Genomic DNA, 126,926 nt, shown 5'->3' with positions numbered 1-126,926 from the left:
TACTAGCCGCGACTCTTCTTTATGTGTACAGATGTGACGTAATGAGCAATATAGCCTAGCCGAGACTCTTCTTTATGTGTACAGATGTGACGTAATGAGCAATATAGCCTACTAGCCGAGACTCCTCTTTATGTGTACAGATGTGACGTAATGAGCGATATAGCCTACTAGCCGAGACTCTTCTTTATGTGTACAGATGTGACGTAATGAGCAATATAGCCTACTAGCCGAGACTCTTCTTTATGTGTACAGATGTGACGTAATGAGCAATATAGCCTAGCCGAGACTCTTCTTTATGTGTACAGATGTGACGTAATGAGCAATATAGCCTACTAGCCGAGACTCTTCTTTATGTGTACAGATGTGACGTAATGAGCAATATAGCCTACTAGCCGAGACTCTTCTTTATGTGTACAGATGTGACGTAATGAGCAATATAGCCTAGCCGAGACTCTTCTTTATATGTACAGATGTGACGTAATGAGCAATATAGCCAACTAGCCGAGACTCTTCTTTACGTGTACAGATGTGACGTAATGAGCAATATAGCCTACTAGCCGAGACTCCTCTTTATGTGTACAGATGTGACGTAATGAGCAATATAGCCTACTAGCCGAGACTCCTCTTTATGTGTACAGATGTGACGTAATGAGCAATATAGCCTACTAGCCGAGACTCTTCTTTATGTGTACAGATGTGACGTAATGAGCAATATAGCCTACTAGCCGAGACTCTTCTTTATGTGTACAGATGTGACGTAATGAGCAATATAGCCTACTAGCCGAGACTCTTCTTTATGTGTACAGATGTGACGTAATGAGCAATATAGCCTACTAGCCGAGACTCTTCTTTATGTGTACAGATGTGACGTAATGAGCAATATAGCCTACTAGCCGAGACTCTTCTTTATGTGTACAGATGTGACGTAATGAGCAATATAGCCTAGCCGAGACTCTTCTTTATGTGTACAGATGTGACGTAATGAGCAATATAGCCTACTAGCCGTGACTCCTCCTTTATGTGTACAGATGTGACGTAATGAGCAATATAGCCGACTAGCCGAGACTCTTCTTTATGTGTACAGATGTGACGTAATGAGCAATATAGCCTACTAGCCGAGACTCCTTCTTTATGTGTACAGATGTGATGTAATGAGCAATATAGCCGACTAGCCGAGACTCTTCTTTATGTGTACAGATGTGAGGTAATGAGCAATATAGCCTACTAGCCGAGACTTCTTCTTTATGTGTACAGATGTGACGTAATGAGCAATATAGCCTACTAGCCGAGACTCTTCTTTACGTGTACAGATGTGACGTAATGAGCAATATAGCCTACTAGCCGAGACTCCTCTTTATATGTACAGATGTGACGTAATGAGCAATATAGCCTAGCCGAGACTTTTCTTTATGTGTACAGATGTGACGTAATGAGCAATATAGCCTACTAGCCGAGACTCCTCTTTATGTGTACAGATGTGACGTAATGAGCAATATAGCCTACTAGCCGAGACTCCTCCTTTATGTGTACAGATGTGACGTAATGAGCAATATAGCCAACTAGCCGAGACTCTTCTTTATGTGTACAGATGTGACGTAATGAGCAATATAGCCTACTAGCCGAGACTCTTCTTTATGTGTACAGATGTGACGTAATGAGCAATATAGCCTACTAGCCGAGACTTCTCTTTATGTGTACAGATGTGACGTAATGAGCAATATAGCCTACAGGCCGAGACTCTTCTTTATATGTACAGATGTGACGTAATGAGCAATATAGCCAACTAGCCGAGACTCTTCTTTATGTGTACAGATGTGACGTAATGAGCAATATAGCCTACTAGCCGAGACTCTTCTTTATGTGTACAGATGTGATGTAATGAGCAATATAGCCTACAGGCCGAGACTCTTCTTTATATGTACAGATGTGACGTAATGAGCAATATAGCCAACTAGCCGAGACTCTTCTTTATGTGTACAGATGTGACGTAATGAGCAATATAGCCTACTAGCCGAGACTCTTCTTTATGTGTACAGATGTGACGTAATGAGCAATATAGCCTACTAGCCGAGACTCTTCTTTATGTGTACAGATGTGACGTAATGAGCAATATAGCCTACTAGCCGAGACTCTTCTTTATGTGTACAGATGTGACGTAATGAGCAATATAGCCTACTAGCCGAGACTCTTCTTTATGTGTACAGATGTGACGTAATGAGCAATATAGCCTACTAGCCGAGACTCTTCTTTATATGTACAGATGTGACGTAATGAGCAATATAGCCAACTAGCCGAGACTTTTCTTTATGTGTACAGATGTGACGTAATGAGCAATATAGCCTACTAGCCGAGACTCTTCTTTATGTGTACAGATGTGACGTAATGAGCAATATAGCCTACTAGCCGAGACTCTTCTTTATGTGTACAGATGTGACGTAATGAGCAATATAGCCTACTAGCCGAGACTCTTCTTTATGTGTACAGATGTGACGTAATGAGCAATATAGCCTACTAGCCGAGACTCTTCTTTATGTGTACAGATGTGACGTAATGAGCAATATAGCCTAGCCGAGACTCTTCTTTATGTGTACAGATGTGACGTAATGAGCAATATAGCCTAGCCAAGACTCTTCTTTATGTGTACAGATGTGACGTAATGAGCAATATAGCCTACTAGCCGAGACTCCTCCTTTATGTGTACAGATGTGACGTAATGAGCAATATAGCCTACTAGCCGAGACTCCTCCTTTATGTGTACAGATGTGACGTAATGAGCAATATAGCCTACTAGCCGAGACTCTTCTTTGTGTACAGATGTGACGTAATGAGCAATATAGCCCACTAGCCGAGACTCTTCTTTATGTGTACAGATGTGACGTAATGAGCAATATAGCCAACTAGCTGAGACTCTTCTTTATGTGTACAAATGTGACGTAATGAGCAATATAGCCCACTAGCCGAGACTCCTCCTTTATGTGTACAGATGTGACGTAATGAGCAATATAGCCCACTAGCCGAGACTCTTCTTTATGTGTACAGATGTGACGTAATGAGCAATATAGCCCACTAGCCGAGACTCCTCCTTTATGTGTACAGATGTGACGTAATGAGCAATATAGCCGACTAGCCGAGACTCTTCTTTATGTGTACAGATGTGACGTAATGAGCAATATAGCCCACTAGCCGAGACTCCTCCTTTATGTGTACAGATGTGACGTAATGAACAATATAGCCTACTAGCCGCGACTCCTTCTTTATGTGTACAGATGTGACGTAATGAGCAATATAGTCTACTAGCCGAGACTCCTTCTTTATTTGTACAGATGTGATGTAATGAGCAATATAGCCGACTAGCCGAGACTCTTCTTTATGTGTACAGATGTGACGTAATGAGCAATATAGCCTACTAGCCGAGACTCCTTCTTTATGTGTACAGATGTGACGTAATGAGCAATATAGCCTACTAGCCGAGACTCTTCTTTACGTGTACAGATGTGACGTAATGAGCAATATAGCCTACTAGCCGAGACTCCTCTTTATATGTACAGATGTGACGTAATGAGCAATATAGCCTAGCCGAGACTTTTCTTTATGTGTACAGATGTGACGTAATGAGCAATATAGCCTACTAGCCGAGACTCCTCTTTATGTGTACAGATGTGACGTAATGAGCAATATAGCCTACTAGCCGAGACTCCTCCTTTATGTGTACAGATGTGACGTAATGAGCAATATAGCCAACTAGCCGAGACTCTTCTTTATGTGTACAGATGTGACGTAATGAGCAATATAGCCTACTAGCCGAGACTCTTCTTTATGTGTACAGATGTGACGTAATGAGCAATATAGCCTACTAGCCGAGACTCCTCTTTATGTGTACAGATGTGACGTAATGAGCAATATAGCCTACAGGCCGAGACTCTTCTTTATATGTACAGATGTGACGTAATGAGCAATATAGCCAACTAGCCGAGACTCTTCTTTATGTGTACAGATGTGACGTAATGAGCAATATAGCCTACTAGCCGAGACTCTTCTTTATGTGTACAGATGTGACGTAATGAGCAATATAGCCTACTAGCCGAGACTCTTCTTTATGTGTACAGATGTGACGTAATGAGCAATATAGCCTTCTAGCCGAGACTCTTCTTTATGTGTACAGATGTGACGTAATGAGCAATATAGCCTACTAGCCGAGACTCTTCTTTATATGTACAGATGTGACGTAATGAGCAATATAGCCAACTAGCCGAGACTCTTCTTTATGTGTACAGATGTGACGTAATGAGCAATATAGCCTACTAGCCGAGACTCTTCTTTATGTGTACAGATGTGACGTAATGAGCAATATAGCCTACTAGCCGAGACTCTTCTTTATGTGTACAGATGTGACGTAATGAGCAATATAGCCTACTAGCCGAGACTCTTCTTTATGTGTACAGATGTGACGTAATGAGCAATATAGCCTAGCCGAGACTCTTCTTTATGTGTACAGATGTGACGTAATGAGCAATATAGCCTAGCCGAGACTCTTCTTTATGTGTACAGATGTGATGTAATGAGCAATATAGCCTACTAGCCGAGACTCTTCTTTATGTGTACAGATGTGACGTAATGAGCAATATAGCCTACTAGCCGAGACTCTTCTTTATGTGTACAGATGTGACGTAATGAGCAATATAGCCTAGCCGAGACTCTTCTTTATGTGTACAGATGTGACGTAATGAGCAATATAGCCTACTAGCCGCGACTCCTTCTTTATGTGTACAGATGTGACGTAATGAGCAATATAGCCTACTAGCCGAGACTCCTTCTTTATGTGTACAGATGTGATGTAATGAGCAATATAGCCGACTAGCCGAGACTCTTCTTTATGTGTACAGATGTGACGTAATGAGCAATATAGCCTACTAGCCGAGACTCCTTCTTTATGTGTACAGATGTGACGTAATGAGCAATATAGCCTACTAGCCGAGACTCTTCTTTACGTGTACAGATGTGACGTAATGAGCAATATAGCCTACTAGCCGAGACTCCTCTTTATATGTACAGATGTGACGTAATGAGCAATATAGCCTAGCCGAGACTTTTCTTTATGTGTACAGATGTGACGTAATGAGCAATATAGCCTACTAGCCGAGACTCCTCTTTATGTGTACAGATGTGACGTAATGAGCAATATAGCCTACTAGCCGAGACGCCTCCGTTATGTGTACAGATGTGACGTAATGAGCAATATAGCCAACAAGCCGAGACTCTTCTTTATGTGTACAGATGTGACGTAATGAGCAATATAGCCTACTAGCCGAGACTCTTCTTTATGTGTACAGATGTGACGTAATGAGCAATATAGCCTACTAGCCGAGACTCCTCTTTATGTGTACAGATGTGACGTAATGAGCAATATAGCCTACAGGCCGAGACTCTTCTTTATATGTACAGATGTGACGTAATGAGCAATATAGCCAACTAGCCGAGACTCTTCTTTATGTGTACAGATGTGACGTAATGAGCAATATAGCCTACTAGCCGAGACTCTTCTTTATGTGTACAGATGTGACGTAATGAGCAATATAGCCTACAGGCCGAGACTCTTCTTTATATGTACAGATATGACGTAATGAGCAATATAGCCAACTAGCCGAGACTCTTCTTTATGTGTACAGATGTGACGTAATGAGCAATATAGCCTACTAGCCGAGACTCTTCTTTATGTGTACAGATGTGACGTAATGAGCAATATAGCCTACTAGCCGAGACTCTTCTTTATGTGTACAGATGTGACGTAATGAGCAATATAGCCTACTAGCCGAGACTCTTCTTTATGTGTACAGATGTGACGTAATGAGCAATATAGCCTACTAGCCGAGACTCTTCTTTATATGTACAGATGTGACGTAATGAGCAATATAGCCAACTAGCCGAGACTCTTCTTTATGTGTACAGATGTGACGTAATGAGCAATATAGCCTACTAGCCGAGACTCTTCTTTATGTGTACAGATGTGACGTAATGAGCAATATAGCCTACTAGCCGAGACTCTTCTTTATGTGTACAGATGTGACGTAATGAGCAATATAGCCTACTAGCCGAGACTCTTCTTTATGTGTACAGATGTGACGTAATGAGCAATATAGCCTACTAGCCGAGACTCTTCTTTATGTGTACAGATGTGACGTAATGAGCAATATAGCCTAGCCGAGACTCTTCTTTATGTGTACAGATGTGACGTAATGAGCAATATAGCCTAGCCAAGACTCTTCTTTATGTGTACAGATGTGACGTAATGAGCAATATGGCCTACTAGCCGTGACTCCTCCTTTATGTGTACAGATGTGACGTAATGAGCAATATAGCCGACTAGCCGAGACTCTTCTTTATGTGTACAGATGTGACGTGATGAGCAATATAGCCTACTAGCCGCGACTCTTCTTTATGTGTACAGATGTGACGTATTGAGCAATATAGCCTACTAGCCGAGACTCTTCTTTATGTGTACAGATGTGACGTAATGAGCAATATAGCCTACTAGCCGAGACTCTTCTTTATGTGTACAGATGTGACGTAATGAGCAATATAGCCTAGCCGAGACTCTTCTTTATGTGTACAGATGTGACGTAATGAGCAATATAGCCTACTAGCCGAGACTCTTCTTTGTGTGTACAGATGTGACGTAATGAGCAATATAGCCTACTAGCCGAGACTCCTTCTTTATGTGTACAGATGTGACGTAATGAGCAATATAGCCGACTAGCCGAGACTCTTCTTTATGTGTACAGATGTGACGTGATGAGCAATATAGCCTACTAGCCGCGACTCTTCTTTATGTGTACAGATGTGACGTAATGAGCAATATAGCCTAGGCGAGACTCTTCTTTATGTGTACAGATGTGACGTAATGAGCAATATAGCCTACTAGCCGAGACTCCTCTTTATGTGTACAGATGTGACGTAATGAGCAATATAGCCTACTAGCCGAGACTCTTCTTTATGTGTACAGATGTGACGTAATGAGCAATATAGCCTACTAGCCGAGACTCTTCTTTATGTGTACAGATGTGACGTAATGAGCAATATAGCCTAGCCGAGACTCTTCTTTATGTGTACAGATGTGACGTAATGAGCAATATAGCCTACTAGCCGAGACTCTTCTTTATGTGTACAGATGTGACGTAATGAGCAATATAGCCTACTAGCCGAGACTCTTCTTTATGTGTACAGATGTGACGTAATGAGCAATATAGCCTAGCCGAGACTCTTCTTTATATGTACAGATGTGACGTAATGAGCAATATAGCCAACTAGCCGAGACTCTTCTTTACGTGTACAGATGTGACGTAATGAGCAATATAGCCTACTAGCCGAGACTCCTCTTTATGTGTACAGATGTGACGTAATGAGCAATATAGCCTACTAGCCGAGACTCCTCTTTATGTGTACAGATGTGACGTAATGAGCAATATAGCCTACTAGCCGAGACTCTTCTTTATGTGTACAGATGTGACGTAATGAGCAATATAGCCTACTAGCCGAGACTCTTCTTTATGTGTACAGATGTGACGTAATGAGCAATATAGCCTACTAGCCGAGACTCTTCTTTATGTGTACAGATGTGACGTAATGAGCAATATAGCCTACTAGCCGAGACTCTTCTTTATGTGTACAGATGTGACGTAATGAGCAATATAGCCTAGCCGAGACTCTTCTTTATGTGTACAGATGTGACGTAATGAGCAATATAGCCTACTAGCCGTGACTCCTCCTTTATGTGTACAGATGTGACGTAATGAGCAATATAGCCGACTAGCCGAGACTCTTCTTTATGTGTACAGATGTGACGTAATGAGCAATATAGCCTACTAGCCGAGACTCTTCTTTATGTGTACAGATGTGACGTAATGAGCAATATAGTCTACTAGCCGAGACTCTTCTTTATGTGTACAGATGTGACGTAATGAGCAATATAGCCTAGCCGAGACTCTTCTTTATATGTACAGATGTGACGTAATGAGCAATATAGCCAACTAGCCGAGACTCTTCTTTATGTGTACAGATGTGACGTAATGAGCAATATAGCCTACTAGCCGAGACTCCTCCTTTATGTGTACAGATGTGACGTAATGAGCAATATAGCCTACTAGCCGAGACTCTTCTTTATGTGTACAGATGTGACGTAATGAGCAATATAGCCAACTAGCCGAGACTCTTCTTTATGTGTACAGATGTGACGTAATGAGCAATATAGCCTACTAGCCGAGACTCTTCTTTATGTGTACAGATGTGACGTAATGAGCAATATAGCCTAGCCGAGACTCTTCTTTATGTGTACAGATGTGACGTAATGAGCAATATAGCCTACTAGCCGAGACTCTTCTTTATGTGTACAGATGTGACGTAATGAGCAATATAGCCTAGCCGAGACTCTTCTTTATGTCTACAGATGTGACGTAATGAGCAATATAGCCTAGCCGAGACTCTTCTTTATGTGTACAGATGTGACGTAATGAGCAATATAGCCTACTAGCCGAGACTCTTCTTTATGTGTACAGATGTGACGTAATGAGCAATATAGCCTAGCCGAGACTCTTCTTTATGTGTACAGATGTGACGTAATGAGCAATATAGCCTAGCCGAGACTCTTCTTTATGTGTACAGATGTGACGTAATGAGCAATATAGCCAACTAGCCGAGACTCTTCTTTATGTGTACAGATGTGACGTAATGAGCAATATAGCCTAGCCGAGACTCTTCTTTATGTGTACAGATGTGACGTAATGAGCAATATAGCCTAGCCGAGACTCTTCTTTATGTGTACAGATGTGACGTAATGAGCAATATAGCCTACTAGCCGTGACTCCTCCTTTATGTGTACAGATGTGACGTAATGAGCAATATAGCCTACTAGCCGAGACTCCTTCTTTATGTGTACAGATGTGACGTAATGAGCAATATAGCCTACTAGCCGAGACTCTTCTTTATGTGTACAGATGTGACGTAATGAGCAATATAGCCTACTAGCCGTGACTCCTCCTTTATGTGTACAGATGTGACGTAATGAGCAATATAGCCGACTAGCCGAGACTCTTCTTTATGTGTACAGATGTGACGTAATGAGCAATATAGCCGACTAGCCGCGACTCTTCTTTATGTGTACAGATGTGACGTAATGAGCAATATAGCCTAGCCGAGACTCTTCTTTATGTGTACAGATGTGACGTAATGACGCAAAGACATGTTTTCCCGCAGAAATCCACCAGTACCACTGGAATTAAAAACATTATTACAAGCTTAGCGTTTTGAATCGAGCTAAGGCAAGCAGATAGTTTTGAACACTGGCTGGTTATGTACTTGCTCAAAAATTTATTTTGGATAATTTTTAACCCAAAAAAAATACGGACTGCAGCTTTAACGGGAACATTAGCTAAATGTTTTTAACCTATTTTTTGTTAGTTGGGATCAGGGCTATCGGTAGAGGAGAAACCTGAACATGTCTGTCCACTGACGGTCCCCATCCAACCTGACGGAGACTGAGAGGATCTGTAGAGAAGAATGACAGAAAATCCCCACATCCAGATGTATTCAAATTATATATTTTTTTTAACTGATCAGTTTGATCACTGAAAGAGGTTTTATTTGGTTCTTGAAAAGATTAAACCCAAGTGTGAAAATCCTTAAAGCGTATTGCCATGAGCATCAGAGTGTGGCCTCTTTTTGATTAAATGTATATCAAATAGCATCTGCAATTTCTGAAAAAAAAGTCACAATATATTTTTTTTGGGGGCCAAATCTTGCAGACATATACCTTAAATCATTCAAATAAAACATCTAATAATTTCAAAATAAAGTGAAAATATTGGTAACACTTTACAATAAGATTTCATTAGTTAACTACATTAGTTAACATTAACTAAGAATGAACAATTCTTCTACAACATTTATTCATCTTTGTTTATGTACATTTTCACATAATACATTAACATCAAAGGTTGTATTTGTTAACATTATTGTTGCACTGTGAACTAACATGAACAAACACAGAACAGCTGATCAATAATAATTCATAATGATAATAATAATAATTGTTATTATTATTCAAAGTTTTAAAATGTAGTTTGTTATTATGCTACTGCTAGTGCTACTGTAACGAATTGAAATGTGTATTTGCTTTACTAGTTGTCAGGTGGCGCTGTGCTCCATGATCTCCTCATAGCAGCAGCAGGAGCCACGAAGAAGACCGAGTGATTTCTTCCGGTTCTGTAACGAAGATGGCGACAGTTAGGTGCAGAAAGTAAATAAATAATAATAAAAATATCGTTAATTCTGCCAGAAACCGCCCTTTTTATTTAGACTCTGCGACGAAATGTCGTCCCGAACGGCATATTTCTACGACCCAGACGTGGGGAACTTTCACTATGGTAAGATTTATCTGTGTGTGTCTGTTAGCAGATGTGGCTAATCAATGAACACACTGCAAAGGCTCACTGTTTACTTTCATAAGTGACTTTTGATAGATTTGATCTTAAACTGGTATGCCAGAAAATCACGCTATATATTTATTGCACATTTGTGCACTATACATAGGAACCAAAAGTGTAAAAATTAAAAAAGCTTTTATTGTGCATTTCATTCATTTAATACAGCATTATAGTTTTCATTAACGCGCATATGTGTTGCAACACTAAAGCTGACATGAAAAACCTGTTGATCCTGCTCAGATCATCTTGATTGGACAATATTCAAAAGTTTTCAAATATTAAAAACATCTTTGCGTCATTAGTTCACAGTCACTGATAAATATAGAGTTATGGTGGACTTTTAGAAAAATTATATTAAGTTGAAATGCTGTATTTCACATGAAGTCAGAAAGATTTTATCTGATACTATTTGTGATTCATTGTTAAAACCAGTTTTAGGCATATAGGGTATTGTAGGACATGCACTATATTGTTTATAAGAGGCACTCCATGTAAGAATTAATAACTATGATCTTTATCACAGAATTGGACGACAGTAAATCAAATCTGGTCCCACTTTATATTAGGTGTCTTTAACAACTATGTACTAACATTTGCCTGCATGATTTAATATAATTATTAATTAATTTCTAATTAAGTGGGTGAAAATGGGTTTTCAAGCATCAATACCTCTCTAAATGTTATATTTTTCCTGTACATTAAAATGTGTTGTTTACAGTTGTACTGAGAAAAATAAATAATAAATAATGTCTACCATATATATATATATATATATATATATATATTTACCACAGTTTATAGAAGACAGCCACTAAAATGTCATTCAGTTTAAATATAGTTAATATAAAAAAAAATACTGTCAGGAATTTAGAAAAACAGTAATTTAAAGACATCACAAATACTTATTAATTGTATCAAACTTTATTCTTTGCTATTATCTAATCCAAGGGCGTAGGTTTGGTCTCAGCTTTGGTGGGGACATCCCACCCCCACACTGCCCCCTTATTTTTTCAACCAATCAAATGACGGCGTTCCTTGTACTGTCCTACTGTCGTACTGGCCATGGGAATCGATGCAAATCGCTGCAACAGGGTTTTTTTCCTGGCTCAAAACTAGGCGGAGTTGGTAAAATTCTGATGATGTACTTTATTAAAAAGATAATTTAACTTGTATTTTTCATATACCAACGCTTGTTTTCCACAGTACTTTTGTGGATGGACCTCGGTACCTCTAGGGGGGTCAGGGACAGGGTGCATGCCTACCCATAAGAATTTTTTTTACATTTTAAAGATAAATTCATTAATCTGGTGCACTTTGAGTCACCAGAACCCACTGGAAAAAATAAATAATCCACCCGCCCAAACCTATGATATTCTCAGATTTAGATATCTGATCATTACATTACAATTCAAATGATCAGTGTTAAGCATGATAATATGGTAAAATGTCACACTGTAGTAGGGTGATTTACAAATAACATTTATTTAAAATAAAAGTTCTTCTTTTGGCAAAATTAAATTTCTTTAATAGCCTAAACCGAGGCTTTACTCCCTTCAAACTTAAATTGTCAATGTTTCATTACGTCACTGTTGGAAAACAATCTTATCAGAATATAATTTTTTTACCTTTATAAAGGGCATTTTCCCCCTAATTTTATTAAATGTATGCTCAGCGCCAACGCTCCCACCACGCGCTGTGCGTAGGGCACCAAGAGCCGAGGGGGCACCAAAAACATTACCTAATGAAAATCAATAATAATGCCGATATTATTTCAGTATAGAAATACAGACATCCCGGGAGTCTCCCGCATATTGATAGCGGCTCACTGATGCCCGCGAATTAGTTAAAACCTCCCGGAATCTAGCGAGCGCGCCCGCGAGACAGACTGTGCTTCAAACCGCGTAGCACGTGCACAGAGAGGAAGAGAGAGCAAGAGATCGCGCGCGCGTGTGCCTCAAGAAGCGCATGTAATATGATTGATGGACACAGGACAGAATGGACACAGGAACCCAACAGAACCGTCACGGTGGAAAAAGTGTATCTGAGCATGTGACTGTCTATCCGAGTTTTGTCGAGAGCAGAAGGCACCTAATTTGACGGAGACGGCCGCCTCGTAATTCTCTCACAAATATTGGTGGGGACAATTTTGTCATTTTAAAATATTGATTGGGACTAGTACCTAGCGTCCCCCCCTAAACCTACGCCCATGATCTAATCTAATCTCACCTAAGGCGTGTTCAGACCTTTATTTTGAAATAGTGATGAACATGAAAAACATGAAAGAATGGTAGAAACCTCAGTTTGTTTTCATGCCAAGAGTTCAAAAGATAGTATCCATTCAATTCTAATGTCAACTAGTGGAAAAGTTTGGTACTGCACCCAATCAAAATCTCACTGAAAGCTCATTTTTTAACATATCAACCTAGAATTTGAAACACAACTTGTTCAGATTTTTGGCTTTGATTTTTTTTTAGTGTGCATTTTTATAGTCCTCCAGGTTTTGAAAATATATATTTTATATAAAATATGAATAATTCAATTTTTAACATTGTTCATTTTTATAAACTCAAACTTCTATAACTTTTTTTCTGTTTTTAACTTTAATTTATTTCACTTCTACAAAAAATCTGCCAAATGTCTTCTTTACAACTAGACCAATCTTACATCTATATTCCAAAGCATTCCTGAATTACAACCATTTAAGTTTGGGATGTGCATTTTCATGTCTATTAAAAAAGGGGGTGCTTAAGGGGTTAACAAAAGTTATTTGAATTTTGAAAAATCGAAGTAGACACTTTACTTGCATGCAGTAGGTTAACAGTTATTTATTTGCATGTAAAGGACACCAAAGTGAAAACACCCTAATAGACAACCCCAGCTAGGCAACACCATTAGTTATGTGATATTTAGGGGCAGAACATACAGTAAGCTGAACTACAGAAAGCACTTTTTTATATTTATTCTCCCCTCTGTTTTGTTTGCTCCAGGCGCAGGACACCCGATGAAGCCGCACCGACTGTCTCTCACACACAGTCTTGTCCTGCATTATGGACTCTACAAGAAGATGATGGTATGATCAGTCTGTTCAGCGCTTGTTGTTTAGTCCGATCACATTTCCCTGACAAGAAGCGATTCGCATCAGATGCTCATGAGCAAATGCTCTCTCTCTGTACAGGTTTTCAAACCATACAAGGCCTCCCAGCATGACATGTGCCGCTTCCACTCGGAAGATTACATCGACTTCCTGCAGAAGGTCAGTCCGAACAACATGCAGGGCTTCACCAAGAGTCTCAACGCCTTCAACGTAGGAGATGACTGGTGAGTTTTCCCACACATATATATATATATTAGGGGTGTAACGGTACGCAAAAATCACGGTTCGGTACGTACCTCGGTTTTAAAGTCACGGTTCGGTTCATTTTCGGTACAGTAAGGGAAAGAAATGCAAAACATTAAACTGCTGGTTGTTTACTATAAACTTTTTTTAACAATTTGTTTACACTTTTTTAAACACACTTTTTAATAAAATATAATTAATAAAAAATATATAAAATAAAAAAAGAATAAGAAATAAAATACTGCTGCAAAGTTCTCCACTAAATAAAATACTCTTAAACCAATACTGGCCATGACGCTCGCTAGCGAGAGGCTGGGTTAAAGCGAGCATAGTGTGTATGTGGTGATCGGGCCGAATTTTAGGCAGTAGATTTTAGACAGCAGTAACCGAACCCGACTTAACACAGGCGCGCATGCACGCGTTTCGTTGTCACAGCAACATAAACAAATTTCCGCACACAGGAAGACAGATGTTATGGTAATATTTTACATGTATTTGAATCACAAAAACGATTAATCAGATTTAATCAGTGCAACGCGGAGACTTCCGACACTTAATATGTTTGTGTGGAAACTCGGAATTGACGCATGTTCCGCCGACAAAACTAGCCTAATTTACGTGACAGATTGCATTCGGTGCACATGTGAACCGTACCGAAACGGTCCGGTACGAATACATGTACCGTTACACCCCTAATATATATATATATATATATATATATATATATATATATATATATATATATGCCTTTAAAATGAACTATTTTAAAAGCATTTAATTGTTGAAGTCTTTATAAATATTTTGGCTTAAGATTTAAGGTTACAAACCAAATGTATTTTAATGAATGTGAAAGTACGTAGCAACTCTGCTTGGTATAATATATAGGTCTTCTTTTAAATGTTTAAGGCGAGACACTACAGGTGAATAGGGTACATTTTTTAAATAATAGATATCACCATGAAACTTCCTCAGTTGATTACTTGCACAAGTTCATAAAAAAATGTATTACAAGTTTTTGAAATTTGTATGTTTAATTATGCAAATTAGGCATTATCACATTTTTGCATATTATTTCGGTTGATAGATCTGAACATATGATAAAGCCAGGTGCAAAATTATTTTTTCATTTTGATTACACACAAGATGAAAAAAGATGTTCAGAGGGATTTCAGGATATATGCTTTCATTACCTAGGAAATCAAAATATACAAATATCAAATATTTTTTATAGCCTTAAAAAATAAAATTTCGCCATATTTTTATTATTATTAAAATGTCACATAAATCAGGCCAGGAATGAGTTCTTAACAAATCCCTCTGAACATATCTTCAGAATACTGCTAAGTGTATAACTGGAAAGTTTGGTGTACATCGGTGCTACATAGGCTGAGATGTTTATACTGGAGAATGACAAAAAACTCATTTTGAGAAAAAGGCATTTAAAGATTTGTAATGTAAAAAATCATACTTTTTTTTTTAGAGGAAACAACTATTTACAGACACAATATCTCATCAAATCATTAGCAACAACAATACAAACCACCTAAAACACATAAAAACTTATAAACACAGCATTTATGGCCTTCAACTGAGCAGAAAAACAGTCAAAAACACACATCTAAACTTCAGAGCGTCACATGATGCATCTGAACGAATCACGTTGTCAGAAATTGAGCCAATGAGATTTCGCTTTTAGAGTTAAATGCCCATTGTACTTTCACGATTGGTTGCTGATTAAAAGGAAATTACCATATTTGGATCCGACAGCATTGTACAGGAGAGAGAGAGAGCTTTCCAGCGGTGAAAGACAGAGATCGCGGAGCAGCGCGTTGATTTAGAACGCCAACTTTTGTTGAATTTCGGATAAATCTACAGACGCAAACAGACAAAGTGTAGTAAAATAAAGACCTAAAAGTGTATTTTGGACTATTTTTCACCACAAGTCTGAAAGAAGACATGTTATTGAAGACAAATAGCCCAAAATCTCAAAATTGACCAGTAAATTTTTTTTATGTTTTTGCCTGTCGTGTCTCGCCTTAATTAACTAAGACTTTTCTAATAATGTGTCCTTTTTTGTTCTTAGTCCTGTCTTTCCAGGTCTGTTTGAGTTTTGTTCGAGATACACAGGCGCCTCCTTGCAAGGAGCAACTCAGTTAAATCACAAGGTCAGATGCTGGAAATGTTGCGCTTACACATGAATTGCACATTGGAAACCTTCTTCTTCTTTTTTACCTGGAATGTTTGGAAATGGATCTTTCCTTCTGACACACTACTGCAAAATAAATAAACCATTTTTTGTGTGAAAATTAAAAAAATGAAGACTTTTGCACTATATATATATATATATATATAAATAATCATGTATAATTTTATTTAATTCCTTTTCTTAAATTAAACTTTGTTTTTGTCCACCCTGTATTTACACTGTAAACTGGTTTGTTTTTACAGTCATTTAATGGTTTAGTATGTTACCATAGTAGTTGCTCTACCCGCTTATACACTATTAATTTGATTTCTGCAGGCCTTAAAAAGGTGTGAAAATGCCTTTAATTTGATTTCAAAACCCTGCAGATACCCTTTATTCGAAATCTAAAATATGTCAATACAAAAAAAGAAAAGAAAACATGATTAGTGGTACAGATCTCGAACTCTTTGAATTCCTGCATTGTTTTTGATGAAGACTAATTCAGTTGTTCATTGTATAGATATGTGACATTGCCATAAACTGGGCTGGAGGTTTACATCATGCTAAAAAGTTTGAGGTAAGCGTCTGATTTCTCTTCACATCTTTCACTCCGGAAGAACGTCATGTGCGTATAAAGGATTTTACATGATTTTATTTTCTATTTTCAGGCGTCTGGATTTTGCTACGTGAATGACATTGTCATCAGTATTCTTGAGCTCCTGAAGTAAGTGAGAGATGGGCAGGAAGTGACATCACACCAAATAACAAGATACTCCTGATGTTTTGCATTTTAATTTGATTATGTTTGCTGTTCACTTGATTAATTCTGATTTTAAAATGCAGTATTTAAAATGATTCTGAGACTATTTATGAAAGTATAAGACAAACTTATAATTGCTCTTTAGGTTTTTTGGAATTAACTTAAATAGTCTTGCATGTGTGGCACATAAATTCATAAAAATGCAGATATCCCATGTAGTTTCTCAATTGTTCTGTAGCGAATAGGGCAGACACAATAACATTGGCTGTAAGTACCTGTTTGTTTGACCAGTGTTAGTGCTGTTTGACAACAGTCATTTTATTATTGCAATTATTTTTGGTGATAATAGTGGTGTGGAAATGACACACTTTTAACATGACCATGTAAAAACTGCATCCATAATGATAGAATTGGCTAAATGCTTTATGAAACCGTTTATATGGAGTATAGCATGAACACGTGGGCTTTAGCTCATCTCTACATATCTTCTCTGTTTCTGTCTCTGATAGGTATCATCCACGTGTGCTCTACATTGACATTGACATTCATCATGGTGATGGTGTACAGGAAGCATTTTATCTCACAGACAGGGTCATGACTGTATCCTTCCACAAATATGGGAACTACTTTTTCCCAGGAACTGGTATGATGTTCTTACTTTCTGATATAAGTCATCTATACAGTGTTGTGCACATTGTTTTAGCCAGGGCTCAAAAAATCAATCGGTTCACACCGAGCAGAATCAGTATCCGAAAACCGAAAATTATTTGATTTGATTAGAATAAATACCCGGTGATAAAAAAAAATTGCCTAAACTCTATAGAGGAGCTTGAATGTTGAAATGTTAATATAATGACACATGCAAGTGTCTGAGTATACATAGTCATTATACAAATTTTATTTATCTCCTTAATAATAGCGGTTCTACACTAACCTGTAATTTTCGCTGGTTTCAAAGCACACCATACTGGATATAATCTGCCATTTATTTTCACTTTAATGTATTTGCTTCAACGGTTGGTGACATATCGTCAGAAAAACTCCTGAGATCCAGAAGCTAATGCAGCGACTTATCTATGATGACTTTTCACTCACATTTCATTTACGTCGGATGCTTCAATGTCACATTTGCATAGGCCGTACTATTTGAATTCATGATTGGTTGACTGCCAAATTATAATATTAAATAAAACGATAAAATAACGTTATTATATATAACCGGTTAATGGTCATTTTTCAAATAAGCATTTCTGTTCAGATTGATTAAACTTGATTGTTTTTGTTAAAAAAATTATTTTCCGCTTTTTGTCTTCGTATCTTGAACCGGTTCAGAGCCCTGGTTTTAGCTGTTAATCACACATTCATATGGAAAGATGAATTCATGTTTTAAAAAGAAGCTTGAACTTCACAAACACACTGCGATTGAAACACTGTACTAATAACACACTGTTTTTGTTGTTGTGTGTGTTAAGGTGATATGTATGAGGTGGGAGCTGAGAGCGGCCGCTACTACTGCCTCAACGTCCCACTGAGAGACGGCATTGATGACCAGAGTGAGTGGATTTATGGTGTAATATTCACATTTGAGTCTTTATACAATTAAATATACAAGTCTGAAAAAAGCGTAGTTTCACTCAGATCATGTAGTTGTAATAGCAAAGCCATAGACTGCTGTTTTACTGGGTGAAATATGGACAAAATATCATATATTCAAACACCTTCACAGATTGAATAAAGAAACTGTTTCTTTTAAAGCAGCCGATCCGAATGTGGTTGTGGTAAAACGCTACCTAATATTGATTTAATGCAAACATAGAGGAAGAGGATTTAACCCGATGGTCTTCGGGGTCTATTGGACCCCAAATGACTTTTGTTCAAATACATTTTTTCCCCCCCTTTGTCCAAATGGTGTGAAACTTTCTACAGCTCTCAACACTTTCTAGATCTACAAAAAAAATGAAAATGAAATATCTGTTTTTATGTTGGAGTCACAAAAATAGTGACACTCGTGGTCTTGACCCGCACTTCAAAATAGACAAAATTCATCATCAAAATCAGAAACCACGCAGATCACATAGGCAGAAATGACAGAAATAAAGTGGCACACTTCTAACAATGCAAAAAACATCAACATCTCACCACACGCGCAAACACACACATATAGAGGAATATATTTTTTGAGACTATAAAAACTGTTCTCTTATCATTTGTAAAATAAAATAATCTAAAATGCAGAACCACCACAAAATAAATTGCTAACATTAAGACACATTAGAAAATACACACCCACACACACTTGTGAAAAGATATCTTTCAGTTAGTCAAATAAATAGCATATAGTGGAGCTCTATAGCCATCTAGTGGTTAAAGTGATTTGTTTAACTGCATTTTCCAAAAATCTTACATTAAAACATGTAAAATTATCCATGTTATCCCCATGAATGAAAGGTAGAAATCTGGGTCTTTATTTATTTATAGAAATTTAAAAGATCTCATAAATCCTCCAAAAACTGCACAAATGTTGAGTAAAAAACAATAATAAACAGAGTAAAATTATATTTGTAAAAAAAATATATATATTATTCTGTTACAAAATTAAATGCTATTGTCTGGGGTCCAATAGACTCCAAAGACCACGAGTGTCACTCCAAATGAAGACCATCAGAGGGTTGAGCAGTTTTTTTTCTTCTGTATTGTCAGGCTATAGACAGCTGTTCCAGCCGGTCATCAAGCAGGTGGTGGACTTCTATCAGCCGACCTGTATCGTTCTTCAGGTGAGGGCACAAACTCTGTCAGTCGTAACGTTGTGCTGCTGTACTGGTTGCTCATCTCTCTCGTCTCGTCTGCAGTGTGGAGCAGATTCTTTGGGATGTGATCGATTAGGATGCTTCAATCTCAGCATACGAGGTCATGGGTAAGAGTCTCTATACCCTCACATCAAACTACACACAGTGTTTGAAATCTTGAACGTAAAACTCCTTGATAATCTCATTTAAAACGCTTGTATTTGTAGAGAATGTGTGGAGTTTGTGAAGGGCTTCAAAATCCCGCTGCTTGTTCTGGGTGGAGGAGGCTACACCGTGCGAAACGTTGCTAGATGCTGGTGCGTTCATCATTTTATTCTTTTATCTACATTTAGTATAAATCATCAAAAGAGAAAAAAAAATATTTTAAAGGGGTCATATTATACTTATTATACATAATACATATTATTCTCTCTCTGAAATGGGCAATAGTGCCCTCTGTTGCCAACACATAGGCAACTCGTTTGAAGAAGACATTTTTAGTTTTTAGCAAAAATAAATTGTACACACCTGATATAGTTTTACCATGATTTTTTTGTCACCATGAATATAGCCACAGAAGCTGGCATGGCATTAAAAACAAACAAAGACATAGGCTCTGGTTTTGCTGTCAAGTCCAATAACATTTTGAACTTCCTGTTTAATAATAACATGATTGAAAATTCTGAATAACCAAAGTGAAAATACATTGGCATTTAAATTTAATTACTTTGCATCACTTGCCACTGTTACCTCTAGTTTGCTCATATTAAAGTGTTGACTCTCTCCCTCTTTAAACTACTAGAGGTGGGCAAAATTAGTCATTTAGAAGATTTAGTCATTAGAAAATTTGTATTTTTTTAAGCAAAATCTTTACCATGATATAAGTAATTTTCAATCACAGTAAGGAACACTGTCACAATATAATAATTCTGCATGGAACCAGAGATGCTACTAATTCAAATGAAAGCCATACGCTATATTTCGCAATATCATTGCTTAAAGGACTGCAAATTTAATGTTGAAAACGTTAAACTCTCATCAGACTCTTTGACAACCAGCGATGTTTCACTTAAGGCAACTGAATTGTATCTTCATTGATCTTTTCTGGGAACAATACTGACCAATATTTAAATCTCTAAATGGAACAATACTGACTAATATTTAAATCTCTAAATGGAACAATACTGACCAATATTTAAATCTCTAAATAGAACAATACTGACCAATATTTAAATCTCTAAATGGAACATTTAAATAGAATATTCTCTAAATAGAACAATATTGGCCAATATTTAAATCTCTAAATGGAACATTTAAATAGAATATTCTCTAAATAGAACAATATTGGCCAATATTTAAATCTCTAAATAGAACAATACTGACCAATATTTAAATCTCTAAATGGAACAATACTGACCAATATTTAAATCTCTAAATGGAACATTTAAATAGAATATTCTCTAAATAGAACAATATTGGCCAATATTTAAATCTCTTAATTAGTGCTGTCAATCAATAAAAGAAAAATCATCGAATTAATTGCAAATTTTTCTGTAATTAATCACAATTAATCATACCTAACATTAAAGTTTTTGATATATTTTCAACAACTGTAGCCTATATTTTAAATATTTGTTTAATTGCATGTTTTTATGAAAGAAGGCATCACCGATAACAATACTGCTACTCTCTATGAAATGTATTTTTTCCCCTCAATTTTAGCCATTAAATAAATATCAAAAATGTATCTTTTATTTCACTTATTGCATGTGGAAAAAAAAGTGCAAAGTTTGTTATAAACGGACCAGTTCTCTGAAGAACGCTATGAGATGAAACGTTTGCTCTCTGGTCTGTTTTTCTGAAACGTTTGCTTTTTAAAAAATTTTTTTTTAGTTTTCATAGTACATAAAGGTTTTTCACTTAAAAGAAATATGACCCCTTTAATCTCTTGAGTATATAATATCTTTGCTGTCTGACTGTTATCTTCTGCTATTTTCATTAATGCATCATAGCTTTCATTTTTAGGACATTTGAAACATCCTTGCTAGTTGACGAGTCCATAAGTGATGAACTACCATATAGTGGTAAGACGGCAACTCTGAAGAAAAGATATCTAGAATTATTGCATGTTTCTGTTCTTCTGTTACGTATTATCTAGCGGTCGTGTGAATTAGTGTCCTCTAGGTCAGGGGTTCTCAAACTTTTTGGCCCCAGGGATGTCTCATTGGGTGGAAAATATTTTTTTATTACAGAGCTCATAACTATACGTTAATGTGGGTGTGAGTAATGGACACAATATGCTTGTTTTATTGAGGCAAAAGTCTGTAAATATGTTTTAATAATACAGCAACACCAGGTCAAACTTAAGTTGTTGAAAAAAAACCTTTGAAACATCAAAAATAATGTAAAATACCGGTAAATAAAACTTGTTTACAAACATTATTATATACAAGTATTTTATTACATCTTATGTTTATTTTTTTAAATAAACATCAATTATAGTGGCATTCATTAAGGTTATTTTATTCATTAAATTCAGCCTAAACTAATTTGTTTAAAGGTACAATATGTAAGAATTTTGTAATAAAATATCCAAATATCACTTGCACAGTGTGATATATTTCCTGCAGTTGTGTACTTACAATATCCCAAAAGTCTTCAAATATTTCTTATTTCAGAGAAATTCCAATTTTAAATAATGGCCCGTCCCGGGAACAAATGTCGCCTGTCAATGACGCAATATCCGCGCAATCCTCGGTTTCCACTCGTACTGCCATAGCCATGATGTAACCATGGCGACAGACGTGGACAACTGCGTAGTGCGTAACGTTTAGCGGCACGCTGTTCTTATTTCGTTCAAACATTATGGACCATGGCAAGCAGACTTTGGAACAAAAAAGGAGAACTAAAACGAGGATCAATATCGGCGTGGCGTTTTCGAGATGCCGAGAGCTCCACGTCCGTGACAAACTTGGACTTGACAGAGCTTCACGAGTAACGACTTGACAGCGACGCCGCTCTTGCACATTAGTTACTTTATTAGACAGGTGAGCACATGTACATAAAACTAATCAATGTTATATAGCTCAACATGATGAAATGTTAGAATATGATCTGTATGTTATTCTAATGTTGATCTAGCTTATACTGCTAGTCTCATATAGCAAACGAACTAACACATAGAATATCATTATAACTTTCAACACACTCAAATGCAGTTTAGTGTGACAGTGTAGCGTTAGACCAAGTGAAACAGCGCTGCGTTACCTCACAAGTTTAATTTGTCTAATAAACTGACCTGTGCGAGTAATTCAGCACTTGCGGGTAGTTCGGTAGAATTAAATATCCTTTTTCCTTTATATCCGCGGGACTCGCGTGTGATATCTGTCTATTATTAGCAATCGCGACCTGCTTCATACCACTCTAATGTTAAAAACATGGATCTAATAATGTTAATGGATGCGTGAAAACATTCATCAGCTTGACAGCAAGTCCCAGCATTCAGCTCGTCACTGCGTCATAAACCTACGCCTTTGTTATTGTAAGAGGTGAGCGACCCCTAGCGGCGAAAAAAGTTACATATTGTAGCTTTAAACTGAAACTGCCGTTGGACTCTCATTCAGCACAAATACAAATGTTTCCACATTCACATGTATTTGGATCCTAAACTATTGTTTATTATGGCAATAATTAGGGCTGGGTATTGACACAAATTTCACGATTCAATTCGATTTCAATTCACAAGCTTGCGATTCAATATCGGTTATTTTGGATATATATGGGGTACAGTACATGGAACATTTTCTCAAGGGAAAGGAATCTCTATAATGCTGTAAACTATACATGGGAGTCAGTTGGTACAACATTATTATAATGTTGAAGGTTAAAATGAACTGATTTGTAAACAAACAATTAATACACTTAAGGAAGTTTTTATAATAGTTATAATATTAGCTTTACAATTAGATAATTCTATTTCTACTCCAATTTGTTTTTTGATATACAAACATTTAAATTATGGCTGTCATAAAAAAAAATTATGGATTTATTCAAACATGGATTCAAAACAAGACTTTGTTTCATATCAAAAGTGTAAAAACACAAAGTTTTTTAGCAATTTATTGGATGGGAGGCGCGCTTCATTCATCAACTGAAAACAGGATAGACTAATCGATTTAAGAATCAATATTGGTTCATAAAATTAAGAATCGATTAAAATGGAGAAATCAATATCTTTTACCCAGCCCTATAAATAATGCTTTGTACTTCTCATGTTCCAATATCCAAATAAAACTGCATCCTTCACATGCACAAAAAATATGTTTGAATAACACCAGTGACAAATTGAGCCAAATAAAGTTTGATGATGAGTAGGCTGTGATGTTCAGTTAGCAAGGCTGACTGGTGTGTGTTTGGGTGTGTGTGGGTGCAAGGCGCTGGCATGATCTCTTTGATTGTTTTTTTTTTACTTATAGCAGCGGAAATCTTATTTATGAGCATACAGGGAGTAATTCAAAATCATTCATCATTCAAAACTGTGAAGGGTCTATTTTGTACATTCAAAATAACAAAACGTTTTGCTTTTGTAAAATAAAGAAAACAAAAGGATGCACTTTCTGCCGTTTCAGGCTCTTGTCTCCTTGAACTGTTTTTTGGAGCGCGTCACAAAAATGAACCGAAACTCATCGTATACTTGAGAATTACATCTATAAAAACCTTTAAGTGTCTAAATTTTCCTACATTAAACGCATTAAATAAATCACTATGGAATATAAAACGCAGCACGCTTCAGATGATAAAAAACCTATTGTCTGTAAAATGCGGTTTCACGGCCCGCGTGGCTGTTGGCTGCACACCCTGCCTTGAGAACCCCTGATCTAGGTTACAAATCACTGCTTTAAAACTGCCCCAAAATATTTTAGTTTGTAAAAGATCTTCTCATGCCTGTATTTGTCCCCTGCACAGAATACTTTGAATATTTTGCTCCAGACTTCACACTTCACCCAGATGTCAGCACAAGGATAGAAAACCAAAACTCTAGACAAGTATGCATTATTTTCCTCACACATAGTTTGTGTCTACAAACATTCTTCACATTTGCATTTGTCTTGACACACAGTAGGATCCGAAGGTCTCAGACCACATGCACAAACTCTTTATAACCTGGAAATAAAGTTGAGGATCTTAATGTAAAACCAATAATAATGAAAGCTCAATGTTTTGGATTGTAGATTCTAAAAATCGTGCTTCCCCCATATTTGTTGAATCACGGAAGCTACACCTGATATTTTGCCAAGAGATTTATTATTTGAACATGTGTCATGTGTCAGACAGAGAGAAACACAGGCATATAAGAATAAGGCTACATGAGAGGAGGTCTTCATTCTAGATTTCTCTATTCCCCATTATCTATCTTCTCACCCCATCATGCTAGATGTAAATGGTTTCTGGGTTTCTCCTTCCTTACCCCATAATCTCTATGTTTCCTCCTTCCTCTCACCCCCTCATCATGCCTTAATGCTTCTCTGAGTTGGCACAGTAAGATTCAGCTTATATACATCACAGAGAGACTTACAACTTCCTTGTAAGGTAGAAAAACATATTGCTTATGTTTAAAGATGGAATGTCTACCTAATGCACATGGTCAATCCACTATCCACATTAAGAAACTATTTCTTCAGTGTATACATTAGTGGTGTATACATTAGTGTTATACAAATGGTACATTTGCATCAGTTGAAACATTCATTCTCCTTGCAAAGAACACGAACTGTACGAATTTGAAGTATCATCATCATTGGAACATCTCCGCTAAGTGAACATTGCATACCTCTAAGCAAAATATAACTTTACCAGCTCTCTGCTCAGTACACATGTACAAACATAGTCTGACTTCACAAAATACATTATGAAATTATAAAGAAAATTAATAAAGAAAAATAATACTAAAAAATAACATTAAACAGTCAATTTTCAGTCTTCATTCCCTCCACTGGAACTACGACAGTCAGTTCCACACCTTCACTCCACCAGTGGCCACCTAATGAAGCGATAGTGAGGAAAAGGAAAAGCAGACCAAAGAAAGATACGATAGAAAAACAAAATAAACAAAATAAAGATACAATGGAAACAAAAGGAAAACACAAAACGAAAAACACAAAGGAAAAACAAAACAAACAAATAACCCCAACCCATGTTATGTCCCCGTATACTATGTGTCTTTAACGTCTATGTGTAAGCATCTAAAATTGACCCCAATCATCTAAGAAAATAAAAAACTAATAAATCTTCTGCCGGTGCCTTGACTCGTTAAATACTCCTCAAGTTCCCGGCTAAAACAACAACCAAAATAATAAACTAAAATAAACGTTGATGTTAAAGGATCCTATCCCTTGGGGTTGTAAATCAGTAAGCGAGTGTTCATTGTTTGTGAGGTTGTGTTTTGTAAGTAATGTAGCATGTGTAAAATCTCCTATTTTACTCCTTATGTCCCATTCTCGGTTTTATCCATTTGTTATCAAAGGAGCATTTCTAAAGTTATCTTTAATTTAAATAATTAATTTATTTATCCCCTGTTATCCAGACTTCTCTTGAGTTAGCAAAAACAATCTTCATCTTTAACAACACCATGTCTTGTAATTGTCCAAATGCCATGTATAATGATCTGCAAAAGTGAAAACTATGGTAGACATAATAATTCACATATGATTCAGGATCTAATACTTTAGACAATGTTGTCCATAAGGAAACTAACATTATATTTCTAAAATAAATGAACAATGTTTGTTTTAGTCTCCACAGAATTAATGACAATCACCCTCATGGTCTCAGCTAGTTCTTGAAAACTCTTTCCCATCAGCTCTTTTGTAAATAATCTCCTTTCCTCAGGGTGTTCCCCCTGACATAGTTATATCAAGTTATTAAGACACTTGTCACATCCAAGGAATGCGGTTTCTGGTGATCAGGCATTGGAGAGCTCACATTTTTGGGCAGACTGCTGTAACCCTCAATGATGCTGTTGGCCTAACAAACATCTGCTCAACCATACCCATCTCACATAAACACCCCCCTTCAGGGTAGGTGCCCAGTGGCGGTGACACCCTGCCTAGGAAGTCCTCCGTTGGCCATTAGAGAATCTTGCCGTCTTTGAGAAATCACCTCATGCTCACTGTAACCGCTCTTTCCCATTAGGAAATTTTAACAGGTATTTTCTGGAGCTCAGGAAAGTTCATTCAAGAGCCATCAGAGCCATTTGGAATGCCTAATAGTGTAAACATATGGAGACAAATTAATGACAGTATTTAATCACCAAAATCCATTCGACATCTTCAAACATCAACATATCAATGCTGAGTTTATACTCAGTGAATCTAGTTATTACAACCGTCCATTAAGTGTAATGTTCTGTTACATCAACAACCGGTACCATCCGCCCTGTACATGGTGAAGACAAAGATGAGAAAAAGTAGTTACTGGTCATGGGATAAACAAATAAAAATTCTCACCTCTATTATTCAAGGTAGATTATCATTCTTAAAACATTTAACTCCCAATTGAATGTATAATTTCTTTTAAAATCTCTGTGTCTATAATCTCCAACTGAGACACTGTGCTGTACTTTGAATAGCTTGTTACTTATGCCACAGGCTCAAATATCAGAATCTAACTGACTTTGAATGAGAGAAAGACTCTGAGAGAAAGTCCAGAATGCCTCAGAGTATTTCTGCATTTTCATAACTTTTATAATTTCACTCTACTCACTTTTTACTCTGACTTTGTCAGAAATTACATGTGTTTCAAATAAACATCTCTGTAAAAATGTTTTCCTTATATATTTTCCAACTCACATTCTTTTGGAGTCATTATCTATAATTTAATTTTTCATCAACTTCTACTTGTCAATTAACTATACAACTATTATCATAGATCTTTCCTCAAAGTAATTCCTTAACTTTAATCTTATGATCTTATTTTTTATCTCTTGTTCTTTTTAGACAAAAACTAACATTTTGTAACGTTAAACAATTATTTACTTTTAAACCCACAGTAACACCAGAAATTTCTGTTCAAAAGCTTAGCTTGTTTCTGTTCTTCTCTCAAATACCCCGAAGATAATGTTTTGCTATACAATTACTTTCGGTCATTTTACCACTCTCTGTGTATACTAGAGAAGCAACAGGCTTTCTATTTATATCTCTGTGTGTCTGTGTCTAAAGCAGGGTATAGATTCCAAAGGAAGGGGCTGCTACTCCCTTCTCACTCAGTTATCTTTTTCCTTCCTTTTCAGTTTAACTCAAATCAGATAATTTTTCTTCTTTCTTTTTTAATTTTATCTCAGATTAATTTGTTTGATTTTTCTTTTTCTTTAAGTTTAACTCAGATCAGTAACCTCAAATATTTGAACAGCTTTACGGTCAAAATCAAGAATGCCCGCGATCCTAGCTAGTTACAAAGGGCGCCTTTAATACTTGTATTACTTCAGCGTGTTACAATGTTTTAGATCTGCCATCATTTTACAGTATCGCCACACTTAACCGCTTCTGTCAATCAAGTATCGCTTGTCACACTATCCTCGTCTCCTTCTGAGATCGAATCTTCAAGTGTGTTGGATATGTTTTAGGGATCTGCCATCGTTTTAAACAGTCCCGCCACAGCCCACCCACATGAACAGTCGTAATCAAGCAACTTTTCTAGCTTAACCGTCTTATAGCTAATTCTCCCAAATGACTAAATGGCTTTTTTTCTAAAAAAGATCCATCTCCATCCCAGCATATCAAATATTGTTAGAGGTTTACTTTTCAGAGAAACTTTAATAAGTCAAATTAAATTGAAATACTTCATTTAACTTAATTTTTTCTTAATTTTAATTGTTTTAATTTATGTCTGACACATGTATTCTTTGGCTACACATCTGGTACTTTAAATAACACAGTTCTTTTAAGCAGTCTCAGTCAATGTCTCAAATCATCAGGCAGACTTAAACTTTTTTAGAATAGAAAAAGTCTTACCTGGAATGACTGAGACAAATGCCTGAAGATGCGATCCTGTTCGTTCGTGACGCCAACTGTAGATTCTAAAAATCGTGCTTCCCCCATATTTGTTGAATCACGGAAGCTACACCTGATATTTTGCCAAGAGATTTATTATTTGAACATGTGTCATGTGTCAGACAGAGAGAAACACAGGCATATAAGAATAAGGCTACATGAGAGGAGGTCTTCATTCTAGATTTCTCTATTCCCCATTATCTATCTTCTCACCCCATCATGCTAGATGTAAATGGTTTCTGGGTTTCTCCTTCCTTACCCCATAATCTCTATGTTTCCTCCTTCCTCTCACCCCCTCATCATGCCTTAATGCTTCTCTGAGTTGGCACAGTAAGATTCAGCTTATATACATCACAGAGAGACTTACAACTTCCTTGTAAGGTAGAAAAACATATTGCTTATGTTTAAAGATGGAATGTCTACCTAATGCACATGGTCAATCCACTATCCACATTAAGAAACTATTTCTTCAGTGTATACATTAGTGGTGTATACATTAGTGTTATACAAATGGTACATTTGCATCAGTTGAAACATTCATTCTCCTTGCAAAGAACACGAACTGTACGAATTTGAAGTATCATCATCATTGGAACATCTCCGCTAAGTGAACATTGCATACCTCTAAGCAAAATATAACTTTACCAGCTCTCTGCTCAGTACACATGTACAAACATAGTCTGACTTCACAAAATACATTATGAAATTATAAAGAAAATTAATAAAGAAAAATAATACTAAAAAATAACATTAAACAGTCAATTTTCAGTCTTCATGGATTCAGATGCAGCACAAGATGATGTTTGGAAGATACTGTTAGTGCTGTCAATAAAGCAAAAAAAAGAAACATACATTTTGGAATAGTTTAGTATTTGGTTTGTGCATTTAAATGCAACTTTTAATTTTTGTATTAAATGATAGTAATGCATAACAGAAGCATTTCCGCAAGTTTACGTGTGAACTTTAGTTTTTTTTTACATAAATCTGGCATTTGAATATTTTCAAGGGCAGGCTTACCCAAATGGGGTTTGTAAATTAAAGTGATAGTTTGTTTCTGATTTCATATGCAAAAATGCTTGTTACGTTTGGAGTATTAGTTTGAAACCTCAGGTGGTGCTTCAAGTGAAGGTTTCATTGGTGTGGCCACTAACCGGTACTGTATTACCTCTGTTTGCAGTATTTGGATCAGATTCGTCAAACTGTGTTCGAGAACTTGAAGATGTTGAATCATGCGCCAAGTGTTCAGATCCACGACGTTCCCTCCGATCTGCTGAGTTATGAGCGGCCGGATGAGGCCGATCCCGATGAGAGAGGATCCGAAGACAACTTCTCTAGGTGATTATTAGACTAACACTGTTCTCCCGAACTCTTCGGCTCACCTTTATGTGAACAAAAATACAGTAAGAACAGTCATTGTGAAATATTATTATTACAATTTAACTGAAAATAATTATTTTCTATTGTAATATATTTGAAAATAGTTTATCCTGTGATGGCATTTTTCCTGTCATTACTCCAGTCTTTAGTGTCACATGATCCTTCAGAAATCATTCTATCAGAACAATATGTATTATTACCGGTAATGTTGAAAACAACTATGCTGTTTAATAGTGGTTGAAACTATTATATCCTTTTTCCAGGATTCTTTGATGAATAGAAAGTTACATCATAAAGATCATTTATTTAAAAATATAATTTTATTTGAAATTAAATTTTTGGGAACCATGTAAAAGACTTTACTTTCAGTTTAATGCATTCTTGTTGAATAATTTTGTATTTTATTTTTTTATCAAAAAAAATTACAATAATTTACCCCGAACTTATACTATATATATATACTACTACCAAATTTTGAATCAAAATATTGTCATTTTGATCATTTATTTGCAGGAACTTACAACAGTTTTTAGACCTTAAATAATGCAAAGAAAGCAAATTTATACTTAAAACAATACAAATTATTATTTTTTTACTTGGGAAGAGTTCAGAAATCAATATTTGGTGGAATATCCCTGATTTCCAATCCCAGCTTTCATGTCTTGGCATGTTCTCCATCAGTCTGTCACATTTGCTTTATGCCACTCCTGGTGAAGAACATCCAGCAGTTTGTCTTTATTTAATGGCTGCTGAAGCTCTTGATCACACACTGTGGTGAGAGAGGTGTTCAGCGGTTCAGGTCTGGAGATGTGATGGTCATGACAGGGTCTTGATCTGGTGCTCGATTGTCCTGGCTTTGAGGATTGGAGATTTGTCCTGCGGGAAAACCCAATCCTTCCAGTTGAGGAATATTGTCAGAGCAGAAGGAAGCCATTTTCTTCCATGATAATCTTGTACGTGGCTCGAGTCACGCGTCTTTCATAAAGACAGATCTTCCTGATTCAGTTTTCAGCTTTATTAAAGGGGGGGGTGAAACACAGTTTCAGTCAATCTCATGTTAATCTCGAGTACCTATAGAGTAGTATTGCATCCTTCATATCTTCAAAAAGTCTTTAGTTTTATTATATTTATAAAAGAAAGATGGGCTGTACCGAGTCTTTCCGGAAAAAAACGAGTGTCTGGAAGCTGTGACATTCTTTACCGTGAGGAAAAAAACGTTATCCAAAACAAACCATGACTAACAATCAGATTCAGCCATACATTTATGATCCAGAATCAGATCCCGGGGCTGAAATTGAACATGAGCAGCAGCAACGACGACTACAGCAGGACGTCTCTACGTGGTGTGTACTGGAACCGATGACTTCCCTAAAGCCGAGCACAGCGCTTTGATGGGCGTACTGCTATCGCTCTCTCGCTCTGGTCTACGGGTGCGCGCGCGCCCTTCCGGGAGAAGTGCCCTTAGGAGCCGTATAAGGAAATCCCGCCGCATCTGACGTCACACACGCCCATACTCGAAAAAAAACTTTCCGAAACTTGTGACAAACCGGAAGGAGTATTTTTTGGCACAGAAATACTCCATCAAACGTACAACTTAATTTTTGAAACTTTGTCCATGTTTAGCATGGGAATCCAACTCTTTAACAGTGTAAAAAACGCAGTATGCATGAAATAGCATTTCACCCCCCCTTTAAGCTTTCTGTAGTTTTCATCCTAAAAGTGTGCGCACAAAAGACGTACGTACATGCAAAAGTTTTCAGATTTATTAAACCATTTGTACGGCAGAACCTGCACAAAATTCCCTCTATAAAACCCAGTCAGCTGAGGATAGACGCATCGCCACCCCGAAACCATATATGGAGATTGCAATGCCTAGTTTTACTATGCATAAATCATCTGCATGTTATTTCCATGCATATTCCCATCCACGTGATACCAAGTTCAACACAAGACATTTGAAAAATTTCAGATACAGACTATCTGTAGTCTCATAAATGACATGCTGTCACATTACACTGCTGAAAATTTACTATTTTATTACTTTTTGCTTTACACAAATCAAATTTATGCAATTTTGCCCATAAGGTAAACATATATTTTAGAATGTTTATATAATAATCTAAATGTGGAAATGTTTACTTCAGTACTTCACTCACTCCAGTAAAAGTCCGTACGGTGCGCACATATTTACACCTAGTCTGTTTTTTTATTTATGGATCCCGATATGTGCGTGGAAAATTGCATACGCAAATTCCAATGCCCTTTTTGTGTACACAACGTTTCTACATCAGACCCCTGGTCCTCTAATGGTTAGACGGAGAGTCCTACAGCACACAGTCTCTCTCTCTCTCACACACACACACACACACTGTAGTTTGGTGGAGGATTGGTGATGTTCTGGTGCTTCTTCCGGAAGGCTAGAATCGGGACCGACTGATGGAGAACATGCCAAGACTCATGAAAGCTGGGATTGTAATAATCAGGGTTATTCCACCAAATATTGATTTCTGAACACTTCCTAGGTTAAAACATTAGCATTGTGTTGTTTAAAAATGCATATAAACTTGCTTTCTTTGCATTATTAGATTTTCTGAAAATAAATGCTCTAAATGACAATGTTTTTACTTGAAATTTGGAAGAAATATTGTCAGTAGTTATTAAAATAAAACTTTACAAAAATGTTTTACTCAAACACATAGATATAAATAGTAAATCCAAAGAAACCTCTAATTTTGACAAATGTCAGCTGCATATTGAATATCCTGACCAACTACGTCTGTTTCCTCACAGGCCTGAAGCTGCGAACGAGTTTTATGATGGTGACCATGATAATGATAAAGAAAGTGATGTGGAGATCTGATGAAGACTGGACCTGACTTGGGTCTTTTTAGCTATGAAGATGTCCATTCCTTGCCATATCTATAGTACTTAACTGCATTGTGATGAGTGTGTGAAAGCCAATTCGAATTGTTTTTCTTTATGCGCACTGTGTAGTTTGCCCTGTGTAGAACTTTTTATTGTCACAACAGTATTTCCTTTTTATCAAAGATTAGCTATAAAAGGGAACTTCACACTGAGTCCTGTGTACGACAGATACTGTATTTGTATTGAAAAGGATCAAAAATCATGTGATGAATGAGTGTATATCCAAGTGGTTATCATTAACTGAATATTTTTGCCTTGGCTTTTTCATAATTTGTTTATAGAATGTTTCTGTAATAAATCTGTTGGAAAAGAGCCTTTCTAACGTCTTCAACTTCCATCTACACAGTCTAACCTGAAGAACTGCCCACAAGTGTGCTAGATCCTCAATGGCAGTAGTTCAGTGGATTGTGCAGTTGTATTCATGTTTTTTATTGTATTATCTCATCGTTACAGTTTTTTGATGTGATAGTCATAAAAAAAACACCTCAGAGATAATTTTATAGTATTCTCACAAAGAAGTTTACTCAAATGTTCATGTATAACACAAATGAAATTGTGTTCTGGACTGTAATCAATATATTTGACCATATCCTTTGTTCTAGTAGCAAAAATTTCCTTTTCAAAACATATAACATCATAGTGTACGTCAGAGTGTATCAGAGACGACGCTGCACACACACTATATTCAGCTTCCACAGCTGAGAAACGTTACATCAACACACATTACAGATGATAAAGAAATCAAGGCATTATTCTAATTTATGTAAAACTGAAACAAAATAAACAAAAAAGATACATGTTTCCTTGTATAGGGGGTTCATAAATATGTAGCTTTACATGAAACTGGTCATCATCCATTTTTCTAACCAGGCAAACAGAACTAGTGTAGCAGTAAAGTCATGTGTTGGGACGAGGCTATTGATTCCACTGGAATAGTAAACTTTTTCCAATCATTCCTTGGGAAAACGTCAGAGGCACTGGCTAAAGTGAATTCGACTGATAGAAGGACTACACTAACTGGGTCATTTACAGAGACATATCCTGCAGAATGTCTCCAGATGCCCGTCTGCACGAGTCCAGCGGCGTCTACAGTTCCTCACTCTCGTACAGAGGGGCGGTGTGGCGAGGACGAGGCTCGGTGCTCAGCGTGGAGAACTGGCTTACGATGGGAAAGCTTTTCATCGATCTGGCAGGAGGGGTAGTCTTGTTCATTCGAGCTAGAAGAAAATAGGCATTGCTATTTAGGGCTGAGAGACAAAGCAATAAACTGGAAAATTCAGGGTAAAATAAAATAATTCAATATTTGACTAGATAACATGCTATTCTGCAGTATGTATCTAAAAATATTTGAAACAACATTTTACTAATTTTAAACATGCAATCTTATGAGATCACATTAAAGGTGCAGTAAGCGATTTCTGAGAGGTGCTGTAAAAAAACGAAATCAACACCCAAAAAAACTATTTTGTGAAATTTTGCTAGATGTCTGTTCTGTGTTTGTGCTGAAAAAATATTGTGTTTGTACACAAACCTGACTGTAAATAATAAGAGAAAAACAGAGTGGCTTGGACCGAGTACCAAAACAATCCTGTAGCGTAGCCTATCAGCAGTAGGGGGCGTGTCCACTCATTATGGGGGAGGAGAGAGAGTGAGCCTATCAGCAGTAGGGGGCGTGTCCACTCATTATGGGGGAGGAGAGAGAGTGAGCCTATCAGCAGTGGGGGCGTGTCCACTCATGATGGGGGAGGAGAGAGAGTGAGCCTATCAGCAGTAGGGGTGTGTCCACTCATGATGGGGGAGGAGAGAGAGTGAGCCTATCAGCAGTAGGGGGTGTGTCCACACATGATGGGGGAGGAGAGAGAGTGAGCCTATCAGCAGTAGGGGACGTGTACAAACATGATCGGGGACGAGAGAGAGTGAGCCTATCAGCAGTAGGGGGCGTGTCCAAACATGATGGGGGAGGAGAGAGAGTGAGCCTATCAGCAGTAGGGGGTGTGTCCACACATGATGGGGGAGGAGAGAGAGTGAGCCTATCAGCAGTAGGGGACGTGTACAAACATGATCGGGGACGAGAGAGAGTGAGCCTATCAGCAGTAGGGGGCGTGTCCAAACATGATGGGGGAGGAGAGAGAGTGAGCCTATCAGCAGTAGGGGCGTGTCCACTCATGATGGGGGAGGAGAGAGAGTGAGCCTATCAGCAGTAGGGGGCGTGTCCACTCATGATGGGGAGGAGAGAGAGTGAGCCTATCAGCAGTAGGGGGCATGTCCACTCATTATGGGGAGGAGAGAGAGTGAGCCTATCAGCAGTAGGGGGCGAGTCCACTCATTATGGGGAGGAGAGAGAGTGAGCCTATCAGCAGTAGGGGGCGTGTCCACTCATTATGGGGGAGGAGAGAGAGTGAGCCTATCAGCAGTAGGGGGCGTGTCCACTCATTATGGGGGAGGAGAGAGAGTGAGCCTATCAGCAGTAGGGGGCGTGTCCACTCATTATGGGGGAGGAGAGAGAGTGAGCCTATCAGCAGTAGGGGGCGTGTCCACTCATGGTGGGGGAGGAGAGAGAGTGAGCCTATCAGCAGTAGGGGGCGTGTCCACTCATTATGGGGGAGGAGAGAGAGTGAGCCTATCAGCAGTAGGGGGCGTGTCCACTCATTATGGGGGAGGAGAGAGAGTGAGCCTATCATCAGTAGGGGGCGTGTCCACTCATTATGGGGGAGGAGAGAGAGTGAGCCTATCAGCAGTAGGGGGCGTGTCCACTCATGATGGGGGAGGAGAGAGAGTGAGCCTATCAGCAGTAGGGGGCGTGTCCACTCATGATGGGGGAGGAGAGAGAGTGAGCCTATCAGCAGTAGGGGCGTGTCCACTCATGATGGGGGAGGAGAGAGAGTGAGCCTATCAGTTGTAGGGGGCGTGTCCACTCATGATGGGGGAGGAGAGAGAGTGAGCCTATCAGCAGTAGGGGGTGTGTCCACACATGATGGGGGAGGAGAGAGAGTGAGCCTATCAGCAGTAGGGGACGTGTACAAACATGATCGGGGACGAGAGAGAGTGAGCCTATCAGCAGTAGGGGGCGTGTCCACACATGATGGGGGAGGAGAGAGAGTGAGCCTATCAGCAGTAGGGGCGTGTCCACTCATGATGGGGGAGGAGAGAGAGTGAGCCTATCAGCAGTAGGGGGCGTGTCCACTCATGATGGGGAGGAGAGAGAGTGAGCCTATCAGCAGTAGGGGGCGTGTCCACTCATTATGGGGGAGGAGAGAGAGTGAGCCTATCAGCAGTAGGGGCGTGTCCACTCATGATGGGGGAGGAGAGAGAGTGAGCCTATCAGTTGTAGGGGGCGTGTCCACTCATGATGGGGGAGGAGAGAGAGTGAGCCTATCAGCAGTAGGGGGTGTGTCCACACATGATGGGGGAGGAGAGAGAGTGAGCCTATCAGCAGTAGGGGACGTGTACAAACATGATCGGGGACGAGAGAGAGTGAGCCTATCAGCAGTAGGGGGCGTGTCCACACATGATGGGGGAGGAGAGAGAGTGAGCCTATCAGCAGTAGGGGGCGTGTCCACTCATTATGGGGGAGGAGAGAGAGTGAGCCTATCAGCAGTAGGGGGTGTGTCCACACATGATGGGGGAGGAGAGAGAGTGAGCCTATCAGCAGTAGGGGACGTGTACAAACATGATCGGGGACGAGAGAGAGTGAGCCTATCAGCAGTAGGGGGCGTGTCCACACATGATGGGGGAGGAGAGAGAGTGAGCCTATCAGCAGTAGGGGCGTGTCCACTCATGATGGGGGAGGAGAGAGAGTGAGCCTATCAGCAGTAGGGGGCGTGTCCACTCATGATGGGGAGGAGAGAGAGTGAGCCTATCAGCAGTAGGGGGCGTGTCCACTCATTATGGGGGAGGAGAGAGAGTGAGCCTATCAGCAGTAGGGGGCGTGTCCACTCATTATGGGGGAGGAGAGAGAGTGAGCCTATCAGCAGTAGGGGCGTGTCCACTCATGATGGGGGAGGAGAGAGAGTGAGCCTATCAGTTGTAGGGGGCGTGTCCACTCATGATGGGGGAGGAGAGAGAGTGAGCCTATCAGCAGTAGGGGGTGTGTCCACACATGATGGGGGAGGAGAGAGAGTGAGCCTATCAGCAGTAGGGGACGTGTACAAACATGATCGGGGACGAGAGAGAGTGAGCCTATCAGCAGTAGGGGGCGTGTCCACACATGATGGGGGAGGAGAGAGAGTGAGCCTATCAGCAGTAGGGGGTGTCCACTCATGATGGGGGAGGAGAGAGAGTGAGCCTATCAGCAGTAGGGGGCGTGTCCACTCATGATGGGGAGGAGAGAGAGTGAGCCTATCAGCAGTAGAGGGCGTGTCCACTCATTATGGGGAGGAGAGAGAGTGAGCCTATCAGCAGTAGGGGGCGTGTCCACTCATTATGGGGAGGAGAGAGAGTGAGCCTATCAGCAGTAGGGGGCGTGTACAAACATGATCGGGGAGGAGAGAGAGTGAGCCTATCAGCAGTAGGGGGCGTGTCCACTCATTATGCGGGAGGAGAGTGAGCCTATCAGCAGTAGGGGGCGTGTCCACTCATTATGGGGAGGAGAGAGAGTGAGCAAGCGGGACATTTGTAGAAAGACTGTTGAAAGCTGAGATATTACCAAAGAAGAATAGGTCAGAGGAATATAACTGGAAAAATAATTGTTATAAGGCAAGAACTAGGATCTGCATTAATATTGGAAAAGCTACCTAATATTGAAAGAGACCTAAGCAGGAAGGCCTGCAAACGGACACCAAAGTTACTCTGGTTCTGCTTGATACGTGAGTAACTTTGGTTTTGCTGTTTCACATCAACCAAGATATGCTGTTGTTGTTGTTGATGTTCCACTGCAAAACTCTGTCTCCTCTCAATGCTGCTGACAGTGCTAAAATGCCTCCGCCTGGAGACGGGGATAGCTGAAGGTCAGAGTAATGGGCGTGCAGAAAGGTGAATTACTACAACAGAAACTGACCCCTAACCCTTTCCCACACCCTGACAGACAGCTTTTGTGACCAATGATAAAGATCTTTCTTTGTGAACTTATCTCGCTAATATCTTGGTTAGGGGGTGAGGAACCAGAGCTTCAAATTTGGGGAGACTAGAGGTCCCATCGGCCCTGTCCGAACGCCACTGGCTACATGCTCCATGGTCCAGAAAATGTTTAATATTTGTATTTATACCAGCATATTTATTGATATGTCATGTTTTATAACGGTATTTAACTATGCCAAAATTTTACGTAAGATTCATCTTTCAGCAAAAAACTGTTTCATTTATGAACTTTTATTTTGAAATGTAAATTCATTTGTTGGAAGTGAAAGTCTTTGCATGTGGAGACTGGAACTTTTTTCGAGTTGACGCCCTGTTTTGGATTTCTCTGGTCTGCAGCTATATACTTGAATGGTCCGTGCACATAATTTATGTCAGTTTTTGTCATCAGAAGTGTTGTGGATGTCCGCGCACACCATCCGCGTGCAGCCCAGTTTTTGTGTTCTCGCGAATAGTGCGCTTACAACAGCACATGTGCGAGTGATTGAAGCGCTTGAAAACAAAGTCCACTAGATAGTGTTCACTAGATAAGAGCTGTGCGTGTAAACCTCACTCCCCTGATCTCAAGAGGCGCACCAGCGACTAACGCTAGAGGTTGCGGTCTTTAGCCTTCTTGATAGAGCGCCCGCCGCCTACGACAGCGCCCACTGTTCGAATCCCGCTCGGCGCGGGTTGAGTAGGACCGGTTACACGCACACGCCTAACACGGTTTTCAAAAGGCTGTTCACTGCAGACCCAATGGGTGGCACTTGATGTCCAGCTCCCCCTCGCTGGACGTAATGGGTGGAGCTACATGGTCCCACCATTTTTTTAAGCCTACCAATAACCCTATCGCAAAACATAACTCCACCCATTAGATCCACAGAGGCAGAGCTGGACAAGGTCAAGCTCCACCCATTACATCTAGAGAGGGGAACTGGATGTCATTTGGCTCTGCAGTGAACACCACTTGTGTCTTTCCACACTCACGGCCAAAGAAGTACACTTGGAGAGGGAACGCAGAAAATGAAATATACTCCGGCCTTCGTTGATCGCTGCTTGTGTTGCATAGCATGTTCGTTATTTCAGGGCCGGAGCAATGAAGGGAGGGAATTTTTTTGAGTGTCGATTTCAAAAGTTTTATGTAACAAAGTTCGGGAGGAGCACGTTCAGGTAATCAACCAATCAGCACAAGAGGAAGCCGGTATAAATATAGCCTTCCCTCACCGATGTCCCATGACAGTTTCACAGCATCCCTCCACCACCCCATTGCCTCACTCTTGGCTGGTGCTCTATCCCAGTCTAGGAGGGGGAGCACTCTGGGTTCGGGCCAAATTTCCCCCGGACAGCACGCCAAATAAGCATAAATTTACTATATCTGATTTCATGTACGTGTGAACTCAATATCAAATATCAAGTGTTTCTCAGAATCACTTACTGCGCCTTTAAATGAAAGACAACTTGGAATGTTTGTACTTTTATAAATTAATTTGTCAAACTGGGCTATGTAAAATGTGATTAAAAATGGAAAAGAAATGGTGACCATTTACAGCACCTTCCTATACAATTTACAAATCCTTAGGCACTTTTTAACTTTATCGATAAATAATGTTTTACAATGCCAATGCAAAAGTCTAAGCAAAAGTTAAGAAAAAAGCGAAATAATACTGATTCACAAATTTTCGAACAAGTCTCAAGATAAAAAGGTAAAGAGAGTACGTGCACTTACTGGCCACATCCAGCCTGGCATTGCATGTGGACATTCCCGCTTCATTAATGGCGGATACAGTGTACCAGCCTGCATCAGACTTTATCACCGGATCGATGACCAGGCACTGCTTTCCTGAACTGTCCTGAGAAAGACTGACAGACCAAACATGCAAATGTCAACAGAGACTGCTTTATGAAGCTTTCATCTAAACTATCATTTACTGTACAGACACCATAGGAACAAATAAGGACATATTCAGAAACGAAGGAAACAGGGCAGGGATACTGTTTAGGAACTAAGGGAAACAAAACAGAAGATCAAAATAAGTGTCCATAATGGTGACACAGACCTCATTCTCATAGGGTCAATCCGCAGCATTTCCTTGTCTTTCTTCCAGTACAGCTGAGGGGTTGGAGACGCAGTCACCTTACACTCGAGCCTGACGCCGTCTCCCTCCAGAGCTCGAGAGTTTCTCATCTTCACCACAAATGTGGGAGGACACAACTGTTCGTGAGCTGCGGAGATACAGTCAACAGTTACATGTATTTTCACAATCATCCTGTCATATAATGTCTGTGGAACGGTGGTCACTAATGTATTGTGTTGCATGTAATTATGTTGTATTAGGTAAGACTGGTTATTGTTTAATATTCAGGGTAGATACCAATGCACAAATACAAACAAATCATGATCAAAATGATCAAACATTCCATCATCTGATAAAATGACTAGAAAATGTTTGCCTTGCAGAAGTATTTTTTCCCCTCGATTTTGTTGCATGTTGCAACCTGAATCTATAATGCTTTAAATGTTTTTTTTTGTTTTGTTTTTGTTTTTGTTTTTACATCAAACTACACTCTATAACCCATAATGACAAAGCAAAAATTTGATTTGTGAAAACATTGCAAATTTAGTAAAAAATCTAATAATTATATTGCATAAGCATTCAAACCCTTTTCTGTGGCACTGAACATGATTGGACGTGATTTGGAAAGGCAGTGTATGCAAATGTATGTGAAAAAAAATAAAGCATTTTAGCATAAGGTTGCAACATGACAATGTGAAACATTGAAAGGATATGAATACTTTCACAAAGCACTTTATTTAAAAAAAAACACTGAAATTATACATTAGCACACTATTAGAGAAGATATAACTTTACTCTTAATGTTATACAGGTAAGAAAAGACTGCTCACCAATCACATCCAAGTGCACGGAGAAGTGGCTCTCTCCAGCACGGTTCTTTGCTACACATTCATATACACCAGCATGATGAATGGTCACTATCTCAATAATGAAGGAGTGGACACTTTTCTCACACACCAGCATCTTATGGTAATCATCCGGTCGAATGGGTTTCCCATCCAGATACCAAGAAATATCTGGGGTTGGCAAACCAACAACCTACAGGAAAAAAGAAGTAAAAACAAAAAGTTGGTGTACAAATGCTGTGTTCACACCATGTTGTAATGACCGTAGTCTCGAGATGACAATATGTAACGTTCTGTTCGGAGCCCTTCATGGTGCAAGTAGGAGATCTCAGAAAATTCCCATTTTACAAGCTGTAATTATAATCTCTATGAGGTCATAAACTCTTTTTTACAAGCTGTAATCACATGAAAATGACGTTAACACACCATTTTTATTACAATTGTAGTTAGCCTCTGTTAGGCTCCACCTATCTTTGCATCTATCTTTATTGCCATCAAAACTTTTCTAAAGACAGTCGGTTCCTCCTAAGAGATACAGTCATATAATTAATTCAATCATTAATTTATCTTTCATATAATTTTTCTCAGCACTCTGCCTTCCATCATGTTTTCACACAAAACCTGCGCTGTGTGAAACTGTTGCTAACTGAACGGTGGTTACAGCTAGTTTTTCAAATCGCGATAATTAAATAGCTACAGTTTTAATGATAATTAAAATATGAAACCGAAATACTAACCGTCGGGAAATTTTATCATGGTTTATCGTCAAACTGTTTCATCCCTACCTTAAAATCAATCCTGCAGAATCGTCCCTCTTCAACAGTAAGATCTTGTGGCACTTGAATAAAACGAGGAGCAAAACACTTCTCTTGGGTGGTCTCTGCACTGTCCCCTGCAGAACGATTTCTTCTGGACCTGCACAAACAATGGAAATTTATGCAGCCCCTAAAGGGACATAGTGAAAAATATGAGATGGGAGGGAAAAGAATAAGCATTTTGCGTTCCCCGAGAAACTTTGCATTCACCCTAGATACTTTGCATTCCCCCAAGAAACTTTGTGTTTCCCCAAGAAACGTTGTGTTTCCCCAAGAAACGTTGTGTTCCCCCAAGAAACTTTGCGTTCCCCCAAGAAACTTTGCGTTCCCCCAAGAAACTTTGTGTTCCCCCAAGAAACTTTGTGTTCCCCCTAGAAACTTTGCGTTCCCTCTAGAAACTTTGCGTTCCCCTGAGAAACTTTCCGTTCCCCTGAGAATCTTTGTGTTCCCCCGAGAAACTGTGCGTTCCCCCTAGATACTTTGTGTTCCCCCGAGAAACTTTGCGTTCCCCGAGAAACTGTGCGTTCCCCCTAGAAACTTTGCGTTCCCCCGAGAAACTTTGCTTTCCCCCAAGAAACTTTGCGTTCCCCCTGAGAAACTTTGCATTCCCCGTAGAAACTTTGCGTTCCCCCGAGAAACTGTGCGTTCCCCCTAGATACTTTGCGTACCCTGAGAAAATTTGCGTTCCCCCTAGAAACTTTGCGTTCCCCCGAGAAACTGTGCGTTCCCCCTAGATACTTTGCGTACCCCGAGAAAATTTGCGTTCCCCCTAGATAATTTGCGTTCCCCCGAGAAACTGTGCGTTCCCCCTAGATACTTTGCATTCCCCCTAGAAACTTTGTGTTCCCCCAAGAAACTTTGTGTTCCCCCAAGAAACTTTGTATTCCCCCGAGAAACTGTGCGTTCCCCCTAGATACTTTGCGTACCCTGAGAAAATTTGCGTTCCCCCTAGAAACTTTGCGTTCCCCCGAGAAACTGTGCGTTCCCCCTAGATACTTTGCGTACCCCGAGAAAATTTGCGTTCCCCCTAGAAACTTTGCATTCCCCCTAGAAACTTTGCGTTCCCCCTAGAAACTTTGCGTTCCCCCTAGAAACTTTGCATTCCCCCGAGAAACTGTGCGTTCCCCCTAGATACTTTGCGTACCCCGAGATAATTTGCGTTCCCCCGAGAAACTGTGCGTTCCCCCTAGATACTTTGCATTCCCCCTAGAAACTTTGCGTTCCCCCAAGAAACTTTGCGTTCCCCCTAGAAACTTTACATTCACCCTAGATACTTTGCATTCCCCCAAGAAACTTTGTGTTCCCCCAAGAAACTTTGTATTCCCCCAAGAAACGTTGTGTTCCCCCAAGAAACTTTGTGTTCCCCCAAGAAACTTTGTGTTCCCCCAAGAAACTTTGTGTTCCCACTAGAAACTTTGCGTTCCCCCTAGAAACTTTGCGTTCCCCCTGAGAAACTTTGCATTCCCCCTAGATACTTTGCATTCCCCCTAGAAACTTTGCGTTCCCCCTAGAAACTTTGCATTCCCCCGAGAAACTGTGCGTTCCCCCTAGATACTTTGCGTACCCCGAGATAATTTGCGTTCCCCCGAGAAACTGTGCGTTCCCCCTAGATACTTTGCATTCCCCCTAGAAACTTTGCGTTCCCCCAAGAAACTTTGCGTTCCCCCTAGAAACTTTACATTCACCCTAGATACTTTGCATTCCCCCAAGAAACTTTGTGTTCCCCCAAGAAACTTTGTGTTCCCCCAAGAAACTTTGTATTCCCCCAAGAAACGTTGTGTTCCCCCAAGAAACTTTGTGTTCCCCCAAGAAACTTTGTGTTCCCCCAGGAAAAACTTTGTGTTCCCACTAGAAACTTTGCGTTCCCCCTAGAAACTTTGCGTTCCCCCGAGAAACTTTGTGTTCCCCTGAGAAACTTTGTGTTCCCCCGAGAAACTTTGCGTTCCCCCGAGAAACTGTGCGTTCCCCCTAGAAACTTTGCGTTCCCCCAAGAAACTTTGCTTTCCCCCAAGAAACTTTGCGTTCCCCCTGAGAAACTTTGCATTCCCCGTAGAAACTTTGCGTTCCCCCGAGAAACTGTGCGTTCCCCCTAGATACTTTGCGTACCCTGAGAAAATTTGCGTTCCCCCTAGATACTTTGCGTACCCCGAGAAAATTTGCGTTCCCCCTAGATAATTTGCGTTCCCCCGAGAAACTGTGCATTCCCCCTAGATACTTTGCATTCCCCCTAGAAACTTTGCGTTCCCCCTAGATAATTTGCGTTCCCACTAGAAACTTTGCGTTCCCCCTAGAAACTTTGCATTCCCCTGAGAAACTTTGCATTCCCCCTAGAAACTTTGCGTTAGAGCCCTGCATTTCAGCCCGAGCCCGACGGGCCCCGACTTATTTACGCCCCTAGGGCCGGGCTTCGGGCCAATTTGCACGTCATAGTTCACACGCGGGCCGGGCCTCGGGCCTGTTTTAGGCTTATCCTTCTTTTTATAGCCTATTTTTGACATGTATTAAAATTAAATATGAGAAGTTGACGATGGAAAAACAAACATAGAAAGACGTTTTAAACCTATCACACTGACATATGACTGACACATGACAGTCTGCTCGCGCTCGCGCACACACACACACACGCACGCACACAGGTTTCCCGGCGGCGCGACCCAAGATTTGCGCGACCAGCTCGCTGTTTTTAGTGTCCCCGCCAGCAGCAGAAGTATAGCGAGCGTGACTTCAGCGCAGCTGGAATAGTTCAAGAAAAAAGTACGACTGGATTAAAACCTTCCACTGTGGATGCTTTGATTTTTCTTCACGATGCTCTGTAACTGTTCTTAGCCGTGTTAGGGGGCTGTCTTGTTGGCTTTCGTTTGAAAACGACTTTATTTTCATCAGTCTGTTGGAAACTATTGGAAATAAGAATGGCCATGTTCTGTAGTGAAGACTTGATTTTTGAGGTAAGATAATGTGCATGTTTGTTTTTAATTTAATGCCATTTATTTGATTTGTTTAGAGGCTATAGCTCATTTCGTTTGCGAGCGCTGTTGCCACTGTGAGCAGCAGAGCAGTTTGCCTCAGCTTTTAAAAAATGATAATAAACGTTTAAACTATAGGCTAACTGTCTATGTGTGATATGCTTAAGGTGTTTTATGGATTTTATTGTAGCCAAGTAAAGTGTTGATTTGAGAGGCTAAATGGATCAAACATGTTTAACTCGCTGTCGGCTGCTTGGTCGTCAATAAAAAAACAAAAAGAAACCGAACATTTGTCTAAATTAACTTAATAAAGAAATGAAAAGAAACATAACTAACAAAACGGAACTATTTTAATGGCTGCAAATAGTTAGTTTGCCCTAGACCAGGCTACATGTAGCCTATATAAAAAAAAAAAAAAAAAAAAAAAAAAAAAAAAAACGGGCTCGGGTCGGTCTCGGGCTGATAATTCTGATGAGCTGTCGGACACGGGCCGGGCTAGGGCCTGAGCGTCTCGGGCCAGGGCCGGGCTAGGGCCTGAGCGTCTCGGGCCAGGGCCGGGCTAGGGCCTGAGCGTCTCGGGCCAGGGCCGGGCTAGGGCCTAGATTTGAGGCCCGTGCAGGGCTCTACTTTGCGTTCCCCCTAGATACTTTGCGTTCTCCCTAGAAACTTTGCGTTCCCTAGAAACTTTGCGTTCCCCTGAGAAACTTTGCGTTCCCCCGAGAAACTTTGCGTTCCCTAGAAACTTTGCGTTCCCCCGAGAAACTTTGCGTTCCCCCGAGAAACTTTGCATTCCCCCTAGAAACTTTGCATTCACTCGCAAAAAAATTTGAGCTCTTTGCGAGTGAACGTAGAGTTTCTCGAAGGAATGCAAAACATTTGTGAGAGAAAGCAAAAGCATTGACAAATAATTTTTCCTCCATCTCATATTTTTTTCCTTCACCATATCCCTTTAGGGGCTCTATATGAAATTAACTGAATGGAACAGAAATACAACCAAATAAAATCATTATGTTGAGCAAGGACAAATATTATTATTTCTGAACTATTTTAGGCCTATAGAGACAGAGTGACACACGTCATAATCTGAAAACCACGTCCACCGTCTCCAGTAACTTTGTATTGCGTGACGCTGCCTCCTTGTCATTTCTGACTTATAACAAAAACAAGACAATGTCTAAAAGCTGCTATGTGACAAGGTGTACAGCAAGCAAACTAAAAAAAAAACAGAAATAAGTTTTTATAAGATGTCAACCCCAAAAAACAAGCGTTTAAGGAGACAAAAGTGGATACAGGCAATAAGACGTGAAGCATCAGCTGGAACGAATGGGTACATTGTGGGATCCTGACACTCAGTATGCACTAAAAATACACTACATGTGCAGTATATATTGTGTCACTGGTAAGCCAAATATTCAAAAGTCAGTTTTATATATTATATTTCTGTAAGCTAAGCTATCCCTGTCGCCAGTTACGTTCCCCTCCAGTGTGCGTAAGTTAGTTCTCAGAGTAATATGACACCTTGCACTTTCAATTCCCAGCATCCACTTTTGTCAGAAAGTCAATACAATCAGTCAGCTTCCCGCAATACAATGTCGGTTGGATTGCACAGTCTGGGCAATAGACGATCACCTACAAGAAGTACCAATGTGTGTGTCTCGGCTTGTGCCAGAAAAGTCATTCAGGTTACTCTTTGATCATTTTGATGGTCCCCTTAAGACAGTCTGCTGACTATAAGTAATGTTGCTCCTACATGTAAACTAACTCACCTTAGAGTATTAGTAGACTGTTAGATTAGGGTTAGTAAAATAAGTTGATATGATGTACTTGCAAAGTTACTTGTAGTCAGCAGAATATCTGTTGGGGAGCATCAAAATAAATTGATAGCAGATATTAAGCAGACCGTCAACTAATAATCTAGTGAGAGTTAGTTGACTTATAGGTAGGCTACTTCTAGTCAACAGAATGTCTAAAGGGAACCATCAAGTGTTACTGTCAATCAATATTTATTGCATTCACAAATGTCAGCCAGTATTCATTCAGGTGTCAGAACTGTTAGGTGTACATGCACTCATGAACTTCAGATCCAAACTCCAAACTGATACTCCTGATGCAATATGACATTTACCATATTCCTCCAGGATGGTGATCTTCTGGAGACCCTGGCTGTTAGAATAGTGCATATAATAATGTATTTTGAATAACATTAAACATAAGATAGACAGACAAACTAAGGGAATTGAGGCCTTATAGTGTATGTACACATGTGGTATTATAATAATAGCATCATGATGAACAGGATAGCTGAAGAGAACATGGATTGTACACATGCTATTTTAGGCCCACGGAGAGGCTGTTATCTATTTGCTTTGGCTTAGAGAATTCCTGGTTTAGACAACTAGAGTGATGGGAACAAATGGGAACAAAGTATAGCAGCATAGACTGCCACTCTTGAATACCAGGTGTTTTAGCTTTGCTTGTGGCATTATTTAAGTATACTGTAATATTAATCATGTGACATGGATTCTATATAAGAAACTTCAGCTTGTTCACATGCACAGATCATGAGCACTGAGGGTATACATTCATTGTCACTGCATAGCATTTCGTCTTTTGAAGGCATATGTTACAGTGTTGTTTGGATTGATCTCCTTGTCTTTAAGTCTTTGAGTCCTAGAATATTACGTTGATTATTGGATTGAGTTTGGACTTAGTTCCATTTATGAATGTAATAAACTTTGCAAATGGTTCCAAAAACTGTTTACGACACTGACTCGTTACTGTGCGCATCCATCCACTCTCAGTCAATTGAGTATGAAAGCAACGTAAATTATTGAACATGAAAAATTAAATATACCCAGGCCTTTATACTTTGCCTTAATCCTGCCCACTTTAATCAGGTGATTGATTCCTGCTCTCCTTTCAATGAGGAAGCCAAAGTAGAGGTCAATTGGCCATCACCGAGAGAGGTTAAGTCACTAAGGGAATGACTATGTTTACATGTGCTCAAATAATGCAATTATTCTCAATAATCAATGTTTACATGACCGAGCAAACCTCTTCACTCCCGTATACATCCAATTTAAATTATTCTGATTATGCTAAGAATTGGAAGGCCCTTCAGGGTGTCGTGGAGGGGTGAGGATCTCTTTCCTAATCCAACTGTCTGTGTATAAACACAGTACTAAGTGATACAAACATGATGCTGTGTGAATAAAGCCATAGAACAGTCATCTTAGATTGCACAGAGACTTGGTATTTGTCAATTACTTTAAACATCCAATAACTGAAAATGACAATACCTCTGCAGGCTGTGAACTGAAGGAGTTTTCAAGATCAAATACGGAGGCAGCACTATCTGCACCCAACAATCTTCTAGCCATCCGTTCCTCATAAGACATCTTCAGCTGTGAGGACAAAAATGCACTTATTCTTAGATTTTCAGTGCAGCACTTTTTTTTAACCAATAGACAGATCAGAAACTCAGGAAAATCTTTAGATACCTGACTGTTCCTTTGTTGAGGAACCTTGTTTCGGAGCTTCTTTTCAAGGTCTTGGATAAGAGCATCTTTTGAGCCCTGGATGTCTTCATCTGTGGCACGAGACGCTGGTCGGGAAACAGTCTTCTTCAAGATCGGCTTTGGCAAGCTATGAAAAAACAACACATGGGAAATTTGCATTGCTTAAAGTTTGATCTTTTAAAGCTCTGAGATTTTAGTTATATTTCCTATTTCAAAGTATCAACTTTATCAAAATGTATCAGATGTTTCTCTTAAAGCCCTTTAAGTAAAATAAAAACTATTGACAGAGAGCTACAAATTGTATGTGGATGACACCACTCAGACAATATGGTCTTGGAAGTTCTGGATGAGAATTGTTTGAATTTTGATTACATATCTTGGCATATCTGAGCACATTTTGAAATATAGCAATTCAAATTTCAGAGAATTTCGGTGATAACACACTTACATGTTGGGTGTGTAGGTAATCTGAGACACAGGTGGGGGCTGTTGAGGTGGAGCAGGTGCTTTCAGGAAATTTGGAGATATCCGAGGCTGGACAGTTGAAGGAGCGGGATTCAGTGACTGACTTAGAGGAGGCAGGGCTTGTTCTTGGGCCTTTGGCGATGGGCTGTGTGATCGAGGGGAACGCCTGGGAGAGGGCGATTGAGGTATGGAAATGCATTTCGCCTGGGACCTCGGCTGTGAAGGCAGGACAGATGATAGGAAAGCTGCTGGTGACAGATTCTCACTGTTCAGAGCAGCCCGTGCTTTAGGAATCAAAGTCATGCTGGAGCACATTGATGTGCGAGTGGCTGCAGGCTGAGTCGGGCTCACTGACGGCGCAGCGGTTGAAGCTGGGCAGCTGAGATTGTTCGGCTTGTTGATCTCATTGTCGGGTGTGTGATGACTGGGCAGGGACTGAATGAAATGACGAGGACGCTCATAATTAAAGGCGCTGGGGGGGTAAAGTGATGGTGAGAAGCTGGGCAGGTCAGCCACATTCATGGCACTGGCTCTGGGTTCCACTGGTTTACTCAGCTTGCTGGTGGAAAGGAATGGATGTGGAACACTGTTTTTAACCCCCGTCGGTGGAGGATCAAGTTTGATCATTGAGGAGAGCTGTGTAGCTTCAGCCACCTGACTGGCAGAACTCTGTTTGCCTTCTGTGTCTGCAGGAGACTCAACCTTGTTGAAGCCAGACTCCAGCACCCTGTTTGGAATTAAATATTTGGCTTGGGTTATTCAGGTTTAAAAAAATGGACACACACATACTGATGATTTGCAGCCAAGTGACCTAATTTACTGAATTCAAACAAAAGTGACATGAGCGACAGAGACCATGGTATAGCAAAGTATAGTTTAACTTTATGTAAATGAACGGTTGTTGCCATGTGGAGATTTTCACACATATTAATTTATTCCTGAATTAATGTTACCATGGAATCAAAATGGACAATTCTGGGTTTTTTTTGTGGGACATGTGTTTGTTATAATTATTATTATATGTGCATATCATGATTTTTTTTTAATTGATGTGCACTTATAATCATTAATCAAAAAAGACTGGATGACCTGTCACTCACATGTGACCGACCAATAGCAAACCACAACCATCCAATCAATTCACCATGGACAAAATCAAGCCCCGCCCTACATTTGTTCTTGTTTCAGCCATTTCACACGGATATACTTAACAACAGGGAAAAAAAAATATTGCAACTTCCATTTAATGCTAACTTTAACCTAAAGTACAAATAAAAATAAATATAATTTACATTATATAATCTTTTTTACCCTTGAATGAACATGACAGTGGTTCGTAACATTGTATGCTGGTGCTGGTGTGTCCCTGTGAGGAAGTCATGCGGCTAAAAAAAGTGTTATGAGGCAGCGACTGACTGACGTGGCAGGTGCAGTTCATTTACAGCTACACTGGCACTCAGTTACCCTTTTTGGAGGTCATTGTGAATAAGGGTCTAAATGCACTAAATTACATAATTTAGAACAATGTATAAATGTGAGATGGTGAAATCACTTCTCAACTTAAAAGCAGGTTTATATTGATATTGATATTATTTTATTTCCAAGGAAGGTTTAAGTATAAAATAATAATTAAGCAAAATATTTATTAAATAAAACAGACATTTTAACGATAACAGCTGTGCCATTCTGATCAACAATGAACGTGTTTCAATGTGGTTACTGTCCATTATGTTAGTAAATTCCAAAATGAGTTAAATAATCAGCATAGCAACTTGATTGTGACCATGAATTAGAGAATGTCTTAGTATCAGACATGTCCCTTTTGCTTTATTGACAGCAGCACTCAAGCTGACATGAACCAATCCTGATGATCATGTTATCCAGCATGATTTGAGAATATTCAAAAGAGTTAAAATTGAAAAACATTTGAGCATCTGTACAAAGAAGTTTTGAGTCAGTCTCACAAATTTACTTGTTTTATTAGTGAAAGAAAGAAGTGCAGAAATTTTAATAGAATCTAAAACGTTTCTTTGCTGTACAAATCAAACATTTTTATTTAGTTATTTTAATAATTTGAATGTTTACATTAAAAAAAATGTAGCCTTGTACATAATGACAAAAAAAATCTTTATCACAACACCAGAAGCAAATGCTTAACATAAAATAATACTTTCTAAACTAACAGTGCATCCTATATGACACAAACACACAGCAATGAGTTAAAGGTCAAAAAGCTTCAGCGATGAAGTCATCATATTGTATGACCAACAGGGGTCAAACTTACAGTTTATAAAGCAAAGAAGACATTTTATTTTATCTACTGAAAAGGAAGGCAAAATAAGGACTGGTTATGTATTAAAAAGAATGATTACATTGATATTTTGGATAAATAAAGTTGTTAAAACAGATACATTGATTTTCTAGTCATTCTGACTGCAAGAAAGTGTAAAAGATTATGATTCAGATTAGAAATCTTGTGCTTACCTGCTCTTTGAAATGATTTTGCTAGCCAGTAAAGTTGGTTTGAAATGGGTAGTGCGATTCTTTGGCATCTGTTCACTCAATGAGATACTGGTGGGCTGTTTATCTATAGAAAACTATGTGAGCAGCAGACATACGCCCCCTCCATTCCTGAGCAACCACCCATTCAACACACGGATAATACACACTGTAGACATAGAATACTGAGTAAATCTGCTCACTTGATTTATTCTTGTTGTGAAGTGTTAGGGTTAGCTGCAGTAATCCACGATACAACTGACTTTTACTGAACACCAGTAAAAACCAAGAACTACACGCTATAAAATAACGTTAACACTAGACATGGAACTAAGGAAATCTCAGGGCTTAAATACACAAGGAGGCTAATCAACAGAACTAGAGAGGTGCAAAACATAATCAGAAACCATAGAAACACAGGCAAACATTAACAGAACCAAAAAAACCCACAAAGAAACTAACATACTTGTGATATTACACCCCCTCCCAAAAGACACGTCCTCGGACTGTAACTAAATAGCAAAGTCCAACAGAGGAGGGAGAGTGGGGGCTCTGGAAGAGGACGTGGAGCTGGAGAGGGTTGTGACCAAGGAGGGGCTGATGGACGGAAACCACCAGAGGAGATGGAGGGAGGATCCAGATGATGACCAAGAGCACAGCCAGGATAAAGTACCACGGTGAAACCGATGGTGGGAGGAGCCAGGTTGGAGTCAGAGATCTAACCACCAGTGGTGGAGCCAGGAGAGTTAGAGACCCAGGCGGAGCCAAGGAGACCGGTCAACACTTTAGGTCCTGGAGGCCAAGGTGGAGCTGCGATGATGAGCAGCTAAGGGGGGAGCCATGGTGCCGGAGGACTGAGGTGTATCCGGTGGGACCGAGGACCAAGGAGGAGCCCGATGGAGCCTAAGAGGTGGAGGGACGAGGCTCAGCCGAAGGCCCGGAAGTCCATGGTGTAGGGAGAGTGACGATTGACCAATGCGAGCCGGAGGTAATAAGGTGGAGCCGAGGGAGGTAGAAGCCAATATGGAGCCGACTGATGTAGAAACCTGGCACAGCTAACCCTCAGCAGCAGAAGTATGGTCGGGGCTCCACTTCATGCCCTCGCACTCCACTAATATGTCCACCTTGACGGACGTTGGTGCTCACACACCTGGTTAGCATCTCTGTGGGACATGGGCTCTGGGACGAAGATGGCCTCAGTAGTCTCTGGCATGTTTTCTTCGTGGAGTCTGCACTCTACCAGGCTGCAGTGGGCTTAGCCCTTGGTCCGTGTCTGAAGTCTGGCTGGGATCTGGGTTTGGAGCAAGTGTGCCGCACAAGTCGTGAAAAGTGAAGCCAAAGCGTTTTGATCGCCAGTATAGGTCATAAACCCGCCCTCCCATGTAATCTAATGGGATGTGAGACTAACTAAATCAAATTACACTTCATTCAAACATTTTTCCAAAGATGGTTTCTGTCATTTTAGGTAGCTTTTTTATCAGGCTGATGTAAGTTCAAGTGTTTTTTTTTACTTTCCGGGATATATAAAGGAGGAGATTGGAGCTTTAACTTTAATTTCTACATTTCCGTAACTGTTTATTTTACACTGACATAATGAGTTGTTCTGCAGTAAACTGTACTAACCAATTCTGCGGGAATGTGGGCAGGGCCTTGATACCGCGGCTCCAGTTCACGCTCACTACTGCTATGATGTCAGCGCCATATTGGCGACTTTTCACTTTTCTAAAATGGAAGACAGTGAAGTTGTGTTGTGCATCTTTTTTTACAGTCTATGGTTTGGAGTGGGACTGGCATTAACCTCATCCATGAGGCAGATGGTGAATGAAGAGTCATTTTGACACGTCCCCAGGGGCACACATGCCTTTACGCATGCCAGATCTAAAACTGACTTTTAATGAACACCAGGGAAAACCAAGCACTACATGCTAGAACATAAAGGTAACACTAGGCAAGGAACTAAGGTAATCTCAGGGCTTAAATACACAAGAAGACTAATCAACAGAACTAGACAGGTGTGTAACATAATCAGTAACTATGGAAACAAACAAGGATTGAGAACACAGTCGAAAAGAACAGAACAAGAACACAAAAAAACCAACATATTCGTGACATGAAGACTGCTGTCTAGCTAGTGCCTCCACTCTTTGATGGTAGCCTCATAGCCAACTGTTAATTCGCCTTTGGCTAAGCCACACCCTAGAATGTAGATTGACCAATCACAGCGCAGCCAAGAACGAGCTCCCACAGAGGTCCGACACTTTTTCACAGCGCTCCACTGACTTTAACACCGGCGTCTCATATTTTTGGTCTCGGCAGGCTATTACGTCGTAGTTTTATCAAAAATATGGTTAAACGTTGTGCCTGGGGCATTTGTAACAAAGATACACGTTTTCCAGAGAGGTTGGAGGGGGGTGTCCGTTTTTTTCCCTTCCCAAAACCGAAGTCAAATCCTGACAAGTGTAGTTTTTGGATTAAACTGTGGACGTCCTCACAGTCAGCGAAACCCCTCAAGGATCAACAAGCACACTTTTGTGCTCTAAGATACATTTTGCTTTTAAATTTACTGTGAAGTTATACTAGTTAGACAGTTTTAGGTTATGATTTCGGTTCTCTACCCTAATTGTTGATACGCTAGCACACGCTGCTAATAAATACAACTTTATACTCGCGTAAGTTAGTCCGTTTGCTTTGTAATAACGATTCTAGAAGTGAATAGAGACCTACCCTTCTTTGCATGAACAGTGTTGCTCTTGATATTGTTAGTCCCAGCCTCCGTCTCGATTAGGATATGCGGTGGTTCATGTTTTGACTGTGACCATTATGCTTTTGCCTCTATTTGGATGCCTTGTTGTTGCTTGCGTTTCTCCTGTATGTCTTGAATATAGCCTTCGAACGCATACTGCAGACCTTTCTGCCTACTTCTATCGGATACTTTATTTGCTGCTTTATAAAAGTTTGATAAAATTTCAGCAGAAAGAGCCGTCACAGCATAAGCCATGTTGATACCAAACCAGAGCCCAGATGAAGTTGACGGGCGTAGTAACAGTAACTAAGGGGGGCAGGGCTTAGCCAAATGTGAATTGCCCACATGATAGTTTTGATAACTGAAATATGGGAGTACAGGGCAATAGATACAGTATATTCCTGCTTCTTGACATTTATTTTGGATTTATTGTCAGTTCTGGGTGCAATAATAAGCATTATCAAAACTGGGTACAATGAGATGACATTATTCTACTCCACCCTTCAACCATCGAACATTAACAAGAAAATTTAAAAATGTTAAAGCATCAGAAAATAACAACAGAGCTCTTAGCATAGATATTCTAGTCTGATAATAGAACAATAAGGAAATTGTACAGCTCATTCAGTCAAACTGACCGATAAAGATTAGCTCAACTTTTTAAATTATTTGCTTCAGTCTTTTTGAGTAGAACTTTCCCAAACTGGAAGTGCCTCCCATAATCTAAAATGCAGTAGGCTGTTAGGAAAAAGGTGAATATAAACCAAGCTATGATAATAGATGGTTTCTTTGTCAAGATTTCTCTGTTCTGTTTGTACCGAAAGTCAAAGGCTTCAAGTTGCAAAATTTCAGCAGAAAGAGCCGTCACAGCATAAGCCATGTTGATACCAAACCAGAGCCCAGAGCCCAAAGTTCTATTCAAAAAGACTGAAGCAAATAATTTAAAAAGTTGAGCTAATCTTTATCGGTCAGTTTGACTGAATGAGCTGTACAATTTCCTTATTGTTCTATTATCAGATTAGAATATCTATGCTAAGAGCTCTGTTGTTATTTTCTGATGCTTTAACATTTTTACATTTTCTTGTTAATGTTCGATGGTTGAAGGGTGAGTAGAATAATGTCATCTCATTGTACCCAGTTTTGATAATGCTTATTATTGCACCCAGAACTGACAATAAATCCAAAATAAATGTCAAGAAACAGTATGTAATATAAACTTATCCTATTTATAAATTAAATAAAAAAGAATCACTGTCAGGACAGATCATAAAACAAAATGCTAGCAATTACTATTTTATATTTATAAATCTGTTTGTGAAAAGTCACCGAGCGACTGATTTGAAAAGTTAGTAATAAAATGAACAAAAAATTATTATTTGGCATTTACACTTCAAGACTCGTTCTGAAGTCTGAGCAAAAACTTTGCTGTGTTGAGCGGATTCTGACAAACTTAAGCACTTCTGATTGGCCATTGTGTTCACACACGCTCCACATATATGTCTGTGATTGGCTATAAAGCTCAACGCTGCAAAAAAATGTTGTAAATCCTTCACAGAGCGCTTACACAAACACTCACAGAAGCAGCCGGCTATCAGGGGGTACTGGTTGTCAGGCTTCAGGTGTGTTCTAGTCACACTACACTCGAGGAAGTGCTGATACAAAGTCTTTAATCAAACGCAGGCGATAACAGGAGAATCTAAATGCATGAACACACTCTAGTACATAAAGACAATACCAGACAGAGAACTAACTTAAAAACCTACATGTGGCTTGGAATGCAGAAATGCACATGAAGAGATCCAAGAATATGCACACAGTTCAACAAATGTTAATCTCATCGCATTGTAGATCTCATTTATTTGTGAATTTGAGAATGATTACATTTATATGTGAATTAACTTTCTTGTTTTTTTATCTATACATAACTGTAACAATTATAACTTAATAGTTAACAATCCCCTTGTGTAGATTATATAATATAAAATTAACAAATTAAAGCATATAAACTGAGCTCAATTAAACATCCCTTTGTCAGGGTTATGTTTGGTTTCTTGGTTCTTTCTTTCCAGTGTCTTTGTTCCTTGTGCTTCTTTTCAGGTTGAACTTAGAGACTGTTTACACGACACCGTGTTTTCAAATAAAACCGGAAAAATGTTATGCGTTTTTGCCATTCATTTACAGTGCCTCTCCTATTGAGCTCATTTGTTGGCTACTGTAATCATTAAAGTATTCCAACAGCGACTGATTTGGCTCAGATCATTCTCCTTATGAAATAATAATGAAACGATCATTAACAATGCAGTTATTTGTCCTTCACTAAAATGCAACCAAATGGCTTGAATGCAATCAAATTAAAACGTACTCGGTTACTAACGTAACCTCGGTTCTCTCTAGAAGAGGGAACGAGTACTGCGTCGAAGAACGCTACGGGAAAGATATTTCTTTGTCGAGATTGAAGCCTAAAATTAATCCTTAATTTTGTAATAATGTAAAACGCTTTTCTGAAGCATACAACCTAGGCGGAGCAATACAGCTCACCCATTGGCTGCTCTGCCAGAAAAGCACAGCCTATGCGAGGCCAGGACGCTGACCAATGAGGACGCTTCGCGCCCTTCTGCGTCACCTCCCGCCCAAACAGGCGTGGCCTAGGCCTATAAATACGAGCATAGCTGTCTAACACGCCGATTTTCGTCAATGAAGCGACGCAGCGCGGACACGCACGGCCATGAGACGCAGTACTCGTTCCCTCTTCTAGAGAGAACCGAGGTTACGTTAGTAACCGAGTACGTTCTCTTACGTAGAGTTCTCTCGTACTGCGTCGAAGAACGCTACGGGAACCCCATGTAAAACGCCGTGCGTGCTCTTGGACCGACACAGACACCTAAGGGCGCGCGCGCCCTGGTATACAAGTGCCTACCCCAAGAAGTATAGGGAGAGCGGCTAAATTAGCATCATCCCTTTATAGTAGTGCCTCTTAAGGCATAATAGCATATATATGTAAATATAGATATATATGAGGGGTAATAGCATGCTCATGGGACACATTGTCAGTGAGTGATGCTTAAACATTGAAGTGACCTGGGCCGCACAGCGGGGCAGGAACACATATACATATTAACACTGAAGTGACCTGGGCCGCAGCGCGGGGCAGGACACTAATACATAGTCTTCTAGACCGAGAGCAGTTTAGCCTGCAACGCAGGAACCTCTAGGTTATAGAACCTAATAAATGTAGACGGGGAGGCCCAGCCTGCCGCCATACAGATATCTTGTAACGAGATTCCGCTATACCAAGCCCATGAAGAGGCCATGCCTCTCGTGGAGTGTGCTCTGATGCCCAAAGGGCATTCCAAACCTCTAGATGCGTAGGCTAGCGCAATGGCGTCCACTACCCATCGAGACAGACTCTGTTTCGTCGCGGCTCGCCCCTTGGAGCGTCCGCTGAACGAAACAAAGAGCTGCTCCGTCTGTCGAAAAACAGCGGAGCGGGACACATAAGCTCTTAATGCCCTGACCGGGCAAAGGGAGCTATTTCCGTCCTCTGAAGCCGGCAGGGCCGACAGGGAGATGACCTGAGCCCTGAACGGTGTGTTGAGGGACTTAGGCACGTACCCATGCTTCGGTTTCAATACGACTACAGAGTCGTTTGGCCCGAACTCCATACAAGAAGCTCTTACTGAGAGCGCTTGCAAGTCTCCCACACGCTTCACTGAAGCGAGAGCCAAAAGAAACACGGTCTTGAAAGACAGGTGTTTCATGTCAACTGAGTGAATAGGCTCGAAAGGGGCCCCTTTCATAGCGTTCAACACTGTAGAAAGGTCCCAAACGGGGACTGAAGGAGGCCTTGGAGGGTTTAACCTCCTGGCGCCTCTCAGGAAGCGGACCACCAGGTCGTTCCTGCCTAGTGAACGGCCAAGCGTTGGATTAACGAACGCTGATATGGCAGCCACATAGACTTTGAGCGTGGATGGGGTTCTTCCCTTATCCAATAGCTCTTGCAAGAAGGAGAGAATCTCCGGTTCTCCACACTGAAGTGGTGACAGACCTTGATCTGAACACCATCCAGAGAACACCGACCATTTGGAAGCGTAGAGCCGTCTAGTAGACGGAGCCCTAGCTTGCTCGATCGTGTCTAACACTCCTCTTGGGAGGTTAGCGGGTACCCGTTTATGGCCCATACGTGTAGGGACCAAAGCTCGGGGTGAGGATGCAGAATCGCGCCCTTGGCCTGTGAGAGGAGGTCTCTCCTCACTGGAATCGGCCACGGGGCAGTACTTTTCAGTCGCATCAAAGCTGGGAACCAGGTCTGATTCGTCCAGTATGGAGCAACCAGTAGTACCGAGCATCCGCTCTCCTTGATACGCTCCAGCACTTGAGGCAGGAGTGAGACAGGAGGAAAGGCATAGAGCGGACGGCGGGGCCAGACTCTGGCCAGCGCGTTCGCGCTCTTCGAAAAGAATTCTGGGCAGTGAGCGTTCTCCTGGTTTGCAAACAGGTCTATTTCCGCTCTGCCGAACCTTTTCCACAGCAGACGCACTGTCTGTGTGTGTAGGGACCACTCTCCCGTAGGAACATTGTTCCGTGAGAGTCTGTCCGGGCCTACGTTCAAGTGGCCTGGCACGTGTATTGCTCTTAACGAGCGCAGGTTGTGCTGGGCCCACACCAGTATGCGTTCCGCTAACCTGAATAGGTTTCGGGACCTCAGGCCACCCTGGTGGTTTATGTAGGCTACTACCGACACGTTGTCCGAGCGGACCAGGACGTGGTGTCCTTTTATCCGGGGACAGAAACGCCTCAGCGCAAAGTCCACCGCCATCATTTCCAGGCAGTTTATGTGCGGTAGTTTGGCTCGCTCTGCCCATTGGCCAAAGAGCGGTCTGCCGTCGAGCAGTGCTCCCCAGCCTGAGGTGGACGCGTCCGTGGACACCACCTTCAGGCTCGAGGAAGTCCCCAGGCTTACACCTGACCGGTACCAGTCTGACGCTCTCCATGGTGTCAGGGCTGAAATGCATTCCTGAGTGACCTTGAGGCGATAACGACCGTGTAACCATGCTCGGCGCGGTACGCGCGTTCTCAACCAGAACTGTAGTGGGCGCATGCGCAGCAGGCCCAACTGCAGCACTGTAGAGGCTGAGGCCATGAGGCCCAGCATTTTCTGAAATCTCCTGAGCGGCACTATGTGGCCGCTGCGGAAGGATTTCGCCATTTGCAGGGTATTTCGCCTGCGCTGTGATGACAGACGTGCTGTCATAGACAGTGAGTTCAGATCCAGTCCTAAAAAGGAGATCCTTTGACTGGGAAACAGTGAACTTTTCTCCCAATTGACTCTCAGACCTAAGCACTCGAGGTGATCGAGTATTAGCGTCTTGTGGTGAGCGAGTTCTGACGGCGATTGAGCTAGAATCAGCCAATCGTCCAAATAGTTCAGAATTCGAACGCCTCGGAGTCTCAGGGGTGCCAGCGCCGCGTCCATGCACACTGTAAATGTACGAGGTGCTAGGGATAGGCCGAATGGCAGGACTGTGTACTGATATGCCCGGCCCTCGAAGGCGAATCTCAAAAATCGCCTGTGACGTGACGCAATTTGTATGTGAAAATACGCGTCTTTCAGATCTATCGCCATAAACCAGTCTCCTCGGTGAATTTGCGCGAGGATTTTTCTGGTCGTGAGCATTCTGAACTTCCGCTTTGTTAGCGTTTTGTTCAGACGCCTTAGATCTAAAATGGGTCTGAGACCCCCGTCTTTCTTTGGTACCAGGAAATATCTGCTGTACAGACCCCCTTCGCTCTGAGCTTGAGATAAAGGCTCTATGGCCCCTTTGCTCAATAGCTTCGCTATTTCGGCTCGAAGTAGATGTGCTACTTCTGTTTTTACCGTGGTTTCGACTTTTCCCGTGAAACGGGGAGGGCGTCGATGAAACTGTAGCGAATAGCCTCTTTTTATAGTCTCTAGCACCCATTCTGAGACCCCGGGAAGTCTTTCCCATGCATGTGCACGTGTGACTAGGGGTTGAATGTAATCTGGGCCCTGGTCGCGAAATGGCGGCGACACGAGAGCAACCGTGTGCTGTAACATGGACGCCGTGGCGTCTGAGGCGGGGGACATGTTTAACACAGTATGCGTCCCGCGCGCGCTCGACTCTCTGAGTTGAGAGAGAGCACGCGGGGCGAGCCCTACGGGGCTCGTTATGTTTGTGAATAAACGTGGGCGCTTGGTGGCGGGCACATTTATAACACCGGGGACACTGTGTTTGTGTACTGACTGACCGTTCGTTAGTTTCGTTTTTACAGAAACCGCGGAACGTGCAGTGTGTAGTGGTTGTGGGCACTGGATAGTGGGCACGCTCACTACATGTAAAGCACAACCGGCATGAGCCGATTTTATGTGTGCAAACCCTGTGTTGAACGGGGCTGTGCTTGTGTGAATGAATGGGCACTGGGTGGGCATTGCAGTTACACACATTACACCATCGGCCTTGGCCGGAACACCAGAAATTAAACTCTTTTTTAGATTTATCTGGGTCGCCGTGAAAACGGCGTTTGTGTGCAGGCAAACGGGCTTTACGGCCGGTTTGTTGGCTGCTAAATACACTGGTACAAACGCGGAACTTAGGGCTGTACAAGCGAAAATCTTTGGTGGAAGTCCGGCCGCAGCGGGACCCGAACACCGTCGTTTTCCTAGCAGGGCTAGGATGGCGCCGAGGCCTCGGGCTTGAGTGAGATCTTGGGCCGAGGACCACGCGGTGGCGGGCGGCGTCCGGCGGAGCGAGACCGTGGTCTCTCTCGGGCCTGTTGCTGCTGGGCCGGTGCGGCGGGCGCGGGGCGCTGCTGAGTTCGGGCAGGCGGCTGTTTAGGGCGGCCTGTTGCGGAACTGGAGCCCTTTGGCAGAAAATGTCTCATGGCCTGCGAAGTCTTCTGTACCTCGGCGAATCGGTCCGCGAAGTCCTTCACGGAGGATCCGAAGAGGCCAGTCGGTGAAATGGGAGCGTCGAGGAACGCAGAGCGCTCCGACTCCGCCATTTCGGAGAGAGTCAGCCACAAATGTCTCTCGGAAACAGTAGCTGAGGCCATAATCCTGCCGATGGTGTGTGCGGCGGACTTTGTAGCGCGAAGAGCGAGGTCTGTGGCGCTACGTAAGTCCGGAACACTGATCGCGCCCGGGCCTTCCTCGTCTAGCTTGCAGAGGAGGTTAGCCTGGTGGATTTGGAGCACCGCCATGGTGTGCAGCGCCGATGCAGCTTGTCCGGCGGCGGAATACACGCGGCCGTTCAGAGCTGACGAAGTGCGGCAAGCTTTAGATGGTAGGACTCCCTTAGCCCGCCGTCCAGCAGAGGGTGGGCAAAGGTGAGTCGCTACAGCCTCCTCGACCGGAGGGAGAGCGTGGTAGCCTCTGTCTCGAGCACCGTCCACTACGGAGAATGCTGGCGAGGCAGAAGTACGTACTCTGGCTGAAAATGGCGCCTTCCACGATTTCGCTACCTCTTCGTGAAGCTCAGGAAGAAAGGGTGCATGTCTGGAGGGGGGCGCAGCGCGGTCTCCAGCGAGGAAGCGGCCATCCAGCCGGTTGAGTGCAGGTTGTTCGGGCGTCGACCACTCGAGGCCGAGGCTCGATACGGCCTGTGTGAGCAGACGCATCAGCTCTGCTTCGATGCTGATCTTCCCTCCTCGACGTTCCGGAACGGCGGGGGAGGGGAGGTCCACAGAGCTCGCCCATCCCTCGCTCTCCGAAGCGAGAAGCGAACAGCAATCGTCATCCCCCTCTGATACGGCTTGCTGGTCGTCCTCCATAACGGACAAAGCGGCGTGCTGCGGCTGTTGTCCGTCGGTGAGCGACTCAAGCGACACGTTGAGAGGAGCTAGCGGCGGTGGCGGCGGCGAGCTCCTCGTGGAGGGAGGTTCCGGGACCCGCTGAGCGCGGCGCTTCTTACGGCGCGGCGCTACAGGGGGCGGTTGAGCAGTCTCGGCGAAAGATGCAAGGCGAGTCCGCAGAGTCGCGATTGGCATCATGTCGCAGTGATGGCAGCCGCCATCACCGAGAGCGAGAGCTGCATGTTCCTCGCCCAAGCAGGAAACACACAGTTCGTGGTGGTCCCCGTCGATGAGCGCGGCTCGGCAGGAGCCGCAGGAAACGCGAGACATCTTTAAAAAGACACTCGTTGCTCTTTTGTGAGGAAAAAATGTGTGCCGCGGTAGGCGAACACACACACAAAACACACACAAAACTGAAAGGATATATCCACGCCGGAGAAGCGCAGCAGGGAACGGCGGCTGAAGGCGGCGATGACCAGCGGCTTCAGGTAAGGGCTCGTCCTGCTGAGGTGCTTGTTCCAAACGGCTGTGGCGGCTCGAATCAATCCAGCGATGCGTGCAGCTTCGTTGAATTTAAGAAAATCGGCGTGTTAGACAGCTATGCTCGTATTTATAGGCCTAGGCCACGCCTGTTTGGGCGGGAGGTGACGCAGAAGGGCGCGAAGCGTCCTCATTGGTCAGCGTCCTGGCCTCGCATAGGCTGTGCTTTTCTGGCAGAGCAGCCAATGGGTGAGCTGTATTGCTCCGCCTAGGTTGTATGCTTCAGAAAAGCGTTTTACATTATTACAAAATTAAGGATTAATTTTAGGCTTCAATCTCGACAAAGAAATATCTTTCCCGTAGCGTTCTTCGACGCAGTACGAGAGAACTCTACGTAAGAGAACGCATATATTTTGTTTCTGCCCTCTACGCAGGGTTTATAATTTGTTTTCTTTTTTGGCGACAACAGAAGTGTGTGACCGGGCACACGAGCAGCTTAGATGAGAAAAACTTGAACAGTGGCTGCAAGGCTTTTTCTTCTGGACTTCTTGGATTTCTGTACTTCCTGCCTGACAGCAAATTACTCTAACGCTAACCAAGCCAAGAGTCATCTGCATTTTCCCACTTGTTTTTTTTACAGATTTCTTTGTAGCATTACTGTATTTTCCAAATATGATTTTAAATCTGATCTTTGGTTGACCTCTGCATTTTAAAATTCTAGCAATGCCTCAGATGCTGGAAAACATCCTACCGTGCTGCAGGGGTGGCAGTCTCTTCCTCAGAACTGTCAGGCCATTCTGGAGGAGGAATTAGTGTTTCTTGTAGTAACAAGGGTTGCTCATCTTGCTCTAGTCCAGCTGAGCTTATGGAGGAAGGCTCGTCCTCATCTCCCAATACCTCCTCTAGGTCTTGAAAGAACACAATTATATTATTAAAGGAATAGTTCACTTTTCATCATTTACTCACCCTCAAGTTGTTCCAAACCTGTATGAGTTTTCTTCTTCTGCTAAACACAAAGGAAGATATTTTGAAGAATGTGGGTAACCAAACAGTTGATGGGCTCCATTGACTTCCATAGTATTTTTTTTTACTACTGTGGAAGTCAATGGGGTCCATCAACTGTCTGGTTACCCACATTCTTCAAAATATCTTCCTTTGTGTTCAGCAGATGAAAGAAACTCATACAGGTTTGGAACAACTTGAGGGTGAGTAAATGATAAAAAGTGAACTATTCCTTTAAACATTGAATGTAGTATATTTCTTCACTTGTCGTTTTAGATAAATAGATCAATTATATACATATGGATCCGTAAAATAGATAAATTCATTAAAACGCCCAAATGGAATCTGCTGCCTTGTTTTTTCTGCATAATTCCATTGAATGGATTTAAACTTGGTACAATGTATTAAACAGTGAGTAGAGGAATGTAGAATTGACTGAATAACAGGTGTTCTAGTCATGCGTACTCTTTCTGAGGTTCAGATTGTTTGGGACCATCGAGATACATGGGCTTTTGTGTTTCTTTTGTGTACAGGAGTCGTCATCATCATGTTGTGTCAAGAAAATTAAGCTGTGTGTTTTTATTTTTGTGTTTTACCATGTACTTGTGTTTATCATGTAATGTACTTCTGTAAAATAATAATATAATTATATATACATCATCATACATTCATTTAGATTTATTTGTAAGCATGCATTGAACCAAATAAACAACCCAGTTACCTGTATATATTTCAAGCATGGCACTACATGTTGCTGTTCCAAACTGATTCGTTGCCGTGCATTTAAATATTCCAGAATCTTCTGGATAAGCCTCTGTGATCACTAGGGTGCACAATTCCTCTGCAATAAAACAAACATATTCGTCAGGCTTTTAACTCTTGTTTGTTTATCTCTCAAAAGACGAATAAGTCCATCCCTTTATGCACCATCCATTTGAGAGATATGTCTACTCACCAGGAACAGAAGCTGAACTTGCCTCTGACAAGGACAAAAATAAAGTAAGAAACAGTTTTAGTTAGAAGGTGATTTAGAAGGTGATTTATACTTATTATTATCTTTAAAGCAATAGTTCAAATGCAATTTCTTGACAAATTAAACCTATAGTATATGCTGGTATTTTGTATCCTTTGTATTCAGGTTGAAAATAGTGCACAAATGCCAAAGTGTCACTGATACCAAAAACATTTTTGTGCATATTGTTGAATAGTGAATGTAAAAAACAACAACAGCAAAAAAAATAATAATTTTGGTCTTCACACAAAGCTACCGTACTTGGAATATAGTACACAAGTCATATGGACTACTTTTATGGTGCATTTTTTCCCTTTTCTTTTTATATCTTCCCATAGCCTGGTTGACACCAGACCCTTCTCAGTCGTAACTGAGAGTGGGTCTGGGGAAGGTTCATTCACAGACCATTTCCAAAGGGGCGTCACCAACGGACATCGCTCTGGATAGACCTAAAACCAGTCAGAGCGATCGTCATCGTGTAAAGCCCGCCTCAACGCTTGTGATTGGTGCCTCGATTGGTAAAAATTTGAAATGGGCTTGAATGGGCTCTTGGCCAGACTGACTTGCAGAGCAAATCTCACATTTGCCGGAAGTTCGTCAGGGTTTTCCCAGGCTAAGCTTCCCAGACATGGTCACTATGATTTGTTATTGTATGAAAAAAGCTGTGTAAAGATTACTGTCATTGACCGTATTTTCATTCTGGGGTGAGCTATTCCTTTAAACAACAGAGAACATGTCAAATAATGCTACATCTTCCACTCACTCTTTCTAAGAATACGGAAGTCTGCCGAATCAAGGATTTGCTCATTCTCTCTGAACCAGGAGATCTGCAGTGGAGGAGTTCCTCTGATCCTGCACTCCAGGACCACCAGCTGCCCCTTCACGGTGCTCACGTCATGGAGACGCTGTCAGGACACAACCACATCAGAGCGCACAGCGTCAGATCACAAGCTGATACTGATCCCGTCAACTTCAGCTTTATGTTATTGTTTATTACCTTGACAAATGTTGGAGAAACTCCAGCATTTCCTGAACCATGATTTATGTTCTGAACCTGAACCATGACAAAAACACAGATCAACAATTTGTTTAGGCTGGAAGTATGGTTATCTATAAAAAAATTTATATATATATATACATATGCATAACACACTGTCATATTTAAGAACATTCAATTCACTATGACAATTTTTTTCATTCACAAAAATATGAATTCCTAACGTCTCTACTTCCTCCAGCTGAAAAACACACTTGATAACTGACTGTTTAGCTGTTCACTGATGCCAAATATACTGTACTTCGCATTTTGTCAAAGAGTCTCATCAGACACTACAGGGGTGACTCGGGTCATGGAGAGACACTGTCCCGCAGAGATTAGCTCCATCACTAAGATGCTAAAATGCAATCACGCGCAAATGAGCTTCTTGACTACTTCTTGTGAAAAATTGATTTCTTTACTATATTTGCAATTAGTATTCTCGACACTGCAAAATCCTTATGTGTTTGTTTAAAGGACAAGTTCGGTATTTTACACTTAAAGCCCTGTTTTCAGATCGTTTCTGATTAAATAGGACGGTTAAGATTAAAATTTGTGTCCAAATTTGAATCTTAACCGTTCTATTTAATCAGAAACGATCTGAAAACAGGGCTTTAAGTGTAAAATACCAAACTTGTCCTTTAACTATGTGCAGGTCTGTAAAATGTGGGACAAATCGCAACCCGTATTGATCATCTGATATGCACATCATTTTACTTTCTTTATATGGGATCACAGATCGCAGTGACTGTGCTTCAATGAGTATACCAAAGATACCAGGATGGTCTGCTTTATCTTGTGGATTGTTGGAGTGCAGATCCATACACATTTAAACGCAGGACTATTGAATTCCTTTCCTTCTAGAATTTAGTTTCAAATAATTAAACACATCAAAACCAGCTAATCAAGGTCTTTAGGATTACTTGGTTATTACAGGCAGGCATGTTTGATCAGGACTGGAACTAAACTTTGATTAGGAACAGAACTGAATAGCCCGGCTTTGACGGCTAACATGGCCCACAACTCACTGTGCTTTGGTCGAATAAAAATGGTGGATTCATGTGAGAGTTTTTTATCACTTTTTTTCTTTAAACGTACACTTCTAAGTTTAATGCTTGATTGTGGAAACTGGTAAAAAAAAAACTATTGTACTTTGTACATGTTTTACGGTCAGGCGGAGATCCTGATGATCTGAAAGCATGGGGTGCAAAACTCAGTTTAGTGCAGAGCATTAGCAAGCAATGGGCTTTATGCACAGCTGCACAACTTCCTGAACTTTAGCCAGCTCCTTTGTTTCCTGTCTGCCATTATTGGACAAACTGATTAATCCAGGTGTGCCTGAGCAACAACAATAATCAGACACACCTGGATTAATCAGTTTGTCCAATAATGGCACACAGGAAACAAAGGAGCTGGCTAAAGTTCAGGAAGTAGTGCAGCTGTGCATAAAGCCCATTCATTTATAAATCACAAAATATTACATTAAAAGCAAACCCTGAGAAGGACACTGTCATATACCTGCATCACACATTTAAAGACAACAATAAAAACATTTTGGCAAAGAAAAAGAGGGTTTCAGCGAAGATTAAAGAAAGTAATTTTTCATAATTTTCAGATAAGAGTATAGTAGTCAACCCAAAAATGGCAGATTGGTTAAAGTTCCTCCAACAACTCTGATTACCTTTAAAAACAAGAAATCATTTGATCTATATTTATGTTCTTACCATTTGAGGACTGATGCAGAGAGGCTGTACTAAAGTGGAGTGTCTCTGCTGAAGCACTGTTGAGGAAGATGATGATGAAGAGGAGGAGGATGTTTCACGGGAACAGGATGATATAGTTAGGGACATAGTTGATGTTTTTTTCGGAACCCTGAAAGAGTTAGAAAATAGCGTCGTAAAGTTTATGACAAAACAAGTATGACATAAAGGTTCTAAGACATCCATAATAAACATTTAAAATGCACATATAACCATTGAAGCTTTAAGATGGAGAAATCTAACTAATTGTTAATGTCCCCCTGTAGTCAATAATTTTATCCCTTAAACTCATCATTGATCACCAAAATTACATTTTTAAACGTTTTTTCCTGTGACAAAAACGTCTTCATTCCTTACAATAGCTTGAATGTAACTTTACACCCTTGCCTCATTTAGTATACACGATTTTATGAATATGCTAATTAGCTCCGCCTCCACTTATTCACACCAGCTCACAGATTCACTCGGCCAACATACTGAGGTAAACGCTGCACGTCGGACATAACAGTAATTATATGATTAGCCTTTTGTTTGGCTATGTTATCAAACAGCTAATAGTGTGTTGCTAATGTTACATGAACCATGTTCCCGTTCGCCATCTCAGAGTCAGACCGCTGCCTCAGTATCCTTAGAAACGCGTTAAACACAACACAGAACAGCATATAGTTGATCATAACATCGTAATACGTCATACATCCGCTATATTGCTCAATGTACATGATTTTTTCATATCAACAGAAAAATATACCGGGATAACCTGATTTCTCTCGAGACTCCCCTGCTTCAGAACAGGCATAGTTAATGATATGCTAAAGCCCGCCGGCACATTGATCTGATTGGTTACAGGGTAGTTTGTGACATCAGAAACACCAGCGTTTTCTTTAGTGAATCTTTAGTTCACTGCAGTTTTAAGGAGAAAATACTGACTTATGAAAATGACTTGTGAATTTGCACATGGATTGTCTTAAAGCATATTAAAAAAACCTCATAGACATAAACAACATTAAAAACTAGATTTTCATTACAGGGGGACTTTAATCAAATGTATAATAAATGACATTGTGTTGTGAGGAACTGCGCATGTATGTGTCATTCCATACATGTGCACTGTTTACAGAAGTCTATAACTGAAACTGTGCTGGTGACTTTTTTCTCAAAACAATAAAAAAATTAAAAGTATATAAATGTGGAATCACACAACTTGTGCACTAGTATTTCGGTTGCACTTTCCATCTTTCCACTTTCCATTTAATGCGTCAGTGTAATTATACATTTAAGTAGGCCTACTGATTAATATTAATTAACTACATGTACTTATTATAGTTTTATAGGATCAGGGTTTGATTTAGGGTTAGGGTAATTATGCATAATTTGCAGGTATTACTTTACATGTAACGTGTAACAAGGACACGTTAAAATAAAATCTTACCAGTATTTTTTTAAGTCTTTACAGTTGCTAAATGCAAGGAACACACTGAAACTACTTCTGGCACTATGAAACCTTGAATACCTGTTCATTGTAACTGCGTGAAAAAGGTAACCTGCACAGTTTATATATTTTAATTTATAGTCCACAGAAAAAAGCAAGCCTGACAGGTTTTAAATGTGAGTAAATACTATTTAATGTGAGTAAAGACATTTTTTGGGTAAATTATTATCTTTAAAGAGCATGTTTTTATCTGTCTGTCTCTTACTGTGCCATGTTTCCAGTATCTCCAGCGCGTGTTGATGAGCCCAGTAGGAGACACTAGAAAATTCAAGAAAAGAGAAATACTGAGATAAGCACGAAATGAAGGGTTTATTATGTTTATTAGTATACACACATTTGTTGAAAGGAAGATTTTGGAAGGTGGAATTTGTAATATGTTTTTGAGAGACTCACATGTCACCTTTAATACACATCCAATTCACAAAAAACATGTGGCATAAAGTAGACCCTAAACAACAATACCAAGAAGGGTCATCCTGTAGAGTAGTGTAAAGTTGCAAATGAGCACGACTAAAAACTCTCTCTCTTTTCTGCACTCTCAGTGTCTTCTGCTTTATGTGCAAGTTTGATAAACAGGTCGTTGACTTTATCCATTGCAATGCTCTGAGCCTAACCCCTTTACTGTCATTTCACTGGTACTCAATAGAGCGAAGCAACGAAACCTGAGCAGCTCCTGGGCTAATTTTGTTGTGGCTTCAGTGTGTTGCATTTAGAAACACATGGTGTAAGATAAATCTTTCACCCTGGTTTGGATTTGAAAGTGCCATCTCACTCAAAAAAAGAAAAGCTTGTTGGTCTAAGTTAATAAAATTATGACACACATTTCCACACAGTTGTATAGATTGATTTGAACTTAAAGGGTAGTTGTACTGATGTGTAAAATTAATCGTAATTCAATGAGATCGCACCAATTTCATCGTATTCTGTGAATATTATGCCTTATTGAGTACAGCATCTTTGTATCGTATGTATTCTATCGCCCTATCCTTCACGCTCTTTAAGATCACAAAACTCTGGGCTTCTAGATATCTAAGTCACTAAAGGAGGGAGAGCATTTTTGCATTTGGCTCCTAAACTCTATAAAAATAGCCTTCCTGATAATATTTTGGGCTCAGACTCGGTCTCCCAGTTTAAACTAGATTAAAGACGCATCTCTTTAGCCAATCATTCACATAATGCATCTCATAACCTTGTACTCTGTTTATATCAAATCAAAAGCACATAATTATCTTTGCTTGAAATGTTATGAACAGCAGATACTCTAATTTCTGTCCATTTGCTTTTCTGTTTTATCTCGGGATGCCCATTCTGAGGTAAGAGTGTCAGCTCCAGTTTTTGATCTAGCCTCTTATAAAGACTTTAGATGCCCAACACATGTGAAGAGAGACAACTCCAACTCCTGAATTAACAAACACCAATGAAAACTTTTATTGTGATCATTATGTTCACAAATACATGATGTTAACTAACTGTGATTCGTATATGAACATTTCTGAAATACATTAGTCACCTCTGATAAAAAAAAAAAATCACTCTACAATGTAATGTGGACTCATGCATTTTCTGTAAAGCTGCTTTAGACGGATATATCTATTGTGAAAAGTGCAAAACAAATAAATGTGAATTGAATTGAACTGGATTGAATGTAGCCACCCACAGCCTAACCACAAGCTTTATTCTTCAGCACAATGGTTAAAAAAAAACACCAGAAACTCTTTTAAATGTCAAATAACTGAGCATTAAACATTAACAGGTCTTTCCCGTCACTCAAAACACATAAGCACTTAATTTCAAAAAGTACACTCCTTATCCAGCCCTATACAAAGCATACTGGGAACTATAAATCCACTGCTCAGTTGCAGTCAATGCAATAAAAATTATTCATGCAGTTCCAATACAAATGGATCAAGTTAACTTAACATTGGACAAATTTCGTTTTATTTGGCAAAAATAAAGTAAAAATGTAAACATTTGTGTTGCTTTAGCGAATTTTAGTTAAGTAAACAGAGCAAACAGCTAAACATTTTTTTTGAGTGGAGAGGATTTGTTAAATAATCAGAAAAAAAATGTATCTGTGTCAGTTTCAATGGATACTAACAATAATTATCTTGTAATAATTATCATTATTGGTTCCACAAATTACCGTGTGAATATGATTCTTATACTGCCTTCATTCAATAGTGAGGTACACCTTAACAAATAAATGTTCCATTTAGAATAAAAAAGGATTTACAGGGGGATTCCATCAGGAAATAAATTCCATGGAAATTCCATAAAGAACTTTTTAGAGAAATAACTAATTATTTTGAAAATCGGACTGGTGCCTTAAATCACACAAAAACTAATATGCTGTTGGAGAACCTAAAATGAAACTTCAAGAAACTCCAAAGAACCAACTAGAAACTCCAGATCGCACACAGAAAGATTAGAACAGGGTTCTGCAAAGTGCTGCAAAGAATCACTGAAAATGTTTAAGTCAATTGAAGTATCATGATGGATCATAAAAAAATATTAAATTAAATTACATTTCCTTTTGGTTGATCAAAAATATGTAGCCGAACATCAAAGACTGCATTCTAATACACTTTGTCTGCTTACTACTTTAAACTAACTGGATTATTGTTTTGCAAATATTTCCTAACAAAATAATCTGGATAGTCTTTTGAATAGTAAAATGTTTAAGGACCTATACATGTTTCAGTATCAGCACTGAAGTCAGTTATAGTTTTTGCACAACGATGTAATGTCTGTCTGTCAAACATGAGCAAATCCTCTGGGAGCAAATCAACAAATATGTCTAATTACACAAATATCCATTCTGTCAAAGCAACTAATTAGCCACCTCTCATGCTGAGAAAAACTATTTCTTTGCACGTGTCCCACCAGTGTATCTACTTCACAACCTGGAGCCTTACCAGTGTATCCTGTTAGCGTGGGCTAAATTCCAGTGGGCTGACAAAACCAAGGCTAAAGGATGTTAAAAGACAAAAACCCACCTTGTTGCCCTCTTACCCTCTCAAAGAGAGTGCACAGCAAATCTTTCCTGCCCCCCTCTTTGACAGGATGTCTTCTACCCGGTAAAAGAAATGGAGACAGGCACTAGACTGGGCTATTGGTAAAGAGATTCACTAGCTTGACTGCAGGTTGTCTGGGTAGGTATAAGGTGCAGAGTAAAGTGAGGAAGTACGTTCAAATCTCATCTCACGTTACAGTCTGTCCATCTGACACAGCTGACTCCACAGTAAACGGGTGAACCAAACACTTCGGTGTCAAATATAGACCACACTCATGCACTCGGCCTCAGGGATAGAAATAACATATGCAAGAAGCTCTTCTATTAATGATTGTCCAGACCATGTCTAGGGGGATTGTAAGGTTGATTACTTACCACTATCACCAATCATGAAAGAAAATATGATTATCAGAACCATCAAGCCCCATTATGATCCTCTTTTTAGTATATAACGTGAATTCTTTGGGTGTATTCCAACCGTCCATACACCTGTATATCAGTTCACTCGTTTTTTTTATTGTGCACAGCCTTAGTACTACACAAGTTTTTAGTCTTCAATATTGTATTTATATGTTCCTCTTATAATCCTACGGTTACACTTGCACTGGGCTCATTTCACTCTTTGCCCACTCTCCATGAACTGCAGATCATACACACCTGTTTCTCATCACTTGCTGATCAAGTACTGCACATACACTCACCACAAACTCTCTCCCTAAAGACTCACTTCTCCCTGGCACTCACTTCTTCAAACACTCAGATCTTCGTCAATCTCCCTCCCGTTGGCAAAAACAACGCAAGAAGTGCTCAAAATACAAAGTTCAGGCATTGCTCAGAGTAAAATAGACAATAGACATAAACCTGTTTACTGCCTGTTTACCACCACTGTCAATAAAGATCCTGCAGCTGGGTTCCATTGCATGTTTACTCCTGTAGATGAAACAACTCCAGAGGTCTGGAGAAGAGCTATGTGGAGGAGCTCTGTGAACTGCGCTATTTACAGTGAGACAGGTTCAAAGACGGCCGTTGTCATGGTCTTGTGACCTGTGATCATTTTCTGATAGTGTAAGAAATTTAGCATGATCATCTCACAGTGTGTTTGCTGCTACGACCTACATCTTCTGACTAGCCAATACAAATGCAGCATGAAATGGCGTATTCATCTAAGTCAGATAAAGAAAAGAAAGGTGTGTTTGTAACCATATCTCGTACTAATTCAGCATTTGGTCCTCTTTAATGGAGAATACATATTTTATTCACATACACACTCATATGCACTTGAGATAAAACAAATAACACAGAGCATGCATGTGAACTGGTCCCCAAAGAAGCTATCTAAAGCTTATACTCGGGAGGCATGACAAACAAGGAAAAAAGAAAAATGAAAAAATGAAAAAATTTGAAAAAAAGAGATGCTCTCTCTTCCATGGTCCAGCACCTGAACTACCACGCTCATTCACATTCCAACAAGCCACTGAGCCTTGAGAAGACATCATGACAAGATGCACACATCACCTACATCTTCTTTGCCAATATTGTGGTCTCGCTAACCTTTAACTTCTACACAGCGCGCTCCTTCCGCATCGGAGCAGCAAGAACAGCATCTTCTATCATCCCTTCTTCTATGCTCAAAAGAATCTACTTTCCAATGCTACATTCGCCCATGAACTAACGGCATATTGCAAGCCCAGAAAACCATGAGCCACCACACTTTATAGACTCAACCTCTGTTATGAACAGAACTCGCGAATCCATCCTAATGTACCAGTTAGTCAGTTTTTTGGGGATTGATAATACATTTCAGAGTTAACCTACGTATTTAAGTACAGTCCCTGTACTTAACCGCGTTCCCTACCCTCTTGAGGTACGCTGCCTCTGTTGATTTTAAGGGGTTAATCCTGACTCATTGACTTTGAACTACGTTATTGTGTAGGGTGATTTATGCCACACAAATGTATCTCAAACTGTCTAATATGGCAGCTGAGCCCCTTGTAGCCTAAGCCTTTCGCCAAATCCAAGAATTGTCAAGAAATTGTATTATTCTCAAAAGTGGTCCTGACTGAAAATACACTGTACTGAAATCTAACTATTTTGAAATTAATTTCATTCATTCATTTAATTTCTGCATTTGGCAGACGCTTTTATGCAAAGCAACTTACACTGCATTTCTAGGTACACATTTTACATTCTTATCAGTTTTTGCTTTCCATGGGAATCGAACCCATGACCTTGGCATTGCAAACACCAACGCTCTACTGTTTGAGCAACATTTGTGATGATCTTACAGGATTACTGAAATCTCACAGTCTGTTGCAGGCATAAGACAATAAAACTCTGACAAAGGAACAGAGGGAAGAGGGACAGGGCAAAGATTGTCCCATACGGGACTCTTGGGCAAGGCAGATAGGGAAGACAACAAGATCTTTGTTGGAGAATGGGGAGAAGCCAGAGGAATCAAAACCCTGGCCGGAGCTGGGGAGCAGGTGACCCAGGCTTAGCCAGAGGACTTGAAAACCAGAGCGGAGGCAGTGGAACTGGAGTCCAGGGCAGAGCTGGTGGAAGAGGTGAACGGAGGGCCGTCGGCACAAAAAAAAAGTCTAAAGCCCGGCCGGGACACACCAAGCCGACAATCGGCCATTGCGCAAAGTCGGACCGTTTTTGAGCGTCGGCCGACGTAGTTTTCCCGGTGTGTTCCGCAGCGTTGGCTCTAATCTGATGGGTTAGGGTTAGGTTTTTTGGGCCGGTTCGACAAGTTGATTCGGTGTCGGGCAGTCGTTGAAAGAGGGAACTCTGATTGGCTTAGTAAATAGTCAGTGCACAAGAATAATAGCAAAAAAGCGAGCAAAGAAGTGAAAACGGTACAGATAGAAGGCTGTTCTAATGTTTCATCATCTTAGCTGCGTGTTCCTTGGCGAATATTTCAATATTAACATGAGCAGAGTGGAATAAAGAAAGTGTTTAGCAAAAGTGATATTCAAAACGGTAAGCACGCACTGCTTGCAGCGTCGGTTTCCCTTTTTGAATGACGGATATAGATGAATAAATCTGCACAAATAGACAGTTGTCTTATTTGCTTACATTATATTTAATTATACTACAGGGCCGTTGAATGCTTGAATCTGATTGGTTGACGACGAACGTTCTAAGGTGTGCATTATTTTCAGGGAAACGCACGGCTAAAGTAGTTCCAGGCAGGTCTTGACCGCATTACAGTTCCATATCACTTCGCGTAGTTAACTGTAATAACGGAAAATAGGATACAATTCATAACAAGAAAAACCATGCAGCCCCATGCGCTTGATCTGCAATTTTCAATGTTCAACTTCACAATCAATGGAAACATGCAGTTTAATTTTAATAAATAAAGTATATAGTCCTATATATAATAAATAGAAAATGAAACGTACTCGGTTACTAACGTATCCTCGGTTCTCTCTAGAAGAGAGAACGAGTACTGCGTAATGAAATTACGCAACGGGTAAAGTCATCTTTGCTCGAGATATGAAGCTAAAATTTATACTTAAATTTGTATATATTGTCAACTCAGTGCAGCAGCAGGCAGCCCTAGAGCAGGCTGACTTGCATGCCCATTGGCTTCCTCGCGGCAACTGCAGCAGCCTACCACCGAGGGCTTCGCGCCCTCACGCGTCATAGCCCGCCAAAATGGGAGTGGCTTAGCGTATTTAAGATCGGCTTGGGGCTGCTTTCACTGGTTTTCATCGCCTGAAGCGAAGTGAGCTCGGGGCGCGATCACGGCAGGGAACGCAGTACTCGTTCCCTCTTCTAAAGAGAACCGAGGTTACGTTAGTAACTGAGTACGTTCTCTAACGAGAAGTTCTCTCGTACTGCGTAATGAAATTACGCACCGGGAACCTCTTGTCAACGCCGTGCGCGCCAAGCTTTCACTACATGAATCCCAGGGGGGAACGCCCCGGGGGACACAGATAAGTGAGAAACAGGCGGCCAACATAGTGGGCTCGCACATGTACATAAGAACACCGAAGGGGATACATATACAGAGCGGCACCGCCGGTCTATACTGAACTCATCGACCCTATAGTGCAGCTCAATCAGCAGTCGAAAGAGACTTTAGACTGAAAGTAGTCTAGCCTGCAGGGCGGGAACTTCCAGGTTTTAAAACCTAACAAATGTAGAGGGGGAGGCCCAGCCTGCCGCCGTACAAATGTCATGAATAGAAATCCCGCTGTACCAAGCCCACGAGGATGCCATGCCTCTGGTGGAATGAGCCCTGACGCCAGAGGGTATTGCAGGTCTATAGACGCATAAGCCGCAGCAATAGCGTCCACTATCCATCTGGATAGACTGTGTTTCGAGGCGGCGAGACCCTTGGTGTGCCCACCAAACAAAACAAAAAGCTGCTCCGAGCGCCTGAAGGCGGCGGAGCACGTGATGTAAATTCTCTGCGCTCTGACAGGGCAAAGGAGGTTCGCGTCGACCTCGCTGCCGGATGTAGGCAAAGCTGATAGTGAAATGATCTGCGCTCTCAAGGGGGTGTCCATCAGTTTGGGGACATATCCATGTCTCAGTTTAAGGACGACTTTAGAGTCATTGGGTCCGAACTCGAGACACGCAGCGTTAACAGATAACGTGTGAAAGTCACCCACACGTTTAACTGATGCCAGGGCGATCAGAAATGCAGTTTTGAGCGCGAGGTGCTTCAGATCCACAGAGTGCAACGGTTCAAAGGGATGTGCTTTCAGGGCCTCCAAGACCAAGGAAAGATCCCAGATAGGAACTGATGGGGGCCATGGGGGATTCATCCTTCTGGCTCCTCTTAGGAAGCGGATGACGAGCTCATTCCTTCCTATTGCCTGGCCGCGTGTCGACTCAGCGAACGCTGCGATGGCCGCAGCATATACTTTGAGCGTGGAGGGGGACCTGCCCATGTCCAACAGCTCTTGAAGGAAGCAAAGCACCCCTGAAACCCCACAAGTTTGTGGTTCTAAGTAGGGCTGGGACAACGCGTCGACGTCATCGATGACGTCGACGCAAAAAATACGTCGACGCAAAATATGCACGTCGATTCGTCAGACCCAAAACAAAAATGGCGGCGTCGGATAGTAGCAACACCACTCGCTCCTCAGACTTTCAGAAGTGCAAGGCGGCACGCACTCGTTCCTCTAAAGTGTGGGAATTCTTTAATTAGAAAGGAAACAATTCCCTGATATGTCGTCTTTGCAAAATGGAGATGGCCTTCCATTCTAGCACCACGGCAGAGAGAGAGGCGCGATCGAAAAGTCGTAGAGTGTTTGATTATGTGTGTGTGTGTGTGTGTCTGTGTGTGTGTGTGAGAGAGAGAGAGGCGCGATCGCAAAGTCGCAGTGTTTGATTATATTTGTGTACGCGTGTGTGTGTGTGAGAGAGAGAGAGACACGATCGAAAAGTCGCAGAGTGTTTGATTATGTGTGTGTGTGTGTGTGAGAGAGAGAGAGAGAGAGAGAGAGAGAGAGAGAGAGAGAGAGAGAGAGAGAGAGAGGCGCGATCGCAAAGTCGCAGAGTGTTTAATTATGTGTGTGTGTGAGTGTGAGGCGCGATCGAACAGTGGAAACAAAAACATACTCCGTCATTTTGTTTACAGGACATCATTCAAACTGCAAAGTGTTTAAAGGATTAATTCACTTTTAAAATGAAAATTCTGTCATCATATACTCACCCTTAAGTTGTTTCAAACCTGTATGAATTTCTTTCCTCTGCTGAACACAAAGGAAGATATTTAGAAGAATGTCAGTAACCAGACAGTTTTTGGTTCCCAATGACCCAGGTTTGAAACAACTTAAGGGTGAGTATATGATGACAGGATTTTCATTTTAAAAGTGAACTAATCCTTTAAGTTGTTCTGTTAATTCAAATTTTAAAGAAAACAAATATATTAATCTGAAATCTGTATGTTACACACATAGGATTTGATTAGCCTACTTGTTGATATTTAATCAAGGTTTTATTGAATGCTACCTCTGACTAAGAAATGCATGCACTTGTACAATGTTTTATTTTGGAATTTTAAGAGCAATAAACATATAGGCTATTGCAATGTTAAGGAATTCATGTTTTTTTCATTCAGACATGTAAATCAACATGTATAAATTGCTATTATAGTCAATTAATGGGCAGATAATCGATAATCGAATCGAAATCGAATCGGACTGGAAAAAAGAATCGTTAGATTAATCGTTTAAAAAATAATCGTTTATCCCAGCCCTAGTTCTAAGCCTTTGTCAGTGCACCATTTAGTAAACACAGACCATTTGGACGCATAGAGCCGCCTAGTAGAGGGATCTCTCCTCACCAGGATCGGCCATGGGGCTGAGTCTGACAGCCGCACCAACTCCGAGAACTAAGTCTGGTTCTCCCATCGGGAGGCTATGAAGAGCACTGAATGGTGCGTTTCCCTGATTCTCCTGATTACCTGTGGTAACATTGAGACCGGGGGGAACACATACAACAGGCATCTGGGCCATGTCTGGGCCAGGGCGTCCTCGTTCTTCGAAAAGAACCTTGCCCAGTGGGCGTTGTCTTTCGACGCAAATAGGTCGACTTTCGCCCTGCCGAAAAGGCGCCACAGTAATTGGACTGACTGCGGGTGCAGGGACCATTCCCCCGAGGGAACGTTGTCTCTGGACAGTCTGTCCGGGCCGTCGTTCAGGCGTCCTGGCACATGCACGGCTCTGAGCGAGCGCAATGAGTGCTGAGCCCAAACGAGCAGGCATTCCGCCAGATCGCAGAGGGCTCTGGATCTGACACCGCCCTGGCGGTTCACGTATGACACCACCGACATGTTGTCCATGCGAACCAGTACGTGGTGTCCCCGCAGAGATGGGAGGAAATATTTCAAAGCGTTCTCGACCGCTATCATCTCTAGACAGTTTATGTGGAGGCGCTTCTCCGGGTCTGACCAGAGGCCAAAGACCGGCCTGCCCTCGAAAAGACCGCCCCAACCTAGATTGGATGCGTCCGTCGAGATAACTTTTCGGTACGAGACAACTCCCATTGTCACTCCCCGCTGATACCAGTCGGCCGCTATCCAGGGCTGCAGAGCTGACAGGGACACTCCAAAAAAATCCTCCCAAAATGAGTCATTAGAGATTTATTTTTGGAAAGAATGAATAGAAAAATGCGCGCATGCATTTACAATGAAAATATAAAACGATGTAGTTGCATCGCGGACATTTGTGGCGTTGGTGACGGAAGAGATTGTGAGTGTTTTGTAAACATCTGGTGTCAGAAATGTTACATTCAGTAAATCTGTCGACACGCGCTACTTCGTAAATGTACGGGGTGCTAACGACAGGCCGAACGGTAGGACGGTGTACTGCTATACCTGCGCGGGGTCGAGAAACTGAGACGGAGATATCAGCGCGGCGCGCACTCTCGTTGTTTGAATAGGGCGGCTCGCTGACAGCGGTGGCCGGCTGTTTCACATTCAATGACTCGGTCGCTCTGGACGGAGAACAGTTTGTGGCGCGAACAGCAGGGCGCGTGAGCGGTGTTGGGGTTACAGTGTTTGTCAGTAAGCGTGAGCGCTCGCGAGCAGTCACAGTGCTTACGTTTGAAACACGGCCGGTAGGCTTTAATGGTGTGTAGGTGTGGGCACTAGGACGTGGGCACCATTCCTACATCTAACACTCGAGGCGGGGGGGAGGCGGCCTCTGACGGCTGTTCGAGCGCGATCTAGGGCGGCCGCCCTGTCGTCGCTGTGAGGATGGCGGAGGCTGAGACGGGCGCTGTGTGGAGCTTCGTGCAGGAGGCTGTTGAGAGCGGCCTGCAGAGGAATTAGAGTGCCGTGGAAGGAACAAATTCATGGCCTGTGACGTTTTCTGAACCTCCGAAAAACGGTCCACGATCCCGCTTACCGCTGGGCCGAAGAGGCCGGCGTGAGAGAGCGGGGCGTTGAGGAACACGGTACGTTCAGATTCGCTCATGTCGGAGCGAGGTGCCTCTCCGTAACGGTGAGCGAAGCCATGCATCTTCCCATAGCCTGTACTGTGGAATTAGTGGCGCGGAGGGAAAGGTCCGTCGCGCTGCGCAGGTCCGTGACGACGTCTTGAACCGGGCCCTTCTCGTCCATACGGCGGAGGAGGTTGGCCTGGAGGATTTGGAGGACTGCCATCGAGTGCAGGGCGGAAGCAGCCTGTCCAGCAGCGGTGAAGGTGCGGCTGACAAGGGCTGAGGTGGTCCTGCAGGCTTTAGACGGGAAAGCAGACTTTTAGCGCCATTTTGTAGATGGCGGGCAAAGATGCACTGTTACCGCCTCATCCACTGGGGGAATCCGGCTGTAACCTCTAAACGGTGAGGGGGAACGCGAAGCTCGAAGGGAATTATCCGGCGAGCGTTCGCAAACGGAGGGCTCCGGGGGTCTCTGGGCACGGCGCTTCTTCTTCCGCGGGCCACTGGAGAGAGGCGGAGCGACAGCTTCGGCGTCGAACAGGGTAAGTCAAGCCCGCAGGGTCGACATTGCCAGTTCTTCGCAATAGGTGCAGCCTCCCGGAGAGAGAGCAAGGGCTGCATGGTCACGGCCCAGGCAGAGAGCGCAGATCACGTGGCGGTCTCCGTTGCTGAGCGCAGCTCTGCTCGAGCCACAGGAAATTCGAGGCATTTTGCAACAAAAGCCTCGCTCTTTTAGACGCGTGAGTCGCAGCGGTGAACTCACGGAGAGAGCTTTTTTTAAAAGAAGGATACTGGAATGTCGCCGGATAGCATAGAAGGCACGGATGGCTGAAGGTGGCAAAGACGGCAGGCTTCCTCAAACGCTTTCCTAGGCTTGCTGGTCGCTGGCTTCTCTCGGAGTCCAGCGATGCGTAGAGCTTGCTGAAGAGATGAATCAGTGAAAGCAGCCCCAAGTCGATCTTATATACGCTAAGCCACTCCCATTTTGGCGGGCTATGACGCGTGAGGGCGCGTGACGTCACGCCCGGCTCGGTGGTAGGTTTGCTGCAGTTGCCGCGAGGCAGCCAATGGGCACGCAAGTCAGCCTGCTTTAGGTCTGCCTGCTGCTGCACTGCGTTGACAATATATACAAATTTAAGGATAAATTTTAGCTTCATATCTCGAGCAAAGATGACTTTACCCGGTGCGTAATTTCATTACGCAGTACGAGAGAACCTCTCGTAAGAGAAATGAATATTTAAATAAATGGATGGTCCTGCTACACGAGTTTTCGTAATTATTGCAGATAAAATAACAAATAAATAATTATTGATAGGCCTATACTTGTTAAACGGGCTTTGTATTTCATTTATTAGGCTAGTCTACTGTCAGTAATAGAATAAAAGAATGAACGAATTAATTAAAACGAATTGAATTAATAAATAAATAATAAAATTGACACACATGCTTCTCTCTCTCTCTCTCTCTCTCTCTCTCTCTCTCTCATAACTGCATTAATAACTGCACTATTAATAACTATTATTTGGTCAATTATCCTTACATAATGTACTTATAAGTTATAGTATATAGTAACTATATGTTTTATAATTACAAGTTTGTGTAATTTGGGGTTTCTCTAGCCAGTGACATTTCATTATATGTATTTTATTTTCAATGCAGATGTAATGGCATAGTACATTTTTTGTTTTTATTTGAAGGCTTCATTAATAAACACAACCCCAATTATCATCATTGGTTTTGAGATGTTACTTGCTGTGAATACATTGTCTGATAGGCTACAGTATTGTGGCATTATCTGGCATAGTATCAGGACATCCTGGCTAGTGTCTGTCGCGTACGGCTAGAGGCGAATGACCGGATGATTGGCCTATTTGGGAGAAAGTCCAGGGCTGTTTTTTAGCCCCAGTCCGTCCCTGATTAGTGGGGTTAAGATCCTCTTTAGATTCTTCCACCATTAAAGATGAACTGATCCAGGGGCAATTTACCACCGAATCCATGAATAAATAGGTTTGTTTAACTCCTTATCAAGCGCCCCCCTTTTTTTGAATATACATGAAAATGCACATTCCGAACTTAAATGGTTGTAATTCAAGAATGCTTTCGAGTATAGATGTAAGATTGGTCTTGTTTTTAAGAAGACATTTGGCAGATTTTTGTAGAAGAGAAATAAATTAAGAAAGTTAAACAGAAAAAAAGTTATAGAAGTTTGAGTTTATGAAAATGTACAACGTTAAAATTTTTATTATTCATATTTTATATAAAATATATATTTTCAAAACCTGGAGGACTCTAAAAATGCAAAAAAATCAAAGGCAAAAATCTGTTGGGAATACACAAATATAAGTTGTGTTTAAAATTTTAGGTCGATATCTCAAAAAATAAGCTTTCAGTGAGATTTTGTTTGGGTGCAGTACCAAACTTTTTCACTAGTTGACATTACTGCCCATATAAGGGCGCCTCCATTTCCATATGTTGTTTGAGGGATCTGAACCATTATTTTTACAATTTTCATACAATTTATGAAGTAGAAATCCTATTCAGAAGTAGTGTTGGAAGTTTGGCAGATTTTTAAATGAATTCAACCTCTAAGAAACACAAAAAGAACACGTATGTGCAGGGCCGTAGCTAGAGGATCCGGGGCCCCCTGAAAAAATATTGATGTGGGCCCCCCACCATCCTCCACCAATATATTTTCTGCATGCATACTCATATATTGTTGGCGTACTGTACAATATGCATGGAGGCCCACATGTAACTAGGGTTTTCTTACAAAAAATAAGAAATGATTATATTGTTTGTGCATCAGGTATGTTTTCTGTTACGTGTGTTTTATTGTTCTACGTGATTTATTGCTCTTTGCATTGATTATGTTGTGGAGAGGGTAACCGAGGGCAACTCTCAATAAGAGGCTGATTATATTGTTTGTGCATCAGGAAATAAAAGATCAGCGAAACTGCGAATGCTGTCCTGTTCTAAATACACAATGCAGACAACAGACCAGTTACACTTGGAAAATAACTCAAGAAAAATTATCTTGTTTTAACATTATTTATCTTACCCCATTGGCAGATTATTTGACATGTTTTAAGCAAAAACTCACTTAAATTTGATTTATTTCAACAGAAAACAAGACTTAATATTTTATTGCATTTCACTTATCAAATGCATCTTGATTTAAGAATTTTGAGATATTTGGACTGGAAACAAGACAAAAAATGTAAACTATAAAATTACAACTAATAAAAATTAACAAAAAGCTTGAAGTGGAGTGAAGTGAGGTGTAAAGTCATCAAAGGTTAGGCCTATAAATCAAAAAAAATTAAATAATAAGAAAACCAATTTTAAAAAAAGGAACGGTAAAATAATGTTTTTATGGGTTGTAACACAATCTCATCTCAAAACGTCACATACTGACGTGGTTTGACCATACGGCAACATACGACGAAAAGGGTACCCCTATAACGTCAATATGAGACGGTTCAGGTTATGGTTAGGTTTAGGTATGGGTTAGGGTACCGTTAGGGGGCGCTGCTGGTGCGCTTATGTCTCCGTCTCATATTGACGTTATGGGGTACCCTTCTCGTCGTATGTTGCCGTATAGTCAAACCACGTAAGTAACAGTCTTAAGAATGTAGTCAAAGTTTTAAAAAAGAGTGATCTTATTATGTATTCTAATAGAGATAATATGGAACTGGTAAAATAATATTTAAATAAAGCTCATACATTTATTCATTCAAGTGCAGTTGTATTCGTGTTTCTTGATGTAATAAACACATCACCAGCCAGCAGGTCATATTATGCATAATGCAATGCGTCGTGTCTCGTGTCAAGTTATTTACAATAGTGAAAAGGACATATACTGTCTATGGAAAAGGACAGGGATTTTAATCGCGTAATCATTCAGTCGGTTGTAGTGTCGCTCGCGCCCGTTAATGAAAAGTGAATGAAGACGGTAGTTTTCTGATTCTCAGTGAAATAACAATACAATACACTAACCTGCGTTAAAGAAGGTTTTAATTGACTGGGATCCAACAACTCTCCTGGCCTCCCTCTCCTTCTTTTCGTGGCGTTTCTGATGATAACCAGATTTGTATTTTCTTTTTCCCGACATTTTTCCAGTGAGTCAGTTCCACCAGATTAACGTCTTCAGGCAATGCCGCCTCAACTCTGATTGGTTCTCTTCACGAGCTGGGGCGGGGTATTTATTAATAACTAATAAATAGATCGGACTAAACCATTTTTAGGGAGGTAAGAGAAGCAGCTATTTGGAAAAAATATTTAACCAAGTTGCATGTTTTTTTGTGGTTTTCATTTTAAATGTCAGGCATACAACTAATAAATATTACAATTATTCATGCAATAGTGTCCCTATAGTATAACTGCTGGATTTTGTGGGGCCCCCTGGGCAGCGGGGGCCCCTATAATTGTCACCACCTTTCACCCCACCAGCGACGGCCCTGCGTATGTGCATTATAGCTCGCTGCCACGAATGGTGAATCACAAATGGTAAATCTATAATTTTTTTATTTATATTTAAAACATTTTCAGACCTTTTTTTCTAAAACAATTGAATGGATGCTATCTTTTGAACTCTTGGCATGAAAACAAACTGAGGTTTCTACCATTCTTTCATGATTTTTCATGTTCATCACTATTTCAAAATAAAGGTCTGAACACGCCTTAGGAGTATGAAAATATTCTTGTTGCAAATTGATAAATTACGGCTCCTCTGTAATGTATTTTAAAAATCAGTCACCACAAATGAAAACTAGAGATTTTAAGCTTTCAAATGACATATAGTTTGTCAAGATTGGTTTAGGTTTGGTATAGGATATTACTGTTTAAAATATATAATGGCCGCGGGCCCGCCGGCGGGCCGGTGCCAATATAAAGTCTTTGTAAAGGCAATTCAGAGATTTGTTTCTGATGAATCAGATAAAGAAAACTATTTCTTGCTTATGTTTTATCAATTAATAAAATGTCATTATCATATTTTAAGAAATCATTATTATCATGTTGATGTGTTTCTCATTACTATCATTTTGATGTGTTTACTATTAAACACACACACACACACACACACACACACACACACACACACACACACACACACACACACACACACGTAAAGCACATTTTAAAAACTTTTTATATATAAAAATTAAATGTATTATTTATTTGCAACAGTTGTGTTAACAGCAATAATAATACATTTCTGTCTTAAGAACAGCTGATGGATACCGTGCTGCGTTGTCATGGGAACATGATCCAGGTGAAGATAATGAGGAAGTTACGGCTTCTAAACCGTGCATTTTTAGGTGATATTCAAATGACGATTGTTTTCAGCCGCCACATTTATCCACGTCCGATCACTCGCACGATGATTGGCTGTATTCGAATGTTTCCTGAATCACACGTGAACCCTGTCGTAAGATGATTTCTGCGCTCGGATCTAAGTAAAGTAGGCTATAAACGCAGGGCTCTTTCTGGAACTTCACATAAACTTTCTCTGAGATTCTAAGGCAACAATCTGAAAAGCAAGGTGAGTTTTTGGAAAAGAAACCTATTGAATAACATTTGCTTTGTCTTTGAAATACATCGAGAATCCACATCATTTGAGTGCAGACATTTAACTTTCTTATTCATGTATCATTTCAGGATCATCATGGCAATGCTGAGAAGTCTTCTGCTTCTTTCTGTTATCTTCTCCATGGGACATGCGCCCCCCAAAAGCAGGTAACCAAAACATTTAATTGTGAAAACCCTTGCTAGTTTAAATGCTTTTTGGGAATGTACAAGATTTCGTTTACTAATATTTGCATGATTAATGAAGGATTTTCAGTGTCAAAGTAGCTACACATAGTTTTTGGCATATAACCATTATTTTAAATTGTAATTTAAAAAAAAAAATGAAATGGCCTAAATGCAAGCTTGAAGCGCATAAGACTTATATATATATATATAAATAAAAGTTATGTGTTCAAAAATGTAACATTAATAGTCACCATTCACATAATAGGCCTGTAGGCCTGGGCTTCATTTAACAAACTATTATAGTTTCCTAATGGTATACGGTGGATCAATATAGACTAAATACATTACAAGTGACTTGAATACTTATTGCTACTTTTGGTGCTGGTTTTGTGCAGTGCTTTAGTCATTTTAACATCCATTAGTTCAACGACGGAGATTCAGATCGCTTCAATGTAAATTGGTCTGTCCATGAAATTTTCAAACGATTTATTTATAAATGACCGGAAAAAATTACGCTCCACTTCACATTGTCCAATAAAATGTGAACTTCTTGTGCCAAATGACGATTGATCGGTGTATTATACATGACAAACAGGCTTCAGTGAATTAAGTAATATTTTAAAATGTGTTATGTGGATTTGAATCGACACACAACCTTTTATTATAAAAAAAATGTAATTGTTTGGTTTATTTTTTTTTCCTGCCGTCGAGCCATATACTCACTAAAAAGAGGCTCGAGAGCGATCGGTTCCCGAGCAGACTGTGGGATACGTTTACACAAGTGCATTTTCATTTTAAAACGTCTAACTTTTGCTACGGTTATGCCTGCCGTCCACACACTACTCCGGAGTTTTAGACCCTCGAAAACTGAGACCGTCAGTCAAGACCGAAGCAAGACACACGCACAACTTGACAAGTGACGCAACCCATAGCAACGAGTTATAGCAACAACACCTCAGACTGACAGAAACGTAAAAATTAACGTGAATTTAGGCTACTTTAGTTTTGTACACATTGTCATGTTAATTATAAGCAAATGCATTTTGTTTTATTGACCACAATATTATCATTGATATATGTTTGAGACCGGCACTTTTGATTAATTTTGAAATAGGGCCTCCGTTAAATCCACACTTGATTTAGGATGTCCATATGAATGGACAAGTTTTGGACTCCGGTGCTACAAGTACTTCTCTCAATCGGTTAACTGGATCACAGCAGAGGTAATGTATTAGTTACAACAAAGTTATTTGGACAACACTTTATATTCGGTGTCTTTACATCTAAATAAATAGTTTGGTACAATGTATTTATTGTGTGTTTGTGTGGGACAGGTTTGATGCTATGGTTAGGTTTAAGGGTGGGTTAACACTGGGTCAACAGAGTAATCCTAGATCTAATTACACCTCTAGTAATTTCTTGGCTTTTTTTTTTTTTTTAAATGTAGGCTACAGATTAAAGACCCTTAATAAGTGGGAATGTTGCTTTTTTTTTTTTAAAAAAAGTGAAATGCTCTTCTGCAAATAATCAATCAGAGAAGACTTTGTTTGCATATGACTAAAATGTTGTTTAAAGTCATTTATGCTTTCTCCTAAAAAAATATTAGATTTTGAAATGACAAAAAATCTGTCTCTTCAGAGAAACTGTCAAAGTCTTGAGGCGAATCTCGCATCTGTGCATGATCAACAAGAGAATGATTTCCTGCTCAGTCTGTTGCCTTCTTCCACAAGATCTTGGGTTGGTGCTCATGATGGTGAAATAGTAAGTTAAATGGTGTGCCCTAAAGAAACCTATTTGTTTGTCTAAACTGAAATATCTGCTTTAATCAAAGGCAAAGTTTCTAATGAAGATAGTTTGACTTTAAAGCTGAACTTCATTAGCTTAAGTCTGACTACAGTAGTGCACTTTTTGGCAGAGGTGGACAAAGTACACAACTTCCTTCCTTGAGTGAAAGTAGCCTACAGATACTACTGGTAAAATATTACTCTGTTACAAGTAAAAGTTGCAAAGACTTATGTTTACTTAAATTAGTACTTATGTACTTTTATTTAAGTACTTGAGTATCAAAAGTAAATGTCAATGCATTGTTTTATTATTGTTGTATGTAATACTTCCAGTACCTTATGCCTCTGAATCTCTGCCTGCCTACCTACCCTCATATCAATATCACATTTATTTCTAGAACACAGTTCCAGTCGTGAGATTGAATGTGAGATTGAACAAGTGCACTCAATAACGTCCACAATGGTTTCGGACACCCAAATGGCTGTTCCCTCAAATAGTGCCCTATTTAAAGTTTTTTGGCTTTAAGTGTTAACCTTACTGTTATCTATAAGCTAGTGTGCTCCAAAACAATGACAAAATTCACATTTAGAAGACCAAACCCAACATTGAAAATGAAAATCCGGTGGCTGTCAGAATCCAACATCAGTTGGTCGTTACTATATACTTTCTACTCCATTTCCTTGACAGAAATGTAGTGGATAAAAAGTACGATATTTATCTTTCAAATGTAGTGACTTTAAAGTAAAATTTTCCAGACAAAATAATACTCAAAGTGTACTTGAGTAAAGTACTCAAGTTATAGTATTTTGTTACGGTCCACCTCTGCTTTTTGGATTCATTCTCTTCACTTATTAGGACGGAGATTGGTTGTGGAGTGATGGAACTGTGTATGGTTATACCAACTGGTGCTCTGGAGAACCGAACAATGCTAGTGTTCCTGAGAACTGTTTGGAGATCAACTGGACCTGTGAGTGCACTTTTTTTTTTTTTTTTTTTTTATTATAATTTGCAATCCTATAATTTCATATCATACGGTAACGTTAAATGAATTGTTTGGATTTCACCAAGTGCCTTAAGTTGAACACTGTAACGATCCGAGTAACTGATTTCTTTATTCCACCCTACAGCGAACCATTGCTGGAACGATGCACCCTGTTCAACCTCAATGGACTATATTTGTGTTTTGGACGCGTGAGATCATATTCTGTCATCCTGCTCCACATTTACTTTGTGCTACATTTACTCTTTCTGATCTTATCTTTACAAAAATGTTATTCTGAAGTGAAGTCCAATCTCTGCTGAATTTGAATCTCTTCTCAATACTTTTTCTGAAACACTCCTCAAATGAATAAAAGCATTGAATCAAAGCAAGTGCATTGTGGACAATCAAATAAACGTATATTGCTTAGCAAGGTTTAAGGATTTGGTTAGTAGCTGAATATACTATCATTTGTAATTAAGTATTTGTATTTTTTTCCCCATGTCTGCCACAAAAAATGAGCCAAAACTAAATTGATAATTTTCATAGTCATATGTAACCCGTTCCTACATGTGCTTGTGTTAACGCGTTCCTATGGCGAGTAACTGATCGTTTTCCCAATAAATAAAAAAATGGGTCACCTTTTTTAAAGTCCACATAAAATCAAAATTATCCATATTTACTGTTTGCCTAAATTGATCGTTTTGTGGTGAACAATTCATCCATGCAAGTCAATCCCCACAATTTTTTTTTGGCTTCGTAATCTTTAATCAAAATCTGAAAATGCCCCTCCCCTCTGCATTGGAGGACCTTCCCTGATGACGTAGGTTTGACGGTTTTGGTGTCTGCTTAACATCCGTAACCATGCCCCTCCAACTGACAACTGACTGAATGAAACCTACTTTTCTAGATCCAATCAGGTGCTAGTTGGAAAAAACCACGCCCACTATTTTTCCTCATTTAGTATTCCGTTTCTCTCGGAAATACGTCACAACACTGAGTCAAGTCAAGAATATTTATATAGCGCTTTTCACAATACAGATTGTACCAAAGCAGCTTCACAGTATTAAATTAAAATAATAATAAAACGTCCATGTTTGGTAATGCTAATCAATAGTATTATTGATTGATTCATTAAAGGGCACCTATTATGGAATTTTGAAATTTACCTTTCATGTAGTGTGTAACATTGATCTAAGTGAACAAAAACATCCTGCAAAGTTTGAAATATGAAAGTGCACCGTATATAAAGTTATTGTCTTTCAAAAGTAAGAGTCGACTCGGAGTCATTTTTATGAATCGTTAGAAGACCGAAGCTTTTTCTCTGACTAGATGACGTCAAGTTATTTGAATACGATACGCCCACTTATTGCGCTCCAATGCAGGGAAAACTTGATAACATCATGGCGACGAGACGCTGTGTTCTGAAGTGCGACAAACTTTTTTATCTGCCCAACAAGGAGTATTTGAAGACTAAGTGGCTACAATTCATATATACAACTATACCACAGAAGTATAGTCCGAGCCTTGTGCTTTGTTCGCGCCATTCTGAAGACGATTGCTTTACCAACTTAAATGCAATCAAACTTGGATCCGCGAGCCGGCTGATATTGAAGGAAGGTTCAGTTCCAAGTGTATTTGCATCAGCTTCCTCCTCCGTATCTCAACCTGTAAGTGTTAATAATAATTGTTGCTTTTATGTTTTATGTAGCATGCTTAATAATTATTTAGTTTGTTGTGTAAGCTCCGTTTAGCTTCTAGGTCTTCAATGACAATTGTATTGAGATATGTGAAGTGTCTGTCGTTGTTTTCGGAGTTGTCTTAAAGAATAGAGTAATACCTCGTAGTAACGTAAGTTCTGCATTTTTTTTTTTTTTTGTAAAAACTTTGTTTATGCATCGGGCTAATGCAAACAAAGACTGATTGTGCTTTTACAATATGAACTGTCTCTAGGCTATGCTCGCTAACATAACTTTAAATTCTTTATCTTATTTTTAATTTTTTACTACAAACTACAAAGCAGTGGACTATAATCATTATTATAACACAATTTAATTGATAAAAGCATCATTGTACTCCGTGTTAAACAATATATATACCAATCACAACTGACTGGGTCATCTGACCAATCAACGCAGATTAGCGTCGCGCAAAGGAGGGGTTTAAAAAGCGAGTCGTTGAACGAATCATTTGGGAGTCGGTGAGCAAATCAGGTAAAAATAAATGCATATTATACGACAACAAAAGTGTTTTTTGTCATTGCATGCATGTAAAACTGTTGTTGGGGACTCCCCAAACAACATTAGGAACATTTTAAATGTCATAATAGGTGCCCTTTAAATTGAATATCCACAACTGAGCAAGCCAAAGGCAACAGTGGCAAGGAAACGAAAAACTCCATCAGGTGACCGAATGGTGACCTAAAACTCCATCAGGTGACCTAATGGTGACCTAAAACTCCATCAGGTGACCTAAAACTCCATCAGGTGACCTAATGGTGACCTAAAACTCCATCAGGTGACCTAATGGTGACCTAAAACTCCATCAGGTGACCTAATGGAGAAAAAAAAAAACCTTGGGAGAACCCAGGCTCAGTCGGGGGCCAGTTCTCCTCTGGCGGTTATGAACTAGAGGCTGGATTTAACTGTAAGATTAAAACATTTATATGAATGCCTGGCTGAAGAGATGCGTCTTTAATCTAGTTTTGAACTGGGAGAGCGAGTCTGAGCAACGAACAGTATCAGGAAGGCTATTCCAGAGTTTTGGAGCTAAATGTGAAAATGCTCTGCCTCCTTTGGTGGACTTAGATATCCTAGGTATAACCAAAAGCCTTGAATTTAGCGATCTTAAAGAGCGCAATGGATTATAGGGCGATAGAAGATCCGTTAAATAGACTGGAGCTGAGCCATTTAGGGCTTTATAAGTCAGTAACAATACCTTATAATTAATACGGAACTTTATAGGTAACCAATGTAGTGATGATAAGATCGGTGTTGTAGGAGCCATTTTAATGAGAGTAACATTTTCTTCCACGGGGTGGTGCTGTGTATAATTAGATCCCCTGAGCAACAGGTGGTGGCGTTGGTGATTGGGAAGCACACAGTTTTTGACTGCACGGCAGAGTAGCTTGTAAGGTGGATTTTAGTATGCGGTCCATAAGGTATGGCTTCATGTGTACATGTGAACAAGGAAAGGACACAGGAAGTTTGAGATCATGTTTAATGGAGCACAAGTAATAAAGAGACATTTTTTATGCATCTACAACCATCTGTATGGACTCTGTTTGTACGCGTGCTAAGCTTGCATACTCCTATCATCAACGGCAGCGGCATTGGAAAGCCATTACATAGTCAAAATCTTATCTTCACTGGACAAAGGAGATCGTCTGGAGCCAATTGTTAGGGGTTAACAGTTATAAGACCCGAGACCAGATATGTAGAAAAGATGACCAGGAGTCGTGAGGTTCAATCAAAAAGATAAAAATTTACTGAAGTATAGTTTGCAGTTTCATTGGTAGAGCGAGCATCAAAGTCTCACGAGGAGGTCGCAAGCCAACTCTACCTTACACAAAATAATACACCAATTATACCATTTTGCAAGGGCAAGCATCGCATCATCATATATCTGATTGGCTAAGAGAATATAAGACCATAAACAATTTCACACATGTGAGCAGATAAAAGGTGCCTATCGCCATTAGTCAGGATAGCTGTCGCCAATCCTTAGATGTAGGTCAGTTTTGACCTCGCAGGTTAGAAGAGAGCGCCGATGAGGCTGAGCGTTGTGTCCCAAATACCTACGTAGAAAGTCAAACACACACACCCAGAACACCACCAAATAACATCGCCAAGGCCGAAGAGTGCTTGAGCTTCGTATTATCAGTTAGCCAAAACATAGCTCCTCAGGAAGAAAGGCAGAGAAATGGCATTGCTCTCTAGAGAAAATATATAATTTCACAAGCACAAAAGAATATAGAAATGATTATGTGATAATGCATATATATATTTGATTATTGATTTGTATAAAAGTAATGTAAGTATTCAAAAGGATATGGAGTGAAATATATATATAACTGACTGAAGAGACAAGGGATTTTGACCGCCCCTTCACAATGGACCGAGGGAGGCTGTTTGGATAAAGTCTCTGTGTTTGTTCACGTGAGGATCGTCTCGTCAACACGTCTGGCCGGATTCAAGCCTCAGTGGACTCGTTTGGATTATATTTCCCTTCCTTGTTGGTTTCATCATTGGATTGCCGCGCGCTCATGTGGCTGTTTTAAAGGGCCGATCGTTCGACTGGATTGTAGGTACGTTGTTGCAGCATTAACATGGCCATGTGAGATTGTGTGCACACATTTGCGTAATTCCAATGCATTGGTTGCCAAAAACAGATGAGCATTGTTTGTCTGTTTGAATTGTATGTTTGTTCATAACTGTTTGCAAAATGGAAAATGAAATATCTATGAATGCTGAAGGTTTTAATGAGTCAAATCAAAATCTGCCTAATGTTGAAAATGAGTCTGAAACTTGACACTTTGCAAAATTTAAGAAAGGCTAAGTTAAACAAGGCTCAGAAACTAAGAGAGTCAATTAACAAGTTAATCAATGATGACAAAGAATATGAACCTGAGGTACGTTTGCCTTTGGAAGATTTTAAGAGGTTATGTTCAAAAGCTAAAGAAGCACAGAGTCACTGTTGGTTATTTTACCTGTTGATGAAGTTGAAAAACACGAAATATGGTTTAAAGCAAAGATGATAGCAAATAATGAGTTAATTGAGCGTGTGAATAAATGGGTAGCGGACACCGTAAAAGGTCAGAAAAGCTCTGACGTGGGTGAAATAGGTATTGACGTTGGTCCTGGAGACAGTGTCTCTAATGTGTCTCGCGCTACCTCCAAACGTAGTAAACGCAGTTCAAACTGCAGTAAGAGCTCATCTACGTCATCCGCATGCATACAAGCGGAGGCAGAAAAGGCTGCACTCATGGCACATGCTGCTGCATTGAAAGTCAAACATGCCATTGAAGCTCAGGAGGAGGAGTTGAGAAAGAAGAAGGAACAGCTGGAGTTGGATGCTCAAATTGCAGCTTCAACCGCAAAGATCGCCGTGCTTCAACAGTCTGACAATCACAGTAAATGCTCACGCAAGTTCAGTGCAAAAACAAGTGTGATTAATCAACGGAAACCCTCAAGTTTGATTCTTTGCGGCCAAAGTGTCTGAATCCCGATGCTAATGAATATGTACCAGTGAATTCAATGCCAACAAATACAGTTGGAGCAGCTGATCTCTCTGTATCACGAGTCATAAAGGAAAATCAAAGGGAAGGATGGAGAAATCAACAAATATTCCACACAGCTCAACAATCCGATTTCCAATATTCTGCTCAAGTGCAACAAAGCAATATGGGAGTCGATCAAATGGCACATGTTCTTCCTCGTCATGGTGATCCACTGTTTGAAGTCTTAAAAAGACAAGCGGAATTAACATCTTATCTCATTCAACAGCAAGGAAATCCTCGTATCCTACCAAAAAGAGAGATCCCAGTTTTTGATGGTGACCCATTGCAGTATATTGCATTTGTCAGAGCGTTTGAACATGGCATTGAAGAGAAAACTAATAATGAAAAGGAGCGCAAAGTTCTCACACCTTGTTGAGTTTATTGAAAAACAGGTCAGGGTGGCATCTGATCCTGTGTTTGGAGATATCCAGGACAAACAGGGCACTGGTAAATTCAAAACCCAATTGCGCAAGCCATTTAGAGGGAATAGTTTTGCCACTGATGTTGCGGTTTCAGTTCCTTCTAAGAAGACTAACATTGTGTCATCACAGCAAGGATACAGCTCTGTATCCAAGTCTTATAGAAACTCTTTGTTCTGTGCAAATCAACATCCATTGGAAAGATGTTTTGCTTTGAAGAAGAAGACTCAACGAGACCAGATTGAATTCTTGAAAGCCAAGGGAATTTGTTTTGGATGTCTAAAGACAGGACATTTGAGTAAGGAATGTGACAATCGTTTGATTTGTGATGTATGTGGAGAAGCTCATCCAACTATCCTGCATATATATCGTAAGGAGGTAATTGTGAAAGAGCTAGAGGAAAAGCGTAAGGTAGTGTCTGCTCAAACTTGTGGTCAAACAGAGGCCAGTAATGAGAGGAGTTTAATGCCAATCATACCGGTTCAAGTGAAATCTATTAAAGGTAACAACGCGATGCAGACCTATGCTTTTCTGGACCCGGGAAGCTCAGCTACATTTTGTTCAGAACATCTAATGCAAGCGCTGAATCTGAGTGGAAAGAGGGTCAACATTCTTCTTCGTACCATGGGTCAGGAAAAATCTGTCTCTTGTAATGTTATCGACGGACTAGAAATCAGTGGAATAGATACCAACCATTTCTTCCCACTTCCTGCTGTATATACACAGCAGAAGATGCCTGTTGAGTCTGAAAACATCATTACTCAGGAGGAGTTATCCAAATGGTCATACCTGGACAAGGTTAAGATACCACACATTCAAGCAGGTGTTGATATACTAAATGGTAAATGGTAGATGGACTGCATTTATATAGCGCTTTCACAGACCCAATGGCCACCAAAGCGCTTTACATTGCCTCACATTCACCCATTCACTCACTCATTCATACACCGACGGCGGTGTCAGCCATGCAAGGCGCCATCCAGCTCGTCGGGAGCAGTTGGGGTTAGGTGTCTTGCTCATGGACACCTCGACACTTGGTCAGGTGGAACCGGGGATGGAACCACCAACCTTCCAGTTTGTAGACAACCTACATGAACCACTGAGCCACTTACTGATTGGAACTAATGCAGCTAATGTGATTGAGCCATATGAAATAATAAACAGTCATGGTAATGGGCCCTTTGCCATTAAAACCCTACTGGGATGGGTTGTTAATGGGACCTTGGAGGGAAACGGTGACCACAAGAAAGAAGCTGGGCATAATTTAATGCTAAACGTAAATTCTCTAAGATTATTATTCACGTCGGCACTAATGATGTTCGACTCCGCCAGTCGGAGATCACCAAAATTAATATTAAAGAGGTGTGTGAACTTGCAAGTACGATGTCAAGCACTGTAATTTGCTCTGGCCCCCTTCCTGTTCGCAGGAGTGATGAGATAGTTAGTAGATTGTGTTCACTCAATGGCTGGCTGTCTGGGTGGTGTCCGCAAAATAATATAGAATTCATAGACAATTGGAAAAGTTTTTGGGGCAAACCTGACCTGTTGAAAAGAGATGGTATTCATCCCTCCTGGGATGGTGCTGCTCTTCTCTCTAGTAATTTGGCTCATAGTCTTAGAGATAAAACATGACAATCTGGGGCTCAGGTCAGGAAGCAGACAGACTGGCTTAACCGACCGTCTGCTAGCGGGCTCACGTCACCAAGGTCAGATAAATCCCATCACATAGAGCCTCTTTCACCTAGATATCATCATATAGAGACTGTGTCTGTTCCCCGAACTTGGAAATCCAAAAAATGTTCAAACCCATCTAAGGTTAAAAATGTAAATGATGTTCAACAAATAAAAAACAGATATAATACGGATGAGCAAATGATAAAGCTTGGGTTGCTAAATATTTGATCTCTTACTTCAAAAGCGCTAATAGTCAATGATATGATTACAGATTATAACCTAGATGTGCTGTGTTTGACAGAAACCTGGCTAAAACCAAACGATTACATTGCTTTAAATGAGTCAACTCCACAAGATTACGGTTATAAACATGAACCTCATCTGAAACGCAAAGGAGGAGGTGTTGCTGTAATTTATAGTTATATTTTCAAAACCACTAAGAAATCTAGTTGTAAATATAATTCTTTTGAAGTGTTGGTGCTTAATGTAAAAATATATAGTGTAAACGATAAATCATGTTTGAAAATTCTGCTGGCTACTGTATACAGGCCACCAGGGTACCATACAGACTTTATCAAAGAATTTGCAGACTTTCTATCAGAATTAGTATTGGCTGCAGATAAAGTACTAATTGTTGGTGATTTTAATATACACATAGACAATGAAAAAGATGCATTGGGATTGGCATTTAAAGACATTGTAAACTCAGTTGGAGTTAGACAACACGTGTCAGGACCGACTCATTGCCGTAATCATACTCTAGATCTAATACTATCACATGGAATAGATGTTGATGCCGTTGAAATACTGCAGCAGAGCGATGACATCTCAGATCATTATCTAGTCTCGTGTAAATTACATTTAGCCAAGGCTGCAAAGCCGACTCCGTGTTATAAATATGTTAGACCTATCACTTCTGCCACTAAAGATTGCTTTATCAATAATCTTCCTAATCAGTTTCATCATCTCAGCATCCCGGATAGCTTAGAAGAACTTGATATTGCAACAGAAACTTTTAACTCTCTCTTTTCCAGCACTTTAGACACAGTTGCTCCATTGCGCTTAAAGAAGATTAAAGAACATAGTCTAACGCCGTGGCACAACGAGCACACTCAGGCCCTTAAGAGAGCAGCCAGAAAAATGGAGCGCAACTGGAAGAAAACAAAACTAGAGGTGTTTCGGATTTCATGGAAGGAGAGCTCGATTGCTTACAGAGAGGCTTTAAAAGCTGCTAGATCTGCTTATTTTTCAACCCTATTAGAAGAAAATAAACATAATCCTAGGTATTTATTTGAAACAGTGGCTAAACTAACGAAAAAGAAAGCTTCAAGCCCAGAAGTTTCCAAGCAACACAGCAGTAATGACTTTATGAACTTTTATGCAACCGTCTAATACAGTATCGCATCAGGAAGTGCATTGTAGTCTCCCTGAGGGAAAATTTGATTCAGTCATTGATATAGGAGAGGAAGAATTTTGCAAACTCGTCAAATCATCTAAATCGACAACATGTATGTTAGACCCTATACCGACTAAGCTACTGAAAGAGATGCTTCCAGATGTCATAGATCCTCTTCTTAATATCATTAATTCATCTTTGTCTTTAGGATACGTATCAAAAACCTTTAAGCTAGCTATGAATAAACCGCTTGTTAATAAACCGCAACTTGATCCTACAAAACTAGTCAATTACAGGCCGATCTCGAATCTGCCTTTTTTGTCAAAGATATTAGAAAAAGCAGTATCCTCACAATTGTGTTCTTTTCTTGAAAGAAACGATATCTGCGAGGAATTTCAGTCCGGATTTAGACCGTACCATAGTACCGAGACAGCTCTCGTTAGAGTCACAAATGATTTGCTCTTATCATCCGATCGTGGTTGTATCTCTCTATTAGTATTACTGGATCTTAGTGCTGCATTTGACACCATTGACCACAACATCCTTTTAAATAGACTCGAACATTATGTTGGCATTAGTGGAATTGCACTAGCATGGTTTAAATCATACTTATCTGACCGTTATCAGTTTGTAGCAGTAAATGAAGAGATGTCTTATCAATCACAAGTTCAGTATGGCGTACCACAAGGCTCAGTACTAGGACCGCTGCTGTTCACTCTGTACATGCTACCATTAGGAGATATCATTAGGAAACATGGAATTAGCTTTCACTGTTATGCCGACGATACTCAGCTGTATATTTCTTCAAAACCTAACGAAACCTACCAATTCACCAAATTAACGGAATGCATAGCTGATATAAAAAACTGGATGACTAGTAATTTCCTACTACTAAATTCTGAAAAAACAGAGATTCTAATTATTGGACAAAAAACTTCCACACGTAATAACCTAGAATACTGTCTAACACTTGATGGCTGCTCTGTTAAGGCTTCGTCGTCGGTTAGGAACCTGGGTGTGCTCTTTGATACCAATCTTTCATTTGAAAGTCACGTGTCTAGTATCTGTAAAACCGCTTTCTTCCATCTTAAAAATATATCTAAATTACGTCATATGCTCTCAATGATTAATGCAGAACAATTAGTTCATGCGTTTATGACCTCAAGGCTAGATTATTGTAATGCTCTACTGGGTGGTTGCCCTGCACGCTTAATAAACAAACTACAGCTAGTTCAAAACGCAGCAGCTCAAGTTCTTACCAGAACCAGGAAGTATGACCATATTAGCCCCGTTCTGTCAACACTGCATTGGCTGCCTATTAAACATCGTATAAATTTTAAAATATTGCTGATCACTTACAAAGCACTAAATGGTTTAGCTCCGCAGTACTTGAGCGAGCTCTTAACGCATTGTAGTCCTTCACGTCTACTGCGATCTCAAAACTCCGTCCAGTTAGGGTGTACTCACACTAGCCAGTTTGAACCGTGCCCGAGTGCGTTTGACCACCAAAGCGCGGTTCGTTTGACTAGTGTGAGTGCTCCGAACCGTGCCCGGGCGCGGCTCGATTAGCCGGCCCTGGCCCGCTTGGAAGAGGTGGGCCAGAGCACGGTTCAGTTGGCCTTGGGCGCGGTTCGCATGCAGTGTGAGCGCTAACCGTGCTGGAGCACGGAACAGGACGCGTGACGTCACGTTTTTTTTTTTTTTTTTCGCGCCACTAAGGCGACACATCTGTTTAACAACAGGCTGTGAGAGGGCTGTGGACCACCGTGGACCAAACGACACAAAATTATCCACAAAGAAAACAGAGCGATGGACTCCATTGTGTTCAGAGAGCGCCGCTCTTCCTGTGTTTATCCCGAAACCGTCGCACCATAATGACGTAAGCGTGCTCCGGCACGAATGCTGAAACCCTATGTGAGAGTGCAGGCCAGAGGGGGAGGGGGGACAATCGTACTCGGGCCCGGTTCATGGCAACCGTGCCTAGTGTGAGTACACCCTTAATAATACCTAGAATATCAAAATCGACTGCTGGTGGTAGATCCTTTTCCTATTTAGCACCAAAACTTTGGAACAGTCTTCCTAACATTGTCCAGGAAGCAGACACACTCTAGCTGTGTCCCAATGTGAAGACTGCATCCTCCGAAGGCCGTATTTGAAGGCCGATTGCGTCACAGCGGCGCAACCAAGGCTGTCCCAATTCAAACACTGAACCCTTCGAAGGCTGCATTATAAGGCAGATTGCGTCACAGCAGTGCTAAGAAGGCTGTCCCAATTCAAACTCTACACGCTTGGAAGGCCGATTGCGTCACCACGGTGCGTCGAAGGCTGCCCCAGTTTGGTATGTCATTCAAATGCGACCCCTAATGCGCCCTTCGTTTCTTGGACAAACGAAGTGTACAAAAATGGACACTTCGCGGCCTACCCTTCCCCAGAATTCGTAGCGCGCCGGTGACGACGCAAGTTTATTCAAAATAATGGCGGGTGTTAGTTGTGTGGTGGCCGAGGAATTCACGTATAAATGTAAGTATGGTGTTTTAATTGATTAAAATAGCTAGCGAAACAAGTGTTAAAGGCATAAATATGGACCAAGCACTTAATCCCCTGTGGGAAAACAATCCACTGAGTTAAATGAAGCAAATACTAAATGTAATATCAACAAAATGCTTTTCTTGCTTAGGCTTTTGGTCTTGTTTCTAGTATAAATATCAAACAATTCTTACATTTAGGAGCATTTACTTGACAAGCCAAAGTTATTGTATTGTTTTGGGAACAAAATAACTAAATTAAGTGATTTTTTGCTTAAAATAAGATAAATAATCTGCCAAATGGGGTAAGTAAAATAATGTTCTGTTTGATTTGAGATTATTTTACTTAACCCATTAGCAGATTATTTTATTGTTTTAAGCAAAAACTCACCTAATATTAAGTATTTTTTTTCCCCAAAACAAGAAATGTTTTACTTGTCTAGTAGACTAAATGCTTCTTGATTTAAGAATTTTTAGATGTTTGAACTAGAAACAAGACAAAATATTAAGAAAAGCTTTTTTTGCAGTGAATTTCAAGTAGGAGGGTATATTCAAGTAAATAAAACAGCAGTACAAATATACCTGAAAAACATAGCGGTGTCTGCAATTCTTTAATTTACCCGAAATAGCTAGCGAAACAAGTGTTAAAAGCCAGGGGTGTTTCTTAAAAAACCTGAACTTAAACAAAAAAACTGCAGCTTCATTTATCAGGTGGTCTGAGGCAAAACCTGTTGTAATTCTTTTTGTTTCAGGGACCAAGGAGCAGACGGCTGAATTTATTAAATTACGGGCCGAAAATGATCACCTATTTACAGGGGCCAAAAACTCGGCCACTGTGTCTTGGAGGTAAAGTCATTAACCATTTGTAATATTTCCACTAGCTGCCTCTTGTATACAAAAATTATCCCTCACTCTATACAAAGCCTACATCAATGAGACAACAACTAATTAAGGCAATAGTCTTTCACTTACTTGTTTTTTGTAGTGTTTTGTCAACAAACGTTTTAAGAAAACTTGCGGATCCAGGAATATAATTTCTGGAGTATTTTGTATGCATGTACTGCTGTGTGATTTTTCTAATGTTAAGATTGCACCCCTGTCTTAATATTTTTCGTAAGTTATTCCTCTTTCTCCTTTTTTTAGGAGAATTCTGGAGAAAATGGATCTGCTGGGGAAGGTCACACCCTTGCAGGCCAAAAGAAAATGGGACAACTTAAAAAAAAAATACAAAGCAAGTTAATTGACACCTCTTTGATTAAATGTATTGTGGTGTTTTTGTTAACAACGGGTGTATTTGCTCTGCCTTAGGATTGCAAGTGTCCTGGGACAGGTGAGGGGGTGAGCGGGAAATCCACTGCTGCAACTTGGCCGTGGTTTGTCCTCATGGATGAGGTTTTGGGACAGAGGCCTTCCAACAACCCCCCTGTCCTAATTGCCTCCATCCCTGAGAACAAACCAGGGCCAAGTTCAGCAGCCCCAGCAGCCCCAGCCACCCCAGCCGCCCCAGCAGCCCCAGCCGCCCCAGCCAACAGAAAAAGAGGCAGTGACGAGCTCATTGAGCTAATGAGGGAGGACATGAGGTTTCAAAGGGAAACGGAGGAGAGGAGAGCACAAGAGAGCAGGGGGAGAATGGACAGACTTTTTTCTCTCCTTGAGAGAATGATAGAGAAAAAATAATATAATTTACATTTGGTTAATGCAATTTTTTTTTTTTTTTGTCACTTTAGTACATGAAAAACTGTTGTGTTATGTAAGTTAAAACTGATATATGGAATTTAAGTTATTTGTAAATGAGGCAAGGCAATTTTTGTACATTGTTTATTTTTGAAATACAAGTTTACATTTGGAAATACAACAAGTAATTGTTCTGGACATTGTTGACTTCTATACATGTTTTTTTTAGCATGTAAAATGAAAATGATTTAAAGTATTTTTTACAAATATTTCAAACAACAGGAAACAATTCAAATTAACGGTACATAAAACAGATTGACAAATTATAATCATGTATGTAGGCTGAACAGGGAGACCCTGATGGTCCTGCTGGTCCGGGATGGGCTCCACAATAGAGACCCTGGTAAGGCCTCCTGCTGGTGGGACATCATCTGATGGTCTCCAGAGTGTTTGACTGCATATTTCCACTGTCCACTGTGTTGTCTACCAACAGGTTTGCAGGGCTGACTCAATCAACGGCTGCCATGTCACTGAGATATTTTCAGAAAGAGGGAAGAGTAAAATAAATAAACCCACATCCTCAAATCAAACCAAAAAAATATTTATATCATACAACAACATTCAACTTTTTTTCTTATGCATTGTAACTTTACAATTCTCTTACTTGTCTGTTACAAATAGTCGTGGTCAACAGGAACCTCCTCCAGGGCAGACACCTCTGCAGACAGCTGGTCACGCCAAGGAGCACCACTGACTGTCTCCAAAACATGCTCCCCCTCATCCTCTGCATCATCCTCCTCGTGCTCATCCTCCGGGGCCATGATGTCACCAACCCCAAGACAGATGTTGTGGAGGATGGCACAGGCTGTTATGACCTGAAATGGAATTAAGGAATAAATAAATATATATATTTTTAACAGATTGAGTTTATTATTTTGCAGTATTTTTAATTCACTTACGTGAGGTACAAAGGTGTGGTGCACCTCCAGCGCTTGCAGGAAGATGGCCCTAAACCTGGTCTTCATCATCCCAAAAGCTCGCTCTATAATGGAGCGTGCCCTGGAATGATGAACATTAAAGCGCTGGGCTCCCACACCTCGTACTGGTCTCTTGTAGGGAGTGATGAGGGAGAGTGGGTGTCGGAGACATGGGTACCCTCCGTCTGCGAGGATGAAGTGCCCTGGAGGAGGGTACATTGACCTCCTGTACAGTGGGCTGTACCGAAGCACTCGTGCGTCATGCACTGACCCAGGCCAGCCCACGTAGGTGTCAATGAAGCGGCCCTGATGGTCACACACCGCCTGCAGGATGATGGAAGGGAACAGTTTCCTGTTCCTGTAACACTGACCATCAGGGCCGCTTGGAGGCTTGATGCGGACATGGCAGCCGTCAATTGCTCCTGCAGCTTTCAAGAAAGCCCTGTGTCTGGCCAGCCCTGCAAACCCACGGCAAACTGCCTCCAGCTCCTCTGGGGTGTTCGGGAGGTGAATGACTTGGTGGCGAATGGCCACCACCTCCTCAGCAACACGGTGGACAATGCGGTGGACAGTGGAACGAGGTATATCAAATGCTCTGGACACGACCCTGTATGATGTACCACACGCCAGCCAGAAAAGAAATACCAGGGTCTCTATTGTGGAACCCCATCCGTGTTGCCGTTCACTTCTCAACAGGTCCAGCAGCACTCTCAGGGCCTCCCTGCTCAGCCGAAAATCAGGCCGTGTATCAGAGTCACTGAAAAACCTGTCCAGCACTGGAACGTTCAGGTTTATTCTGCAGTACAAGGGTCTGGTCTTAATCAGGGGAAAAAGGAAAAGAGAAATTGTGTACCACATAGGGGAAAACTAGTCATATAAAACCTTAGTTAAGTAAATGTGTTATTTTGCATACTCTAATGCATCAAGAGTAAAAGTAAAGGTATGTATTCTGCAGAAGATTTTATATATATATATATATATATATATATATATATATATATATATGATGGTTTTGCATCAATATTACTGCTATGTTGCATTTTACTTCTGAATATGTTGAAGGTTGTTAAATTTAAAGTAATTTTATATACTGTTGGGTAGTTTAATTTACAACAATACATCATATTGTAAAAGACTGTCGTGTGAGGGGGGAAAGTACTATACATTTGTACGTGAATGCTTAACGAATGTAGTTCCTTACAGTCCACCATCACATTATTAACAAATTGTTGCTAACTAACCTATATGGAGGTCTTGTTGCCTAGCAACTGTGACAGCTGCCAATGACTAGTTGCGGTAAAGTTTTTTTTTATTTTACTTTTTTTTTTTTTTTTATGTTTTATGTTTCAACTGTGTAAAAACAAAACTGGGTTAAAAACCTGTCAAAATATGTTCACCATGGTCAAAAGAATAAACTATAAAATCGAATCTTGGTAAGATTTAAGTCAACATTCAAACCGCTTTGTGGTTTTTATTTTGTATTTTCATATGTATCATTACATTATTCAAGTAAGTTAAACTACATTTAAAAGTGTAATCCGTCAATTAAGGACGCAACAAACCAGTTCAATTTACCTGCCCATGGTCTTGGCAAAGCCTGAAATACATCACCTGGCGGCGCCGGGGATGAATCCCCACCATCTCTTCCAGTAACATATAAAAAATAAAAATAGAAATGAGCAATTCTGGCTCCATATTTACTTGCAATTTTAAATTTCATAAATGTCAAGTATGGCAGCTCTCCTCTCGCACCGTTTGCTATAGGCGGTAATTAGGAACACCTGATGGCTCAATTAGATATCCAATGAAGGCTACATTCGGAGCCTCCTGCGAAGGCCATGTAGGCTGCATCCTTCAAAGTCTGGGGCCTTCGAAGGATGCAGCCTTCACATTGGGACACAGCTTCTGTCAGTTCAAATCTAGACTAAAAACACATCTCTTTGGCCTAGCATACACATAACACACTATAGACTTCTGTAATTCAATGTTAGGCTGCATAGTTTAGAACAGCCGGGACCGGGAACACTTCCCGTAAATCCTGATGTACTTGGTACATCATAAGAAGGATGGCATCTACGCTAAAATTTGTCTCTCTGTCTATCCCGAGGTTTACCGCTGTCCACCAGAACCAGGCCGTATCCAGATCTGATGAAGGACCAGCGCCAGGACACGACAGCACGCTGACCTGAAGTGTCAACCAGTCTCTCCTCCTCTCCACTCCGACTTCAACAAACTGGAACTGGACAAATACTCTGTTTCATTCTGAACTTCTGACTTGTAATGCTCCTTAATCATAATCATATACTGTTCACTCATTGGTCAGAGGAGAACTGGCCCCCGACTGAGCCTGGGTTCTCCCAAGGTTTTTTTCTCCATTCTGTCACCTGATGGAGTTTGTTCGTTGCCGCTGTTGCCTTACCTTCTAGCTTGCTTAGTTGGGGACATTTAATATTCAACAATATTATAGATCTGCCTTAAAGGTGGACGATGATGAAATTGTTTTTTTATTATTATTTTCATGTTATCACTGTGAAGCTGCTTTGATACAATCTGTATTGTAAAAAGCGCTATATAAATAAAGGAGACTTGACTTGACTTGACATTCTGCGGTTACCGTAAACAGAATTTCTGTGGTTAAATTGGAGGAGTTGCTCAACAGTCAGTTCAATTATGATTTCAGCGAAAGGACTGCTGATAAAGAAGTAATGTCAAGGGAAGATCTTCAGTTTGTGGACATAATGTCCCGCACAGTCACACTCCAGGATGGACATTATAGCCTACAGTTGCCATTCAAGAATGGTAATGTGATGTTACCTGATAACTTCTGCGTCGCTAGGCAACGATTAAATAGGCTGAAAAGGAGATTGGAAAGAAACAAAGGGTTTCATGAGAAGTACTCTCATTTTCTTGCTGATGTTGTACTTAAAGGTTATGCAGAGAAGGTACCAGCTCACCAACTAGATCGTGTGGATGGCAAAGTTTGGTACATTCCTCATCATGGGGTGTTTCATCCCCAGAAGGGATCACTGAGAGTTGTGTTCGACTGTGGAGCAACGTATAAAGGAACATCTCTTAATAATCAACTGTTGCAAGGCCCTAACCTTACCAATTCTTTGGTAGGTGTGCTGATGAGATTTAGGCAATTGCCAGTAGCCTTCATGGCTGACATCGAAGCAATGTTCTATCAAGTTAAGGTGACCAAAGAAGATGTAGATTTTCTTCGGTTCTTGTGGTGGCCTGGTGGCAATTTAGCAAGATGACCCATCGAATTTAGGATGACTGTTCATCTTTTTGGAGCTGTGTCTTCTCCAAGCTGTGCTTGTTACGCCTTGAGACAGACAGCAAAGGACAATCAAGCAGGCTTTCCAGCTGAGGTAATTTACATCATTACCAATAACTTTTATGTGGATGACTGTCTGAAGAGCGTCACTTCTGAGGAAGTGGCTATCTCTATGGTTGCTAATCTCACTGTTCTCTGTCAAAAAAGGAGGTTTCCGTTTAACAAAATGGATCAGTAACAGTCGCAAAGTGTTGCAGTCGGTTTCTGAGGAACACAGAGCTAAGGATATACAGCAGCTGGATCTGGATCGAGACAAACTGCCTGTTGAAAGAGCTTTAGATCTTCAGTGGAGTGTGGAAACTGACACCTTTCAATTTAAGATTTCCTTGAAAAATCAACCATGCACTAGGAGAGGCATTTTATCGGTGGTAAGCTCTGTCTTTGATCCCTTGGGTTTTCTGGCACCACTTATTCTGCCTGTTAAAGTACTTTTGCAGGAGTTGTGCAGACAGAACTTGGGCTGGGATGATGCCGTACCATCAGTCTACCAAAAGAAATGGAACCATTGGATTTTTGAGTTGGACAGAATTGCAGGATTCCAGGTGAACCGATGTTTTAAACCTATGGAATTTGAATTGCCCTCCCACGCTCGTTTACATCACTTCGCCGATGCTTGCGAAGATGGATACGGCACAGTTTCCTATATTAAGATGCAGAATAGTGCAAACAAGGTACATGTAGCTTTCTTACTGGGCAAAGCCAGAGTGACACCACTGAAACCGATGACCATACCTCGTTTGGAACTTACAGCGGCTGTCCTGGCTGTCAAGGTGGACATCATGCTAAGGAGGGAGCTGCAATTTTCGTTGGAAGATTCTGTCTTTTGGACGGACAGGATGACTGTTCTTAATTACATCAAGAATGAAGACAAACGGTTTCATACATTCGTTGCTAATAGGGTGTCCTACATAAGAGACAGAACGCAACCTCATCAGTGGAGATACGTGCCCACTAAAGAAAATCCAGCAGATGACGCATCTCGTGGTTTGAAAGCAAAAGATTTTCTAAGCGATGGTTTGATGGTCCAAGTTTTCTCTTGAAGCCGAGTGAGACACATTTTCCAACAAGTGATCTGATATCAACGGATGACCCAGAGATTAAAAAGGAGTTGAAAGTAAATGCTGTGATCTTACAGGATGGACAGAATGCCACAAGTCGGCTTATTCATTACTTCTCCGATTGGAAACGTCTAAAACTTGCAGTCGCCTGGTATTTGAAACTGCAGAAGCTTCTGACAGAGCTGAGTCGTAAACGAAAAAGGCTGTCGTTGGAGCAGATTGACAGTGTCTCTGTGGATGTAAAGGTACAGGAATTTAAAGCATCTTTTGGCAGACAAAGTTTGACACTGGAGGATCTTTCTGTGGCTGAGCATGGCATAGTTCGTTTCAGTCAGCAGGAACAATTCCACGAGGAAATTGCTGAACTCAAGGGTAGAAACGTTGGTGTTTAAGGAAACAGTAATGTTTATAGTCTGGATCCTGTGTTGTGTGATGGACTGTTGCTAGTGGGAGGAAGACTTGGTAAATCAGCTATGCCGATTGAAAGAAAACATCCCATCTTGTTATCTAAAGATCAGCATGTGTCACATCTCATACTGCGAGACATTCATGAAGAGTTGGGTCATAGTGGCAGAAATCAGATGCTTTCCAAGCTCCGGTTTAAGTATTGGATTACAAACGCGTTATAAAGGGAAGTTGGGTGAACAGAAGATGGCAGACCTTCCAGTGGAAAGGATCACCCCTGACCTGCCACCTTTTACTAACGTTGGAGTGGATTTTTTGGGCCTGTTGAAGTAAAAAGGGGACGAAGTAAAGTGAAACGCTATGGAGTGATTTTTACTTGTATGGCAAGTAGAGCCTCATGTATTAATGCCTTACGCAGATTTGTCTGTCGTCGTGGACGGGTCATTCACATGGGACAAATTTTATCGGAGCTGAGCGGGAGTTAAAAGAGGCTCTCACCGCATTAAACAATGAAAAGGTTCAAAGAGCCTTACTGCAGAAGGTAGTTCAATGGAGCTTCAATCCTCCTACGGGCTCTCATTTCGAAGGAGTATGGGAGCGCATAATTCGAATGGTGAGACACATTCTTTGTGCAGTCCTTCGGCAACAAACATTGGATGACGAGGCCCTGCAGACTGTATTGTGTGAAGCTGAAGCTATTTTGAACGATCGACCGATCTCTAAGCTATCTAACGATCCTAGTGATTTGGAAGCCCTCACACCAAATCACATCCTGCTCATGAGAGGAAATCCTGCGTTACCACCTGGGTTGTTTGAAAGGTCTGATCTGTATGCCAAAAGGAGATGGAGACAGGTGCAATATATTTCCAATCTCTTCTGGAAAAGATGGATACAAGAATACTTACCCTTATTGCAAAAGCGACAAAAGTGGAACAAAGAACGAAGAAGTTTTACCCCCGGAGACATCGTGATTATTGCTGATTCTACAGCACCACGTGGTTCATGGCTACTAGGAAGAGTTATAGATACCTACCCTGACAACAAGGGTTTGGTACGTGCAGTAAAAGTTAAAACTAAAATTAACATCTTAGAACGTCCAATTAACAAGCTTTGTCTTCTATTAGACGCAGACTAACATAGGGCATTCAACATCTATTGTACAGTTGTGCAAAAAGGTAATTGCTATGTATGACTCCATTTGTATGAGATTGTAATTGTTATGCCAATATGTCATATTCAATTAAGGGGCCGGTGTGTAGGAGCCATTTTAATGAGAGTAACATTTTCGTCCACGGGGTGGTGCTGTGTATAATTAGATCCCCTGAGCAACAGGTGGTGGCGTTGGTGATTGGGAAGCACACAGTTTTTGACCGCACGACAGAGTAGCTTGTAAGGTGGATTTTAGTATGCGGTCCATAAGGTATGGCTTCATGTGTACATGTGAACAAGGAAAGGACACAGGAAGTTTGAGATCATGTTTAATGGAGCACAAGTAATAAAGATAAATTTTTTATGCATCTACAACCGTCTGTATGGACTCTGTTTGTACGCGTGCTAAGCTTGCATACTCCTATCATTAACGGTAGCGGCATTGGAAAGCCATTACAGTGTTATATGATCATATTTTCTTGATCTAGTAAGAACTCTAGCGGCTGCATTTTGGACTAACTGTAGCTTGTTTACTGAGGATGCAGGACAACCAGCTAATAAAGCATTACAGTAATCTAGTCTCCAGGTCATAAATGCATGAACTAACTTTTCTGCATCAGAAACTGATAGCATATTACGTAGCTTAGCAATGTTTCTAAGGTGGAAAAAGGCAATTTTTGTAACATATGAAATATGATTTTTAAAAGACAGGTTGCAGTGTCTAGTATGACACCCAGGTCTTTTACTGCAGAGGTAAAGTAGCAGGACATCCTACTATGTTAAAGTTGTATTGTGAGAGGTTTTGTGGGCGGTTTTTTGAACCGATAAGTAGTACATCTGTCTAGTCTGGATTTAATAGAAGAAAATTACGCATCATCCAATCTTTTATATCTTTAACACACTCTGTCAATTTTGATAATTTAGCGTTTTTATCCGGCCGTGCAACTTCCGGTTCACAAGGACTTTAAGGGCCCTATCTTGCACCCAGCGCAATTGACTTTGAACACCGACGCATGTATCATTCCCATTTTGCACCCGCGCACAGCAGACTTTTCCCTCCACAGACGCACGTCAGTAAATTAGGGAATTAATTTGCACTCGCGGGGGCGGTTCAGCGCAAAGAGGAGGCGTGTTCCGGCGCAAAACTTCCCTGGTGCTATTTTCCAGTTTTAGAAAGCAATTGCGCCACTGACCAGGAAAAAAACAGTCTAAAGACAGTGGCGCGTTGCGCGTTAGTGATATGGTATTTTAAGGGCGCGTGCTTGGCCATAATGTAGCGTGTTAACGCGCATCCACTTTGATTCTCTAATATAAACAGACGCAGCAGTTTTCATTTTTGCAAATCATAGATTATTACAAGGAAAAATATTGACACACGAGGGAAATCATTGTTGTGTCCGTGAAGATGTGGAAAAGATCTATAAAAAAAAAAAATCTAGATTAGGCTACACATTTACCCAAATTATACGCCTGTTTAACCGAAGCTAATTTGGGTGGGTTTCTCCCATCATCCCCAATGTCACTTCTCTGTGTTTTACGACCCTGACGAGAACGTCTGTCTCCTCGGCTGTGAATCGCTCCTGGCGTGCGCCTGGCAAATCCGCCGTTATAATAGCAATCCACCGTGGAACAAGCGCGCCGGCTCTTAAAGGGAATGAGAGGACGCTCTGATTGGTTTATTTCACGTTACGCCCAAACCACACCTATGAATAATGAAGCAACTTCAGACCAACCCCTTTTAGATTTGCGCCAGGCGCAAGAGTCATTTATTCCGCCGGGAAAATAGCAACAGCGCCGGGATCCGCCCACAAAGTTACTTGCGCTTTGACACTTGCGTTTCAGATCGTTAAAATAGGGCCCTAAGTGTTACTAAATTTAATTCTGTTTTCTAATAATAACTTTGAATAGAAGTACACTGAAAAAACATTCAAATACATGCAAAATAAATACTCCATGTCACCTGACCCACGTACATGTAATCAATCAGCTCATGCACAAAAAAAACTTGTGTGCAGTTGATGCAGCCATTTTCTTTTTCTCACTGAGATGAGGTTTGTCAATTGTTTGGACGCAGTCCGTGCTGCAATACCAATGTGCATAATATGCGGTGAAAAGTTGTCTAATTAAAGTTTAAAACCAGCGAAGTTGGAAAGACGTTTTTAAGTACACGCCATGCAGATCTTGTGGACAACCCATTATCTTGTTTTCAGAGGAACTCTCAAGAAATTCAGTCATCAGCTCAGTTACTCAGCAGTGACACACAATCACAAATTGCACTTATAAAGTTTAATATTGTGTTGCCAAAGAAAAAGCGCCACACATAAATGCAGAGCGATTAATATTGCCTGCTGCACTAGACATAGTTAATACAGTTCAGACGAGACCACTTTAAGTTACTTGAGTTTATTGAACACAATTTATCTTTGGCGGTATGGTTCCTTATGGGGTTCTTGCTCCATAAAGCTTTGACCTACACAGCTTTAGCATTAACCCTCCATAGTAGTAGTGAAATCCGGGACGTCTATACTGCAGCTTGGCTATGAGGATGATTGTCTCTCGGCGGTGATGTCCGTGACGCTAGGACTTGGAAGCCTTGGTTAATCTGAAACCAAGACAACAGCCAGAAAGTGCACAGAAGTATGCTGGATACATATGAGGCAGGGTTGCGAGCAGTTTATATGGCGCTCGCTTTGTGTCATTTCTTTCCTAACCAAGCTTAAAGACGTGTTAACGTGCGTGTGACATTCGTGTGGAGAACGTTTAAACGTCTGCCCGTCTGAACGCAATACTTAACATGCCTTTGGCTAGTTTCAAAATAGCAACATATTTTTATGCAGCTACTTGTAAGATGGACTTTTCTTATTTGAGACACTATTTAAACAGTGTGGGCTAGAAGAATTTTCAACAGAGAAAATCACATTAATAGCTATTTAACATATGCCTATCCTATATCTTTAACACCCTCGAATGATAACAAGGAAATACTATTTAGGTTTGTCAATTATCAATTATGCACGAGCATGCATGGGAATAAGAAATAGGCTATAGGCCACAATAATAATAAAAAGCTCTATGAGTGGATGCATTACTTAACTATATGCAGAATTTCTATGTTATCAAAAATCGTTCTATGAACTTCTAGCAAGCTCATTTAAACCGAGTTGTAAATACCAAAATGAAAGGAGGCTAAATAAATATGGCGCCAAGGCCCTGTTCTATTGAGATTACTGTTTAATGTTCAACCTATTCATTTTCAAATATATTCAAATAAAAAAGTTATATTAATGTGTAATAATACTTCACAATAATACTGTTTTTACTGTTTTTTTTGTTTAAAAAAAATGCAGGCTGGAAACAACCCTAATCCTTTTAGACAATGGTTTTCTAATGATTCTTTTTTTTAAGCTAAAAACTGCTCATTATACAGAAACATTTAAACAAATATTTACAAATTTGTGTTTTACTTGGTATTTTTTCTCAACTTTGTGTCAGTTGGCAATTAATTTTCATTATATAAAATATATATATATATTTCTGTTACCCAGAAGTGAAACATTATGTGAATTTAAAGTGGCTGCGTTATAAATAGGAATATGGGTATAGCCTAAATGTATGTGCTGTTGTTGGTTCCCATGTTTTAATGACAGCAAGAGTTTCTTAACTATACATTTTGCATTTCACTAATGGAGGGGAATGTAATCAACCAGGTCTCTGAAATAGCTCAGAGGTGCATCTCATGAAGCTTCATTTGATAAGCATATATTTACAGAGCACAACTCAGTGTTACACTTGTATATAATGGAAGAACAACACGGAAACAAACAGGGTCAACAGCTGGGGAGAAGGAGTAAGGATGTGTGGTGGAAGGGTACGGAGGCAAAATAGTGGAAGAGATCAAGATTGTGGACATGTTTATAATGAAATGCCACTATTGCAGACCAGGTGGGTGAAAAGGTGCAGCCGGATGTTGGGAGAACAAGTGTCTTCAGTCATTCAAACGTTTGTAGACAGAACAGGTGTGTAATCAGACATTATTTTCTGTACTGTAATACTGTATACAGTACTAATTTGCATTTTACACTGTATATATATATTATACTGTATATATATGTATATGAATGTATATGTATGTCATTGTAATTTAAAGAATACAAATATAAATAGAAGCCATAGTTTAAATCTGAAAATACTTTACACTTTTATATTGACAACATGACTAATCATTTTGACTGTTGTGACCAATGACACAAGTACTATTAATTCTGATGGCACTAGTATGTTCATTCACATAAATACTGACTTTTGAGAGATGAACTAAGGATTTTGAGCAGGTTACAGGCTTACTTCCATTGTGTGGTGCTGCTAGTATGAATTATTTTGAGAAATGCATTTACTGGTTTGAAAATATTAAGGATGATTCAAGAAATGTACCAAAGTGACTGAGAAAAACTGCAAAAGTACATTAAGGGCAAACAGTAGACTATGTGCAAAGGGATTTAGTAAATGGGTGAACATGATTTCATCAGGTAGGCTGCAACATCCCTGAATAAACATCCTTTTTGATCATGGAGTAAAATTCCAATTAGATTTGAGGAATAAGTTCACAGTTAATATAAATTTCAGGCTAAAACCAATGCAGAGCCTAGCTCCAAGTCAATGAACTTTTGTAAACTTAGATTGTGACAGACGTTCAGACGTGCAGACTGTCACAGTGTCTGGTTTGTATATTCCTGGTGTCCACTAGAGGTCCTCTTCCCCACGGTGTCATCCACATTATGAACTGCATTCCCCACAATCTGTACCAATCACTGTTCATTGCACTCAGCTGTTCCCCGTCATCATTAGCCGCGTTTCCATTACAGATTTGCGCAAATGTTTTGCGCTATTATCTAAATATCGATAAAAAACTATTGCGAAATGACGGCGTTTCCAATAACCGATGTTATGCAACTAAAACGTCCTTTTTTCTCTCGCGATAAGTCATTCCAAAAATCACGGCAACGGACGTTGGTTTATATAATCTCACAGCCACCGCATTAGACATTATTATTATTAATGGAAGGAGACGTACGTGTTATCCAAGCATGGCAGGGAAAGACCCTTATAATGCGAACGATATATAAGGAGTTTCTGGGTGTTTCGCCCTCATTTCTGCTCTGAGGTTTTGATTGTGGCATTTCTTTGAGGTTTAGAATCCAGTATTCATAGGCTTATTATTGTTTCTTTTATGAATTTAATAAAGAACTCTGTCTCCTATTCCAAACGATCCATGTAGGCTACTTTTGTGTCCATTAGTTTTTCCTTTTTAAACTCGTAATTGAAAAACGAAAAATGAACGGTTGGCTTTTTAAAACGCAAAGTTGAACACCAAAATTTTAATTTTAACTGGCTACACCAACTGCTGTGCAAAAAAGTAAATATCGACGAATTTTCAGATTTTTGTTTAATGACTTTTTCCCCCTTTATTAAATATGTAAAATATTCACTAATTAATATGGAAAACATGTTGATTTTACTGGTTTTCTGAAGCAAAATTAGAACCTGGAATTGACATTTCTCCGCAGTGCTGAATGAGAAGAGCTATTGTTTTCTAACTCGGCTAAAAACATCTCCATCTCCGCTGTTAAGCAGATGCGCTTTTAGAGAGAAACGCACCTTTCATACGGATTACTTGATCAGAACAAAATGTATTAGCATTCGATTCGAATTTGTTCGTTTTAAAGTGGACATTTCAAGCTTTAGCCTACATGCTATATTTTGTTTCTGTTCTCGCGCTCCAGTTCACGGAGATTCATGAAAACGCGCCTGATTGTTTTATGTTATTTTACAAAAGCACAACGTTTTCTTGTTATCGTTTACACAAATAAAAGTGGTTACAAATAATGTATTATTTTCTGTATGACCAGAAATGATAGATTAGCCTATATTAAAGGTAGGGTAGGTCAGAATTGTCTAAAAAAAACTTTTATTCAAATTTGTTTAAACTGTCTTTATATACCAATGCATAATTAAAATGCAAGTACTCTGAAATAGAGAGTATAAAAAACCGAGTGACTCTAGTGTATTTAATCTTCAATAAACACAGCTCATTAATTCCATTCACTCCCACCTAAAAACGGGTGCGCGACTGCGTGCACGTGGGCAGAGCCAGTAATAATGGCGGTAGTCATGGCGACGGAGAGTGACAGTCGCGCAAGCCAATCCTGTGATTCGTCCCGAATGGAAATAATGAGCTGTGTTTAATGAAGATTAAACGGTCTAGAGTCACTCGATTTTTATACTCTTTTTATCAGAGTACTTACATTTTAATTATGCATTGATATATATAGAAAGTTTAATCAAATTTGGTAAAAAGTTTTTATATAAATCCTACCTACCCTACCTTTAAGTTGAAAATGCCTCCGTGCCATGTAGTGCGCGCTCCACACAAACCCTGGATATGTGTCAAAATATTGTGTTTATTTGTGATAATCTCAGCCCTGTATTATTATTGTCTAACCCGTATTATGAATGACATTTGACGAATTGCTTTGTTCCTTTTTTGGATAAAAGCGTCTTCTAAATATGTAGCCTAGTAAATGTTATAATAATGATGATAGTTATTATTATTTGCGTACACGAACCCCAAACACACCACGTCTTCTACGTCAGGTGACTGTAAATGCGCAAAAACTGTTTCCATTGCAGTTTTGCGAAATATTCCTTTTTCGAATTGCCTGAAAAACCTCATGCGAGCGTAAAAACTTTTTTGCGATAAACGAGAGTTTTTGCGAAATTGACGTGTTTCCATTGAGTGTATTTTCAATTCGCAATTTCAATTTGCGCAATTTGAAGGGTAATGGAAACGTGGCTATTGTTCCCAGCTGTTCCCTGTTTCATTGTTAGTTCTGTGTGTATATATACCCTGGTTGTTTCAGTGTTTGTTACAGAGTCCTTGTCTATTATCACACCACTTTCGAGTACTGCTTTTTTCCCTGTTTTGTATTGTTTTATGTTTTTGGATTGCTTCTTTGGTTTTGACCCCTGCCTGGACTGTTTATGATTACGGATTACCCTATTAAACTGCGTATGGATCTAACCCCGGTTTCCCGTGTGTGGTTCGTGACACACGTTCTCCACACGCATGGCAGACGCACGTTCTCCAGACGTTCCTATTTACAGACGTAATCCACACGTTATCTTCTAACGTGACGCCGTCGTGACGTCTGTATAGATCAACAGCTACACGTTATTGAGGTGTCTACCTGACGTGATTTGCGTGTACGTCTCCATATAAAACAAGCAGAGACGTATACGCACGTATACGGGTCAATGACGTGACGCCTAAATTTTCTGTCCGACTGCATTTTTTCAGGCAAAAATGGGTTTAAATGCCTAAAAAGATACTGCATATTTGTAGTACCTCTCCCATGTATGTACTCACTTTAACTTTTCAAAAACCTTTACTTATTTGTTATTTTTTTTGTTATTTAAAGTGTCAAAACATCATGTGGTGCGACCGTCCGGCCATAACTTCTGTTTTGAAAACATCTTTGAAATTACTCTGAATTTATTCAAATTTATATTCTGCATTTTGGCATGATTTCCAAAATGTTTTGTAATCCTTTAAAAAAATTCAAAGCATTTGCATTTATATTTCCATCATAATATACAAACAAACTTTGTCCGATGATGTCTATTTTATGAAATATCATGTGGTGCGACCATCAAAGAACTACCATTTTGGGACTTATATGTTGAAAACTATTCAAACACAGGAAGTTACATCATAAACCAATTTACCAAGGACCCATGGAAGCAGCAAGCAGGTTTGTAATTCTCTTAAATAGGAAAAAAAATAAACCTTTGTAATGGTTGGTATGTAGTTGCCAAATTTGGATGTCATGTGGTATGACCTCAAAAAAAAAAATATTAAAGTTATTTCTACAAATATATATTTTTATTATAAATTTCATAGTGACCTTTTTTGGCAAGCTAGCTTGTTTTGTTTAGGTGGCCAATTCTGTACCTCTAAATTATGACTGAATTTGAAAATATCATGTGGTGCGACCAAATATCATGTGGTGCGACCACTGCAGACGGTTTTCAATGATAGATATATGTCCTAGATTGGCAGTTTTATGCTTTTATATTCAATCAACGGTTTATATTAAAAAAGTACTTTACTTAAGTATCATTTGGAATAGATTTTTATGCAATTTGGGAGTTTTTTTTAAATATATTTCAGACAGTTTATGTTCACTCTTTGTACAATGAGAAAAATGCAAAAAAAAAAAAAAAAAAAGAGCATGTAATTTCAGTTTAGTAATACTGCATTTATTTGTAGTGTATTTATTATTGCCTATTTATTTATTTAAAACTATTTTAATCTATTTTACCAGATGCCACTGCCTGCAAAGCGAAAAAATTATTACCCTGCAGCAAGAGCGGAGTACCTTGATAGGAGAAGAGTGAAATATTATTACAGTTTAAAATATCTGTTTTCTATGTGAATATATAGTAAACTGTAATTTATTCCTGTGCTCAAAGCTGAATTTTCAGCATCATTACTCCAGTCTTCAGTGTCACATGATCCTTCAGAAATCATTTTAACATGTAACCCTAGACCACAAAACCACTCAATGGGTCAATGTCATATGGGTCAATTTTTTGAAATTGAGATTTATACATCATATGAAAGCTGAATAAATAAGCTTTCTATTGATGTATGATTTGTTCAGATAGAACAATATTTGGCCGATACAACTGAAAATCTGGAATCTGAGGGTGCTACAAAATCGAAACATTGAGAAAATCGCCTTTAAAGTTGTCCATTTATGTTTGCGATATTGCTATATTCACTCACAAAAATGTTTATAAATTTATGGTAGGACATTTACAAAATATAAAACATCTTTATTTAATATCCTAATGATTTTTGGAACAAAAAAAATAAATAAAAAAAAATCGATAATTTTGACCCATACAATGTATTGTTGGCTATTGCCACAAATACCCTGTGCGAGTCACTAATGATTTGCTGCTCAAGAAACATTTCTGATTATTATCAATGTTCATATTTTTGTAGAAACTGTGATACATTTTATATGTCAGGATTATTTGATGAATAGAAAGTTCAAAAGAACAGCATTTATTTGATATAGAATATTTCGTAACATTATAGCCTGCGCCTGACAGTGACACTGAATGTGTCCTTGATTAATAAAAGTATTAATTACTTTAAAAAAAAAAAAACTATTGACCCCAAATGTTAACTGTATACAATACTTTTATGAAATAATTTATATCTATAACATTATTATTTGTTAGAAAGAAATTCTAAGTCAAGTTAAATTAAATGGTGCACTGTTTGTGATGTGATTTTTATTAAAAAAATTATTAAATGTTTATGTTCAGGAAAATTCTGTGAAATTTGTATAAAATCTGGTTTAAATAATTTTTTTTGTATAAAATGTAGTGTTCATTGATCTCTTTAAATAGATTTTTAACTATATAAGGTCTTCGTGTCATTTGGAGCGATCACTGTATTAAATTTAAAATAAAATATTTTATTTCTGTGGCTGAAATATGAATCACAGATACAGTATGCTTTAGTAAATTACATTTCTATCAGTTTTATGTGATTTACAGGAAAAATAAGTCTATGAACTAGATTTAAGAAGGCAACTCAGAAATTATAGAACAAAAAATTAGATCATTATTTACAAAAACTCAAAAGAAATGCAAATACTTGGTTTCTAAACACTTTAATTACTAAGAACTTGTAAAATAATGTTTAAGCATGTTAAGGAAATTAATAAATTTTAAGATAAATCACGGTCGCACCACATGACATTTTTTAAGGCCACGGACAATTCATCTAGATGAAAAAACACTAAAATCACTTAAATTAAATTTTTTAAATGAATTTAGGTGTACACCACATCCTTAATGTTTGAACAATTGCAACAGATATTATTATTTTTAGTATTTTAAAATTGGCCTGTCGAAAATCCTTATATGTCATTGACCCATACACGTGTGTTATCTTTCGTGCTTGTCAGTCTCGTCACAGAATGGAACATTTTGAGCGCCAGTTTAAGCATATTTCCCGGGCAGTAATACCACGTGTGTGTGTATATATATATCCTCCTGGTCTGATAGGAGAATGGTAGTAATTGACAGCTGACCGCGTCAGCTAATTGTGGCCTATGCTTACGTGGCCTGTCTGAAGTAACGCTGCGCTCGATTTCTGGATGAAAAGGCATCTGAAAGGCTAAAACTAATTCCTCTTAGTGACAATATGGTGTCACGTCGAATTGTGGATATTGCCCAGAATTGAGAAGAACAGCTCATAGTGAGACTAAAGTCAGCGAGGGATTTAGCTATTCAGCTGGATGAGACCCCACTGACGTTGCATCAAGCGCTATGTTACTGTTACCAGTTCAACAAACTGGAACTGGACAAATACTCCGTTTCATTCTGAACTTCTGACTTGTAATGCTCCTTAATCATAATCATACACTGTTCACTCATTGGCCAGAGGAGAACTGGCCCCCGACTGAGCCTGGGTTCTCCAAAGGTTTTTTTCTACATTCGGTCACCTGATGGAGTTTTGGTTCCTTGCCGCTGTTGCCTTACCTTCTGGCTTGCTTAGTTGGGGACATTTAATATTCAACAATATTATAGATCTGCCTTAAAGGTGGACGATGATGAAATTGTTTTTTGTATTATTTTCATGTTATCACTGTGAAGCTGCTTTGATACAATCTGTATTGTAAAAAGCGCTATATAAATAAAGGTGACTTGACTTGACTGGTTTATGTTCGGTACATTTGGCAAGGTGAATTTCTAACATTGCCTTCTAGCACGTCAGGTGCACATATTTTTGAACAATTAAATGCTTTCATAACAAAATGCGGTCTATATTGGGCTAATTGCAATCACCAGCAACCAGCAACCTCACTGGCAAAAATAGTGGATTTGTCAGAAGGATTAAGGATGCAGCAGGACAGAACATTGTTTGGTATCATTGTTTTATTCATCGTGTAGCTTTGGTATCAAAAGGAATCCCACCTGAGCTTGAAGTAGTGATGAGAGACACTGTCAAAGTTGTGAACTACAGTAAAGGCAGTGCTCTTAATAGCCGACTTTTCGAGGCCCTGTGTATTAAAAAGGGAGCCGAGCACAGACATTTACTCTTTCATACAGACGTGAGATGGCTATCGAAGGGCAGGCTGCTCAGCCGAGTGTACGAATTGAGGGATGAAATGCATGCTTTACTTACTGATAAACTGTCACCTCTCGCAAGCTCATTCAGTGATGAGAAATGGCTTTTAACCCTGTCTTATCTTGCTGACATCTGTTCTAAACGAACTGAATCTAAAACTACAAGGACGGGAGGACAACATTTTCAGACATTGCGAATTCTTAAGTTCAGGCTTTCCATAAATCAATCGAACTCTGGCAGCTGCGACTCAAAACCTCAAGCTACTATATGTTCCCGACAATGATAAAACGCATTGAAGAAAACGAGGGCGTTACTAACATAACCTTGGTTCCCTGAGAGTAGAGAACGAGAATTGCGTAGCTATACGCAGTGGGAAAACTCCTTTTTTTTTGAGAATATTGAAGCCATTATTTTAAAACACAATGCAGCTGCACAGCGAGCACAAAGCGCCTTAGCATTGGCTGTGTTGCGGCAACTGCACAAACCTATAGCGAAGCGGCTGAGATGCAATCGGGTCGCTTGGCGCCCATAGCGGGTCAGAGCCAGAATGGCCGTAGGTTATGCCAATATAAGCAGACCATTTCGCCATAGAATCAGGTTAAATCGACAGCACCTGAGCCAAGCATAATAGCACGGCAGGCTACACAATACTCGTTCCTTACTCTCAGGGAACCGAGGTTACGTTAGTAATCGAGTATGTTCCCTTTCGAGAACGTTCACTTCGTATTGCATAGCTATACGCAGTGGGAAGCCATTTTAAAACGCCATGCTATTGGCTGGTGACTTCACCCTGAACCATTACCTGGGGCTATGCGGCAAGAGGCTAATAGTAAAGTTTGAAAGACAAAATACCCCCCAGGACCGGACAGATGTCTTCAAGTGGTACGCCACTGGACCACGCCCATGATGAGGCCATGTCTCTAGTAGAAAGGGCTCTAACACCTATGGGGCTTTGAAGGCCCATGGAAGTGTAGGCTAGAGAGATAGAGTCTACTAGTGATGCGCGGGTCGGTTTTTTTCCCAACCCATGGGTCCCGCATTTATGAAATTATTTGGCCCGCACCATCCCGCCCCGCACCACTGTATCTTTTTTTTTACAACCCACCCCGCCCGCACCCGCGACCATTAAATAGATAATAGACATAAACCTGTTTACTGCCTGTTTCCCACTACTGTCAATAAAGATCCTGCAGCTGGGTTGCATTGCATGTTTACTCCTGTAGATGAAACAACTCCAGAGGTCTGGAGAAGAGCTATGTGGAGGAGCTCTGTGAACTGCGCTATTTACAGTGAGAGAGGTTCAAAGACGGCCGTTGTCATGGTATTGTGACCAAAGATAGCCTGTGATAATTTTCTGACAGTGTAAGAAATTTAGCATGATCATCTCACAGCGTGTTTGCTGCTACGACCTACATCTTCTGACTAGCCAATACAAATGCAGCATGAAATGGCGTATTCATCTAAGTCAGATAAAGAAAAGAAAGGTGTGTTTGTAACCATATCTCGTACTAATTCAGAATTTGGTCCTCTCTCTTCCACTGTCCAGCACCTGAACTACCATGCTCATTCACATTCCAACAAGCCACTGTTGAGAAGACATCATGACAAGATGCACACATCACCTACATCTCATTTGCCAATATTGTGGTCTCGCTAACCTCTAACTTCTACACAGCCCAGTCCTTCCGAATCGGAGCAGCCAGAACAGCATCTTCTATCATCCCTTCTCCTATGCTCAAAAGAATGGGACGATGGACATCTGCTTTCCAATGCTACATTTGCCCATGAACTAACGACATATGCAAGCCCAGAAAACCATGAGCCACCACACTTTATAGACTCAACCTCTGTTATGAACAGAACTCGCGTATCAATCCTAATGTACCACTTACTCAGTTTTTTGGGGGATTGATAACTTTCAGAGTTAACCTACGTATTTAAATAAATTCTTGCTTCTATAGTTCATCTATTCAGATCATGATCAGACTCTGAAGACTAGCTCAGGGAATCGCGTTCCCTACCCTCTTGAGGTACGCTGCCTCTGTTGATTTTAAGGGGTTAATCCTGACTCATTGACTTTGAACTACGTTATTGTGTAGGGTGATTTATGCCACACAAATGTATCTCAAACTGTCTAATATGGCAGCTGAGCCTAAGCCTTTCGCCAAATCCAAGAATTGTCAAGAAATTGTATTATTCTCAAAAGTGGTCCTGACTGAAAATACACTGTACTGAAATCTAACTATTTTGAAATTAATTTCATTCATTCATTTAATTTCTGCATTTGGCAGACGCTTTTATCCAAAGCAACTTACACTGCATTTCTAGGTACACATTTTACATTCTTATCAGTTTTTGCTTTCCATGGGAATCGAACCCATGACCTTGGCACTGCAAACACCAAAGCTCTACTGTTTGAGCAACATTTTTGATGATCTTACAGGATTACTGAAATCTCACAGTCTGTTGCAGGCATAAGACAATAAAACTCAGACAAAGGAACAGAGGGAAGAGGGACAGGGCAAAGATTGTCCCAGACCGGGACTCTTGGGCAGAGATCTTTGTTGGAGAATGGGGAGAAGCCAGAGGAATCAAAACCCTGGCCGGAGCTGGGGAGCAGGTGACCCAGGCTTAGCCAGAGGACTTGAAAACCAGAGCGGAGGCAGTGGAACTGGAGTCCAGGGCAGAGCTGGTGGAAGAGGTGAACGGAGGGCCGTCGGCACAAAAAAAAGTCTAAAGCCCGGGACACACCAAGCGGACAATCGGCCGTTGCGCAAGAAGTGAAAACGGTACAGATAGAAGGCTGTTCTAATGCGTGTTCCTTGGCGAATATTTCAATATTAACATGAGCAGAGTGGAATAAAGAAAATGTTTAGCAAAATTGATATTCAAAACGGTAAGCACGCACTGCTTGCAGCGTCGGTTTCCCTTTTTGAATGAAGGATATAGATGAATATATCTGCACAAATAGACAGTTGTCTCATTTGCTTACATTATATTTAAAGGAACACTCGGACTTTTTGGGACTTTAGCCTATTCACCTTATCCCCCAGAGTTAGATAAGTCCATACATACCTTTTTCAACTCCGTGCGTGCTATAAGTCTGTTTGACGCACCCACCGCTAGCCTAGCTTAGCACAAAGACTGGATGTAAATGGTTGCAGCTAACATACTAATCCAAATAAGTGACAAAATAACGCAAACATTTTCCTATTTACGTGTCGTGATTTGTATAGTCACAGAGTGTACAAAAAACAGTCACATGAGACACAGACATATTTTAACCGTATAAATACTGGGAACTATATTCTCTGAAGGCGAAGCACTGCTACTTGGGCGGAGTGATAACCGCAGCACCTGAGACGCGCCGTGGTGAGGAGCAGAGAGTTCGTTCAGAGCGCGTCTCAGGTGCTGCGGTTATCACTCCGCCCAAGCAGTGCTTCGCCTTCAGAGAATATAGTTCTCTGACTCGACTCGCGCGTCGACTCAGCGAACACTGCGATGGCCACAACATATACTTTGAGCGTGGAGGGGGACCTGCCCATGTCCAACAGCTCTTGAAGGAAGCAAAGCACCCCTGAAACCCCACAAGTTTGTGGTTCTAAGCCTTTGTCAGTGCACCATTTAGTAAACACAGACCATTTGGACGCATAGAGCCGCCTAGTAGAGGGATCTCTCCTCACCAGGATCGGACATGGGGCTGAGTCTGACAGCCGCACCAACTCCGAGAACCAAGTCTGGTTCTCCCATCGGGAGGCTATGAGGAGCATCGAATGGCGCGTTTCCCTGATTCTCCTGATTACCTGTGGTAACATTGAGACCGGGGGGAACACATACAACAGGCATCTGGGCCATGTCTGGGCCAGGGCGTCCTCGTTCTTCGAAAAGAACCTTGGCCAGTGGGCGTTGTCTTTCGACGCAAATAGGTCGACTTTCGCCCTGCCTAAAAGGTGCCACAGTAATTGGACTGACTGCGGGTGCAGGGACCATTCCCCCGAGGGAACGTTGTCTCTGGACAGTCTGTCCGGGCCGTCGTTCAGGCGTCCTGGCACATGCACGGCTCTGAGCGAGCGCAATGAGTGCTGAGCCCAAACGAGCAGGCATTCCGCCAGATCGCAGAGGGCTCTGGATCTGACACCGCCCTGGCGGTTCACGTATGACACCACCGACATGTTGTCCGTGCGAACCAGTACGTGGTGTCCCCGCAGAGATGGGAGGAAATTAGTGGTGTCCACAATAATCGATTCAGCGATGCATCGCAATGCGGGATATGCACGATTCAGCATCGATGCGGCAAAGTGCCATAATCGATTATGTCACTGTTTATTTTCTGGCCTTGAGTTGGACAATGAAGTTGTGAAGTTTCAATTACTTCCGTGAGCATAACATCAACAACAATCAATATGGCGGAGTAGTGGTGTCAACAATAATCGATTCGGCGATGCATCGCAATGCGGGATATGCATGATTCAGCATCGATGCGGCAAAGTGCCATGATCGATTATGTCACTGTTTATTTTCTGGCCTTGAGTTGGACAATGAAGTTGTGAAGTTTCAATTACTTCCGTGGGCATAACATCAACAACAATCAATATGGCTGAGGCGGAGGGAGATGACCACGATAGACGCACCTAAAGCTTGGAAAAGCGGACATCTGGGCACATTTCGGATTCTACGAAGTTAATGGTAAACTAAGTTAGACAAGACGAGGCTGAACACAGGAGCGCAGCTTCGCGGCTAAGACACGAATAGACTATTAACAAAGCTTTTACTCTTAAACACAAAAGGCACGTCCATTTGAATAAAAAATTATATTTATTAAACAAACCAGATCAAGAGCAAAAACGAAATAAAGTGCATTACTGAAAAATAAAGCATAGGCTCAAAACTAATACAAACAGTGGCACTGCGCATTGGGCTACAATCATTTTTCCCCGTCTTCTAAAAAAAAAAATGCTGCTAACTTACATTGCCGATGTCTTTGTTGACATGGTAGAAGAGGACTGACTATGAATTAAACGGTCTCTCAATTAAATAAATAATATTCAGCAAACCTTCTAGTAGCCTACTTTCCTCAATCTATCTCTCTTCTCCGGTGGGTTGGGCTAATCCAAAAGAAGTGAAAACAAGGGGGGTGTTCTGAAGACAGACTGTTACCTGTGAAACAGGGGTGCTCTGTAAACACCCCCATTAGCAACTAGTGCTTTCCACCTGATGACATGCCATATACCCTGTACCATTCAATTTTATTTTGTTTAATGACATTTATGTCAAAGATACAGGAGAGTGATAATACACACATAGCAGCCAATAAAATCTGTTGTTCAATATATGACTGCTTGTATTGCCTCATGACTGATGAAAAATTTGCCTTGTTGTGTGCAGTAGAATTTTGATGCATCGCAATGCATCGAAGAATCGAATTGAATCGAATCGTTACCTGGTGAATCGTAATCGAATCGAATTGTGAGGGCAGTGCCAATGCACACCCCTAGAGGAAATATTTCAAAGTGTTCTCGACCGCTATCATCTCTAGACAGTTTATGTGGAGGCGCTTCTCCGGGTCTGACCAGAGGCCAAAGACCGGTCTGCCCTCGAAAAGACCGCCCCACACCTAGATTGGATGCGTCCGTCGGAAATAACTTTTTGGTACGAGACAACTCCCATTGTCACTCCCCGCTGTGAAGATGGCGGAGGCTGAGACGGGCGCTGTGTGGAGTTTCGTGCAGGAGGCTGTTGAGAGCGGCCTGCAGAGGAATTAGAATGCCGTGGAAGGAACAAATTCATGGCCTGTGATGTTTTCTGAACCTCCGAAAAACGGTCCACGATCCCGCTTACCGCTGGGCCGAAGAGGCCAGCGTGAGAGAGCGGGGCGTTGAGGAACACGGCACGTTCAGATTCGCTCATGTCGGAGCGAGGTGCCTCTCCGTAACGGTTAGCGAAGCCATGCATCTTCCCATAGCCTGTACTGCGGACTTAGTGGCGCGGAGGGAAAGGTCCGTCGCGTTGCGCAGGTCCGTGATGACGTCCTGAACCGGGCCCTTCTCGTCCATACGGCGGAGGAGGTCGGCCTGGATGATTTGGAGGACTGCCATCGAGTGCAGGGCGGAAGCAGCCTGTCCAGCGGTGGTGAAGGCGCGGCTGACAAGGGCTGAGGTGGTCCTGCAGGCTTTAGACGTGAAAGCAGACTTTTAGCGCCATTTTGTAGATGGCGGGCAAAGATGCACTGCAACCGCCTCTTCCACTGGGGGAATCCGGCTGTAACCTCTCGCAATGGCCCCGTCCACGTGGGAGAGAGTCGAAGAGGCAGGAGAGCGGAGTCTCATGGAGAATGGAGCGTTCCACGATTTCGAAAGCTCAGCGTGGAGCTCTGGCAGGAAGGGTACTGACCTAGAAGCAGGCGCTTGGTGGCGGCTAGGTAGAAAACACCAGTCGAGCCTGTTAGGCGCGGGCGCCTCGGGCCAAGACCATTCAAGGCCTAGTTGTTCGACGGCCATGGTGAGGAGGCGGAGCAATTCCGCGTTCACATTAGACCGGGCCCGGCCATATTCCTGCGTTGAAGAGGAGGCGGAGCGGAGGGATCCGGACAACTCTTCACTGTCCGACGCCAGGAGAGAACAGCTGTCGTCGATGGCGTCCTCCTCCGCCTCGTCTCCTAGGGCGATGGCAGTGAGGGCCGAAGCCGGCAACTGCGCGTCGGGAAGGGGGGGCAGTGAGGGGGAACGAAGCTCGGAGGGAATTATCCGGCGAGCGTTCGCAAACGGAGGGCTCCGGGGCTCTGTGGGCACGGCGCTTCTTCCGCGGGCCACTGGAGAGAGGCGGAGCGACAGCTTCGGCATCGAACAGGGCAAGTCAAGCCCGCAGGGTCGACATTGCCAGTTGTTCGCAATAGGTGCAGCCTCCCGCAGAGAGAGCAAGGGCTGCATGGTCACGGCCCAGGCAGAGAGCACAGATCACGTGGCGGTCTCCGTTGCTGAGCGCAGCTCTGCACGAGCCACAGGAAATTCGAGGCATTTTACGACAAACGCCTCGCTCTTTTAGACGAGCTTTTTTAAAAGAAGGATACTGGAGTGTCGCCGGATAGCATAGAAGGCACGGATGGCTGAAGGTGGCGAAGACGGCCGGCTTCCTCAAACGCGTTCCTAGGCTTGCTGGTCGCTGGCTTCTCTCGGAGTCCAGCGATGCGTAGAGCTCGCTGAAGAGATGAATCAGTGAAAGCAGCCCCAAGCCGATCTTATATACGTTAAGCCACTCCCATTTTGGCGGGCTATGACGCGTGAGGGCACGTGACATCACGTCCGGCTCGGTGGTAGGTTTGCTGCAGTTGCCGCGAGGCAGCCAATGCTTTAGGTCTGCCTGCTGCTGCACTGCGTTGACAATATATACAAATTTAAGGATAAATTTTAGCTTCATATCTCGAGCAAAGATGACTTTACCCGTTGCGTAATTTCATTACGCAGTACGAGAGAATCTCTCGTAAGAGAAATGAATATTTAAATAAATGGATAGTCCTGCTACACGAGTTTTCGTAATTACTGCAGATAATATAACAAATAAATAATTATTGATAGGCCTATACTTGTTAAACGTGCTTTGTATTTAATTTATTAGGCTAGTCTACTGTCAGTAATAGAAAAAAAGAATGAATTAATTAATTAAAACGAATTGAATTAATAAATAAATAATAAAATTGACGCACATGCTTCTTTCTCTCTCTCTCATAATTGCATTAATAACTGCACAAATAGTAGTATATAGTAACTATATGTTTTATAATTACAAGTTTGTGTAATTTGGGGTTTCTGTAGCCAGTGACATTTCATTATATGTATTTTATTTTCAATGCAGATGTAATGGCAATGCACATTTTTTGTTTTTATTTGAAGGCTGAGGCTTCATTAATAAACACAACCCCAATTTGCATCATT

General features: G+C 40.7%; 4 protein-coding genes across 9 annotated transcripts; 2 read left to right on the top strand and 2 right to left on the bottom strand.

Moving 5' to 3' along the window:
* Positions 1–10,178: 10,178 nt before the first annotated feature.
* Positions 10,179–33,307, top strand: hdac3 (histone deacetylase 3). The gene is made up of 15 exons (XM_079631467.1): positions 10,179–10,415; positions 13,463–13,545; positions 13,651–13,793; positions 15,896–15,977; positions 16,518–16,574; positions 16,666–16,721; positions 17,267–17,400; positions 18,230–18,310; positions 19,458–19,531; positions 19,607–19,671; positions 19,771–19,860; positions 21,569–21,627; positions 24,509–24,588; positions 29,768–29,925; positions 32,758–33,307. Exons 1-15 carry the CDS (start codon positions 10,361–10,363, stop codon positions 32,825–32,827), a joined length of 1,287 nt encoding a protein of 428 aa, XP_079487593.1. The 5' UTR covers positions 10,179–10,360; the 3' UTR covers positions 32,828–33,307.
* A 250-nt stretch (positions 33,308–33,557) lies between these two features.
* Positions 33,558–71,618, bottom strand: myot (myotilin). 3 transcript variants are annotated; one of them, XM_079631464.1, is made up of 17 exons: positions 71,455–71,618; positions 68,664–68,716; positions 66,934–67,081; positions 65,171–65,227; positions 64,937–65,078; positions 64,117–64,140; positions 63,883–64,002; positions 62,911–63,067; positions 48,612–49,355; positions 48,146–48,290; positions 47,945–48,049; positions 46,771–46,808; positions 41,653–41,782; positions 40,853–41,060; positions 40,005–40,170; positions 39,674–39,807; positions 33,558–34,109 (listed from the first exon to the last, which is right to left on the bottom strand). In XM_079631464.1, exons 2-17 carry the CDS (start codon positions 68,669–68,671, stop codon positions 33,979–33,981), a joined length of 2,457 nt encoding a protein of 818 aa, XP_079487590.1. In that variant the 5' UTR covers positions 68,672–68,716; positions 71,455–71,618; the 3' UTR covers positions 33,558–33,978. The 3 variants fall into 3 exon arrangements, with proteins under 3 accessions (XP_079487590.1, XP_079487591.1, XP_079487592.1); XM_079631465.1 differs by having other exon boundaries at positions 71,374–71,489; XM_079631466.1 differs by lacking the exon at positions 71,455–71,618 and adding an exon at positions 68,852–69,069.
* Positions 71,619–84,684: 13,066 nt separating this feature from the next.
* Positions 84,685–88,551, top strand: LOC307008374 (ladderlectin-like). Of its 2 annotated transcripts, none has more exons than XM_079631126.1 (6): positions 84,685–84,918; positions 85,035–85,112; positions 86,245–86,353; positions 86,769–86,891; positions 87,771–87,882; positions 88,043–88,551. In XM_079631126.1, the coding sequence occupies exons 2-6, from the start codon at positions 85,042–85,044 to the stop codon at positions 88,108–88,110; spliced, it is 483 nt and encodes a 160-aa protein (XP_079487252.1). In that variant the 5' UTR covers positions 84,685–84,918; positions 85,035–85,041; the 3' UTR covers positions 88,111–88,551. The 2 variants fall into 2 exon arrangements, with proteins under 2 accessions (XP_079487252.1, XP_079487253.1); XM_079631127.1 differs by having other exon boundaries at positions 84,802–84,918; positions 86,274–86,353; positions 88,043–88,284.
* Positions 88,552–100,164: 11,613 nt separating this feature from the next.
* LOC307008241 (putative nuclease HARBI1) lies at positions 100,165–104,224 on the bottom strand. 3 transcript variants are annotated; one of them, XM_079630929.1, is made up of 3 exons: positions 103,413–104,224; positions 101,525–102,653; positions 100,165–101,390 (listed from the first exon to the last, which is right to left on the bottom strand). In XM_079630929.1, exons 1-2 carry the CDS (start codon positions 103,530–103,532, stop codon positions 101,532–101,534), a joined length of 1,242 nt encoding a protein of 413 aa, XP_079487055.1. In that variant the 5' UTR covers positions 103,533–104,224; the 3' UTR covers positions 100,165–101,390; positions 101,525–101,531. The 3 variants fall into 3 exon arrangements, with proteins under 3 accessions (XP_079487055.1, XP_079487056.1, XP_079487054.1); XM_079630930.1 differs by having other exon boundaries at positions 100,165–101,735; positions 101,820–102,653; XM_079630928.1 differs by having other exon boundaries at positions 100,165–102,653.
* Positions 104,225–126,926: the final 22,702 nt, after the last annotated feature.

The sequence above is a fragment of the Phoxinus phoxinus genome (genome assembly GCF_949152265.1).
Source record: "Phoxinus phoxinus genome assembly, chromosome: 12".
Taxonomy (NCBI): domain Eukaryota; kingdom Metazoa; phylum Chordata; class Actinopteri; order Cypriniformes; family Leuciscidae; genus Phoxinus; species Phoxinus phoxinus.
This window is presented reverse-complemented; position numbering and strand designations above follow the sequence as displayed.

Coding starts and splice junctions, on each gene's coding strand:
- LOC307008374 (XM_079631126.1), top strand. CDS start 85,042: ATGGCAATGCTGAGAAGTCTTCTGCTTCTTTCTGTTATCTTCTCCATG. Junction 85,113..86,244: donor CATGCGCCCCCCAAAAGCAG/GTAACCAAAACA, acceptor ATTTTGAAATAG/GGCCTCCGTTAAATCCACAC. Junction 86,892..87,770: donor GTGCTCATGATGGTGAAATA/GTAAGTTAAATG, acceptor TTCACTTATTAG/GACGGAGATTGGTTGTGGAG.
- myot (XM_079631464.1), bottom strand. Junction 48,291..48,611: donor ATTACCTACACACCCAACAT/GTAAGTGTGTTA, acceptor GTTTTTTCATAG/CTTGCCAAAGCCGATCTTGA. Junction 48,050..48,145: donor CTCAACAAAGGAACAGTCAG/GTATCTAAAGAT, acceptor TTGTCCTCACAG/CTGAAGATGTCTTATGAGGA.
- hdac3 (XM_079631467.1), top strand. CDS start 10,361: ATGTCGTCCCGAACGGCATATTTCTACGACCCAGACGTGGGGAACTTT. Junction 16,575..16,665: donor ATCATGCTAAAAAGTTTGAG/GTAAGCGTCTGA, acceptor TTCTATTTTCAG/GCGTCTGGATTTTGCTACGT. Junction 19,861..21,568: donor CGAAACGTTGCTAGATGCTG/GTGCGTTCATCA, acceptor TTTCATTTTTAG/GACATTTGAAACATCCTTGC.
- LOC307008241 (XM_079630928.1), bottom strand. CDS start 103,532: ATGGAGCCAGAATTGCTCATTTCTATTTTTATTTTTTATATGTTACTG. Junction 102,654..103,412: donor TTTGCCAAGACCATGGGCAG/GTAAATTGAACT, acceptor CCCCTGATTAAG/ACCAGACCCTTGTACTGCAG.